The sequence below is a fragment of the Cetorhinus maximus genome, chromosome 21 (genome assembly GCF_964194155.1).
Source record: "Cetorhinus maximus chromosome 21, sCetMax3.hap1.1, whole genome shotgun sequence".
Classification (NCBI taxonomy): domain Eukaryota; kingdom Metazoa; phylum Chordata; class Chondrichthyes; order Lamniformes; family Cetorhinidae; genus Cetorhinus; species Cetorhinus maximus.
Window position 1 is genome coordinate 25,286,729 of NC_135899.1, and position 144,179 is coordinate 25,430,907.

At 46.5% G+C, this 144,179-nt stretch overlaps 1 protein-coding gene across 2 annotated transcripts; it reads left to right on the forward strand.

Moving 5' to 3' along the window:
• Positions 1-7,805: 7,805 nt before the first annotated feature.
• On the forward strand, positions 7,806-104,409 carry LOC144695778 (torsin-4A-like). Of its 2 annotated transcripts, XM_078566762.1 has the most exons (3): positions 7,806-8,103; positions 89,918-90,132; positions 98,776-104,409. In XM_078566762.1, exon 3 carries the CDS (start codon positions 98,840-98,842, stop codon positions 100,118-100,120), a length of 1,281 nt encoding a protein of 426 aa, XP_078422888.1. In that variant the 5' UTR covers positions 7,806-8,103; positions 89,918-90,132; positions 98,776-98,839; the 3' UTR covers positions 100,121-104,409. The 2 variants fall into 2 exon arrangements, with proteins under 2 accessions (XP_078422888.1, XP_078422887.1); XM_078566761.1 differs by lacking the exon at positions 7,806-8,103 and having other exon boundaries at positions 88,722-90,132.
• Positions 104,410-144,179: the final 39,770 nt, after the last annotated feature.

Here is a 144,179-nt window from a genome sequence, read left to right on the forward strand (position 1 = left end):
ACCCCGCTTCCTGTAAAGACTCCATCCCATTCTCTCAGTTCCTTCGCCTCCGTCGCATCTGTTCTGATGACCCTACCTTCAAAAACAGCTCCTCTGACATGTCCTCCTTCTTCTTTAACCGAGGTTTTCCATCCACGGTCGTTGACAGGGCCCTCAACCGTGTCTGGCCCATATCCCGCGCATCCTCCCTCACGCCTTCTCCTCCTTCCCAGAAACATGATAGGGTCCCCCTTGTCCTCACTTATCACCCCACCAGCCTCCGCATTCAAAGGATCATCCTCCGCCATTTCCGCCAACTCCAGCATGATGCCACCACCAAACACATCTTCCCTTCACCCCCCCCGACGGCATTCCGTAGGGATCGTTCCCTCCGGGACACCCTGGTCCACTCCTCCATCACCCCCTATTCCTCAACCCCCACCTATGGCACCTCCCCATGCCCACGCAGAAGATGCAACACCTGCCCCTTCACTTCCTCTCTCCTCACCGTCCAAGGGCCCTAACACTCCTTTCAAGTGAAGCAGCATTTCACTTGCATTTCCCCTAACTTAGTCTACTGCATTCGTTGCTCCCAATGCGGTCTCCTCTACATTGGAGAGACCAAACGCAAACTGGGCGACCGTTTTGCAGAACACCTGCGGTCTGTCCGCAAGAAAGACCCAAACCTCCCTGTCGCTTGCCATTTTAACACTCCACCCTGTTCTCTTGCCCACATGTCTGTCCTTGGCTTGCTGCATTGTTCCAGTGAAGGCCAACGCAAACTGGAGGAACAGCACCTCATCTTCCGACTAAGCACTTTACAGCCTTCCGGGCTGAATATTGAATTCAACAACTTTAGATCTTAAACTGCCCCCCCCCCTTTTTTTTCAATAACTTATATAGATTCTTCTTTCCCCACCTATTTCCATTATTTTTAAATCTAAAACTAAAACCTTGTTAGTCTTTTCCACCCCACCCCCACTAGAGCTGTACTTTGAGTGTCCTGTCTTCCATTCTTAATTAGCACTTTTCTTAGACAAATATCACCACCTTCAACACCTCTTTGATCCTTTTGTCTGTGACAACTTTTGATTATCTGCTCCTATCACTGCTTGCTTATCTCCACAATCACCACACCCGCAACTTCTATCTTCACTCCCCCCCCCCCACCCCGCCACCTTAAACCAGCTTATATTTCTCCTTTCTCCTAACTATGCTTCAGTTCTGCTGAAGGGCCGTGAAGGCTCGAAACATTAACTGATTTCTTCTCCACCGATGCTGCCAGACCTGCTGAGTTTTTCCAGGTAATTCTGTTTTTGTTTTGGATTTCCAGCATCCGCAGTAGCTTTTAGCTTTTTGTTTTTATTTTTGCACTCTGCTGTTACTGAGTTTGGCTGGCTCAACATTGGAATTTGGAAAGATACCTGTCCCCCGTCCCTAATTAATTATCAGATAGCTTTATCGTTCTTCAGGCTTAAACCTAAACCTGCAACCTTATTCATTGCAGGCAGTGTGTCATTACAGATATAAAAGCTCCTCACGCTTGCGCAGAGGTGCACTGCCAGGCTGGGCGCAGGGGAATGACATCATTGGCGTTCCGCGCATGTTGCAGGCCAGTGCGCATGTGCAGACCAGCTAGCTTGCGTTGGCAGGAGTTACAGTGTATCTTTGCATCCCAGGGTGACCCTGGAATAGCGAGCAGTTTTAGTAGCTGAGAGCAGGGACCCAATTCCAGAGGTCCAGCCAGGTTTGGCGGTGATTGGCTAAATCAGTGGGCCGCCATATCCTTTCAAGTCAGCATCCCTGAGACTTAAGGGAGCGGAGATGGGGGAACCATACCAGGGGAACAACCAGGGTGAGGGGTAGTGATGGTTTTACAAGGGGCCTAGGACATCAGAGGTGGAGATGAGTGTGTGACTGACTTAATCAGGAGCCGCAGAAATGTTGAGGCGAGAGCAGGTGGCTAAACGATAATTGGGATTCTGAAAGTGCGATTGTAAGTGAATTAGGGGTGCAAACAGAATGGGTGCCAGAGGCTGCAGTGAGCAGGACTGGGAGTGTGAGCAGTCCCAAGAGCCTAAGAGCCGGGAATCCAAGAGCCTAAGAACTGGGAATCCAAGACCAGAGAAGTTTTGGTGGCCTCAGGACAGGAAGGGAAGGTGACACCTGGGGAGGTGCCCAGAGGGAAGATTTGGTGTCAGTCGAGAGGCCGGGCGGGTGGGAGAGGAGCCCAAGCAGGGGTCAGACCTTTTGGGGCGGGGGTCTCGATGTTAAATGGATGCTGCTGATGGAGGTACCCAGCCCTCTCCCCCCCGACTGATTCGAGCCCGTTGTCTGAACAGGGTTAATTTTCGGGCTCTCGCCTTGTCGCTGAACTCCTCCCGCTATCCTGAAAATTGAGGCTGGGTGGAAAACAGCCCGAAAGTGTTCAATAATTGGCCACCTAAGGGCCTCAAGTGATGCAAGGCCTCGGCTGTGTCAGCATAAAATTGCAGAAAGGTCGGAGCGGGAAGGAACCTGTTGGGAAGGCCATCCGACACATTTTACGCTCAGCCCCCCCGCCGGCGGGGGAACGTAAAATTCTGCCCAATGGGTAGTTATTAGAGGAATTATGTCAAATTAGGGAAGGGTCATGGTGGGTGAATGGGACTTGGTGGTGCGGGGTTACCCAGGAGAGCATTGGAGTGGTCAGGTCTGGAGGTAGTGGAGGCGTGGATGAGAACTTCAGCAACAGATGGGCTGAGGAATGGGAAATACTGAGCGGGTGGTACCTCAGGGCTCAGTGCCAGTATTGATTTGAATTTGCATTAATATCCTGGGATGAGAAACTTGATACACAGTAAATGAGTTGGAAATGATAGGTATGTGGGCAGAACAATGAGAGATGATGGTTAATACTAGTGTAATGTATTACACACAAGAAGGAAAGTTTACACCACGCATACTCTGAATTGTGTTGAAATAGCTAAAGGTAAAATCAAAATCTCAGAGTCTTAGTGGACCTATTTTTTGAGCCCAGTTTTAACTCTAAGTGAATAAGTTATGATGGATTAAATTTTCACCCAGTTTATTATAGACCCCCAGATAGTCAGCGGGAAATTGAGGAGCAAATATGTGCACAATTTGCGGAGGTGTGTAAAAACAATAACAATAGGGTAATTATATCAGGTGATTTCAACCTTCCCAACATTAATTGGGATAGACATAGTGTTAAGGGCTTGGATGGAGTGGATTTCTTGAACTGTGTACAGGAGAACTTTTTAGGTCAATATGTAGAGGGTCCAACAAGGGACGGTGCATTGCTGGACCTAATTCTGGGGAATGAAGCTGGACAGGTGGCTGAGGTGGTGGTGGGTGAGCATTTTAGTGATAGCGACCGAAACATGGTACAATTTAAGCTTGTTATGGACAAAGAAGTAGACAAGTTGCAAAAAAATGTTTTGGATTGGGGGAGAGCGGATTTTAGTAAAATAAGGCAGGATCTGCCCAAGGTAGACTGGGAACAGCTACTTGTGGGGAAATCTACAGATGAGCAGTGGTGGGGGTGGGGGGAGGGGGGGGCATTCAAAAAGGAAATGGGGAGGGTACAGGCTCAACATGTTCCCTCTAGGGTGATAGGAAGGAGGAACAAGCCCAGATGGATGACCAGATATATTCAGGATACGATGAGAAGGAAAAGCGAGGCTTTTAGCAGGTACAAGGGAAGCAAATCAGCGGAGGCATTAGTGGAGAACAGAAAGTGCAGGGTGGAGCTTAAGAAACCAATTATGAGAAAGCTCTGGCTGGTAAAAATAGGGAAAATCCCAAGATATTCTCTAAGTAAATCAATGGGGAGAGGATAACCAGGGAACGAGTAGGGCCCATTAGGGACTAAGGGGGCAATCGATGGGTGGAGCCAGAGGACATCGGTAGAGTGTTGAATGAATACTTCAAATCCGTCTTCACCCAAGAGAATGAGGATGAAGGTATGGAACTTGGGGAGAGAGACTGCGAGGTTCTTGAGCAAATTGATATAGGGAGTGACAAGGTATTGGAGGTGTTGGCAGGCTTAAAAATGGACAAATCTCCAGGTCCGCATGATTTGTGGCCCAGATTGCTGAGGGGGGCAAGGGAGGTGATCGCAGGGGCTCTGACCCAAATTTTTAATTCCTCTCTGGCTACGGGGGAGGTGCCGGAGGACTGGAGAACAGCTAATGTGGTTCCGCTATTTAAGAAGGGTTGTAGAGTTAAGCCAGGGAACTACAGGCCAGTGAGTCTCACGTCAGTGGTAAGGAAACTATCGGAGAAAATTCTGAAGGGGAGAATCTATCTCCACTTGGAGAGGCAAGGTTTGATCAGGGATAGTCAGTATGGCTTTGTCAGAGGGAGGTCATGTCTAACAAATTTGATTGAATTTTTTGAGGAGGTGACCAGGTGTGTAGATGAGGGTAGTGCAGTTGATGTAGTTTATATGGATTTCAGCAAAGCCTTTGACAAGATCCCACATGGGAGACTTATAAAGAAGGCAAATGCACATGGGATACAGGGGTAATTTGATAAGTTGGATTCAAAATTGGCTTAGTTGCAGGAGACAGAGGGTGATGATAGAAGGATGCTTTAGTGACTGGAAGCCAGTGTCCAGTGGCGTAGCACAGGGATCTGTGCTGGGTCCCCTATTATTCGTCATTTATATAAATGACATAGATGATTATGAGGGGGGTAGGATTAGTAAGTTTGCGGATGATACAAAGATTGGCTGGGTGGTTAACAGTGAGGTTGAGTGTCTTGGGCTACAGGAAGATATAGATGGGATGGTCAAATGGACAGATAAGTAGCAGATGGAATTTAACCCTGAAAAGTGTGAGGTGATACACTTTGGAAGGAGTAATTTGACACGGAAATATTCAATGAACGGCATGACACTAGGAAGTTCTGAGGAACAAAGGGACCTTGGAGTGTGTGTCCATGGATCTCTGAAGGCAGAGGGGCATGTTAATAGGGTAGTGAAAAAGGGATATGGGACACTTGCCTTTATTAATTGAGGCATAGATTACAAAAGTAGGGAGGTCATGTTGGAGTTGTCTGGAACCTTGGTGAGGCCACAGCTGGAGTACTGTGTGCAGTTCTGGTTGCCACATTATAGGAAGGATGTGATTGCTCTGGAGGGGGTGCAGAGGAGATTCACCAGGATGTTGCCTGGGATGAAACATTTAAGTTGTGAAGAGAGGTTGGATAGACTTGGGTTGTTTTTGTTGGAGCAGAGAAGACTGAGGGGTGACCTGATCGAGGTGTAGAAGATTACGAGGGACATGGACAGGGTGGATAGGGAGCAGCTGTTCCCCTTAGTTGAAGGGTCAGTCACGAGGGGACATAAGTTCAAGGTGAGGGGCAGGAGGTTTAGGGGGGATGTGAGGAAAACACTTTTTTACCCAGAGGGTGATGACGGTCTGGAAAGCACTGCCTGGGAGGGTGTTGGAAGCAGGTTACCTTACATCCTTTAAAAAGTACCTGGATGAGCACTTGGCATGTCATAACATTCAAGGCTATGGGCCAAGTGCTGATAAATGGGATTAGGTAGGTAGGTCAGGTGTTTGTCACATGTCAGTACAGACTCGATGGGCCGAAGGACCTCTTCTGCACTGTGTGATTCTGTGATTCTGAGGTAGAATTGGGGTGTGGAAGGGGGATGTGGATGGGGAGTAATATAAGGAAGTGATCAGAGATGACCTTATCTATGATTGATGCAATGGGATTTTCAAGACCAGTGTGATGGCAAGGTCAAGGGAGTTGCCATGAGTGTTTATTCTTTCATTGGAAGGCCAGCATTTGTGGCCATTCAGTAATTGCCCTGGAACTGAGTGGCTTGTTAGGCTATTTCAGAGAGCAGTTAAGAGTCAACCACATTATTGTAGATCAGGAGTTACACGTAGGCCAGACCAGATAATGGCAGTAGATTTCCTTCCTTCAAGGACATTAGTGAATTAGATCTGTTGTTATGACAATCAATGATAGTTTCATAGTCACTATTACTGAGGCTAACTTTATAATTCCAGATTATTAACTGTGTTCAAATTCCACCAACTGTTGTGGTGGGATTTAAACCCATGTCCCCAGAGTATAGGGCTAGGCCTCTTGATTACCAGTTCAGTGACATTACCACCATGCCACTGTCTCCCCACGTTGCAGGTGATGTGATCAGTCTCAGAACAAAATCATTTGTTCCTCCTGCATCAGTTTTCAGGGTTTACGGGTGGGAGGAAGCTGTTAGATGTATGTAAGTGAATGTACACATGTGGAACACATATGCCTGTATTATGTGAGAGTGTGTAAAAGTGAAAGGATATGGCTGAAATGGAGATGCTTAAACAACAGGACAGGACAGTGTGTCTCTGCAGGTTTAGAAGGGGCAGGTTATTAAACCATACTCAGTTTAGCCAGAGATGTTAACAGGAAAGCTTTCAAAACCAAAATTCCTAACTTGTTCTTTCACAACATTTTCACAGTATTGATAATAATAGTGTTCAGGCGATGTTATTATCTAAATGTTGAGAGATTGCAGAGTTCTGAGACGCAGAGGGATCTTGGTGTCCTAGTGCATGAGTCACAAAAAGTTAGTAGGCAGGTACAGCAAGTAATTAGGAAAGCTAATGGAATGTTATCATTTATTGCGATGGGAATTGAATACAAAAGTAGGGAGGTTATGCTTCAGTTATAGAGGGCATTGGTGGGACCTCATCTGGAGTACTGTGCACAATATTGGTCTCCTTATTTAAGGAAGGATTTTCTTTTATTCGTTCATGGGATGCGGGCGTCACCGGCTGGGCCAGCATTTATTGCCCACCCCTAATTACCCTTGGGAACTGAAAGGATGTTAAGTCATTGGAAGTAGTTCAGAGCAGGTTTATTAGACCAACACCTGGAATGGGCAGGTTGTCTTATGAGGCTAGGTTGGACAGGCTAGGCTTGCATCCGCTGGAGTTTACATGAGTAAGAGGCAATTTGATTGAAACATATAAGGCCCTGAAGGTGTTTGGGAAGGTTGGATATGGAAAAGATATTTTCTGTTGTGGGAGAATCTAGAACTAGGGGTCACTGTTTAAAAATAAGGGGACAGAGATGAGGAGAAATGTTTTCTCTCAGAGAGTGGTGAGTCTTTGGAACTCTGTCCCTGAAAAGGAGGTGGAAGCAGAGTCTTTGAATATTTTTAAGGTAGAACTGGATAGATGCTTGATAAGCAAGGGGGTGAAAGGTTATCGGGTGTATGCTGGAATGTGAGGTTGAGGTTATCAGATCAGCCACAATCTTATTGAATGGCAGAGCAGGCTCGAGGTGTCAAGTGGCCTACTCCTGCTCCTAATTTGTACGTCCGTATGTTCGACATCTATCCTCCGAGATCTCTGTGCCCATCCAATTGTGGCCTCTTGAGCACGCCTGATTTTTAATCACTCCAACCGCCTGTGTTCAGCAGCTTAGGCCCCAAGCTCTGGAAATCCATCTTAAAACCTTTCCATCTCCCACCGCTTTTAAGCTGCTTCTTAAAACCTAACTCTTGATTAAACATTGTGTCATCTATCCTAATCTTGTTTCATATTCGCTTCCATGAAGTGCATTGCGATGTTTTACTTTATTGAAGGTGCTATGTAAATGCAAATTGTTGTCCCTACGATGCCTCTAACACACAGCGACTGGAAAAATTTTCTCCCTAGGATGTTTTGCTGTGAAGAACCTGCAGAACTCCCAGGGGTTGACACAATGAAATCTGATAGTCGCAAGAATAGGAGGGAAATGAGCAAGTTAACTTCCTGAACAATGCGCAGCCAAGAGAGCAGCTAGTGCGAGGATTTGTGTTTGCAGGAATCCACACATTCTTGCTGGTCTTCCCTATCTGTAAACATACACCAGCTGCAGGGCCAAAGGAATCCAATGCTCCACCCCTTCTACAGAGAACAAGAGAGAGAGAGAGAGTGAGAATGCTCCCATCCAGGATTGTTCAATGTATGTGGACCCTCTCAAGTGGCCAGGACCCCTTTCCCTCCCACCTCAACCCAACCTGGGAAAGAAAACTGAGCCTGCTGAGGCTGCATGTTACCTAGCTATGCGACGTCTCACCAGCTAGTCAGAGAGGCCGATGATAACCCAGCAGACGTAAGTCTAGATCGCTTTCTTGTTGTTGTCAGCACTGAGTGATGCGATCATGAGCTGCGTAAGATGGGCGGAGGGTTATCTCCCACTGTAAAGAGTAAATTGCTGACTCTTCCTCCCACTCAGCCCTGCCATGATGCGTCGATAGGCTGCTTGCGTACCTCAGTAGTAATGCTTCCCACCGACATCTGAGACTCTCTCTAAAATGATAACCCCGGCACCCCTGGTTCATCCTCGGGTTTGCAATCATGTCAATCTGCACGGCCCAGCTCAGAACAGAAATGTGGTGAGAATTAAAGCTGCAGACTCTAGCTGGTCAAGATTCAAACATATGCCCGCCTGTCTTCAACACAGTGCAGTCAAACAGCCTTTTATTTCACCTCCAATATTTTTTTGTCTGACTAATAAACCAAAAATTTTTTGTGAAAATGAAATAAGGAAGGTTCTTATTTTTTAAATTCCGCCATGATTTTTCTCCTGGGTTGCTCACAGCAGTGTTCAAGAATTGAATTTGACCTGGGCATGAATAGGACTGATGTCCTAGAGGGAACATTTGCTAGAGTGGTTGGGGAGGATTTAAACTAAAATGGCAGGGGGATGGGAACCTATGCAAGGAGTTAGAGGAAGGGGAATTAAGAACAAAAGAAGGAAAAGGGAATAAGAAAAGTGATAGGCAGAGAAATCAAGGGCAAGAATCAAACAGGGCCTCAGTGAAAAATAGTGGGAACGGGACAAGTAATGTTAAAAAGACAAGCCTTAATGCTTTGTGCCTTAATGCAAAGAGCATTCGCAATAAAGTGGACGAATTAACCACGCAAATAGATGTAAACAGGTATGAAATAGTTGGGATTACGGAGACATGGCTGCAGGGTGACCAGGGATATTAACTACACATCCAGGGGTATTCAGTATTTAGGAAGGACAGACAAAAAGGAAAAGGCGGTGGAGTTGAATTGCTGGTTAAAGAGGAAATTAACGCAAGGGTGAGGAAAAATATTAGCTCTGACGATGTGGAATCTGCATGGGTAGAGCTGAGAAACACTAAGGGGCAAAAAACGTTAGTGGGGGTTGTATATAGACCCCCAAACTGTAGTGGTGACGTTGGGAATGGCATTAAACAGGAAATTAGAGACGCATGCAATAAAGGAACATCTGTAATTATGGGTGACTTATAGATTGGGCAAATCAAATTATTAACAATACCATAGAGGAGGAATTCCTGGAGTGTATGGTTTTCTGGACCAATACGTTGAGGAACCAATTAGAGAACAGGCCATCCTAGACTGGGTATTATGTAATGAGAAAGGGATATTGGCAATCTAGTTGTGCGTGGCCCCTTGGGGATGAGCGACTATAATATGATAGAATTATTCATCAAGATGGGGGAGTGACGTAGTTGACTCTGAGACTAGGGTCCTGAATCTTAATAAAGGAAACTACGATGGTATGAGGCCCGAGTTGGCTATGATGGATTGGGAAACATTACTTAAAGGGATGATGGTGGATAGGCAATGGCAAACGTTCAAAGAGCTCATGGGTGAACTGCAACAATTGTTTATTCCTGTCTGGCGCAAAAGTAAAATAGGAAAGGTGGCCAAACCATGGCTTACAAAGGAAATTAGAGATAGTATTAGATCCAAGGAAGAGGCATACAAATTGGCCAGAAAAAACAACAGACCTGAGGATTGGGAGCAGTTTAGAATTCAGCAAAGGAAGACCAAGGGATTGACTAAGAAGGGGAAAATAGAGTACGAGAGTAAGCTTGCGGAGAACATAAAAACTGACTGTAAAAGTTTCCATAGGTATGTGAAAAGACAAAGATTGGTGAAGACAAATGTAGGTCCCTTACAGTCAGAAACAGGGGAATATATAATGGGGAACAAAGAAATGGCTGACCAACTAAATACATACTTTGGTTCTGTCTTCACAAAGGAGGACACAAATAACACACCAGAAATGTTGGGGAACACAGGGTTTAGTGAGAGGGAGGAACTGAAAGAACTCGGTATTAATAGGGAAACGATGTTGGAGAAATTGATGGGATTGAAGACCGATAAATCCCCGGGGCCTGATAATCTACATCCCAGAGTACTTAAGGAAGTGGCCCTAGAAATAGTGGATGCATTGGTGGTTATCTTCCAAGATTCTATAGACTCTGGAACAGTTCCTACAGATTGGAGTATAGTTAATGTAACCTCATTATTTAAAAAGGGAGGTAGAGAGAAAACAGGGAATTATAGACCAGTCAGCCTGACATCGGTAGCGGGGAAAGTTCTAGAGCCCATGATAACAGATTTAATAGCTGAGCACTTGGAAAACAGTGGCAGAATTGGACAGAGTCAGCATGGATTTACGAAAGGGAAATCATGCTTGACAAATCTACTTGAATTTTTCGAGAATGTAACTAGTAGAGTTGATGGAGGGGAGCCAGTGGATTATTTGGACTTTTGGAAGGCTTTCGACAAAGTCCCACACAAGAGATTAGCGTGTAAAATTAAAGCTCATGGGATTGGGGGTAGTGGATTGAAATGGATAGAAAACTGGTTGGCAGACAGGAAACAAAGAGTAGGAATAAACAGGTCTTTTTCCGAATGGCAGGCAGTGACAGTGGGGTACCGCAGGAACTGGTGCTGGGATCCCAGCTATTTACAATATATATTCATGATTTAGATGAGGGAACTAAATGTAATATCTCCAAATTTGCAGATGACATAAAGCTGGGTGGGAGAGTGAGCTGTGAGGAGGATGCAGAGATGCTTCAGTGTGATTTGGACAAGCTGAGTGAGTGGGCAAATGCATGGCAGATGCAGTATAATGTGGATAAACGTGAGGTTATCCACTTTGGTAGCAAAAACAGGAAGGCAGATTATGATCCGAATGGCTATAAATTGCGAGAGGGGAATGTGATACGAGACCTGGGTGTCCTCGTACGCCAGTCGCTGAAGATAAGCATGTGGGTGCAGCAGTAAAGAAGGCAAATGATTTGTTGGCCTCCATAGCCAGAGGATTCGAGTACAGGAGCAGGGATGTCTTGCTGCAATTATACAGGTCCTTGGTGAGGCCACACCTGGAATATTGTGTGCAGTTTTGGTCTCCTTATCTGAGAAAGAGTGTTCTTGCTATAGAGGGAGTGCAGCGAAGGTTTACCAGACTGATTCCTGTGATGGCGGGACTGACATATGAGGAGAGATTGAGTTGGGTAGGATTATATTTGCTGGAGTCCAGAAGAATGAGGGGGGACCTCATAGAAACTTATAAAATTCTAACAGGACTAGACAGGGTAGATGCAGGAAGGATGTTTCCGATGGTGGGGGAGTCCAGAACCTGGGGTCACAGTCTGATGATACTGGGTAGACCATTTCAGACTGAGATGAGGAGAAATTTCTTCACCCAGAGAGTGGTGAGCCTGTGGAATTCGCTACCACAGAAAGTCATTGAGGCCAAAATATTGTATGTTTTCAAGAAGGAATTAGATATAGCTCTTGGGGCAAAAGGAATCAAAGGATATGGGGAGAAAACGGGAGCAGACTATTGTGTTGGATGATCAGCCATGATCATAATGAATGGCGGAGCAGGCTGAAGGGCTGAATGGCCTACTCCTGCTCCTATTTTCTATGTTGACCCCTTGAAGCCGTTCCACTATTCCAATAGATCATGACTAACCTGTACCTTCACCGATTTACCTGGAATCTGTAACCTATAATATCCTCGCCCAGCAAAAATAGGTTAATCATGGAGACTGCAGGTCAATCCTGGGGATTGGCAACTCTTCACCAAAGGGTGTAAATGGGCAATTTTAACTTAACCCATCCACGGGGATATCAACAGGATCAGACAGAATGCCATTCTCATTCAAACAGAAAACCTACTCCCATAAATTGCATAAATCTCAAAACTAAATTAACAGTGCCTTCCTCGAGCGATTGTCAAACCTGTTCCTACCTATTCCGCATCACCTGTCACAGATGCATCAGCCTATGACAGTGTCAGTAAGGATGACCAACACACAGTCCTCGTGGAGGTGAAGTCCAGTCTTCCCATTGAGGATACCCTCCATCGTGTTGTGTTGCACTACCACCGTGCTAAATGGGATAGATTTCAAACAGATATAGCAACTCAAAACTGGGCATCCATGAGGCGCTATGGGCCATCAGCAGCAGCAGAATTGTATACAACCACAATCGGTAACCGCATGACCCAGCATATTCCCCACTCTACCATTACCATCATTACTGGGGGATCAACCCTGGTTCATTGAAAAGTGCAGGAGGGCATACCAGGACCAGCACCAGCTTTACCTAAAAATGAGGTGTTAACCTGGTGAAGCTACAACATTGACATTGACATGCCAAACAGCAGAAGCAACACGCGATAGAAAGAGCTAAATAATCACACAACCAACAGATCAGATCTAAGCTCTGAAGGCCAGCCATATCTAGAGAGAATCCAATCATCTCCCCTTGACATCTCCCATGGCATGACCACCACTGAATCCCCCACTATCAACATCTTGGGGGCTACCATTGACCAGAATCTGAACTGGACCTGCCATATAAATACTACAATGGCTACAAGGGCAGGTCACAGGCTTGGAATCCTGTGATGAGTAACTCACCTCCTGACTCCCCAAACCTGCCCACCATCTACAAGGCACAAGTCAGGAATATGATGAAATTCCCTCCACTTCCCTGGATGAGTGCAGCTCCAACAACACTCAAGAAGCTTGACATCATCCAGGACAAAGCAGTCCAATTGATTGGCACCCCTTCCACAAACATTTCCCCCCTCCACCACCGACACACAGTGGCAGCAGTGTGTATCATCGACAAGATGCATTACAGAAACACACCAAGGCTCCTTAGACAGCACCTTCCAAACTGACGAACTCTGCCACCTAGAAGGACAAGGGCAGCAAATACATGGGAACACCACCGCCAGGAAGTTCCCCTCCAAGCCACACACCATTCTGAATTGGAAATATATCACCGTTCCTTCACTGTTGCTGGGTCAAAATCCTGGAAGTTCGTCCCTAACAGCACTGTGGGTGTACCTGCACCATATGGTCTGTAGTGGTTCAAGAAAGCAGCTCACCACCACCGAACATCCCCATCCTCAGTGACGGGGGACCGCATCAGTGCAATAGACAAGGCTGAGGCATTTGCAACCATCTTCAGCCAGAGGTGCTGAGTCGATGATACACACTGCTCTGAGGCCTCCAGGATCATAGATGCCAATCTTCAGCCAATGAGATTCAATCCACTTGATATCAAGAAATGGCTGTAGGCACTGGACACTGTAAAGGCTATGGGAGTGGATAACATTCCAGCAAAAGTACTGGAGACTTGTGCTCACAAGTGACCACACTCCTTGTCAAGCTGTTACATTACAGCTAAAACACTGACAATGTGGAAAATTGCCCAGGTATGTCCTGCCCACAAAAAGCAGGACAAATCCAACTTGGCCAATTACTGCCCCATTAGTTTCTCTTGAACATCAGCAAAGTGATGGAAGGTGTCATTGACAGTGCTATGAAGTGGCACTTACAAAGCAATGACCTGCTCATTGAGGTTCAGTTTGGGTTCTGCCAAGGCCACTCAGCTCCTGACCTCATTAGAGCCTTGGTCCAAACATTGTCAAAAGAACTGAACTCAAGAAATAAGGTGAGAGTGAATTCCCTTGACATCAAGGCAGCAGTTGACCAAGTGATGTATCAAAAAGCTCAAGCAAAACTGGAGTCAATGGAAATCAGGGGGAAAACTCTCTGCTGTTGGAGTCCTACCTAGCACAAAGGAAGATGGTTGTGGTTGTTGGAGGTCAATCATCTCAGTTCCAGGAAATCACTGAAGGAGTTCCTCAGGGTAGTGTCCTAGGCCCAGCCATCTTCAGCTGCATCAATGACTTTCCCTCCATCATAAGGTCAGAAGTGAGACATTCAGCATCATTCGTGACTCCTCATATACTGAAGTAGTCCATGTCCAAATGCAACAAGACCTGGACAATATCCAGGCTTGGGCTGACAAGTGGCAATTAACATTTACGCCAAACAAGTGCCAGGCAATGCCCATCTCCAGCAAAAGAGAATCCAATCATCTCCCCTTGACATTCAATGGCATTACCATTACAGAATCTCCCACTATCAACATCTTGGGGGTTACCATTGGCCAGGAACTGAACTGGACCAGCCATATAAATAATGTGGCTAGAAGAGCAGGTCAGAGGCTGGGAAATCTGTGATGACTCTTCAAAAGATGTCCATCTTCTACAAGGCACAAGTCAGGAGTGTGATGGAATACTGTCCACTTGCCTGGATGAGTGCAGCCCAAAAAACACTCAAGAAGTTCAATGCCATCCAGGACAAAGCAGCTCATTTCATTAGCACCCCATCCACCATGCATAAACATTTGCGCCCTCCTTATATGGGACACTTGCCTTTATCAACCGAGGCATAGATTTCAAAAGTAGGGAGGTCATGTTGGAGTTGTATAGAACCTTGCCTTGGTGAGGCCACAGCTGGAGTACAGTGTGCAGTTCTGGTCGCCACATTATAGGAAGCACTGATTGCACTGGAGGGGGTGCAGAGGGGATTCACCAGGATGTTGCCTGGGATGAATCGCTGAAGTTATGAAGAGAGGTTGGATAGACTTGGGTTGTTTTCGTTGGAGCAGAGAAGACTGAGGGGCGACCTGATTGAGGTGTAGAAAATTATGAAGGGGATAGATAGGGAGCAGCTGTTCCCCTTAGTTGAAGGGTCAGTCACAAGGGGGCATAAGTTCAAGGTGAGTGGCAGGAGGTTTAGGGGGGATGTGAGGAAAACCTTTTTTACCCAGAGGGTGATGACGGTCTGGAATGCACTGCCTGGGAGGGTGGTGGAGGCGGGTTGCCTCACATCCTTTAAAAAGTACCTGGATGAGCACTTGGCATGTCATAACATTCAAGGCTATGGGCCAAGTGCTGGTAAATGGGATTAGGTAGGTAGGTCAGGTGTTTCTCACGTGTTGGTGTAGACTCGATGGGCCGAAGGGCCTCTTCTGCACTGTGATTCTGTGATTAATCTGGTACTTCACAACTTGGGTGGTACAGGTTCACCTCCTGTCTATGTATAAAGCACACACCGTATGATAGGAAACAATTCGCTCTTGCCTGTTGCTGTGCAGGTGCCTGGAGGTAAAAGCAAATACTTTGCTCCATCCAATACTGGGCAGGTCCTTTATGTCTTATGTCTCAGTGTCAGTTCTTGCACATGTCCCTTTACTTGCATTGTTACATAGAAACAGAGGAATAGAGGAAAATAGGGCGGAATTGTCCCAGGTTTGCATGCCGGCCACAATGGCGGCTTTTCACACTGTATTGCCCCAATTCCACGGCATTAATTATGCATTCCTGGGAAACACGTTGTTTCCATGGCAGGTGGGGTCTCATTCACCATCACCTTGTGCTTCATCATGCCGGGTGCCACATTTAAAGTGCAGCTGCGCGCACACCTCTCAGTGCTTCCAGCCCAGGACTGCTGCATGGGTGATAGGATGGCTCTGAAAGGCAAAAGGACTGCAGTCCCCCCACTTCAGTGACACGTCCCTCGAGCGCCTTTTGAATGCCATGGGGGCCCGCCGTGATGTCCTCTGCCCCCGCTCTGGCCGCAGGGTGGGCAGCTGCCTTGCTAATCCAGCATGTGAGGCGGTGGCAGCGATGGCCAGCGCCAATGCCCGCAAAAGAGGACAGCTACCCAGTGCCGCTACAGGATGAATGGTTTCACCCGTTCCTCGTTCCAGGGTAACTCACTGTTCTCATCACTTTCAACTCACACACTCACAAATCTATCACGCATCCACTGGGATCCCACACCCCAAGGGACAACATCACTAACTCTTACACACACCCTCACATCTCCATCAGGTTCATGCCTCTCGAGTTCACTTCCTCATCCTGTCCATGGCTCCGCTCACCACGCAAACATTCCACACCGTGCCATGTGTCCTGCTCAGACCCTCCCCGTCTGTTTTCAAGCAGGAGGAGCCTACTCACGTCCAGGTCCTCACCTCCAGCCAAGTGGGCACCTCCTCCCTTGAAGAAGCTGGAAATAAGCAGCCTGGAAGACCCCTCATAGCGCTTGCCCACACCCTCCACCAGCGCAGAGACAGACACCTCATTGGGGCCTAGGTCTGCAACATGCTCGGGTTCACAATCTGGTGGTCACCACACGGACACAGCAGGAGGAGGAAGGTTCGGCCGAGCTCCGCGGCACTTGGAGGACTGCCGGGCAGAGGCATTTGTGAGATCTGAGTCAGGTGACGAGCCTCTGGATTTGCCCTTCTAACTCATCCTGGAGAGTTAACAGAAGGCATGGGAACAACAGACAGAGCTGTTGGAAGCCCTCAACAGATGGCACATGAGTCGGAGGAGTGCGTCCGCTTGCCCTCTGATGAAGTGGTGCCCACATGTACATGTATGGAGGTCTTCATGTGGAGGATGGTGGACGCCATGGGGACTCTGGTCCAGCAGAGCACGGAGATGTGTGCAGACCCGCGCTTCATCGCGGGAGCCATGAGTGGGTTCCTGCAGTGGCGATGTGAGAGGGAAATGGGGCACCTCAACCTCCCTCTAGCTGCTCCTTCCCCTCAAGGAGTCAGGCCGGTGCCCCGGGCACCTGAAGGGAGGAGGAGTGGCAGTTGGACAACCCTGGGTCACCCACTCAGGAATCTCAGAGGCTGTCCTCTCCCTCTGAGCCCCCCTTTGCCTGTGAGCCCCTCAACCTCGTCCTCTGTCATCGTAGGGGGGGCAGCTGGCCAACGAGTGTTGCTGGAGGGAGAAGTGTGTGTGTGTGTGTGTGTGTGGCAGGGCCTTTCGGAGTCTCGTGCAAGCACTCTCCCACACACGTGGGTCCTTCAAGTATCACACTCACCTCATTGTCCGAGGCATTTTGCATGCTGCCTGCTGGGGTTTGCTTTCAGTTGTCCATCTGAGCTGACCTGCATCTCCGCCCACCCACTGATCACACTCCCATGCAGCGCCTATTCCTGCCCAACACGACTTTCGTTTCACTTTCGATTTGGACAGAATGGTCTGGATTCGCTTTTTCGTAAGCACTCCAATCTTTTCCCCTCCCCCAGTCACCCATTTTCTTACCCCCTGGCATCACCTTCCACCTCCCTTCCGTGACCTACCAACCACAACCCTTTTCCTTTGAGGATGTCCAGGTGAACGTGCACGTTTCCTTCCATTCCGAAAATCCCAGCCCTATCCACTATCACCTCCCTGACCTCCTCCTTCCCACCCCCAGGGTCCGTGTCTGCCTCCGAGTCATCACCGACCACCCCCTGACCTTCCCACACTACTGCCTCACTCTGCCCTCGGTCATTCTCACCATTCTCTTGTTCCACAACCACCCTCCATTTGCTCCCTAGGAGGCAGTCATGGGCTCATCAGAGCTGTCCCTTACATGTTCATCTGGACATCCCCGCCCTCCCCCGGACACCTTTCCCCTCCGGACTCCTTCTCCCCCTACCCCTTGGAATCCCTTCCCCCCTTGAAACCCCTTCCCTCCTTGGAACACCTTCTCCTCCTGGACTTTGTCAAACCTCCTTTGGTCCTCCCCACTCCTGGACTCCACCTCTGCTTAGTCCTTCCCCCTTCCTGACTCCCTCAGACTTCTTCCGCCACCCTTAGTCCTCCCCCCTCCCCCCCTCTTTCCTCCAGACTTACTTCTTCCTCCAGCCCTACTTCTTCTTCCACCCTTAGTCCTTCCCACTTCCCGACTCCTTCCTCCACCCGTACTTTTTCCCTCCAACCTTACACCCTCCCTCCCTCCCCTCTCCGAAGTCCTTCCTCCCCACTGACTCCCTCCCCTCTCCACATTCCTTCCTCCCTTTGGACTTCCTCCCCTCTCTGCACTCCCACCATCTTCCGAACCCCTTCCCTTACAACTTCCACCCCCTCTTACAACGACCTCCCCAGTTGTCGTCCTCTCCCCGTTACTCCCTCCTCGTCCTCCCAACCTCCCGTCCCGACACCTTCATTCCCTCCCATCCCAACCTCACCCCATCCTGACACCTTCATACCACCCTCCCAAACTCGCCCGACCCTGACATCTTCATTCCCTCCCATCCCAACCTCACCCCATCCTGACACCTTCATACCACCCTCCCAAACTCGCCCGACCCTGACATCTTCATTCCCCTGTCCCAACCTCACCCCATCCCGACAACTTTTCCTCTCCCAGTCAATTCTAGACCTTCCTCTCCCACCCCCACCCCCCACCCCACCGGTACATCTTCCACTCCTAAAAGCAGCTGGACTTCCCCTCCACCCCCTTGACCATCATCCGTCGTGAGCAGACCCTCAGTGGTGACTTTCCAACTTCCGTGGACTGTTTCACAGCAGAGCCATGTCCATGAGAATCCACCCAGCATACCATGGTTGTTTCTCCAATTTGCTGTTGGTGTCGGGCTCCAGTATCTTCTGCTCCTCTGATGTCCGCGATGTGAGCAAGGCCCTGGCGGTAAGTCCCAGCTTCAGCACATCACACTCATCAAGGCGTGTTCTGCACTGGCGTGCAATCATTACAATGAGGTTGCGGGGAACGTGGCCTGCCATCAATGCGCTGGCGGATGATCGCAAACTGGTTTCACGGCCTTCTCGCCATATTGTCCACTCCTGCCACTGCGCACGCCCAACACCAGTGGCAATGGACAATTCCGCTCATAGGAACAGAGGAGGTCCATTTAGTTCCTTGAACCAGCGCTGCCAGTCAAGTAGATCATGCCTCATCGCTGTCTTAACTCCATCTATTTGCTTTGATTCCATAGCCCCTAATCACCTCGGCTATCAAAAATTTACCAAGGTTTCTCGTTAATTCATTCATGGGATGGTGGGCTTCGCTGGCCAGGCCAGCATTTATTGTGCATCCTTATTTGCCCTTGAGAAGGTGGTGGTGAGCTGCCTTCTTGAACTGTTGCAGCCCATGTGGTGTAGGTACATCCATAGTGCTGTTAGGGAGGGGCTTCCAGGATTTTGACCCAACGACAGTGAAGGAACGGCGATACATTTCCAAGTCAGGATGGTGAGTTACTTGGAGGGGAACTTCCAGGTGGTGCTGTTCCCATGTATCTGCTGCCCTTGTCCTTCTAGATGGTAGTGGTCGTGGGTTTGGAAGGTGCTGCCTCAGGAGCCTTGGTGAGTTTCTGCAGTGCATTTTGTAGATGGTACACACTGCTGCCACTGTTCATTGGTGGTGGAGGGAGTGAATGTTTGTGGATGGGATGCCAATCAAATGGGCTGCTTTGCCCTGGATGGTGTCAAGCTTCTTGAGTGTTGTGGGAGCTGCACTCATCCAGGCAAGTGGGGAGTATTCCATCAAACTCCTGACTTGTGCCTTGTAGATGGTGATTTGGGGAATTAGGAGGTGAGTTACTCGCAGCAGGATTCTTAGCCTCTGACCTGCTCTTGTAGCCACAGGATTTATATGGCTAGTCCAGTTCCATTTCAGATCAATAGTCACCCCCAGGATGTTGATAGTGGGGGATTCAGTGATGGTAATGCCATTGAACGTCAAGGGGTGATGGTTAGATACTCTCTTGTTGGAGATGGTCATTGCCTGGCACTTGTGTGGTGCTAATGCCACTTGCCAATTGTCAGCCCAAGCTCAGAATTGAAGTATTCTATTGATTTCCAGACAGCTTTTTCCGAAGGAGAGAGTTCCAGATTTCCAGTTCCAATGGAATTTTATGCTGTTGGGATTTTAAGGTCCTGCTGAATTCAATGGACTTTTGAATGGCTCGCCGCATTTTACCCCTGCCTTGGCGGAGCCATAAAATTCCGCCCCAGATTTCGGAATGGCGGAGGAAGTTCCAAAGAAGAGTCAAATTGGACATGAAACATTAACTCTGTTTCTCTCTCCACAGGTGCTGTCAGACCTGCTGAGTCATTCCAGCATTTTCAGTTTTTGTTTCAGATTCCCAGCACCCGTAATATTTTGCTTCTAATTTTAAGCTCGCACCTCCTTGCTCTGGACCTGCCCTCGCAGAGCTAACAGTTTCTCTCTATCTGCCCTATCAACTCCTTTCATCATCTTAAACACCTCAGCTAATATCCACTGTTGAGCCTTTGAATCAATCCAGACATCCCCTGATAATTAAATGTCGATTTTTAACCGTGATTAACTGCGATGAAACACTTGATATGAGGAGATTCATTTCCCTCACAGTCTCTGTTGAACACAGGAGCAGCTAGAGGCTGAACTGAATCATTGCATTCAGCAACTCTCTAGGTTAAAGGTTTGGATTTTCCACAGTGCCTTGGGATACAGCGTGATTGCTAAGTGTATTTGGTAAGATCCTTCATGGGGCCCTGCAATAGTTGAATTTCCTGCTTGCTCCAATATTGACTTTGATGCCTTGCAATACATCATGCTTTCAGTTTAAGCATGACAATGGATTGCCTCATTCTTGTTCCCGTTGGCTGTTTTTCCTGTTGTGTTACATAAACTCTTGTGCAAGTTTCACCACATCAGAGTGTGCCAATGCTCAGCTGAATGCAAATCTCGGTTACAGTAAATATTTTTTCCCTTGCACTTTCTTCCCTCTTTGTTTCCGCTCTCTCTTTCCTTCCAAGATTGGAAAAGTGCTGTAAAACCCAGGCCTCCCACCCCAGCCCCTATCCCCATCTGCCTGCTTAGGCAGATGTGAAAGATCCCACTGTGCTATTTCGAAAAAGAGAAGGGGAGATCCCTGCCTTTCCCCTCTTCCCCTCCTCCCCAGTGTCCTGGGTCATTCTTTATTCCCCGACTAACATCACCTAAAAACAAAGCAGGTCATTTATCTCAATACTCTTTTCTGGGATCTTGCTGTGCGCTTAGGAACAGGAGCAGTCCATTCTGCCCCTTAATTACTAAGATCAAGACTGACCTGCATGCTAACTCTATCCATCTGCCTTGGCTCCAATTTCCTTAACAACCTTAACCCATCGAAAATCAATTGATCTCAGATTGAAATCAACGGAGGTAGAATCCGCTGCTTTGCTTTTGTGGGAGCGAGTTTGACACTTCTCTATCTCCCTTTGAATGACGTGTTTCCCAACTTCTCTACTGACTGTCCTGGCTCTGATTTGATTTAAATTTATGTCCCTATGTCCTGGCCTCACCCACACCCCCCCCTCTCCACCAGTGGAGAACTTTTCTATCCTCTCAATCCCTTCCTTTGAAAATCCTAAACCCTCAATCAAATCATCCCTTAACCCTCTACAACCCAGGGAATACAAACCTGATTTATGGAATCTCGCCTCGTCATTGAACCCTTGGGGCAGAATTTTATGACAGCGGGATTTTTCGTTCCTGCTGAAGTCAATGGGGTTTATAATGGCTCGCTGCATTTTAAGGCCCCGTCCCCGCCGAAATGGGGCAGTAAAATTCTGCCCTTGGAGCCCTGGGGCTGCATATTATGGCTCCCCCCCACCACCCCTCCCCCACAACACACCGGCATGTTTGATGGCGGGGGGGGTGCTCATAAAATGCAGCCCGTGGTCCACCCGCTCTATCCCTGCCCGCCACCGACCTCTCTCCCATTTTACAGGTGGCAGTGGAGGTGTCGGTCTGCCAGGCCGCCCTAGGGCCTCGTAAGGCCTGTAAGTGGCCAGTTGGCGGCCATTAAAGTGCCTCATCCCACTCCCGCCGCTATTTTACCCGTGGCAGAGGGAGGCCCAGGCCAAGTGGGTAACCAGGCAGCTTTTACTGGATGAGCTGGTGTCGGGCAAGGGCAGGTATCTTGCTTGTGCCCATCAGAGGAACTCCGCATTGTAATATTTGGGTGTACAGATCTGAAAGAGTTAATGCGTGGGACTGGAGAAACGGTACCACCCGCATGCTGTAGGAGAGAGTCCCATGCCCAGGAGTCTATTTGAAGAAAGCTCATGGCTTAGACTGAGTAATATCTATAGTCTTGTACAACTGGAAATAATTATGTTCTTATAATAAACCAATTATTGTTCAGATGTCTGTGTCGCTTAACCCGTCCCTTAGCCAATCACAACCAACATACAACAGCCATCAACCCTTCTCCACCCCAAAGTCTTTTTAAAATTAATTTATAGGATGTGGGCGTCACTGGCTAGGCCAGCATTTGTTGCCCATCCCTAATTGCCCTTGAGAAAGTGGTGGTGAGCTGCCTTTTTGAGCCGCTGCAATCCCTGAGGTGTAGGTGCACCCACAGTGCTGTTAGGGAGGGAGTTCCAGGATTTTGCCTGCCTTTTAACCCTCCCACCCTGGCCTCTCAAACCTGGCCCCACACATCCTGTCAGTCCCTCCCCCACTACTCGTTGGGGCCTGCCGGCGGCCAGCTCCCACTAACAGAAGTGTGAAGAAGATTGGATAATTTTTTTTTTTTACACCATGTTGATTGAAGGATAAATATTGAAGGATTGGAGGATGCTTGGGAGGAACTCCCTTGTTCTTTTTCGATATACTGATGTGGGATCTTGTACATCTACTTTGAAGGCCAGATAGGGGCCTCGGTTTAATGTCTCATCTGAAAGATGGCAACTCCGACAGTGCGACATTCCCTCAGTATGACTGTGTTTCCTCGAGTACCTGCAAAGCAAATAAGGGACTGCAGACTGTTCAAAATGGCTTTACTGAGGCAAGCAATGCCCAATCTGCAGAAAATCTGAGGAGCCATCAACTCGCGTGGCCTTTCTAACAGCAATTCAGGGCTACTCCCTTTGGATTAGCTCAGGTACTGTATGCAAGAGAATTCCCGCAGTTACTGAAAATATTGACCCTGATGCTTCCAGGACTGAGAGGCAAGAACCATTGGGAAAGATTGAACAGGCGGGGGCTCCTTTGTCTAGAAAAGAGAGGAGGGTGGGGTGACCTGATTGAGGTCATTAAATTTATGAAAGAGTGAATAGAGTAAATGTAGAGAAGGTGATGCCACTTGTGGAGGAAGGGCAAAAGTAGGGGGGCCATAAACAGTCACTACTGAATCCAATTGGGAATTCAGGAGAAAAATCTTTACCCAGAGAATGGTGAGAATGTGGAACTCGCTAACACAAAGAGTAGCTGAGATTAGTAGCATCAGAGGAAGCCAGATAAGCATGTGTCGGTGAAAAGGAAGAAAAAAAATATATACATGTGGAGTGAAATAAAGAGGGTCAGAGGAGGCTTGTGTGGAGCGTAAACATGGGCCTAGATCACTTGAGACAAACTGTCTTGTTCGACATGTGGTTTTACGTCATTTTCTCCAAGACTCTTAGCCTTGGAATTCTCTGGGGTGTGATCTCAATGCAGTGCTGTAATTTTGGCAGAAACCATGATGATGCTCATGAAGTGGGTCTCCAAAGTTAGGCCTGACACTCCACCAGGAAAATTTATCCTCTTAAAAACTGACAACATTGCCATGAGTGGCATGCAGTCATTTTCAGGTCAGTGTGCTAGAAGGTCGGGAGAGACAGAAAATAAGGAAGCATGAGGACAAAAGAGAAAAGAGAGTCAGCTGGGCCCAGTTGGTAAAATGCTGGCCTCTGATTTCGAAGGTCTTGGTTTCGGGGCCCATTTTAGGATCTGATTCTCGGCTGATACTCCAGTGCAGACTGTGGGAGTGCTGCATTGGCGAATGTGCCTTCATTGCGATGAGACTTTAATTTGAAGCCTCGTTCGTTTCTCATTGTGGTTCAGGCATTTTGTGAAAGATTCTGAGTTGGGGATTAAAGGGGAGCAGGTGTCATCCCATTGCTGTCTGACCAGGCTGTGTACAACATGGCTGCCGCACTCGCTAACATAACCACCTTTGTGGCATTTCAGAGTAACTCATTGTAGATGTGCATGCCTTGGGATGTTTCCACAGACACACAGGAACAATTGCATTTATATAGTGCCTTTAACATAGCAAAACATCCCAATTAAGGCATTTCACCAACAAATAAAATTTGACACTGAGCCACACTAAGACATATTAGGATGGTGGAGCAAAGGCTTGGTCAAAGAGGAGTGTCCAAAAGGAGGAGAGAGGGAGGCAGAGGGTCAGAAAGATTTTGGGAGAGAATTCCAGAGCTTAGGGCCTGAGCTGCTGATGGCACCGCAAGAAAATTGCTGTATAATCCTAGGTCTTTCTATTTACTTTCCTCTGGCGCTCCTTCATTTTTTCTCCCACCAAATTTAAGTCAGAAGTTCTAACTCATGTTTATATCTTTTCATTTATTTGTTCTTGGGATGTTGGCATCGCTGGCGAGGCCACAATTTGTTGCCCATCCCCAACTGCTGCAGTCCATGTGGTGTAGATACAGACACAGAGCTGCTAGGGAGGGAATTCCAGGATTTTGATCCAATGAAGGAATGGCGATATAATTCCAAATCAGGATGGTGTGCGTCTTGGAGTGGAACTTGCAGGCGGTGGTATTTCCATGCGTCTGCTGCCCTTTGTTTTCCTGGGTGGTAGAGATTGCGGGTATGGAAGGTGCTGTCAAAGAAGGCCTGGTGAGTTGTTGCAGTGCATCTTGTAGATGGTACACACTGCTGCACTGTGTGCGGTGTTGGAGGGAGTGAATGTTTAAGGTGGTGGCTCAGGTGCCGATCATGTTGCTTTGTTCTCGATGGTGCCGAGCTTCTTGAGTGCTGGTGGAGCTGCACTCAGCCAGGTAAGTGGAGATCATTGCGTCAGGTAACTGACCTGTGTCTTGCAGATGGTGGACAGGCTTTGGAGAGTCAGAAAATGAACTAATCTCTATAGAATTCCCAGCCTCTGACCTGCTCTTGTAGCCACAGTATTTATATATGGCTAGTCCAGTTCAGTTTGTGGTCATTGGTAACCCCTGGGATGTTGATGGTAGAGGGTTCAGCAATGGTAATGTCATTGATTAGCAGAATCTATTGGTGAATTTAACATAACAAAGAAATGAAGGGTTCCCGAGCCAAGGCTGGTGGATTAAGTTAAGGTACAAATCAGACGTGATGGATGAAAGGGTTCAAGGGGCTAAATGGCCTCCTTTTGTCCTTACGCACTGAACGTTATATGCAAGGCATCTCCAGTTGGCAGTAACTTGCTGGTTATGAAATTCAACCTTCCCAATTATTTATTTCCCAGGGATTAAACAGGCCGTGAAATCTGCAGGATAATGACTGCTTTGGAAATTCTGAAAGGTTTTTTCAGTTCATTGGTTCGGCTGAATCTTCTGGAATTCTCGTAGAAACAAAAGCAGCTGATTCATCAGTGAAATTTGCTTGACATTAACGTGACAGGCATTGCCCTCCTAATGGTCCCCGGGTTAGACAACATACTTTCTGTGGCTAGTCATAGCCAGCACCAACGTTATTCCCAGGCGAAACCTGTTGGTGTAATCAGGGGGTTGTGGGTTGTGTTCCGGCGGAGGACCGGCACCAGCTCGATGGGCTGAATGGCCTCCTTCTGTGCTGTAACCATTCTGTGACTCACTACAATCTAACCCCGAGAGAGTAGAGTGCTATGCGGGGCCGATTGTAGAATCATGTCCTCGGGTAATTTTAAGGTAACTCACAAGGGATCAGGTGGAATGCAGGTTTTACACTCATGATAACAACAACTCGCTTTAATATAGTGCCTACTGTACATAGTAAGATACTCCACAGGAACAATTGTCAAACAACATTTGACACTGAGCCACATAGAGAAATATTAGGTAAAGTAGTTCCCTGACCTCACAGCAAAGAAGGAGGCCACATTTCCCCAAATTTCCACAGTGAAAACCATTCAAAAAAGTACTTCAGTGAAGTGCTTTGGGGCGTCCTGAGGTCAAGAAAGGCACTATAGAAATGCAAATCCTTTTTTTCTTTTCCTGATGGCTTCCATGCTGAGGATACATGAGGGATGACTCAAGAGTAGTGGAAACCTGCAACTGTCTCCCCTCCAGATAACTGTTGAGGCTGGAGAGGTGAACTGGAAAGGGAGATATTTATGAGGTAGGGTGATTAATGGTTACGGAGCCAAAGACGGAGAAAAGATTTATAAATCAGCTCTGACCTAACTGAATTTAGAAACGGGCTTGAGGGGCTGAATGGTTTCTTCCCATTCTTTTGTTACCATGTTGTTCCCAGGTTCCTAGCTTCCTCCACTCCTGTGTTCCTGTGACTGTATGATCCAGCACTCCACTTTATGGAATGGATTTGGGGACAATTGGCTCATGCTCAATCTGGGACTTGCCCCAGAAACACTCACCATAAGCACTGCTCCCTACGGGGGCTACCACTGCAGTGAAGTGTGGTAAGGGAAGGCACAGGCTCTCTTTCTCTGCAATCGTCTCACTGTGCTGAGATTAAGGCTTCCCACACTGCATCCCAGTCTCATTCATTCTTTCCCAGAAGCTTCCTTTATCCATCTATCCTTCCTCCTACAATTTTCAGGTAAAACCCGAATTTTGTGCTTCTTGATTTAACTCAATTATCCCCCTGCCTTTCCCTGCCTTCAACATGGGCTTAGCACCTCCACTTAAACTTTTCCATCAATCAGTAAAAAGTGACCCCACAAAGCTCATTCATCCAAAGTTTTACGTGTCTGGTGAAGGTCCTCACACACACATCTTGTTGACACTCAATTGAACGCAACATTGGGCATCAAAGCTGGAACTCTCCACTCAACACCCCTCCCGTGCCTTCCTGTCCTCATGAACATCACGCCCCTGCACGTCCACTAGCTGATGAAAACCCACAAGCTGATTGTAACCATCCATGCTGCACCTCACTTGCCTCTCTACGATGACCTGTTCAACCCACCTTCTGCCCACCTTCCATCTCGCTGCCCCTTATGTAGCACCCTTCCTCAGCGAGATCTACATATCCTTTGGACCAAGGAATGGGCAACACAGGTAGTCACCAACAAGCTCTTTGCGACAAACCCCATCTGTCGAATGGCAGGCTCTGAACCCAACACGGTGAGAGTTACCCAGATTCAGGACAATACGAGGCCTCTGTGCAGCCAACCTCCACTGCTGGGCACTCAGTACAAACCTCTTTTGCACTTGCGGAAAGATATAAACAATGCTGCACATTACCGAGGAGTGTCCAAGCTACGGACCAAGTGGTGGACTCAGAAAATGATGAGGCTATTGCATGGCTTCGGGGATTTGCATTCACTAAATAAATAATCTGAAGTGTTGAATGGTTGTGGCCAAGTGGCTAACACACTGCTCTCTCTCAAACAGAAGCTTGTGGGTTCCAGTCCCATAGAGACTTGTCCACAAAATCCAGGTGGACACTCCCACTGCTGTACTGAGGGAGTGCTGCACTGTCAGAAGTGCTGCCATTCAGATGAGGAAATTAAGCTGTGTGGGCTCCATCTGCCCTCTCAGGTGGGCACATGAGGTGCCACGGCTGCTATTTTGAGATAGAGCAGGTGAGTTCTCCCTCGTTTCTTGCCAAAGATTTATCCCTCAACCAACTAGAAAAACGGTTATCTGCTTCATTAGCACATTGGTCTGTGTGGGATTTTGCTATGCAACCTTTGGCTACTGTGTTCCCTGTATTATAACAGTGACTACACTTCAAAAGTACTTCACTGGATGATATGAGGTCACAAAAAATGTATAAACCCAAGGTCAGGATTTGACAGGCCTTCCTGCCTGGCGGGATATTACAGTCCTGGCAAACTGAATGGAGATGTAAATGGCTCACCACATCTGCCTGGGACGAGGAGGGAGAGGGAGTGGGGGGAGACATGCCGCTGCAGAGCTGTAAAGTCCTGGCCCAAGTCTTCCTTTCTATTGTTAACAAACAGGCTTTCAATGGCTTCTTAAGCAGAGGTCCAACTGAAGCCCAACGGAGAGCAGGGGATGTTCTATTCAGTCTTGGATAGTATTACTGATTCACAATAACACCGGCCCCTCAGATTCTGGCGTGGGATCTCACTGTGCACATAATGGCTGCTGCATTTGCCTATAAAGCGCAGCAGTTCATTACAAAGCAGCCCCTTTGGGGAGATTTGATAGAGGTGTTCAAAATGATGATAAGATCTGGTGAAATAAATAAGGAGAAACTATTTCCACTGGCTGGACTGTCGGGAACTAATGGACGCAGATTTAAGATAATTACAAAAAGAACCAGAATGGAGAAAGGCATTTTACAGAGTAAACAAAAACAGAATTACCTGGAAAAACTCAGCAGGTCTGGCAGCATCGGCGGAGAAGAAATCAGTTAACGTTTCGAAACGTTAACTGATTTCTTCTCCGCCGATGCTGCCAGACCTGCTGAGTTTTTCCAGGTAATTCTGTTTTTGTTTTGGATTTCCAGCATCCGCAGTAGCTTTTAGCTTTTTATTTTACAGAGTAAGTTGTTATAATCTGGAATGTGCCGCAAGCAAGAGTCAATAATGTCATTCAAAAAAGAAAATTGGATAAATATTTAAAAGGAAAAATTTATAGGAGTACTGGAAAGAGCTGTGGGAGTAGGACTAATTGGATATCTCTGCCCAAGATCCATCACAGCACTATGGGCCCAATGTTTTCTTTATGTGCTGAATCCCTCCGTAAGTGCTTTAATCTGTTTCCCAAAACCAAGACTTTCTCTTGTGTTCAATGTTAAGCTGCTGTCGATTGTCCTGATTTAACCGACAAGAATATTAGGGCCCACAGGGCCAACCACTGGGAGGTGAAGCATTTGAAATTTCCTCAGGTCTCAGGCTGTCTGCGGAATGATGCAGTTAATGTTATCCAGTTCTGACTGGCTGCGTTCTGCAGATAAAGAAATCCCCATGAGCTGACAGCACAATGAACCACTCCTACCCACAGACTATTGCGTGATTTAATAGTTAATCTTCTCATGACCTTCAGGCTGCTTTGTGACCGACTCCACGGTGAAAGGAATTGATTAACACACAAGGAGATGTGAAAGAGGTAAAAGATCTGAACGAAAATCAGGCATATAATAGACAGCTAGCCCGTTTGATATCGCCCTTGGTGAGAGTTTAAATGAATCCCCAAGTAGTTGCTGGGGGTTGGAGCCTATCTCACATATTGACTAGAATCACAGAAATGGTACAGCACAGAAAGGAGGCCTTTCAGCCCAACCATACCATTTGAAAAGGCTATTGAATTAGCTCCACTCCCCTGCTGTTTCCAACCCCTGCCTCCCCGCCCTTCCATAGCCCTGTAAATTCTTCTTCTTCAAGTATTTATCCCTATTGGAAGTTACTTCACAACCTACTTCAACCTTCCTTTCAGGTGGTGCATTGCCAATCATAACTGCAGTGTTCAGTTGTTGTGTGTTTAATTATGTGAGTCTATTTACTATTGATGCTCACCAGGCCTGATTGGTTAAGTCTTGGTGTGGACTCAGAGAAAAGTCAACAAAGCAGTAGAAAGAGCTGGAAGCCAGAGCAAGAAGCATGGAGTAGACATTTTAAAGCACTGTGAATAAAACCTGCAACACACATAGAAAACCGTGTCACCTCTGCATAACTCTGAAGTATAAAATACACAACAATGACAACTCACTGGGTAAAAACATTCCTCAGCCTTTTTTTCAAACCCCTCCATGGCCTATCTCTGTAATCTCCTCCAGCCCCACAACCCTCCAAGGTGTCTGCGCTCCTCTAATTCTGGCCTCTTGAGCATCGCTGATTTTAATCTACAATTGGTGATGGTGCCTTTAACTACCAAGACCTTAATCTCTGAAATTCCCTCCTTAGACCCTTCTATTTTCCTACTTCTCTCACTCATCATTTAAGACACTCCTTAAAACCTTCCTCTTCCTCCAAGCTGCAGGTTCTTTGCTCTGGATAGGGTAGGATAGGATAAGGATATCACCTTATATGGCTCAGTGTTATATTTTACTTTATAACGATCCTGTGAGACACCTTGGAAAGTTTAATAAAGCTGAAGGTGCTATATAAATGTAAGTTGTCCTCAATTTGTCCTGTCACCTTCAAAGGTTTGTCCATGTCCATACCCAAGGTTCCCTGTTCCAGTGGTAGTGGTGTGTTACAGTTCAGTCAGGGAGCCCGTGTTGCTGTGGCAACATACATTTTTACATGCATGTTGTAGCCTGGAGCTATGGATTGTGATGGTGGAGGCTCCAAAGTTCTTTCCATCACATGGCTGACCAGGAATCGCTCCTGCTCAGCCCACCTGCCAATGGTGTGAGTTGAAAGGATTTTCAGGTTGATACTCAACCTGTTTAGCTGTGTTATGAATGCGCCTTCCTTGGCCATCAAGTCCTGGGATGACATTTGAACCCGGAGCTTCTGGCTCAGAGCTACAAGGCCTCCCCCTCTTTAAAATTGTAACTTTTTGTTTAAAATAGGAAGTAAAATTGGGAGAGGAGTTGTTATGACACAGCAGTTGGTAAAGGCTGAGTTGTTTAAATCCCAGAGGGGAATTTGAACAACTGTCATAACCTATATTTTCAAATGATATGTTTGAGATGCAGCTCTGAATTCAGAAATAAAACCACCAAGCCTCAAGAGGTTTTTTAAATAAAACTAAATTAAATATTTATTAATTTAACAACAAATTTAAACACATACACATGTCTTCAAATGACTAACATAATAACTTTTAAACAAATCCCCAAATTAATCATTCCCAGGTAAATCTTCACCAAGGCAACAATAACCCATAGACTTTAAACAGACACCAGGCAAAGCACATTTGACCTTCCAAATTCAAAATGAGGTCCCTTTCAATTTGTAAAAACAGCTGTTGGCCTATAGGCTGGTTAGATTTTACATGCCTCTACCCCACACACAGAAGCTCCTTTCGGTTTATGCCTAACTTCCCCTTTGAATGTAAATTTTCTGTTGTATTACTAGGTTTTTAAATTTTATCTTTCCTAACAATAATCCTTTCATTCTACCAATTTTATTAGCAATATAAACACATTGCTTGGTGTCTTCCAGCTAGGTGCAAGATTTTACCTATTCTTTTGAATGGTTTATCAACAAATGCAAATTGGCTTTACCTTTTGACTTAATGTTTATCTAATTGACATCTCAAACTACTATACATCAAAGCACCCAGGCTAGCTGGCTTTAATCCAGTTAAGAGACACACTCACAGATACACACATAGACACAGGCCCTACAACAATTCCAATTATAAAAAAAAATTCCAATAACATTATAGACACTAATCTCTTCATGACAGGAGTATATCGCCAGCCAGTCCGATATCAGCTGCTATTACAGTAGTGCCAATAGTTTCAGATGAGTCCACTAGCAGTTAGAATATTTGAGGCTGGAGTCTATTCCACATACTGGCTACCTCAAACAAGGGGACCAAGTCTGGCGGAGATAAATAAGGGACACTCTGCCATGGGGGTCTGATAGAGCAGGGCAGTGGAGGGGGTGGCGGAGCTGTCAGGGCTGTTGAAGCGCAAAAACAGGAGGAGAATGGTGACTCTGCACCCGTGAGATTTAAAGGCCAAACTTATATGAAAAACGGTGGGCTGGATGCATGTAACCTGGGCACAGGGCAGCTGGCTCAATTATGAGACGATCCCCTCAAATAAGGGACGGTCGGTCACCCTGGAGAGTGAATCAGATTACCCTGTTGCTTACTACTGGAGGTTAGCCAACGCCTCTAAGGATTGCCCTGGAGATTCCAGGAATGGAAGATTAATCTCCAGATCGACCGCTGCTGCAAGCAAGCGCCACGGAAGAAAGTCACACTGGAGCATTGGAAACAAATTCTGCCTGCTTTCTTTGAGTATATTTCCATATTAGTGATCAGTAATATTGGAGATGGGATAAAAGGTCGTTTGGCTTGGCGAGGTATATGGCAGCCCCCTGGTGAAACCTTCATCTCCAGAATAGGTCCAACCAGAGTTGGCAAACTTACTTCCCGCTGGTTTTTACCTCCCTCAGTACTGTGCTGCATTGGAACTATCAGAGTGAACCTCATGCCGAAGTCCCAGACTTGAACCCACAACCTCCATGAACTTTGGTGAAGGTTAGAGTTCATTGGCGGGTGCAATTCATAATGTAGCAACTGGCACAAATGACCCCTCCACCCACTATGGGTTTTCTGGGCATCAACAGCCACAAAACTGCTTCACGCTGCCACTATGCGAGAGCAACATGAGTGTTATTTTTCCGCAAACAGGACACTGCCGGCAAACCAAAATGAAGTTCTGCCAAGCGCACGAATGAGTAATGTGTAAGTGAATTTCAGTGCCAGTGTAATGCCAGGTACGGAGGCCGTATGTCCCAATGATTGGCAGATCATAACGAACACGTCGGCAGATCGCAACAGGCAGAGTACTGGCCGGATTCAAACAACCAGTGCTTGCAAAACTCAGAACGTAATGTCTAACATTGGATGTAATTCTGAGATTGGGCAGCACTTGCTGAACAATCCTGAGTGTGCTAATAGTTACACTAACAATCAATTTAAGATTATCAGTCAGGCTCGCAACGTGGCTCACTTACACTTGCTAGAAGCTACATATGTCCATACTCAGGGACGATGGTGGGGTAGAAAGTGAGGGCAATGGGAATCCTATCATGGTTCTGGGAGGGGCACATGACATCCCACTCCATCCAGTCACCAATACTTTTTCTAAATAAAGAGTGAAAGTGTTCACTGGAAATGAAGACAACTTATTTTTAATGTCTCTATGAGTTTTCTGCCTGGGTGTTGTCTCACAGCAATGCCCAAAAAGTTCACTTTCCAGCCCTTGCAATTCCAGGACAATGCACGGGCAATTGGCAGCCACCTACAAAAAGATTTTTGATCTCTCAGCACCCCACCCACCCCGGCCTACTTCTATATTGGAACTCCTGCCAGTAAGTGCAAACTCTCAAAAAACATTGCTTCCCATAACTTATAACTCACTATCACATTCTCAAGCCTAGTGGGAAATAAATGCTGGCCTAGCCAGCAACACCCACATCCCATGAACAAATAAAAGAGCTTCCGCAGGAGAGGGACATGAACTCTTCAGGGTAACGACCAGGGCTCCAAGGTAAATTCAACCCCGTTCAGTCCACAAGTATGATCCCGAGCTTTCAAGCAGCTGCCATTTTAATTCCCCATCCCCTTCCCACTCTGACCTCTGTCCTCTGTCTCTGGCACTGTTCCAATGAAGCTCAATGTAATTTCAAGGAACAACCCCGCATCTTTCAATTATACACTTTACAGTCTTCCAGGCTCAACACTGAGTTCAACAATTTTAGATTGTAACCACTGCTCCAACTTTTTTTAGACTGCAGTTGCTGGTAATCTTTCTGGTCACATCTCCTCTAGGCCGCTCTTTTATTTCTACACTCATCCCATTACCATATCCCTTTGCCTTGCCCCATCAACCCTTTCGCCATTTAACCTCTCTTGCCCTCCACCCATCACAGAGATTCACTTTTCGTTCTTTCCTCCCATCCCTGCCTTTGCGCTTGCTTTAAAGCTGTTAAAACTCTTAATCCTTTCATTGCTTTGAAGCGTTAGCTCTCTGTGCTAGACCTGCTAAGCAGTTCCAACTTTCTGTGTTCTTTAAAAAAAATTCCGGTCCCAAGCGCCCTCAATATTTTTGTTTTGGTTTAAATTGAAACTCTCTTTTCTGAGCCAGTATTTTTCCAGTCAAGGGCAGCTGTGGCTTTGCGTGCTCAGTCACGCTCGTCACGTCTGCATCACATGTTGGAGTTGTGATTTCTTGAGCCCACGGGAGAGCTCCATGACCATTTGAAACCACAGAGTTAACCCAGGGCATTGCTAACACAGCAGAGATCTGTTGTGAGCTGGCCTTGCCTTGCGTGTTGAGCATTTCCTGTGTAATCTCCTCAATATGAACAGACACCATGACTAAGCAACATGAACTTTGAACGTTACCAGATGTGAAGAATCTTTAACCCTTTCCTTCGGGATTTCTGCTTTCTGAAAATCTGACAGGAATTTGGTGAGGGAGGAAGGGGAGGAGCAATTTTAACCCACTGTATAGGATATACCCCACCTGATTTTATCTCTCTTTAAATCAGACAGCACAGAAGGAGGCCATTCAGCCCACTGTGCCTGTGCCAGCTCTTTGAAAGAGCTAACCAATTGGTCCTGCTCCCCATAACCCAGCATTGACGTTGAAATTATCATCAGTTGTTGTAAAAGCACATCAGGTTCACAAATGTCCTTGAGGGAAGGAAATCTGCCGTGCTTACCTGGTCTGGCCTACATGTGACTCCAGACCCACAGCTATGTGGTTGACTCTTACGAACGTACAAAATAGAAGCAGAAGTAGGCTATTCAGCCCCTCAAGCCTGCTCTGCCATTTAATAAGATCATGGATGATCTGTTTGTGTTTCGAGTTCTACATCTCCATCTACTCCCGATAACCTTCAATTCCCTTGCCTAACAAGAATCTATCTATATTCTGAGGCAGAGAGTGCCAAAGTTGCACAACCCTCTGAGAGAAAAAAATTCTCCTCATCTCCGTCCTATAAGGGCGATGCCTAATTTAAAAACAGTGCCCCTTAGTCCTGGACTAATGCACGAGAGGAAACATCCTTTCCATGTCCACCTTGTCAAGATTATTCAGGATCTTATATACTTCAATCACCCTTCACTCTTCTGAACTCCAGTGGAAACAAGCCCAGCCTGTCCAACTTATCCTCATAGCTGCCCTCTCCAATGGCCTAGCAAAGCACTCAGTTCAAGAGCAATTAGGGATGGGCAACAACTGCTGGTCTTGCCAATGGCACCCACATCCCATGAAAGAATAAATAAAAATAATGGAATAGCAGCAAAGGTGTACCATGCCCATTATGTGCTCCCAACGAATGAGGCTCAGCACCATAGAGGCAGAGGTGGGCTGTATAGTGGGAGAGCCGGCACAGGACTCAGCTGGTGGTGCAGGCATGCGCATTGGAAGTCATATCCTCAACCTGGCACCTCCATCCTTCCTTGGCAGGAAGCCTCGCCTAGCCCTGAGACCTATACTGGAATCTTTAACTGCTCTGGCTGTGGTCAGCTGGCTCACCAGGCCTCAGCATCTTTCTGGTCTGGGTGACTGAGCTCGACACACTGGGCAATCAGGAATCCCCTCCCATTCCTCTAAGCAACCATGCCTATTTTCAGGGGATGTTCACTCAACAACAATTTGCATGTATATAATGCCTTTAAAAGGTTCGAAGGCTATTCACAGGAGCGACCACCAAATAAAATTTGATACCAAGCCACATAAGGAGATAAGGGCAATTTGGGATGGGTAGCAAATGCTGGGCTTACCAGTGATGCTCACATCCTATGAAAGAATAAAAAGAAAGATTAGGACAGGTGGCTGAAAGCTTGGTGAAAGATATAAGCTTTAGGAAGATTCTCAAAGGAGGGAAGAGAGGCAGGAAGGTTTAGGGGGAGAATTTCAGAGCTTAGGGCCCAAGCAGCTGAATGCATGGCCACCAGTGGAGGGACGATTAAAATCAGGAACACCCAAGAGACCAGGATGAAAGTGCAGTGTGGTAAGGAAGCACTCTTGGGCAAAACTTAACACTCTGGAATCTGTCCCACTTCAGTTATGATTGCAGGACATGCCTTCAGCTAACTAGGTCATCTGTTCTGGACAATAATATTAAATCTAAACTCAGGCTTTTTTGCAGAGACTTGTGGCCTTGAACGAAAATCTTTGCTGAATCGATTAAGATACAGAAATGAGTTCAGTGGATAAAATTAAGATGTTATTATGAATCTTTTAAAATAAAATAAATACCTATGGCCAAGTCTTGGACACAAAAGATGTTTAACTTAATGAAGAAATTATCTGAAAACTTTGGTGTCAATGGGCCAGCGAGTTCAGAGGATGAACAGATACACCGTGAGTTGATAACCTCCAGAACTTTCTAATGCTCTGCTATTTGATTTGCGCAAACAGCATCTCACGCTCAACCTCCCTATTATGGGAGTGCTGGGTTTACACATTATTTTCCCACTAAACTCGCCCTGGAAAGTTATGTCTGGTCATTAAGTGTATAAGTACTTTTTTTTATCAATGTGGTAATTGTTAATGAAGTGCCAACAAACTCCTCTGGCCTAGAAAGGGAAATATTTATACTGTTCAATCTAATTCCTGCATGCTGTCAGTTGTTGTTTGAGAATTAAAAATATAAAATTTTAAATGCTTTTCTTAAATTACTTTTCCATTCTGTCTCTTTTCTCTCTCTCAGTTCAAACTTTCTTTATCTCTCCCTATTTCTCTTTCTGCTTTGACTCTCACTCGCTCTATTCCCTTTCGCGTTGTGCCCCATTTCTTTCTCCATCCTTAGCTCTCATTGGCTAGACTATTGGACCCATTGTTCACTGAGGTCCCATTTGCCCCATTACCCCCACTACACTGCTATTGGCTTGCACTTTCAGCAAGTTACAGGGCAAAACATTTTTTGGGCTGAAGTTGTGCAGGTTAAAGCCAACTAGTGGAGCACACCACAAGATGACCCACTCCAGCACTCAAGCATAATAAAATAGGCATTTGACCCGAATTTGACCAGTTAAAATTGAGGTTTAACTGTGTAGAATCCCTCAGGGAGAATGAGAATTTAGGCGAGGCTAACAGTAACGTCAATCATCCGAAGATCTGGCACCCTCACCAGGGCTTCATGCTCAACTGCTAGATAACAGAATCTTTTATATCATATATACATACATCTGTAGGAGTGCGGTTAGCTCAGTTTGTTAGATGGCTAGTGTGTAGTTCAGATTAAAATCAACAGAGTGTGTTTAATTCCTATCCTGGCTGAATCAGGCTTGGGACCTGCCTCCTTTCCCTGCCCCTGAGAGTGGAAAAAGCACTAACCAAAACCGCCAAAGATACAGCTCAGGCTGAAGGGGAAGTGATAGTGTAGTGATATTGTTGCTAGACTAGTAATGCTCTGGGGATCTGCGTTCAAATCCCAGCCATGGCAGATTATGGAATTTGAACTCAATAAAAAAAATCTGGAATTAAAAGTTTAATTGTTGATTTTTGCAAAAACCCATCTGGTCCACTAACTTCTTTAAGGAAGGAAATCTGCCATCCCTTACCATGTGACTCCAGACCCACAGTGATGCGGTGACTCTTAAATGCCCCAAAATCACAAAAAAAGGATTGAAACCGGATGGACCACCCGGCATCGACTTAGGCACTGGAAACGACAATAGTAATTGCAGCCTGTAGACCCTGCAAAGTCCTCCTTACGAACAGCTGGGGATTAGTGCCAAAAATTGGGAAAGCAACAGCCTGACATAGTCATACTCACGGAATCATACCTTACAGATAATGTCCCAGACACCACCATCACCATCCTCTGGGAATGTCCTGTCCCACCGGCAGGACAGACCCAGCAGAGGTGGCGGCACAGTGGTATACAGTCAGGAGGGAGTTGCCCTGGGAGACCTCAACATTGACTCTGGAACCCATGAAGTCTCATGGCATCAGGTCAAACATGGAAACCTCCTGCTGATTACCACATACCACCCTCCCTCAGCTGATGAATCAGTGCTCCTCCATGTTGAACACCACTTGGAGGAAGCACTGAGGGTGGCAATGGTGCAGAATGTACTCTGGGTGGGGGACTTCAATGTCCACCACCAAGAGTGGCTCGGTAGCACCACTGTGCCCGAGTCCTAAATGACATAGCTGCTAGACTGGGTCTGCGGCAGGTGGTGAGGGAACCAACAAGCGGGAAAAACATACTTGACCTCATCCTCACCAACCTGCTTGCTACAGATGCATCTGTCCATGACAGTATCGGTAGGGGTGACCACCGCACAGTTGCTGTGGAGACGAAGTCCTGCCTTCACATTGAGGATATCTTCCATCGTGTTGTGTGGCACTATCACCGTGCTAAATGGGATAGATTTCAAACAGATCTAGCAACTCAAGACTAGGCATCCATGAGGCGCTGTGGGTCATCAGCAGCAGCAGAATTGTACTTGAACACAATCTGTAATCTCATGGCCTGGCATATACCCTACTCTACCATTACCGTCAAGCCACGGGATCAACCCTTGTTCAATGAAGAGTGAAGGAGGGCATGCCAGGAGTAGCACCAGGCATATCTAAAAATGAGGTGTCAACCTGGTGAAACTTCGACACAGGACTACTTGCCTGCCAAACAGTATAAGCAGCAAGTGATAGACAGAGCTAAGTGATCCCACAACCAATGGATTAAATCTAAGCTCTGCAGTCCTGCAACATCCGTTCGTGAATGGTGGAGGACAATTAAACAACTCACTGGAGGAGGAACTCTACAAATATCCCCATCCTCAGTGATGGAGGAGCCCAGCACATCAGTGCAAAAGATAAGGCTGATGCATTTGCTACAATCTTCAGCCAGAAGTGCTGAGTGGATGATCCATCTCGTCCTCCTCCGGAGGTCCCCAGCATTACAGATGCCAGTCTTCAGCCAATTAGATTCACTCCACATGATATCAAGAAATGGCTGAAGGCATTGGATGCTGCAAAGGCTATGGGCCCTGGCAATATTCCAGCAATAGTACTAAGACCTGTGCTCCAGAACTTGCCGCACCCCTAGCCAAACTGTTCCAGTACAGCTACAACATTGGCATCTACCCAGCTACATGGAAAAATGCCCAGGTATGTCCTGTACACAAAAATCAGGACAAATCCAACCCGGCCAATTACTGCCCCATCAACCTACTCTCGATCATCAGTAAACTAATGGAAAGCGTCATCAACAGTGCTATCAAACAGCACTTGCTTAGCAATAACATGCTCACTGACGCCCAGTTTGGGTTCCTCTAGGACCACTCAGCTCCTGACCTCATTACGGCCTTAGTTTAAACATGACAAAAGAGCTGAACTCCCGAGGTGAGGTGAGAGTGACTACCCTTTGACCAAGGCAACATTTGACTAAGTGTAGCATCAAGGAGCCCTAGCAAACTGGAGTCAATGGGAATCAGGGGGAAAACTCTCTGCTGATTGGAGTCTTACCTAGCACAATGGAAGATGGTTGTGGTTGTTGGAGATCATTCATCTCAGCTCCAGGACAGCACTGCAGGAGTTCCTCAGGTTAGTGTCCTCGGCCCAACCATCTTCCATTGCTTCATCAACGACCTTCCTTCCATCATAAGGTCAGAAGTGGGGATGTTCGCTGATGATTGCACAATGTTCAGCACCATTCGTGACTCCTCAGCTACTGAGGCAGTCCATGTTCAAATGCAGCAGGACCTGGACAATATCCAGGCCTGGGCTGACAAGGGGCAAGTAACATTTGTGCCACACAAGTGTCAGACAATGACCATCTCCAACAAGAGAGAATCCAACCATTGCCCCTCTGTTAATCAATGACATTACCATTGCTGAATCCTCCACCATCAACATCCTGGGGGTTACCTTTGACCAGGAACTGAACTGAACATATAAAAACTGTGGCTACAAGGGCAGGTCAGAGGCTAGGAATCCTGCAGCGAGTAACTCACCTCCTAACTCCCCAAAGCCTGTCCATCATCCACAAGGCATAAGTCAGGAGTTTGATGGAATACTCCCCACTTGCCCGAATGAGTGCAGCTCCCACAACACTCAAGAAGCTTGACACCATCCAGGACAAAGTAGCCCGCTTGATTGGCACCGCATCTACAAACATTCACTCCCTCCACCATCGACGCACAGTAGTAGCAGTGTGTACCATCTACAAGATGCACTGCAGGAATTCACCGAGGCTCCCTCGACAGCACCTTCCAAACTCATGACCACTACCACTTAGAAGGACAAGAGCAGCAGACAGATGGGAACGTCACCACCTGGAAGTTCCCCTCCAAGTCACTCACCATCCTGACTTGGAAATATATTGCCGTTCCTTCACTGTCGCTGGGTCAAAGTCCTGGAACTCCCTCCCTAACAGCACTGTGGGTGTACCTATACCACATGGACTGCAGCGGTTCAAGAAGGCAGCTCACCATCACCTTCTCAAGGGCAATTAGGGGTGGGCAATAAATGCTGGCCCAGCCAGCAAAGCCCACATCCTGTGAATGAAAAAAAAGTATCAGCAGACAATGGCCAAGGAACGGCATTTGGGCAGAGTACACATGAATGAATGAATATATATTGGTACGGGCAACTGAAAGGTTTCACCTTTGTACAGGTGTGAGCTTGAAACATTTGAGATTATATTTTGCTTGCAGGTGTCCTTGTAGTGGAGACTTGGATGCCCATGAGGTCGCAGACCAGTACAGAATGTCTTTGGGTATACGGCCGTCATCCATCAGATGAATGCGGATGAGCCAAGACAGATATCGTTGGCTTAGCTTTGAGTGTATGCTGATGCAATTAGCACACTCCAGGACCTCTGAGTTGGTGACCTTGTCTTGCTGAGGATGTGTCTGAGATGGTGAATATGGAAACTGTTCAGTCTTTATTCTTGCCAAGCATATGTTGTCCAAGTCTCACCACAGTAGAGGACTGAACTGAGGACACAAGCTTAGTCGACTTGCATTGTGGCGTTTTTAGTCAGGTTGCTGTGTTGATTTCATTGTCAAGTGACAGATTGCTGGTGATTGTAGCATATAGATATGTGAAGCTATCAACAACCTCCAGTGTCACATTGTTAATAACGATAGATGGCAGTTTGGCAACATGACCATGACATTTGTCTTTCTAATGCTGTTGGTCAAGCCAAGCTCCTTACAGGCAGGGAGATTCTGTCCATCTGCCACTGCAGGTGTTCCTCAGTGTGGAATGTTAGTACAACATCGTCAATGTAGAGCAACTCTTTGATGAGGACTTGGCGCGCCTTTGTCTTGGATCTCAGGCGAGCAAGGTTGAACAGCTCTCCGTCAGCCCTGCTATGTAAGTAGATATCCTCTATAGAAGACCTGAAGGCATACGACAGCAGCACAGAGAAGAAAATGCCAAATAATGTTGGTGACAGAACACAACCAAATTTGACCTCATTGAGGATCACAAAGGGTTCCGATGTTGCCCCATCATAGCTGAGCTTACCCATCATCTTGCCATGGAAAGAGGAGATCACAATGAGAGGTTTTGGTAGGCAGCCAACCTTCTCCAGCTGCTTAAACAGACCACCTCAACTCACATAATCGAATGCCTTGGTGAGATCGACGAAGGCAATGTATAGTGGGGGTCTCCTTTATTCACGGCATCTCTCTTGCAGCAGCCGGACTGAGATGATCACATCAATTGTGGATCTTCCAGTTCTGAAGCCACACTGGGATTCGAGGTCAAATAATTCAGCCAAGATCACCCAAGATAAGGGGCAACACGGGCAAATACTTTTCCCGCAATGGCCAGCAGGAGATGCTTCAACAGTTGTTGCAATCTCTGCAGTTGCCTTTTTTCTTGTACAGGGTCACAACCTTTGCATCACACACATCCTGGGGCACTGCTCTCTCCCTCCAACAGAGACAGAGGAGTTCATGCAGATGCTGCAGGGGTACCGGTTCCCCATTCTTGATGAGTTCAGGAGGTATGGCACCAGCACCTGCCCATGGCACTCAAGTCAATAGATTTGCTAAGCTCCTCTACTATGGGTTCAATATCCAGCTCTGCCATGACAGGCCGGCTTCCTATGGCATCTAGAGCTTCCTTGGTGACAGTGTTCTCCCTAGAGCAGTGTTCCACCCAACTCTCCAACTGTTTATCGCAGTTGGTGACGACATTGCCTTGTCTTTGTTTTCAATGGAGTAGTTTACTTTGCTGATAGGCCTTTTGCTTTTTTGATCCCTTCATACATGCTCCTTAGGTAAGGAGACCAAAACTGTCCATAGTACTCCAGGTTTGGGTTACCAAAGTTCTATATCGTTGCATTAAGCCTTCCTTACTCGTATCCCCCATTCCCCTTGCAATAAAGATGAACATACTTTTAGCTTTCCGAATTGCTTACTGTAGCTGCATGTTTAATTTCTGCGATTCATGTACAAGGACCCCCAAATCCTTCTCAATACATTTCCCAGTCTCTTACCTTTTAAAAAGCATTTTGCATTTCTATTTTTCAATTACCATTGTAGATAATTTCCACACTACACTTATACTCCATCCATCCCACTCATTTAGCCTGTCCGTATCCCTCTGCAGCCTCTTTGCATCATCCTCACAGCTGACTTTCCCACCTAGCTTTGTGTTGTCAACGGACTTTGACACATTACACTTGGTCCCCTCATCTAAACCATTAATATGGATTGTAAATTGCTGAGGCGCAAGCATTAATTTTTTTTTTTTTTTGTAAAAATATACTTTATTCATAAAAATCTTCAATCACATTCAAAACCATTTCAAAGACAACATTACAAGGGTACAATCCAGGTTAAACTTTTACAAAATGTATCACCAGGTGCATCAGTACAAACAATATTACAGTCATTTACAGCCTTTCATTTTGATCTGTACAGCCCGAGGGGCTCTAAACAGTTCCCAGTCTCTCGGTGCGCTGTGGTAGAAAGGTCTTAGACAGCGACCCTTCCCCATTGCGCCTTTGCGGCAGCTGCCCCAAGCTTTAGTGCGTCCCTCAGCACGTAGTCCTGGACTTTGGATTGTGCCAGTCCGCCACAATCGGTCGGGGACAAATCTTTGTGCTGGAAGACCAACAAGTTTCGGGCAGACCAAAGCGCGTCTTTCACCGAGTTGATGATCCTCCAGCTGCAGTTGATGTTTGTCTCGGTGTGTGTCCCTGGGAACAGCCCGTAGAGCACAGAGTCCTGTGTCACAGAACTGCTCGGGATGAACCTCGACAGCAACCACTGCATCTCTCTCCAGACTTTCTTTGCAAAGGCACAATCCACAAGGAGGTGAACAACGGTCTCTTCCCCACCACAGCCACCTCGAGGGCATCGTGCAGAGGGGGTGAGACTCCTGGCGTGTAGGAAGGATCTGACGGGGAGGGCCTTTCTCACCACCAGCCAAGCTACGTCTTGGTGCTTGTTGGAAAGTTCTGGCGATGAGGCATTCTGCCAAATGACTTTGACAGTCTGCTCGGGGAACCATCCCACAGGGTCCACCCTCTCCTTATCCCTCAGGGCCTCTAGGACGTTACGTGCTGACCACTGCCTGATGGACTTGTGGTCAAAGGTGTTTTTCTGCATAAATTTTTCCACCAGGGACAGGTGGTACGGCACGGTCCAACTACTTGGAGCGTTCCGCGGCAGCGTGGCCAGACCCATCCTTCGCAACACCGGGGACAGGTAGAACCTCAGCACGTAGTGACACTTGGTGTTTGCGTACTGAGGGTCTACGCACCGCTTGATGCAGCCGCACACAAAGGTGGCCATCAGTATGAGGGCGATGTTGGGCACGTTTTTTCCCCCTTTATCTAGAGGCTTGTACATCGCGTCCCTGCAGACACGATCCATTTTCGACCTCCAGATAAAGCGGAAGATGGCTCGAGTGATCGCCATCGCGCAGGAGTGTGGAATGGGCCAGACCTGCGCCACGTACAGCAACAGCGAGAGTACCTCACACCTGATGACCAGGTTCTTACCCGCAATGGAGAGGGAGCGTCGCTCCCACATGCCCAGTTTCCTTTTCACCATAGCCACTCGCTCCTTCCAGTTTCTAACGCATGCCCCGGTCCCTCCGAACCATATCCCCAGCACCTTCAGGCCGTCAGCCCTGACAGTGAAGGGGACAAAGGATCGGTCAGCCCAGTTCCCAAAGAACATGGCCTCGCTCTTCCCACGATTTACCTTGGCTCCCGAGGCCAGTTCGAACTGGTCGCAGACGTGCATCAGTCTGCGCACCGACAGCGGATCCGAGCAGCAAGCATTAATCCTTGTGGCACCCAACTAGCTACAGCCTGGAAACCCAAAAATGCCCTGTTTGTAGTCTCTGTTTTCTGCTCATTAACCAATCTTTAATCCATGCTAACATATTAGCCCCAATGCCACGAGTCCCCATTCTGTGAGGCACCTTATTGAATGCACTTTGAAAACCTAAATAGGCTACATCCACCGGTTCCCCTTTATGTACCCTGTTCATAACACCCTCAAAAAGCTCTGATATACTTGTCACAGAAGGCCCCCCTTTCATTAACCTTTGTTTACTATGCCTAAACATATTATGGTTTTCTGGTAGCATGTTCTCCAATAACAGATTTGAAGTAGTGTCCATAGGTATCCCCCTTTATTAGGGGGGGCATTTGGTCATCTACAACTTGAGGGAGATCACATCACAAGTGTGGGGTAAGGCAAGGAGGCAGGCTACCATGGACTACATTTTCTCTTACTACTGATGCCAGATTAAGTGGCCTATATTGCTCAATTCCTCAGATACCAAACTCAATCAGTAGAATGTGGAGGGCGGATGGTGTCACGTGGAGAATAAAACTAAAATATCAGAAAACTGAAGGGCTCCCAGAAAGTCAAACAAAAGAAAGTGGGGGAGGGGCAGTGGGAGGAGAAACAAAAAGGATAAAAATAAACTGCTAGAGCGAAGCAGATCCATGCTGCACAAAGGAAGCTGATGTAGTTTTAACTTCGCAGGAAGGAAAGTTTTTTTTAAAAAAGAAAGCAGCAATGACAAAAGAAAAGTAAAATGAAAGAAACAGCTGTAATGAGGTGGTAGTGAATAACAGAGGCTGAGGGGTGCAAAGACGTCAGCAAAGTCTTTCGGCGCCTTAGTGCTGTTTGTCAAGTGGATTAGCCCGGATGTATGAATGAAGGGATTGGCCTGATTGTAAAGGGGGGGAATCTCGAGGGAGAGAGAGGGATCTGGTCAACAGGAAATAGCAAGTGATGCCGAGACGGCGGGAAGTGTGCAGGTTCCAGTAATACCCTTGGATGAATGGTTCTCCTTTCGATGTAACAGCCTATTAATTCCAGCGTGTGGAGTTCATGTGGAAAAGATTGGCAGAACGGATCAGTGGTTAACCTTTTCATTGCCATTTAATCCACACATGCACACACTGTCCAATGAACCTATTCCACAATCAAAAGCCCTGCATATTCAAAAGATCCTAGCAGCTCCAAATTTAATGGAGCTGTTCAAAACTATGAAGGGTTCTTTTTTTCTTACTTATCCCTTCATGGGATGCGAGCAGCACTGGCTGGGCCAGCATTTATTGCCAATCCCTGATTGCCCTTGAGAAGGTGGTGGTGAGCTGCCTTCTTGAACTGTTGCAGCCCATGTGGAGTAGGTACACCCACAATGCTGTTAAGGCCGGGGGGGGAGTTCCAGGATTTTGATCCAGCGACAGTAAAGGAATGGCGATATAGTTACAAGTCAGGATGATGTACAGCTTAAGGGGAACTTGCAGGTGCTGGTGTTACCATGCATCTGCTGCCTTTGTTCTTCTAGGTGGTAGAGGTTGCAGGTTTGGAAAGTGCTGTTGAAAGAGCCTTGGTGAGTTGCTGCAGTGCATCTTGTAGATGGTACATACTGCTGCCACTGTGCATTGGTGTTGGAGGGAGTGCATGTTTAAGGTGATAGATGGGGTGCCAATTAAGTGGGATGCTTCGTCCTGGATGGTTTTGATCTTCTTGAGTGTTGTGTTGTATTGTCATCCAGACAAGTGGGAAGTATTCCATCAGACTCCTGGCTTGTGCCTTGTAGATGGTGGACAGGCTTTGGGGAGTCAGGAGGTGAGTTACTCACCACAGAATTCCCAGCCTCCGACCTGCTCTTGTAGCCACAGTATTTATATGGCTAGTTCAGTTTCTGGTCAATGGTAACTTCCCCAGGAGCTTGATAGTGGGGGATTCATTGATGGTAATGCTGTTGAATGTCATGGGGAGATGGTTAGAATCTCTCTGGTCGGAGATGGTTATTGCCTGGCGTTTGTGTGGCGCGAATATTACTTGCCACATATCAGCCCAAGCCTGAATGCTGTTGTGGTCTTGCTGCATGTGGGCACGGACTGCTTCAGTATCTGACATGAAACTGTTTTCATGGAGAGTTGGTAACCTGAGATTTAAGTTAATTGGTAAAAGAATTAGAGATGGAGATGAGAACTTATTTTTTTATGCAATGAGTTGTGATCTGGAACACATTGCCTGAAAGAACAGTGAAATCATCTTCAATCAGAACTTTCCAAAGAGAATTGGATAAATACTTGAGCAAAGGCAACAAGAGGAGAAGCTTTTTTACGCAATGAGTGGTTAGGATTGGGAATGCATTGCCTGGTAGGGTGGTGGATATAGATTCAATAGTCGCTTTCACAAGGTAATTTGATAAATACTTTTAGGAGATAGACTGGTGGAGTGGGACCAACTGGAATTTTTTTTTTAACGAAATAGCCAGCAGGGCTCGATGGGATGAATGGCCTCCCACTGGGCTATGCTGTTCCCTGTTCCTGTGAAAGGGTAAAGTTTGCACTGCGATGGCATTGGTGGTATGGGAGCCAGAGAGGTGACGATGGTAGCTGTACCAGCCACTTCCACTGCAGCTCACACAGTGTGTTTTCCTTGTATGTGTGCCAGTGCTGTGTGTGCACAGAAAGGTCCAGAGTGGGGCAGGCTGTGCCATCACTCAGTGACAGACACTGATTTGGTGCCCAAAACAGGTATCCTGGATCTCACAGGTCTTGTTAACGGTGTCCATTAAAGACTCCCAGCTGAACAGTCATTTGGCTACATGAGGGACCCCACACCCCAATCCTGCCAACCCGACTCACACTGGCGCTATTTAAAAACATCAGTCTGGGACTTTCAGGTGAGGTGTTTTTGACTTTTTCCTTCGCTGCTGCAGAGTGAGTGGATGTTCTGTGCACCGCATAGTTGGAGGAGCTCTGAGACGGTGTTGGGGTCAGCATGGATTGTATCTGGATTTTTGTATGGAGATCAGAGGACTTTGAAGGTCTGGGGTCTCACCTCAGCAATCCTAGTCATCTGCTGGAGCACAGATTGCTGGACTGCTGTGAGCCTGCAAACCCCTTTGAACACTGGCATCTGCAGCCATGATCTGCAGTCTGAGCCTGCATGGCACCGAGCTGGGCTTGGATAGTGCTGCAATCCTTGTAGAGACCCATTCAAAAGAAAGGAATCCCCATAATGCCGATGGAAATAACCGAAGGACAAAGACTTTTTAATTCTTTTATTGTGGCAAACAAACTAAAACCAACATAGATCTAACATTAATTAACAGGCAATTTCTACATCAAACTAAGGAAAAGGAAAGTTTCGCAATAACTAACGAACACAACCGGAATATACCTTACAGAAAGTGCTTACTCTTTGCCACCCTTCCACAATGCTATGGGCAGGTTATATAAATCCCATAATGCTCCGGGGTCTGATAATCTAATAGTGGGTGGGTGGATCCACATTTTCCCATCATGCACTGCAGTTGCCTATATTATTCCCAGAGCCCCATGGGGCAGCCCTCATCAATCCCATAATACTACAGCATTAATCAGTCCCACATTGCCCACAAGGTAGCCATTTCAGAGGCCCGGAACTTCTGACTGGCCCGTCCAGAGATTACTCACCTGTGCGTGTCATCCTTGTGAAGCATAGTGTCTTTGCACACTCACATACTGCAAACCCACAAGCATGATTCACCAGCGGTTGACACTGCAATCACTGGCAGAAGCGGAAACCACAGCGCATCGAGCTTAAAACAGAGGAAATGAAATGATCCTGGTGAACAAACCTTACTTAAAATTTTTAATTGGGGTAAATTTCAACTTTTGACACTCAGGCATTGCAGGTCAATCAGTCATTACAGAAACAGTCTAATTTTCATTTGCAGCAACCATTAAGGGGAAGCTTAATAAGTACACGAAGGAGAAAGGGAAAGACATGTCGATGGTCAAATAAAGTATGGCGGGGGGCTCTTCTCATAAACACCAACATACAGGCCAAAAGGCTATAGTTGCCAACCCTCCAGGATTGGACTGGAGTCTCCAGGAATTGAAGGTCAATCTCCAGGGCACTGCTGTGTGCAATCCTGGAGAAAAAAAAATCATCAGGACGTTTAAAAAGGTTGTTGTTTTTTATTTTGGTCATTTCTTTGAACATTTCTCTTTACCAGAACTGAAAATATTAAAAATGGGAAAAAAAAGGGCTGTTTGGCCGACAGTCAAGCATCATCCAACTGGGGAATGAGCCTTTTTGCTTGTCAGTTGGTGTTAGGAAGGCAGTATGACACGAGGATGATGTGTCAGCCAACTAATGGCTGGAATGTGGGAAAAGTCATGTGATGAAACCTCCAGGAATACTTTTAATCAGAGTTGGCAGCCCTGCAAAAGACCTGTTTCTGTGCTGTAATGCAATGTAACCCTATACAGCTAAATATTTTGGAAAGTGGAATCAGGAGAGACAATGGGTGGAACTTCATGGCCCCATTGCAGCGGGGGCGGGGGGCGGGTCCAGAAAAAGCGGCGAGCCATTCAAAAATCCATTGACTTCGGAAGGACCAGAAAATCTTGCTGGTGGGGGTGGGGGGAAGGGGCGTACAATTCTGCCCAATAACAATTACATGAGAAAGTTTTAAATAGCATGCAGGAGCAGAGAGACCTGGGCTTTATGTACACGAATCTTCAAAGGTGGCTTGGCAAGTTTAGAAGGCTGTCAACAATCCTCGGATTAATTATTAGAGACATTGGGCAGAATTTTCTGCCTGTCGGGCGGGCGGGCGGTCCTGACCCAATCGCCGGCGGGCGGGGAGCCGATCGCCGCCAGCGAAGTGGGCCGCACGGCCATTTTACGTGGGCGGGCCAATTAAGGCCCACCCAGCGTGACGTCCGGCGGGAAGCGCTGTACGCTTCCCATGTGGGTGGGGGGGATTCCCCAAAAGCGAGAGTGCGCTCTTTCGCTCACGCGCACGAAAGAGCGCACATCTCCCTGAGGCTAAGTGCAGCCTCAGGGAGATCGCTTCGACTTTTAAAACTATTAAAAGTAGAGAAAAGAAAAATCCCTGACGTGTCCCCTCATGTGGCAATGTCACATGAGTTGGGACATGTTCATAATTTGCAAAACAACTGTATTAAAATTTTTAAAACCCTGTATGTATGAAACCTTATCCCACTGCTGGATGAGGTTTCATGTTTTCCCTATTTGCCGCCGGGGCTTCTGGCCTGCCCGCCAACCTTAAGGTTGGACGGGCAGGTCCTTTAATTGGTTTTGCTGCGCCCCCACCTTCCTGAAAATTTAAATGGGGCAGGGTGACGACAGGGGTTCCGTCCGACGTCATCCCGTGTCATTTTGCGCGTTGGCAAGCAGGCCCCGACCTCTGCTCGATAACGACAAAATTCTGCCCATAGAGTACAAAAGAAAGTTTCACTGAATCTTTCTAAGGCACTGATATAGGCCTCAGAATGTGTCCAGTTCTGAGCACGACTCATTAGGAAAGATGCTTTAGAGAGGGTACAGAGGAGCGGGTACAGAAGAGATTTACTAGAATGATACCAGGGATGAGGGACTTCAGTTAACATGGAGAGATTGATCCTTGGAGCTGAGAAGGTTATGGAAGATTTAATAGAGGTTTGAAATGAGAATTTGATTGAGTAAATAGGGGGAAATTGTTTCCACTGGAAGGAAACGGAACAAGAGAGAGAGGAAGAGAGAAATAGAGAAGAGTGGGGCAAGAGAGAGAAAGGAAAGAGAGAAATAAAGACTTGAATTTTTGTAATGCTTTCCATGACCTCAGGACATCTCAACTGCCTATGAGTACTTTTGAAGTGTAGTCATTGTTATAATGTGTTAAAAAGAGGAAAAAGATGGGATAGGCGAGAGAGAGAGAGACAGGGGAAGAGAAAAATAGTGAGAAAGAGAGAAAGCAAGAAAAATAGAGAGAGAGAGAGAGAACAAGGGAGAGCAAAGTGACTCAATTTTGTTTATTATGACTCTGGAGCTCCTGACCCACTTTGAATGAATGGTCGATTGGACGGGAAGGAGGGAGTGTTTATAAGGGAGCCATGGCCTGAGATAATATCCATTTCAATGGGTGAATGCATCTTTGGGTGGGCTCCTAGAGGGACATCCTTCTCCCCAACTAATTTTCCTGCATTGGCTGCAACTAAGTGACCCAATAGCCCTCGGAAGAGGAGCAGGGGAACCTGATGATTGTTGCTATTCATCCAGGTCATTATGATACCCCCTCACCCCCCCCAACCCCTTCCGAGTACCATTTCAGGGTGTGAATCTGGTTCTCTCACTGAAATGGCAGAGAGCAGAGAGACCATGCCAAGAGGCTAAGAGTTCACCTGCTAAAATCCCCAGAGGCCTTGCAGGGCTGGCTCTCAGTACGGGAAGCTGTGAAACCGGTGTCGGCTGTGAGTCAGTAAGTGGTACACTTGCCCCCGAGTCAGAATGCTGTGGGTTCGAGTCTCACTCTTGAGACCTGGAGCGGAATCTTCTGTTGGCAGTGAGGGGCTCGCCTGCCAGCTGGAGAGCCGACGAGAGACCCGTGCTGCCTCTTCTTTGCAAGCCCTGTCGGCTCATACGCCAATCAGGCAGACCAGGGGGCATCAGCAGGCCTCTACCTCCAGAATCATGCCCCTGGAGGTGCATGTCCTGCCCACCAAGAGCAGCTGGCCAATCAGAGGCTGGCAGCTAATGTGATCGACAGCGCCAGGGAGGAGGCTGTAGCTGCTGTTGGAACTGCACCCCCCACCACGCACCCACCACCCCCCCCGCCCCCCCACCCCGCCCCCCTTAACCCCCAGGAGTCCCAAAACCCAGGAGAAAGATAAGTAATTGGGGTGGGGGCCTGGGAGTTTCCTTGGGGTGGGGGGGTGGGGTCGTGGGGAGAGGGGGAGCAGGGAGGTTGAAAGCAAGGACAGGGGGGTGGCTGTTAGCAGCCACACTCTGCCCATGTCCATGCCCTCGATCATGCACAGATTGAGGCACACCCGCCACCCCACCCTCTCCCCGCAGCCCACCTCTAGCTGATGTACAGCTCGCACAGTTTTACCAGCCATGCAAGGCCACAAGTCGGCAGATCCCCCTGGAGCTGGGAGGATTGCAGCGGAGGCAGGAAGAGGCCCTTAAGTGCTCATAAATTGGCCACTGAAGGATCTCAAGTGGAGGTGGGGTGGGCAGGTCGACCATGTGGGCCTCCCTATCCAGAACTTACTTCCAGTGGAGGCGGCAAGGCATCGGGTATCTGTTCCACCTAACCTTCAGTCCCTCCAGCATCTTGTAGGGGGCAGAGGTTTCCACCCCTGAACTCAAAACCTCGGCTGGCATCTTTCTGTGAGATGAGGCATTAAATTGTAGGCATGTAGGTGAGTGTAAATGACCCCAGGATGTTGTTTTCAAGGAGAGTGGGGAAGTTTTCTCTGATCTCAGGCAATATTTATCCCTCAACCAATATCCTCTCATTGAGGGAATCTAGAACTAGGGGGCACAGTTTAAATATAAGGGGTCTCTCGTTTGAGGCGGAGATGAGAAGAATTTCTTCTCTCAGAGGATCATTCGTGTTTGGGATTCTCTCCCCCAGTGAGGAGTGGAGGCTGATCGGTCATTGAATATATTCAAGGCTGAGTTAGCTAGATTTCTGATCATCGAGGGAGTCAAGAATTATGGCGGGCAGGCAGAAAATAGTAGTAAGGCCACAAAGTGATCAGACATGATCTTATTGAATGGCGGAACAGGCCTGAGGGGCCAAATGGCCTACTCTTGCTCCTATTTGTTATGATCATCCCTGAAACAGAATATCTGGTCTTTATCTTTTTGCTGTTTTTGGAATCTTGCTGTGCATTGGCACGCTGTCGTATTTTCTACATTGTCTACACTTCCTTGACTGTAAAACACTTTGGGGCATCCCAAGGCCATGAAGGGTGCTTAACGAATGCAAGTTCTTTCATTCGATCACTCTCCAGTCTGCATGGAAATGACCTTACGTTTGTACCTCTCTGATTAACTCCATCTTCACCCCCTGAACTATTCAGATTACTGCAAGAGATCTGGGCACCACACCTTATTTAGGAAGGATGTGTTGGCCTTGGAGGGAGTGCAGCGTAGATTTACCAGAATGATTCCTGGACTTCAAAGGTTAAATTACAAAGAGAGAGAGTAAACAAACTGGGGTTGTACTTGCTGGAATTTTGAAGATTATGGGAAGATTTGATTGCAGTTTTCAAGATATTAAGGGAAAGAGGTGGGGTGGTTTGGGAGGAATTATTTCAGTGAGTTGAGGTGTCAAGGACACCGGGGCATTGTCCCTCGAGCCAGACCTTTCAGGAGTGGAATTAGGAAACACTTCTACACATAAAGGGTGGTTGAAGTTTGGAACTTTCTTCCACAAACAGCAATTGATGCTGGATCAATTGTTAATTTTAAATCTGAGATTGATAAATTTTTAGTTAACCAAAGGTATTAAGGGGAAAAGGCAGGTACAAGGAGTTAGGGCACAGTTCAGCTTGTTCCCCTGCCGTCCAATAATATCGTGGCTGATCTATGCCCCAAGTCCGTGTCCCTGCCTTTGCCCCATACATCCCTTTGGCTTAGAGAAGTGGCCAAACAGACAATGTAGTTGAAAGTGAAGAGGGTAGCTGTCGACTCCAGAATGATATCATTGGTTTGGTTGAGTGGATGGAGAAGTGGCAAATGGAAATCCATGCAGAGAAGAGTAAGGTAATGCATCTGGGGAGGGCAAACAAAGCAAGGGAATACTCAATAAACTGAAGGATACTGAGAGGGGTTGAGGAAATGAGAGAAATTGGTGTGCATGTCCACATCCCTGAAGGTAGCAGAACAGGTGGATAAGGTGGTAGAGAAAGAATATGGAATGCTTTCCTTTATTGGATGAGGTATTGAATACAAAAGCAGGTATGTAATGCTGGAACTGTATAAAACACTGGTTAGGCCACAGCTAGAATTTTGTGTACAGTTCTGGCCACCACATTTTAGGAAGGACATAATTGCTCTGGAAAGAGTACAGAGGAGGTTTACGAGAATGCTGTCAGGGCTTGAAAATTGCAGCTGAGGAAAGATTGGATAGGCGAGGGTTGTTTTCCTTAGAACAGAGGAGGCTGAGCAGGTGACCTAATTGAGGGGCCTAGACAGGGTAGACAGGAAAGATCTGTCTCCTCTAGCTGAGGAGTCAATTACCAGGGGGCATAGATCTGAGGTGATTGATGGAAGGATTAGAGAGGACATGAGGAAAATCTTTTTCACCGAGAGGGTGGCGGACGTCTGTAATTCGCTGCCTGAATGGGTGGTTGAGGATGAAACACTTGACTCACTGAAAAGGTACCTGGATCTGCACCTGAAGAGCTGTAACCTGCAAGACTATGGATCAGGTGCTGGAAAGTAGGATTAAAATAAGCGACTAGTTTTTTTTAAACCTCTTTTTTGGCCAGCACAAACACGATGGGCTGAATGGCCTCTTTCTGCACCATAATTTTTCTTTGGTTCTATGGTTCTGAAGCCCTGCCCCTGCAGAATTATCCGAACTTCCAAGCCACTTTTGCCCCGGTCAGGTTTGCCGAGCTGGGAATTGTCCAATATCTGCGCTCCTGTCCTGGAAACAAAATTTCAGGGGAGTCTCTCTCTATCTCACTCTCTGTCTCTGTCTCTCTCTCTACTTCTCTCTGTATCTATATCTCTGTCCCTCACTCTTTAATTCCTTTAACTCACTGTTTCCCCCTCTCTCTCGCTCTATAAATATATATCACCATCTCTCTAGTCTAAGTGGCTGGTGAGGGAGCAGCAGCCACAGGGGTAGAGATCCAGAGTGTACAACCTCAAACAAAGGTTTCCGAGAAGTGGCAGACCAACAAAAAAATGGAATTATAGTGAATTTGTGGCACATAAACAGGCCATTCAGCCCAGCTGGTCTGCACTGGTGTTTACACTTCACACTAACTTCCTTCCACAGTACAACAGTAACTACACTTGAAAAGTACATCATTGGCTCTAACATCCTGAGGTCATGAAAGGCACTATGTAAATGCAGGTAATACTTACTTTCTTATTTTATCTCACCCTACCAGCTTATCCTTCTAGTCCTTTCTCGCTCATATGTTTTCTAGTTTCCCCTGAACTATGACTAACTTCAACTACTTCATGTACTGACAGGTTTCACATTTCCATTGAGGCAAATGCAGAAGATGATTTATCATTAGAGTGTTAGTGTAAACTACTTGGAATTATTTTTAGAGATTTCCCTGAGTTGGAATTGCTAGTATTCCGATGTGGGTGGCAGGAAACCAGCTTGAACAGCTATATTCATTATTGTCAGCCTCTGCTGGAATCATGGAATCTTACAGCACTGAGGAACTCCATTCGCCCCATTGTTCTTATACCAGGTCTTTGAACAAGTTAGTCAATTAAGCCCGCTCCCCTGCTCTTTCCCCGCAGCACTGTAAATTTTTCCTTTCAAGTATTTTATCCAATTCCTTTGTGAAAGTTAATAATGAATTTTCTCCTACCATCCTTTCAGACATCACAGTCCAGATTGTAACAACTAGCTGCGTTTTAAAAAAAAATCTCTCTTCATCGCTCTTCTTTTCTTTGCCAATTGCCTTAAATCATACAACAACAACTTAAATTTGTTAATAAAAACAAAAAACTACTGCGGATGCTGGAAATCCAAAACAAAAACAGAATTACCTGGAAAAACTCAGCAGGTCTGGCAGCATCGGCAGAGAAGAAAAGAGTCCACGTTTTGAGTCCTCACGACCCTTCAACAGTTGGGTCAATACAGAAAAACTCTTTGCCTTGGTTTTGGTTTGGATCCTATTAACAATACTTAATTAGTACTGTTAATGCAATAAAACATCCCAAGGTGCTTCACAGGAGTGGTATAAAACAAAATTTGACACCAAGGCACACAAGGAGGGATTAGGGCAGATGACCAAAAGCTTGCTCAAAGGGGATGGTTTTAAGGAGTGTCTTAAAGGAGGACAGGGAACGAGAGTGATGGAGAGGTTTTGAGATGGAAGGCCAGAGCTTGGGGTCCAGGCAACTGAAGTACGGAGACAAGTACAAAGTCAGAACCTGGGAATTCTGTGGCGAGTAGCTCACCTCCTGACTCCCCAAAGCTTATCCATCATCTAAAAGGCTTCCTTTTAAGGGAATTTTGTGAACACACTGGGCTTTTAACGTGAACATTAATACCAAACTCGTATTTCCAGATATTTGGAAACAAGATTCACATTCTCAAATTGCCACGTTGGAATTGATAAAACATCATGGAAGCTCCTTTAAGGAGGCCATTCTGCCCATCATACCTGTGCAAGCTCTTTGAAAGAGCCATCTGACTCGGGAGTTAACATTTCAGGTCACTGACCTGTCATCAGAAATGCTTTTGAAGTGTAACCACTGTTGTTATGTCGTAGAACAGCTAATTTGCACACAGCAAGCTCCCATAATCAGGCACAAATCAGGAGTGTAATGGAATACTATACATTTGCCTGGATGAATGCGGCTCCAACAACACTCAAGAGGCTTGACACCATCAAGGGCTAAGTAGCCTACTTGATTGGCTCCTCATCCACCACCATAAATATTGAGCCTCTCCATCACTGATCTACAGTGGCAGCAGTGTGTACCTTTTCAAGACGCATTTCAGGAATTACCCAAGCCTCCTTTGCCAGCACCTTCTAAACCCGTGACCCCCTAGCACCTAGAAGGACAAGGTTAGCAGAAGCATGGGAACACCACCATCTGCAAGTTCCCCTCCAAGTCACACAACATCCTAACTTGGAACTGTATTGCAATTCTGGAACTCATTACCCAACAACACTGTGGGTGTACCTTTTATTTATTTGTTCAGGAGATGTGGGCATCACATTTATTGCCCATTTCTAATTGCAATTGAGAGAGTAGTGGTGAGGGGCAGTCTTGAGCCGCTGCAGCCAATATGATAGATAAATGCACAGTGCAGTTAAAGTGTTCCATTTAGCACACTGGTTGGTGTCACACAGTGCGATGAAGTGTGTGTCCTCAATGTGAAGCCTCCATAAGGACTTTGTGGTGGTCACTCCAAGGACTGTCATGCACAGATGCGTCTGCCGTGGGTAGACACCACATGGACAGCAGAGGTTCAAGAAGGTGGCTGACCACCACCTTCTCAAGGGGCGATTGAGAATGGGCAATGGCCGTCAGCCTTGCCAGTGACACTCATCCTGCAAACAAAGGAAGAAATGCCCAGGAGATTCCAGCTCCCACTCTCTGCCTGTGTGGCATTAGTGGATCTCAGCCAAGAGCTGGGTCAGTTCCAATTAGAATGACATGTAGGAACCTGTCTTTATCTGGTATAGTGCATTAAAATGACTCGAGTTCAAATAGAACTCAGCCCCCCTCATAAAAATGGTCAGCATGAAATGGTTGTCTGTTCGAACCAAGCTAGGTGAAGAGCCCTTGTTCTACAGCCATATTGAATTGTCCATTGACCTTGTCTTAGCAAGTGTCAGATGTTGAGATCAGGGTTGGACGTTGCTCAGCAGGTCGCACTCTTGTCTCCAACTCAGGAAAGACACTGGTTCAGGTCCCCACTCCTCAGATTATCAGGTCTTCATTGCATCGCTGATTGTGGGAGCTTGCTGTGTGCAAATTGGCTGTTCTACGACATAACACCAATGGCTACACTTCAAAAGCACTTCTGATGACAGGTTAGTGACCTGAAATGTTAACTCCAGAGGCAGGTAGGTCTTTCAAAGATCTTGCACAGGTATGATGGGCAGAATGGCTTCCTTCAAGGAGCTTCCATGATGTTTTATCAGTTCCAACGTGGCAATTTGAGAATGTGAATCTTGTTTCCAAATATCTGGAAATACGAGTTTGGTATTAATGTTCACGTTAATAGCCCAGCGTGTTCATGAAGCTCCCTTAAAAGGAAACATGCAGTGCTGATGTAGTCTGGCCTATCTACTACTCCAATCCCACATCAGTCTGAGTGATGAGCAAAAGCCTTCTGAAAAGACTGCCAAGCCACCCAGATTCAAGCCTGCACTAAATAGCTGCGGTGCCCTGATTCTGAGAAAGTGTTCAAAACATGGACAGGCATGAGCGTTAATGTGTTCCAAAAATGCCAGCTGGGATTTATTTCCTTTTTTCACTAAACATAGCCGAAGCCATGTGTGACCCATGTGCCAATAATTTCTTGCAATGAATCTTTGCACGAGGACTGAGCTATCAGACTCCCACATGTCCTCAGAAAAATCTCCAAAGGAGAGCAAAAAAAAAATGAAAGGCAAATAAAAAAATTGGTGTGGGGCCTCAAAGCAGGAGATGTGGTGTGACAGAAGGGGCATCAGACACTGGCAGTGCAGATCAATCCCAAATTCCAGGGTTGGGGCAGTTATTGCCCCATAAACACTTCACCATAAACATTACCCCATAATGCAGCTGGGGCATCGTCAACATTCCAGCTTCACTGGGATATTCACTGGGTGAAGGCTGCAGCCAGGGTGCGGGGTGGGGGAGTGTGGGGGTGCGTTGGGTGTGCAATGGTGCTGTGTTTATGGAGTAGTTTGCTGTTTATGGTGTAGAGTTCATGGAATAGTGTCGAGGTTATTGGGCGGGACAGTGTTTTGGGGGCAGTGTTTATGGAATAGTGCTTATGAGGTAGTGTTTATGGGGTAGTGTTTATGGGATAGTGTTTATGGGGTAGTGTTTATGGGGGAGTGTTTATGGGGGAGTGTTTACTGGGTAGTGTTTATGGGGGAGTGTTTATGGGGTAGTGTTTATGGAATAGTGCTTATGAGGTAGTGTTTATGGGATAGTGTTTATGGGATAGTGTTTATGGGGTAGTGTTTATGGGGGAGTGTTTATGGGGGAGTGTTTATGGGGTAGTGTTTATGGGATAGTATTTGTGGGGTAGTGTTTACTGGGTAGTGTTTATTGGATGGTGTTTATAGGGTAGTGATTATGGGGTAGTGTTTATTGGATACTGTTTCTAAGTCATGTTTATTTGGTGTTTATGGTTAGGTTTATGTCAGGTTTAAGTCAGGTTTATGTCAGGTTTATGGTTTGTGACAGTGTTTATGATATAGGATAGTGTATTCTGTTTGGTGAATGTCATGTGATTTATATTGGTTTGTTTTATGGAGTGTTTATGGGTTAATGTTGTGTTTTTGCAGTAGTGTATTGCAACGGTTATAGGGTACAGTAGGATTGTGGAGAACTAGCATTAAAAGGGTATCATGTGGGTCAGACTATAACGAGTTGGGTGTGAATGACTTTGGTACAGCTTACAAATGCCTGGCCTGTTATTGAACTTCAGGTCACCATCTGAGTCTTAGAGTTAATCTTCCACAACAGGATGCTGTCATTACGTCTTATGTCAGTGCATTACATACTATTGCACTAGCTGGTTTGCTTCACGTTCCCAGACTTTATTTATCTTTATCCCCCCTCACCATCAACAGTCCTTAATTTGTGATCAAAGGCGCTTTTGCCAGTTTGTTGCTTTTAAAGCATTGTTTGACACAGATAGGGGTGGCCAGTCCTCAAGGGTTTTGTAGACAAATTTGAAAGCTAGTTATGAGGGGGATACAAGGAATCTGCAAAGAGATATAGATGGAAAGGTTAAGTGAGTGGGCAAAAAATTGTCAGATGGAATATAATATGGGAATATGTGAGGTTGTTCACATTGGCAGAAAGAACTGAAAAGCAGAATATTATTCAAATGGAGATAGACTGCAGAATGCTGCGGTACAGAGGGATTCAGATGCCCTTGTAAATGAACCACAAAAATGTTAGCATGCGGGTACAGCAAATAATTAGGAAGGCAAATGATATATTGGCCTTTATTCTAGCGGGGATGTAATATAAAGGTAGGAAAATCTTGCTCCAACTGCACACGCCATTGGTGAGATGACACTTAGAGTGTTGTGATAAAAGCAAAAAACTGCGGATGCTGGAAATCCAAAACAAAAATAAAAATACCTGGAAAAACTCAGCAGGTCTGGCAGCATCTGCGGAGAGGAATACAGTTAACATTTCAAGTCCGTATGACTCTTCAACAGAACTAAGGGGAAATATAAACTGGTTTAAGGGGGGTGGGTGGGACAGGTAGAGCTGGGTAGAGGGCCAGTGATAGGTGGAGATAGCCAAAGGATGTCATAGACAAAAGGACAAAGAGGCGTTGAAGGTGGTGATATTATCTAAGGAATGTGCTAATTAAGGGTAGAAAGCAGGACAAGCAAGGTACAGATAGCCCTAGTGGGGGTGGGGTGGGGTGAAGGGAAGGGATTGAAATAGGCTAAAAGGTAGAGACTTTACCTTTTAGCCTATTTAGATCCCTTCCCTTCACCCCACCCACCCCCACTCAGACTATCTGTACCTTGCTTGTCCTGCTTTCTACCCTTAATTAGCACATTCCTTAGATAATATCACCACCTTCAACGCCTTTTTGTCCTTTTGTCTATGACATCTTTTGGCTATCTCCACCTATCACTGGCCCTCTATCTAGCTCTACCTGTCCCACCCTCCCCGCCCTTAAACCAGCTTATATTTCACCTCTTTTCTATTTTTAACTTAGTTCTGTTGAGAGTGATACGGACTCGAAACTTTAACTGTTCCTCTCCGCAGATGCTGCCAGACCTGTTTAGAGTGTTGTGTGTGGTTTTGGCCTCCTCATTTAAGGAGGGATACACTTGATTTGGGAGGAACTCAGGGCAGGTTCATTAGGTTGATTCCTGGAATGAAGGGGTTGCTTTGTGAATAAAGGTTACTCAGATTGAGCCTATACTCATTGGCGTTTAGAAGAATAAGAGGTGAACTTCTTGAAACGTATAAGATTCTGAGGGGGCTCAACAGGATAGCCGCTGAGAGGATGTTTCCCCTTGTGTGGGTCTCTAGAACTAGAGGGCACAGTTGAAAAATAAGGGGTCTCCTACTGAAGATGGAGATGAGGAGAAATTTCTTCTCTTGGAGGGTTATTAGTATTTAGAATTCTCAGAGCAGTGGAGACTGGGTCATTGGATATATTCAAGGCTGAGTTAGACAGATATTTGATCAACAAGGGAGTCAAGGGTTATGGGGGGTGGGGAGGGGTGGGGGGGGGGTGGGGGGGGGCAGACAAGAAAGTGAAGAAATTGGCCTACTACTCTACTAAGATTCTGACCCACTCCCAATTACTCCAATTGGAGAAAGACCCTCTTCCCCACTGCTGCAGCAGGAGAGAGAAAGAGAGAGAGACCCTCCCCCACTGCTCCAGAAGGAGACAGACCCTCCCCGACTACTCCAGCAGGAGACAGACCCTCCCCCAGTACTCCAGCAGGAGACAGGCCCCTCTCCCACTGCTCCAGCAGGAGAGAGGGAGATCCCCTCCCCCTATTACTCCAGCAGGAGACAATGCCTCTGCCATTCCTCCAGTAGAAGACAGGCCACCCCCACTTCTCCAGCAGGAGACAGACCCACCAACTACTCCAACAGGAATCACATGCCTTCCCCACTACTCCAGTAGGAGACAGACCCCTTCCCCACCACTCCAGCAGGAGACAGGCCACCCCACCCCCACTACTCCAGCAGGAGTCACATGCCTTCCCCACTACTCCAGCAGGAGACAAATTCTTCCCTCACTACTCCAGCAGGAGACAGATCCCCTCCCCCACTACTCCGGCAGGAGACAGACCCCCTCCCCACTACACTGGCAGGAGACAGACTCCCCCCAATAGTCCATTAGGAGTCACATGCCTTCCCCACTACTCCAGCAGGAGACAGGCCACCCCGCCCCCACTACTCCAGCAGGAGTCACATGCCTTCCCCACTACTCCAGCAGGAGACAGATTCTTCCCCCACTACTCCAGCAGGAGACAGACCCCCTCCCCTACTACACTGGCAGGAGACAGACTCCCCCCAATAGTCCAGCAGGAGTCACATGCCTTCCCCACTTCTCCAGCAGCAGACAGACACTCCCCCACTACTCCAGGAGGAGACAGACACCACCCCCACTGCTCCAGCAGGAGACAGGCCACTCCTGCACTACTCCAGGATACAGACACTCTCCCACTGCTCCAGCAGGGGAGTGACCCCCTCCCACACTAGTCCAGCAGGGGACAGACCCGCTCCCCACTACTCCAGCAGGTGACAGACTCCCTCCTGCGCTAGCCCAGCAGGAGACAGAGCCTCCCCTGCTCCTCCAGCAGGAGACAGAGCCTCCCCCGCTTCTCCAGCAGGAGACAGATCGTCCGTCCACATGCACCTGCAGCAACTGCCCTTCCAAATTGTGGTCGGACTGTGAAGCGGACTGAGGGAACTGGAACTTCACCATGGGATCACCAATAAGAGCCTGGCAAATTATTTATTTATTTACTAATTCGCAGGATGTGGGCATCACTGGCTGGGCCAGCATTTATTGCTCATCCCTCATTGCCCTAGAAGGTGGTGGTGAGCTGCTTTCTTGAGCTGCTGCAGCCCATGTGGTGTAGGTACACCCACAGTGCTGTTAGGGAGGGAGTTCCAGGATTTTGACCCAGCGACAATGAAATGGGCCTCCTTCCGCCTCTGGGCAGAGTGGAGAAAACCTGTGACACACTTGCCTAAGAAAACTGCAGTGAATCCGTCATCACATGCAGAAGGTCAACGAATAACTTGTGGGGCTGGGGAATGAATTAATTGAAATAATTTTCCTTTGAGGTTTTTTTTTGCTTTTCAAGCTATGGGTGGAGCCTTTGTGACTAACGTGGTATGTTTCCACTGTTCTTGTGCAATAATTCCACTTTAGAGTTTATCAGCCACTGTTTTATAATATGTGAGGAAATCAAATGCAATTTTCCTTATCTAGATTAAAGTATTTTCCAGAATTTTGCCATGGGGCATTGTGTTTCATGACTCCATTCATTGTTTCACCATTTCTCAACTGCCTGGCACCTGGAATTCGCTCTCTAAAAACCCTCCCCTCTCACCACCTCTTTCATCTCCCTTAAAGGCAGAAGAAAGAAGCACTTGCATTTGTACGGCGCCTTTCTTGACCCCAGGACATTCCAGAGTGCTTTTTAACCCACTAAGTGCCAGGGGGGTTTAGTCAGTGCTGTGACGAGGCAGTCAATTTGCACTGCCTCGGGTTTAATTAATGGCAAAACCTTGACGGTGATTTTCTTTGGCCACTGGCATTTTGCCATTGTTGGAGCTGCCCCCTAACACCACTCCCCCCCCCCACCCCACAACCACCCTGACCCTCTGCCATCTGGGAGGTCAGCAGCTACATGGAGGTAACCTACTAGCAACTTTTCGGGACAAAGAGGGGAATGCCCATTGCATCCGGAGACTTCATGGCCCCAGGAGAGGGCACCGAGTGGCAAAGATAAGCACTTAAGACCTGAACACCACCACCAGAGGCGTTAACCCTCCTATTGCTGGGAAGATGCCTGCCCGCCTGGCCAGAAAAAGGATTTTTGATCTCCCCTGCAAGGGCTCCTCAAATTGGAGGCAGCCCCTTGCCCTTCTGGCAGGCTCAATAGCGGCCAGCCCTCTCGATGACGTTGCCAAGGCTGCAGAGCTGCCGGCTTTCTGATTGGGCCCCACAGTTTGGAGAGTCGACCAATAGGCAGCGGGATTAGCAGCAGTCTCTTAATTCGCTGCCTTCGGGAAGATTGCCTCCTTAATTCCCCCCCCTCCCCCCTACTGTCTAGAAAATCCCAACCTTTGTGTCCCCCTCACAGCTTACTTTCCCACCTACCTTTGTATTGACAGGTAACTTGGATACAACGTACTGGGTCCCTTTATCTAAGTCATTAATATAGATTGTAAATGGCTGAGGACCCAGCACTGATCCTTGTGGTGCCTCATAAATGCCAGCCTGCCAACTTGAAAATGACCTGTTTATCCCTACTCTCTGCCTTCTGTCTTTTCACAAACCCTTTAAATAGGTTAATGTATTCTCTCCAATACTCGAGTCCTTATCTTGCATCGCAACCCTTCGGGTGGCAGCTTATCGAATGCCTTGTGAGTATAATATATATAATACATCCCTTATCAAGCCAGTTACAAAAAAAAACCTCACAAATGAGTGGAGCAACAGGAGCCGGTTGGAAAAATCGGTGAGGTTTCACTTCCATCTTCAGCCTGAGTCTCAGAAAGTGACGATCTGGCCAGATATTAGTTCACCAATAACCAGGAAAGCCCCAGAAAATCAAGGAACTTGTGCAAGAATCCATAGCTATGGTGTCACTGTCACCAAACGCTGCCTCTGACCTCCAGCTGATCCCCCCCCACCCCACCACCTCAACTCCTCGTGTGTGGTTACCCAATCAATTCTGCAGGCTCATCGAAAGGGATTAACCCTTTCATCTGTCAATATTGTTCTCACGTTCTCTCCTGAGTGGGCCGGGGTGGGGATGGGGGTGGGGAGTGGGGGCAGTTTACTAATTGCCTGGCTGCCCTCCTGTTTCTTAACTAATGGGATACTGGGAGCTTAACTGTTTATGATTTATATTAATGACTTGGATGAAGGGACTGTTATGTATTATAACCAAATTTGCTGATGGTACAAAGATAGGTAGGGAAGCAAGTTGTGAGGAGGATACAAAGAGTCTACAAAGGGATGTAGATAGGTTAAGAGAGTGGGCAAAAATTTTGCAAATGGGGAATAATGTGGGGAAAATGTGAGGTTGTCCACCTTGTTGGGATGAATTAAAAAAAGCAGGATATTATTCAAATGGAGAGAGATTGCAGGATGCTGTGGTACAGAGGAGCCCAGAACTTCTGATCAGGGTTGGAATCCTCATTTCAGAACCTGATCAGACAAAAATATAGACGCTTGCCTCCCTCAGATTTTTCTGGCCAATCTTCCGATGTCGGATCCCTCAGAACCGCCTCAGTGCAGCAAACCTTGGCAGGAGTAGTGGGGGGAATTGGTGCAGAAGCCACGCTCCTTTTTTACGGCATTCCGGTAGAGAGTTTAAATGCCTCAAAGCTCCTTTGAAAAGCTACAGAGAGAAGTTAAGTTTGTAAGAGGTAGGGTGAGTAAAGGGGTACAGTGGGTCAGGGGATACGGTGAATAAGGGGATAGGGTGGGTAAGGGGATAGGGCGGGTAGGGGTGTAATGTGAGTAAGGTAGGTCGGTAAGGGGTACAGTGGGTAAGGGGGTAAGGAGGGTAAAGGGAAAGGGTGGGTAAGGGTGTAATGTGAATAAGGTGGGTGGGTAAGGGGATAGGGTGGGTAAGAGTGTACAGTGAGTATGTTAAGTGTGTAAGGAGTAGGGTGGATAAGGGGTACAGTGGGTTAGGGGATAAGGAGGGTAAAGGGAAAGGGTAGGTAAGGGTGTAATGTGAATAAGGTGGGTGGGCAAGGGGGTACGGTGGGTAAGGGGATAAGGTGGGTAAGGGATAGGCTGGGTAAGGGTGTACGGTGAGTATAATAAGCGTGTAAGGGGTAGGATAGGTAAGGAGGCACAGTTGGTATGGGCATAAGGCAGGTAAGGGTATACAAGGAGTAAGGTATGTGTGTAAGTGGTAGGGTGGGTTGGGGGTACAGTGGTTAAGGGTGTCGGGTGGGTAAGGGGATACGGTAACAATGACGATTTACCACGAAATACACCGTGCCATGGCACTAGGCCCTCAAGCAACAGGGGGCCCTAAAATGCAGAATAAACCTGACACATTTTTGAAATATCCCATGTCCGAAATAATGTAAACAGTTATGGTGTGTTGTGTCCTTGCTAATCTGTAAATTTAATTATCCTGGAGTGTGGGGACATCTACTGACAGCACATGAGAAATGTAACAGAGCGGCTCAAATTCACATTTACTGTCAGTGTTACAGAAACTGGACAATGCGCAATGTGAACAATTAGTTTCTGTCTATCCATTCTGTTATATTATTTCACGTTTTATAGTGAAAAATAAGAAGAATCGAGAAATAATAAGTCGTGAATTTGCCGCGTTATCTCTTATTAGACATTAAGCGGCATTTCTGTCAGATTTTTCAGGATAGTCTTTACATTACCTGAAATAAACCAAACACAAATACCAATCAAACCTGAGGGCAATGCTGCAAGATTCAGGGAAAACAAGTGGAAAGGGGTGAAATGCAGAAAGAATAAAATGAAATGCTGGGCGGATGGCTCCATGGCTCTCGGAGGGGCTCGCCCCCACCCCTGGCTCCAACACTGTAGGGGGTCATCCCTCCAATAGTAGCCTACCTGACCCCTGCTCAGCGTAAAAAAAATGCTCGGCCTTTGTGGTCTTCCAAACGCTTCGAAACCCTTCTCCCTGCAGCGGTCACCTTCTGATCGGGCTGTCAGCTCTCAGAGGCAGGCAGCCTCCTTCATGGGCAGTGGTACCTGGGGGTGGCCGCTTCATTTCCCACCACCAGTTAAATCACAAATATTGTCCACCCGCGCGGGCTTGGGACCAGCTTTCAGCCGTTGTTAATAGTAACGGGTTTCGGTGGTGCAAATGCAAGTTATAGTGCTGTGGAAAAACTAATCCGGAATAATACTTGAAATAAAATGACAGGTCACAGGTTCAAACTGAAGAAGGGTCATTTTAGGATAAATATCCAAAATCTTTCCTTGCAACAAGGATTCATCAAAGTGGATGAATAATTCATCCGAACGTATGAATTAGGAGCAGGAGAAGGCCACTCGGCCCCTCGATGGCTGATCTGATTGTAATCTCAACTCCACAATCCCACCTACTCCCAATAACCTTCCCCCTTGTTAATCAAGAAACTATCTAGCTCTGCCTGAAAAATATTCAAAGACTCTGCTTCCACTGCCTTTTCAGGAAGAGAATTACAAAGACTCACGACCCTCCGAGAGAGAAAATTTCTCCTCACCTTTGTCTTGAATGAGCACCCCCTTATTTTTAAACAGTGGCCCCTCGTTCTAGATTCTCCCACAAGAGGAAACATCCTCTCCACATCCACCCTGTCAAGGCCCCTCAGGGCCTTGTTTCAATCAAGTCTTACTCTTTTAAACTCCAGCGAATACAACTCTCAACTGGACAACATAAGCAAAATCTTTGGAGCCATTTAAGATCCAATTGGATGTGACAATTGGATGTGACAAAAGGGAACATTTAAATGTTCCTGGGTGGTTGAATCAAATAGGCCAAAAGACCATCATCATTAAATGTCAGAGAAAAGTTTTCAATAGTGGCATAAATACCACAAAATCTATTGACTAATCATGCTTATGGTGACAAGGCACTCGAGTAATGGATCTTTTGTAAATACAATCTGTTCAGTTTGGTTGCTGAGTCACTTCTGGTGCAATATCGCCACAATCTAGATAAGAGTGGGCAATGATTTATTAATGGGCTTCTAATTACCCTCAATTGATTTGGCAAGTTAGCAGTAAAACATCTTGATGAACTTGATGAACCTTTTTTGTCCCATCAAACACTCCAGGGTAGGTACACCACAGGGTTAGGTACAGAGTGAAGCTCCCTCTAGACTGTCCCATCATTTTTTTTTTCATTCACTCATGGGATGTCGCTGGCTAGGCCAGCATTTATTGCCTATCCCTAATTGCCCTTGAGAAAGTGATGGTGAGTTACCGTCTTCAACCGCTGCAGTCCCTGTGGTGTAGGTACAGTGCTGTTAGGGAGGGAGTTCCAGGATTTTGACCCAGCGACGATGTAGGAATGGCGATATATTTGCAAGTCAGAATGGTGAGTGGCTTGGAGGGGAATTTTGGTGATGGTGTTCCCATGTATCCTCTGCCCTTGTCCTTCTAGATGTTAGCGGCCATGGGTTTAGAAGGTGCTGCCTAAGGAGGCTTGGTGAGTTTCTGCAGTGTATTTTGTAGATGGCACACCCTGCTGCTACTGTGAGTCGGTGGTAGAGGGAGTGAATGTTTGTGGATGTGGGGCCAATCAAGTGGGCTGCTTTGTCCTGGAGGGTGTCAAGCTTCTTGAGCGTTGTTGGAGCTGCACTCATCCAGGAAAGTGGAGAGTATTCCATCACACTCCTGACTTAGAACCAAAGAACCATAGAAAAGTTACGGTACAGAAAGAGGCCATTCAGCCCATCATGTCTGTGCCAGCCAGAAAAAGATGAGAAAGAAACTAGATGCTCATTTTGTGCCTTGTAGATGGTGGGCAGGCTTTGGGGAGTCAAGAGGTGAGTTACTTGCTGCAGGATTCCTAGCCTCTGATCTGCTCTTGTAGCCACAGTATTTACATGGCTAGTCCAGTTCAGTTTCTGGTCAATGGTAACCCCCAGGATGTTGATAGCGGGGATTCAATAATGGTAATGCTATTGAACATCAAGGGGCAATGGTTAGCTTCTCCCTTGTTGGAGATGGTCATTGCCTGGCACTTGTATGGTGCGAATGTTACTTGCTGTTTGTCAGCTCAAGCCTGGATATTGTCCAGGTCTTGTTGCATTCGGACATGGACTGCTTCACTATCTGAGGACTTGTGAATGGTACTGAACACTGTGCAATCATCATCGAGCATCCTCACTTCTGACTTTATGATGGAAGGAAGGTCATTGATGAAGCACCTGAGATGGTTGGGCCTAGGATGCTACCCTGAGGAACTCCTGCGGTGATGTCCTGGAGCTGAGATGATTGATCTCCAACAACTGCAACCATCTTCCTTTGTGCTAGGTATGACTCCAATCTGTGGAAAGTTTTCCCCCGATTCCCATTGTCACCAGTTTTGCTAGGTCTCCTTGATGCCACACTTGGTTAAATGTTGCCTTGATGTCAAGGGCAGTCGCTGTCACTTTGAAACATAAAAGATTCTTAGGGGGCTAGACAGAATAGATGCTGAGAGGTTGTTTCCCCCTGTGGGAGCGTCTAGGGCCAGAGGGCATAATCTCAGAGTAAGGGGTCGCCTGCCCATTTAAGGCAGAGATGAGGAGGAATTTCTTCTCTCAGAGGGTAGTGAATCTGTAAAATTCTTTACCATAAGACCATAAGACATAGGAAATTAGGCCATTCGGCCCATCAAGTCTGCTCCGGCATTTAATCATGGCTGATAAGTTTCTCAACCCCATTCTCCCGCCTTCTCCCCGTAACCTTTGATCCCCTTACCAATCAAGAACTTATCTATCTCGGTCTTAAATACACTCAATGACCTGGCCATCGCAGCCTTCTGTGGCAATGAATTCCATAGATTCACCACTCTCTGGCTAAAGAAGTTTCTCCTCATCTCTGTTCTAAAAGGTGTTCCCTTTACTCTGAGGCTGTGCCCTCGGGTCCTAGTCTCTCCTACTAATGGAAACATCTTCCCCACGTCCAATCTTTCCAGGCCTTTCAGTATTCTGTAAGTTTCAATCAGATCCCCCCTCATCCTTCTAAACTCCATTGAGTATAGACCCAGAGTCCTCAAACATTACTCATATGTTAAGCCTTTCATTTCTGGGATCATTCTCGTGAACCTCCTCTGGACCCTCTCCAGGGCCAGCACATCCTTCCCTGAGATATGAGTGTTTACTGGTGGATATAAGTGAATGAGCAAAGCTCATAAAAGGGTAGAGGGGAAAGCAGATTAATATCATGTGAACCGGGCTAAATCCCTGCCAAGACAGTGGGCCAGGAGACTGGGAGCACAGTGCGTCCATCACCCTCAGTGGCAGTGGCCGAGCGGCTTTTATTCCAACTCTCATCCACCGCAGAAGGGCAAGATGAACAATTCCGACCTAGTTGACATCTTTAAAGCAAGCATATAGTGCATAGCGTCTGACCTGCGAGGTAAGTCACTCACTTGCTGTGTTTATTTTTTGGTCCCGGGCAATTGAAACCCTCCGCTTCTTATTTAATATTTCTTCCAGTACGCATTTGCAACTAACATTTGCTTAATGTTGGAAGAAAAGCAGTCATTTTTTTTTAAAAGTCAAATTATTTATTGTATTGTGTTGGTAATTCAAAAAAAATGTTGAAAGCAGTGAATGTCCTCACTCCGACATTTAGGCCGGAATTTTCCAGCACCCCGTGGCGGGTTCCCCACTGTGGCAGGGCCGGCGAGCCAACGAAATCTCCGTTCACATCGGCGGGACCTGAAGATCCCGCCCGCGTGAGGGGCTGGAAAATTCCGGCCTTAACGTTTTCTCCAGTTGGGGTGTGGGGTGTGTTCGTAACAATGTTACAGCAGAACCCCACAGAGGTCATGGATTTCTCCTTAACAAAAGGAGAGCCAACAATTACGTTCAACCTTGGAAGTGAGGTGTAGTTTTACGTGCGACACAGTATCACAGTCAACAGTGCAGTGTGTGCTTGTAGCCGAGTGCTTAGTAGCTGGGACGCGGCTGCTACTCCTTTTGACACACATGCTCAGGGGTGAGCCGTCAGGGGAAACTTGCCTAAAAATGTTATGGGGGCCCACACAGCGAGATTTGCCCCGGGCCCTTCGCCCCACTAGGGATGGCCCTGCTCCCAGGGCAGGTAAAGGACGGGATTACATAGGAAGTAAAGTTCCCTCCACACTGTCCCATCAAACACTCCTAAGACAGGTACGACACGGGTTAGGTCCATAGTAAAGTTCCTTCTACACTGTCCCATCAAACACTCCCAGGGCAAGAACAGCATGGGTTAGGTACAGAGTAAAGCTCCCTCTACACTGTCCCATCAAACACTCCCAGGACAGGTACAGCACTGGGTTGGATACAGAGTAAAGCTCCCTCTACACTGTCTCCATCAAACACTCCCAGGACAGGTACAGCACGGGGTTAGACACAGGGTAAAGCTCCCTCTACACTGTCCATCAAACACTCCCAGGACAGGTACAGCACAGGTTAGACACAGAGTAAAGCTCCCTCTTCACTGTCCCCATCAAACACTCCCAGGGCAGGTACAGCACGGGGTTAGATACAGAAAAAAGCTCCCTCTACTCTGTGCCATCGAACACTCCCAAACAGCAGGATATTATTTGAATGGAGAGACATTGCAAAACGCTATGGAACAGAGGCATCTAGGTGTCCTGGTACATGAATCACAAAAGGTTGGGATGCAGGTGCAGGAAGTAATTAAGAATCAAAAGGAATGTTGGTGTTTATTGCAAGGGGAATCGAGTACGCATGAGGGAAGTGTTGTTGCTGCAATAGGGTAAGATGGTGACATAGTGGTAATATCACTGGACTAGCAATCCAGAGGCCCAGGCTAATGCTCTGGGGGCATGGGCCCTGTGGCAGCTGGTGGAATTTAAAACCAATTAATAAAAATCTGGAATTGTACTGGTTACCATGACAACTTGTTCTAAAAACCCACCTGGTTAAGGAAATCTGCCATCCTTACCTGGTCCGTCTTACATGTGACTCCAGAAACCACAACAACGTGGTTGACTCTAAACTGCCCTCTGAAATAGCCTAGCAAGCTACTCAGTTCAAGGGCAAATAGGGATGGACAACAAATGCTGGCCATGTCAGCAATGCCTGCATCCTATGAAAGAATAAAAAAAAGCCATGTAAGGCCTTGGTTAGCTGCATCTGGGGTACTGTGCACAGTTTTGGTCTCCTTACTTAAGAAAAAATGCATTCAAAGCAGTTCAGAACAGGTTCACTCGACTGATTCCTAGGATGAAGGGGTTATCTTATGAGGAAAGGTTGTGAAGGCTGGGCCTAGGCCCATTGGAGTTTAAAAGCTTGAGAGGCGATCCTATTGAAACATATAAAATTCTGAGGGGACCTGACAGGGTTGATGCTGACAGGATGTTTCCCCCAGTGGGAGAGTCAAGAACTAGGGGACACAATTTAAAAATTAGGGGTCTCCCATTTAAAACTGAGATGAGAAGAATTTTTTTTCTCTCAGAGAGTTGTTAGCCCATGGAATTCTCTTCCACAGAGAGGAGTGAAGGCTGCATGGGCCATTTAATATTTTTAAGGTTGTGTTGGATAAATTAGTGATTGACAAGGCAGAGAAGGGTTATGGGGAATAGGAAAGTGGAGTTGAGGCCTCAGTCAGATCAGCCATGATCTTATTAAATGCCATACTCCTGCTCCTAATTCTTGTGTTCTTATGTTTGAGGTTACAGAGGTAGGATAGAATAACATTCAGTACATTGTATCTCTGTGCTATCTCTTGGAAATTGCTGTCCAACTGGTCCTGTTCTAGCTCCCACTGCTGTTTCCCAATACAGCTAAAACATTTCTCTTTTACATATTTATCCAGATTCCCTGACGTCAAGTGCTGATTTATCTTACGAGGAAAGCAAGTCTGAACTCATCACCAGCATCTGACAAAGAGACAGCGGCTCTGTCTGTGTTGAAACATACATGGAAAATGGAAATACTCAGCAGACCTGGCAGTGCCTGTAGGAAAAAAAAAGAGTTCTTCAGGATGATGAACTCTCATCTAGCCCAGTCCTGAATGCAACTTGTTGTTGGGACAGTGAAAGGCTGAGGAGGATGCCAGTTGTGCGTAAGTGTCCTCTAGAGGATGGACCATCCTTCAGCCCATTGTTCAGACAGGATGAATGTGACTCTTCTGCCCTTGTTCACAGTTGGTCAGTGTGTGGAATTTATCACAAGCAGTTTTTCACTTGTTGGTTCTGTGTAAGTACTTTAAGAATAATACCCAGCAAGCAATATTTCCAATCCTTGTTTGTTTTATACATACTTTTTGGAATGAGGGTAGGAATGATTATTTTGTTTTCTATTTATAATTTATAATTTATAATTTCCCCCACCCACGCCCCCGCCTCCGCCACCACCCCCACCAGTTTGCTCTCCTCCTCCCCCGAAGTTGCCGATTCCAGGTCCACATGCTCTGGCTCTTTTCTAAAGGTTTCATTCTTAGCCCCGTTAATCCCACAATGAGTTTGGCGCCATATTCAACGCCACCTAAACCAATTCAATTGTGCTCCTCCAATTCTGGCCTCTTGAGCATCCCTGATTTCCATCACTCCACCATTGGCAGCCGTGCCTTCAGCTTCTGAGGTCCCAAGGCCTGGAATTTCCTCTGCTCCTCTGTCTCTCTCTCTCTCTCTCTCTCTCTCCTTTGACACACGCCTTAAAACCTACCTCCTTGACCAACCAAAGAATATAAGGAATAGAAGCCGGATTGATAGGGCAGATGCTGATCTATCAGCCGTGGTTCGCTAGGTAGTGCTCTTGGCCCTGAGTCAGAAGGTCATGGATTCATGTCCCACTCCAGAAACTTTGAGTACAAAATCTGGGCTGACACTTCCAGTGCCATACTGTGGGAGTGCTGCACCGTCTGAGATGCTTAAGAGTAGAAACCTTAAACTGAGGCTTTTTCTGCTGTCATAGGTAGAGGTCAGATATCCTGTACTGCTATTTTGAAGAGCTGATGAGTCTCCCCTTGGTGTCCTGCCCCGTCAATCAACATCATTTAAAACATAGGTAACAGGCGATCTGGTTATTTATCACATTGCTGTTTGTGGGAGTTTGCTGTGTGAAAAGTGTTTGTTGCGTTTTCTATAAAACAACAGAGAGGACGCCTCAAATGTACTTTTTAAAATATATTCTTTCATGAGTTGTAGGCATCACTGGCAAGGGCAACATTTGTCACCCAACCCGAATTGGCCCTGAACATGAATGGCTTGCTGGGCCATTTAAGAGTCAATCACATTGCTCCATAACTGGAGTCACAAGTCGGCCAGACCTACTAAGGATGGCAGATTTCCTTCCCTGAAGGACATTAGTGAACCAGATGGGTTTTTGCAACAATTGATGATAATTTCATGGCCACCATCACTGAGGCTAACTTTCAATTCCAGATTTTATTGAAAGAATTTAAATTCCACTAGCTGCCCTGGTGGGATTTGAAACCATATCCCCAGGGCATTAGCCTGGGCCTCAGGATCACTAATGCAGCGACATTTGCACTACACCACATCTCCCCCTTCATTGGCTGTAAAGTGCTTTGGGATGCCTTGAAGTCGTTAAAGGTGCCTTATCAATGGCTGACCTCTGACCCCATCCTTTTATTCCTTTTCCTCTCATATTCAACTTATCTAGCATTCCCTTAAAGGCATCTACGCTACTTGCCTCCACCATTCCAGGTAGCAGGTGCCACATTCTCACCACCTTTCCTGATCTTCCTCCCTGTTGCTGGTCTTGCTGCACATGGACAGGAAGTGCGTGAATATTTCCCACCCAAGTGTGCTGCCCAACATATTGGACGTGCTCACTGCAGGAGCGCACATTGGGAAAAGGTATCCATGGGGGAAGGGATCCCCTTTAAATTTACCTTGTTGTGACCAACCAACGGGGTTGAATAAAGAGAGGCGGCCAGCTCATTCCTCCTCACTCTGGAGTATAGCAAAATTGGGGTCCCATTCAGGAAGCTAACAAATTTGGGGGACCTGGCCTGGGGACCGGCCGTAACAGTGTAAAGCCCGGAATCAGTTCATCCCACCACTGGTGGCTGCACCTTCAGCTGCCTGCGTCCTAAACTCTGGAATATCCTCCCTAAACCTCTCCACCTGTCCACTTCATGGTCTTAACCTTTAATGTGCTCCTTAAAACCTACCTCTTACACCAGTTTTTGGTTATCCATCCTCATGTTTCCTTATGTGACTGAGTGTTCAGTTTTGCTCCTGTGAAGCTTTTAACCTTCCATGTTAAAGGCACCATCACACACTTACACAGAAATTGGTTAAACTACAATTGGAGCACTGTGCACAGTTTCATTCACCATGTATACGGAGGTTATTGAGGCACTGGGGAAGGTGCCAAAAGTGATTTATAAGGATGATGCAAAAACTAAGAACTTACACTTATCAGGAAAGGCTGATCATGCTGGGGCTCTTTCCTTTGGAAATAAGAAGACTGACGGGTAACCTGACAGGGATCTTTAAAATTGTGAAGGGATTTGCTAGGTTGAGCATCATAAAAAATGTTTCCACTTGTCGGGTAGATGGAAACCAGGAGCCATGAATATAGGGTATAAGAGAAAATATACATTAATCAGTAGGGAATTATGGAGAAATGCCTTTGTCCAGAGAGTGGTGAGAATGTGGAACTTGCTACTACAGGGAGTAGTTGAGATAGCATTGTTGCATCCAAGGGAAGCTAGATAAGCGCATGAGAGAAAAGAACAGACGGTTTTGCTGATAGGGTTAGATGAAGAAAAGAGAGAGGACTGGGTGGAATTTAAGCATGACACAGAATTAATGGCTTGGTCCTGCGTTGAACACAATTGTGGAATGCTTTATAATTATAAAGACACTTGGTTGTTTGACAGTGAAGGACGGAGGAAGATGCCATTCTGCAAACTGTCCATCAGAGGAAGCACAGGTCTTCAGTCCACAGTTCAGACAGGGGGAGTATGAACTTGCTCTCACCTTCAAAAAGTTCTCCTTTGACTCCAGTCACTATCTCCAAATAAACATACAGGAAGCCATTTGGGTCCTGACTATGCCTGCCTTTCTGTAGAATATAAAAGCAAAATACTGGAACAAAAACAGAAAATGCTGGAAAATCTCAGCAGGTCTAACAGCATCTGTGGAGAGAAAAACAGAGTTAACGTTTCGAGTCCGTATGACTCTTCTTCAGAGCTGTAGAATATGTTGCTCCAGTCCTACTCAGGCTCCCTCCTTCTTTTGTTTTTCCAATATATTGATGACTGTATCAGTGCTGTCTCTTGGTTTTCCCTGGACTGTAAGGTTTCACCAATATTGCTTATAATTTCCACCCTTCCCTCACCTTCATATGGTCCAACGTTAACTGTTTCTTCCCGTTCTCAATCACTCCATACCTCCATCTATGGGGATAGACTTTTTTTTAATTTGCTCTTGGGATGAGCAGGTTGCTGGCAAGGCCTTGGGAAGGTGGTGGTGAGCTGCCTTCTTGAACCGCTGCAGCCTATGTGGTGTAGGTCCAGCCACAGTGCTGTTAGGGAGGGAGTACCAGGATGTTGCCCCAGCGACGGTGAAGGAACAGCTATATATTTCCAAGTCAGGATGGCGTGTGGTTTGCAGGGGAACTTGCAAGTGGTGGTGTTCCCATGCATCTGCTGCCCATGTCATTCTAGTTGAGAGGGGTTGCAGGTTTGGAAGGTGCTGTCGAAGGAGCCTTGGTGAGTTCCTGCAGTGCACCTTGTAGATGGTGCACACTGCTACCATTGTGTGGCGGAGGGAGTCAATGTTTAAGTTGGTGCATGGGGTACTGAACAAGTGGGTTGCTTTGTCCTGATGGTGTCAACCTTCTTGAGTGTTGTTGGAGCCTCACTCAACCAGGCAAGTGGAGAATATTTCATCTCACTCCTGACTTCTGCCTTGTAGATGCTGGACAGGTCTTGGGGAGTCAGGAGGTGAGTTACTCACCACAGAATTCCCAGCCTCTGACCTGCTCTTGTAACCACAGTATTTATATGGCTGGTCCCTAGCAAAACTGGAGTCACTGGGAAACAGGTTGGACTCTCCACTGGTTGAAGTCATACCTAGCACAAAAGAAGATGGTGGTGATTGTTTGAGGTCACTCATCTCAGCTCCAGGACATCACTGCAGGAGTTCCTCAGGGTAGTGTCGTAGGTCCAACCATTTTCAACTGCTTTATCAATGATCTTCCTTCCATCATAAGGTCAGAAGTGGGGGTGCTCGCTGATGATTGCGCAATGTTCAACACCATTCGCGACTCCTCAGATACCAAAGCAGTCCATGTCCAAATACAGCAAGACCTGGACAATATCCAAGCTTGAGCTGACAAGCGGCAAGTAACAATCACGCCACATAAGAGCCAGGCAATGACCATCTCCAGCAAGAGAGAATCTAACCATCATCCCGTGATGTTCAATGGCATTACTATCACTGAATCCCTCATTATCAACATCCTGGGGGTTACCATGACCAGAAACTGAACTGGGCTAGCCATATAAATACTGTGGCTACAAGAGCAGGTCAGAGGCTAGGAATCCTGCAGCAAGTCACTTACCTCCTGACTCCCCAAAGCCTGTCCACCACCTACAAAGCACAAGTCAGCAGTATGTTGGAATAACCTCCACTTGCCTGGATGAGTGCAGCTCCAACAAACTCAAGAAGCACGACACCATCCAGGATAAAGCAGCCCACTTGATTGGCACCCCATCCACAAACATTCCCTCCCTCCACCATCGACACACAGTGGCAGCAGTGTGTGCCACCTACAGGTTGCACTGCAAGAATTCACCAAGCTTCCTTCGACAGCACCTCCCAAATCCAGAACCACTACCATATAGAAGGACAAGGGCAGTAGACACATGGGAACACCACCACCTAGAAGTTCCCCTCCAAGTCACTCACCATCCTGACTTGGAAATATATCGCCGTTCTTTCACTGTCGATGAGTCAAAATCCTGGAACTCCCTCCCTAACAGCACTGTAGGTGTACCTACACCACATGGACTGCAGCGGTTCAAGAAGTCAGCTCACCACCACCTTCTCAAAGGCAGTTAGGGATGGGCCATAAATGCTGGCTTAGCCAGTGATGCCCACATCCCATGAATGAATTAAAAACATGTTTGGCTCTCAGTCAATGGTAACCTCCAGGATGTTGATGGTGGGAGATTCAGTGATGGTAATGCTGTTGAGTATCACCGTGAGATAGTTAGATTCTTTCTTGTCTCTCATTTTCTCCAGCTCTGTCACAACTGTGCTCCCAATATGTCTCCATTTCCTCAACTGAAGATTCCCTTCCACCTTGGTTGGCCTTCAACCATGGCCATCCAATTTCCATGGTCTCACCTCTTCCCCTCCCTCCCAGAACCATTATGGGTTTCCCCTTTTCCTCACTTTCCAACTCACCAGCTAACAGACCAACCTCCGCCATCTCTGCCACCACCAGTGTGACACCACCACCAAACACATCTTACCCTCCCCTCACCTTTTAGCATTCTGAAGGAACTGTTCCCTGCGACACCCTGGCCCATTCCTCAGTCACCCCCAACACTCCCTCCCTTTTGTATGGCATCTTTCCCTGCAACCTCAAGAGATGCAACACCTGTCCTTCTCCCCGTTCAAAACCCCAAACACTCCTTCCAAGTGAAACAGCAATTTGCTTGTACTGCTTTTTTGATTTGGTATACTGCATTCGCTGCTCACAATGCGGTCTTCTCCACACTGGGGAAACCAAATGCAGACTGGGTGACTGCTTTGCGGAACACCTCCACTCAGTCCACCAGCCTGACCCGGAGCTTCTGTTTGCCTTCTGTTTTAATTCTCTGTCCTGCTCCCACGCTGACCTCTCTGTCCTCAGACTGTCCTCAGTCTGCTGCACTTTCCAGTGATGCTCCACAGAAAGCTCGAGGAACAGTACCTCGTCTATCAATTACGCACTTTACAGCCTGCCAGGCTCAACATTGAGTTCACTTATTTCAGATCATAATCTCTTTCCCCCATCCCCCATTTTTCAGATGATGATTCCGCAATCGCCGTTTACACTTCCTCTAGATCTGTCTTTCGCTTCATTAGTTGTCCCTTGACTATCACTTTTTTACTTTCTAACATCATCCCTTTTAACCATTGAAACTCTTCTGCCTGCCACCATATCACAGGCATTCCCTTTTGTCCTTTACTCCCCTGCCTCCCCACACCCCTTTCCCTACCTCTGTATTAGCTTAAGGTCTGGAACATCTCTGACCGTTTCCAGTTCTGATGGGGGATTACCGACCTGAAACGTAGGGCTGGATTTTGCCGTGGAGCTGAAGGTGGGTTAGGAGGCGGGCGAATCAGCAAATTCACACTGCAGGCGCGGCATGCCAGTTGCGCAATGTGAAGCTGCCGCTTTCGTTAATTAAGGTGTTTAATCATTGGGATAATTAAAGTCATTGAGGACACAGTGAGCAGTCAATTAAGTACAGCAGCAAATATTTACCAGAGGTGCATGGCTCCATGTTGTGTCACCGGAAGCCCTTGCTTGAAGTGACAGGCATATATAGCGTTGTGTAAAAATATTGAACAGTGATCAGAGATTCTTGCACGTCTATTAGCCTGTTCAACTGTTCAGTTGTTCTGTGTTTGATTGTGTGAGTTTGATAACTGATCTATGCTCACTCTGTTTGATTGATTAAGCCTGGATGTTGACTCAGACCAAAATAAACCGACACCACAGAAGCTACAGGAAGCTGAGCTATAAGCATGAGTGCAGGCATTTTGTGACTGCAAAGACATTTTAAAGCACTATAAGTTACATCTGGTACACACTTAGAAACTAATGCCATCTCTGCATGGATCTGAGATCTAAAATATACAACACTGCCAATCTTAAAAGCAAAGCTGAACCATTGCGATTGGTGATGGAGAGAGGGCCTTTGAGAAATTATTCATTCCAAAGGTACAAGGGAAGGTTGTCAGCTGAAGTCCCAGTGCCTGACTCTGATATTGGGGTGGTGGGGGGGTTTCACCTACTCAGAGGTGGGGAGGGGTACCAACCCCAACAACAAACTCAGTCACATGGCATGTGTGGATGCAGAGGTGCTGGTCGAGGGGCAGGAGAATTTAATTTACTGCAAGAGATTCAGCTTCCTGAGCACGTTGGAGGGCAGAGTAGCAATGCCACTGACGGTGTCATCTATCAAGGCAGCTGGTGTTTGAGTCGGGCACACTCCTGGAGGATGACCTCATGGCACAAGGCTCTGGGGCACAGCCAGCACCAGTAGCTGTCACGTTGACTGTGACCTTGAAAGTTCTCACCTCTCTCTAGGCCCTTTATGTGCGATCTCGCAATGGGGAGCCCACAGCTGCGTATCTCAGGTAATGGGTGCACTTTCCTGAGGGCATCGAATTTTGTCTCCTTCAGCAACAGATGCAGCCAGTCAGTCACAGACGGTGGGTGGGGGGGGGGGGGGGGGGGGGGGCCTTTGCTTCCATGACGGGATCCCCTCAGGGAGAGGGCAATGATTGACTGCTCCCATGTGGCTATCAGAGCCCCATTGTCTCAGGCCTGAGTGTTCAGCAACAGGAGACGGGGAAACGGTGTGATGTTATCACTGTTTCTCTGCCCTCCGCACATCCCCCTCCTCCTCCCAATTCCTGTGAGAGCCCCTCCCCTGTAGCTAGAGCGCCTGTGGAGGGAAGGCTGAGATGCCCATGATGTCGTCCCTCAGGTCGAGGCAAGCGCAGTGGCACCCTGACAGGCTGTGCCAGCTGTCCTCGTGCAGGGACAGCGGTGGCCATGGTGGGGTGTGAGGCTTATCGTGTGTTGTAGTTAGAGGGGCAGCTTCAGAAGGTGGGGTCCCTTGGGTGGGGGCCCCATCCACATCATCCCTTCATCCCTCCGCCCTCCCATGGCCCAGAAACACATCCGCTTTCACCATAATGAGAGGGAGAGCTCCCGTTTGGGAGTACGTGCATCCATGTGCCATCACTGGGATGGAGCGACTAATGCTACAGAATGCCAGTTCGCTTCTCCTGCACTCTCTCTGTGGACTGCCTCCCTATGAGGTTGACCAGTCTTTCAGTGGCGAAGCTCATGTGCTCATATACCTGAGACATGGCGGTGCTCATGTCACGGATGGACTCCTCCATTTTCATCGCAAGGGTCACAACTGCTTCAGGATCAAGAAATTCTGCTGGCTGTCTCTCTTTGTTACTCCACTAGCACCCACTCTGAATATGTCCCCTCCCCAGGCTCTGCATTGCCGGTTGGGTAAGCATGGCTGAAGCTGCCCTCTATCCTCCGATGTAAGCTGTCCACAGCGACTGCTGCCTCCATCTCCTGCTGCCGCTGCTTGCATGTGCTGTAATATTCACCTTGTACCACACATTCTAAACACTCCAGAGGCCCCCACCAGATGTGTGTCAATTGAGGAGAAGATAGTGGTTAAATCACCGGACTAGTAATCCAAAAGTACAGGCCAATACTTTGGGAATATGGGATCAAATCCCACCATAGAAGCCGGTGGAATTTAAGTTCAGTTAATAAACCTGCCCAACGAAAGCTACTCTCAATATTGGTGATCATGATAACGGCCATTTGTTTTTGTAAAAACCCATCTGGTTCACTAATGTCCTTTAGGGAAGGAAATCTGCCGTCCTTACCTGGTCTGGCCCACATGTGACACAATGATGGTTTGCTGAGACCAGCTTTCCAAATTTTTTTATTAATTGACACCTCCTTTAACCCCCATGAGGGCGCACCCTTGACTCAAACTCTCCTTAGAAAATTTGCTTGGATACGTGAGTGTCAGACATTCTGGCTACATGACAAGCCCAACTCAGTTGTGACTGTCTCGATATGATGCGGATGCTTGGCATGCCCGCTCGGGTGAGAACCTCAGTGCCTGGTATTTTGACCTGCCATCCGATCTTCAGAAGCTTCCGAAGGCAGCTCAAATGAAAGCGGTTGAGTTCCTTGGCATGATGCTGGTACACAGTCCAAGTCTCGCATGCGTAGAGCAGAGGGGGTAGGACTATTGCTGTATAGACTTTCAGTTTGGTAGGCAGACTAACTCCTCCTTGTTCCAACACTAATGCTCGAAGGCTTGCTTTGGCAATTCTTGCATCTTGTCATCGATGCAGACAGCCCGAGAGTGTGTGCTGCCAAGATAAATGAACTTATCCACTGCTGGCAGGTTCTGGCCTTGGGCTGAAACCTTGGGCTCGAGATAGGGCTTCCTGAAGCAAGCTGATACATTACTTCTGTTTTCTTCGAGCTGGTTGTAAGGCTGAAATTGGAGAACAAGCCCATGCTACATTGCAAGCCCAGCCCTGAACGGCAATTAGTGCACTGCCATCAGTAAACAGGAAATGGCGAATTTTGAGCACAAAGGCTTTGGCCTTTGCCTAGAGTCATCTCAGATTCAGCAGATTCCCATCCATGTGACATCTGATTTTGACACCTGGAGGAAATTGCAGAGATAGGGAAGGTCCAGGGCCATGGAGAGATTTAAAAACAAGGGCAGGTATTTTAAAATCAAAACGTTGTTTGGCCGGGAGCTCATGGAAGTTAACGAGCGTGGCAAGGCTGGGGAACAGGAACTGCTGTGAGTTAAGACATGGCCAACATAGTTTTGAATGAACTCAAGTTCACAGAGGGTAGAATGTGGGAGACCAGCCAGGAGTGAATGGGAATAGTTGGGCTGTATACACCAGGGAATGTTTGGCATGAAATGAAAATGTACATTGTAAATATGACCTGTAAAGACAAGTGTAGTGAGACACCTCATACTGTATTGAAAGAAACTGATCTGTATGGTACTTTGTGGGTGGTATATAATGGAGGCCAAAGGGATCTCGCCCGCCAGCTGCAGAGCCATCAAGCACCCCGCGTCGCCTCCTTTTGGGAAGATCCGACAAGTTATATGCCAATCGGGCATCTAATTGGGCAGCGGCGGGCCTTCCTTAAGATCAAGGACCCCCGGTGGCGTGGAGGGTGCAGAAATCTCGCTCCCCCTGAGCGCTGCAGGCAATGCCCCCACCCAAGATCCAGGATTGGCAGGGATCCAGGCCGCAGGCCAGTGATGACGGGATGGGGGTTGCGGGGTGGGGTGTCAGCAGCAAGGGAAGGAGGTGAATCTCAGCGGCAATCCCCCCCCTTCCCCATGCCGGGTCCCTTGATCATCCACTGAGTATCTTTGAACGATAGGGCCTGCTTTTCGGGCAATCCGCGTTGGAGAGCCCCCACTTGCTATTGCTTAAATACCAGCAAGAGCAGCGCCAGGCCCTTAGATTAATTACCCACTTAAGGGCCTCAATTGACAGTGGGGCATGAAGGCCGTCTATGAACCTTCCCGCCAGGGACTTAACTGGGGCAGGGGCAGGAAGGTGGTAGGGTGCCCCCCTCCCCACAAAACCAAACAAGCCCCCACAGAGAGCATTAAATTCCAATCTCCAGACTGTCAAATTTGATTTGTTGTGCCCTTATAAATAAAGTATATTTTTGGAAAAGAATGTTGTGAAAGCCCGGCTGTTTGGGTGTGCATCGCTGCATATCTAAATAATCTGCTGCTTGAAAAATGTCTTGAGTACTTCTGATAGGCAGTTTGATAAGGGGAAAGTTTTCCAGAAGAGCCTTTGCAAAAGTTAGGCTGGTAATTATCTGCCTGGCTTGGCACTGTTCAGCCTGAATCGATGCCATGAACATCCCTGTAACATATTAACAGCCCCCAACTACCGCCCTACCTCCATTCACCACCTATTCCTCTAGAGTCCTGCAGGCAACTGATCAAACTGAAATAGCTGGAAAAACTCAGCTATTTTTGTTTGTTTTCCCAGCTATTTTTGTTTTTGTTTCAGATTTCCAGCATCCGCAGTATTTTGCTTTTAACTGATCAAACTGGTTCCTTATGCATAAGAGCCCTTGAGAGCCTTTGTGCTTAAAGGCCTAGTTCCAAAAAACACTGGTCAGAACCTAACAGAATAGGAAAGCAAAACAAAAGCAAAAATACGGGGAAAAACTCAGCAGGTCTGACAGCATCTGCGGAGAGGAACACAGTTAACGTTTCAAGTTCGTATGACCCTTCATCAGAGCAAAGCAAGATTGGGATGTACAGCTTATATTGGGCCTGTTCCCTCAGGGTTGATCTTAACTCGGGCCAAGTACTGTTCACCCACAGGCCATTTGCTGTATCAGATGAGCAATGAACCTGAAACCAAGGCCATGAAGCAGCTTTCCATTGCATGCACAGCTGCTCCTTTGGACTTGACCCAGGCTGAGGTAATCTGAGGTGCAATACACATTTAAGAGAATATGAGCAGATTGACCACGTGACTGTATGACCCAATTGCTGTGTCGCGCGGGCTATAATGTTAATCAGTAACTTAGAATAGGGTCTGGTTGGAGAAGCACACATGTGTTAGTGCTCTGTTACTTGTGTTAATAAACAGCATGTGCTTCATCTTACATTGATCTCTGTCTCTGCAGTATTTTTTTCACCAACTCGCTCACCAGTAGATAGACCTGCAACCGTGTTCACTGAGCAAAGAAACGCAACAGAAGCAACATTACAACTGGCGGCGAAGTAAAATTTGACCAGTCAAAAGCACCAAGGAAAGCTGCGGAAATTAAAGAGAAGTAAATTAGCCGTACCTTGCAAGGCGATTGTAAGTACAGCCTTCATCTTGGTCGTTGAAGTTACCTCCCTCCAGTATGCCACAGTTTGGCCGTATCGACCTGTTTGATCAGACCACCGATGACTGGTCACATTATATTGAATGCCTTGCGTTCTTCATTTTGGCTAACGACATATCGGGGGAGGAGAAGAGGCGGGCGATCCTCTTATCAACGTGCGGCAGTAAAACATACGGCCAAATTCGTAGTCTAACGGCACCCAATGCCCCAGATTCCAAGAGTTTTGATGAGTTGGTAAATCTCATGAGAAGCCACTTTCAGCTGAAACCCTCAGTAACAACGCAGCATTTTAAATTCAATTCGAGGTGTCGCGCCCCTGGAGAGACAGTCACTTGCAATGTAGCAGCCTTAAAACAGCTGACAGAGCACTGTGAGTTCAGGACATCGATTAATGACATGTTAAGAGACCGATTAGGATGTGGGATTAATGAAGACGCCATTCAAAAAAGGTTGTTGTCAGAAACAAATTTAGACTTCAGGAAGGTGCTGGAGTTGGTGCAATGGAGAGTGCAGCCAAGGATTCAGAAGCAATCAAGGGAGCACAAAATGGTGCCGCCTTTCGCACCATTCGCAAGGGAAGCACCGGTTAGAAATGGCGCGGTAGCGCAGGGCTCTGCAGAAAGGCGGGAAACAGCCATCATTAACAGACTAGCAAAAAGCAATGGTTTAACAGAGAAAACCCACCATAAGAACAACAGAAATGCAACCAGGCGAACGACAACTTAAAAGAATCGAGTGCTTCTATTGCCATCATAATGGGCACATTATGCAATGTTGTAAAGACAGATAAAGACAAAACTTTAAACGAAAAGGTAGAAATTGTGAAATCTACATAATAGAAGAACCAGAAGAAACAAACAGAGTCAGATATTTACTCACTACACAACTTAAAAATGGGTAAAACAGATCCAAACTATGTGACAGTAAAAGTCAACGAGAAACCCATCTGAATGGAGGTGGATACAGGGGTATCCACAACACTTATAGGATAACATACGTTCGAATATCTGATTGGAGGAGACCACTCATTAAATATGGAAAATTCAGATGCTAAATTAAAGACGTATACTGCTGAAGACATACAAGTAAGAGGCATATACAAGGTTCCAGTGCAGTATGGAAATCAGTCTGTTAATTTACTCCTGATAATGGTAGTAAGGGAGGGTCCAACTCCACTTGGTGGGAACTGTCTTGGAGTGGACCGAGATTTTTCAACTCAGAATGAAAGGTCTGCAAGAGTTATTACAGAAATATACAGTCATTTTCAGGGAAGAGCTTGGGAAGATTCAGGGGCTGCAAACTAAAATCCACATGGGTCCTGGGGCAACCCCAGGTTCTTGAAGGCGAGGCCAGCCCTCTATGCATGATGAGAAAAAGTTGATGTCAAATTAGACAGGCTGGAAAGGTTGGGAGTCTTACAACCTGTACAATTTTCTGAATGGGCGGCACCCGTAGTTCCAGTATTAAAGCCTGACCAGAGTGTGCGAATATGCGGGGGCTACAAGTTGACCGTTAACAAAGTGGTCAGACTTGACAGGCAACCTGTACCAAAAATTGATGAATTGTCCTGCAAGCTGGCAGGGGGAACATCATATATGAAACTAGACATGCACCACGCTCACCAGCAAGTCTTACAAGGGTGGTCTAACAAGCCAAAGTCCGATGGAATTAAGCCTTATTTTAATAGGAGATACAAGCTCACCTGCCAGGATGGCATCTCGCTGTGGGGAGCTAGAGTCATTGTGCCTTTGAGCGGAAGACAGCCAATATTGACCGAATTGCATAGTGCTCACCCTGTCATCTCTGGAATGAAAATGTTGGTGCGCAGCTACTTATGGTGGCAGGGATGGACACAGAAATTGAAAACTTAGTCAAGAGCTGCATACAATGCCGACATGTACAGAAATTGCCCCCTTCTGCTCCATTATGTCCCTGGGAATGGCCAGGAAGGCCATGGGTCCACCTCCATGTTGACTACGCAGGGCCTTTTTTGGGCACAATGTTCCTCTTGATTATAGACGCTCACTTGAAGTGGATGGATGCATACGAGGTGAGATCGCCCACATCTGCTGCCACCGTAGAAACATTGCGTCAGAGTTTTGCGATACACAGGTTACCAGAGATAATAGTGTCTGTTAATGGAACGGCATTCACCAATGGGGAATTCCAAAGATTTACAAGCCTAAACGGCATAACACATGTTGAGAACCTTGCCGTACCACCCTGCGTCCAATGGTTTGGCCGAGAGGGCAGTCCAGACCTTCAAGTCCGTGAAAGAAACTTCACTGTTGGAGACACAGTTTTTGGCAAGATGGACCCAAATGGCTATCAAGTGAATTTAGTGTAGTGACAGGACCCCTTTCCTATTACATATTGGTCAAAGTTTGGATAATTAGGAGACACGTAGATCACCTCAGGAAAAGGGAAACAGATCTACAGGAAAGGATGCGCCAAGCATTCCCATTGCAGCTGACACCACATGTGGAAGTAACTCATTTTGGTTTGGAAATGCATGTAGGATCCGTTGAGCCTCAGAGAGTCGAAAAGATAAACCTACAGGTTTCTACGTGAGAGTCTAGTGGACAGATGACTCCTGAGAGAGAGGGCTCAGACAAACCATCCGAAGTCGTAGAACTGTGATGTTTGAAGAAACCTCCAGAGAGACTGAATTTGTAAATAGTTCATTTATGTAAATAGTTGATATATTGTAAAGATTATAAATTGTACTTTCAAGTAAGGGGGGAAGGATGGTAATCTGAGGTGCAATACACCTTTAAGAGAATGTGAGCAGATTGACCACATGACTGTATTACCCAATTGCTGTGTAGCATGGGACACAATATTAATCAGTAGTTTAGAATAAGGTCTGGTTGGAGAAGCACATGTGTCAGTTGTCTGTTACTTGTGTTAATAAACAGCATGTGCTTCAGCTTAGATAAAAGCAAAAAACTGCAGATGCTGGAAATCCAAAACAAAAACAAAAATACCCGGAAAAACTCAGCAGGTCTGCCGGCATCTGCGGAGAGGAACACAGTTAACATTTCAAGTCCGAATGACCCTTCTGTTTTTCCAGGTATTTTTGTTTTTGTTTTGTGCTTCAGCTTACATTGGTCTCTGCATCTGCAATATCTTGATTACCAACTCACTCACTAGTAGATAGATGTGTAACCGTGTTCACTGAGCAAAGCGACCCGACAGAAGGAACATGACACAGGCCGATACGCTGAATTTGTCAACGGGTAGAGGTAAGGTTTAGTTCCTGGGAATAGCATCTGAACAAATTTTGAATCCTTCCACTTTCTTGCCTCAACTTCCTTCCTCCCTTGTTCTACTGAGTGGGTCAGACACTGTCCTTCCCCCCTCTGGGACTGGGTGGGACAGTGGGTCAGACACTCCTTTCCCCCTCTGGGACTGGGTGGGACAGTGGGTCAGACACTGTCCTTTCACCCTCTGGGACTGAGTGGGACAGTGGGTCAGACACTGTCCTTTCCCCCTCTGGGAGTGGGTGGGACAGTGGGTCAGACACTGTCCTTTCCCCCTCTGGGACTGGGTGGGACAGTGGGTCAGACACTCCTTTCCCCCTCTGGGACTGGGTGGGACAGTGGGTCAGACACTCTCCTTTCCCCCTCTGGGACTGGGTGGGACAGTGGGTCAGACACTGTCCTTTCCCCCTCTGGGACTGGGTGGGACAGTGGGTCAGACACTCCTTTCCCCCTCTGGGACTGTGTGGGACAGTGGGTCAGACACTCTCCTTTCCCCCTCTGGGACTGAGTGGGGCAGTGGGTCAGACACTGTCCTTTCCCCACTCTGGGACTGGGTTGGACAGTGGGTCAGACACTGTCCTTTCCTCATCTGGAACATGGTGGTGTGTTGGGTCAGAGTCTGTTACAAATTTTGGATTATCCCTGGATGTTCTCACAGATTTTTTGCATAGTTGGTGATCACCGTAACTCCCTTGCCAAAAAACTAATTGAGCTAAGAGCCATAAATAGAATATTGACACTACAGAATGCCAGCCCTACTTTTCCTTCTTCACTTCCCTGGCTAAATATAGCTCTAATCTACTATGACTTCCACCACAGATATTCTAGGGAGGCAGGTCCCAATTCCATCCCAGCCGGAACAGGCATTGAACACTGTGCTGTTGACCAGTATGATCCACAGCAGCTAACTGAGCCAATCAGCATCCAAAGGAGACTGTGTTGCCGTAACAAATACACTTTTACATGCATGTTGAAGCCTGGAGCTATGGATAGTGATGGTAGAGGCTCTAATTTCCTTTCTGTCAGACGGCTGACCAGGAGTTGCCCTGCTCTTACCATCTGCCATTGGCATGTGTTGGAAGGATTTACAAGTTGATACCCCACTTGTTTGGTTGTGTTATGAAAGTAGCTTCCTTGTCCATCAAATCCTGGAGTGGAACTTCAACCCGGAGCTTCAAGCTTTGAGGCAGGGACAGTACCCACTGCACCACAAGGCCTCCTTTACTGCCCCCAACTACCCTCATTGTATCCATAACCTCCACCAGCTCCTACACCTCTCCCTATCTCTGTAACCTCCTCTAGCCCCTACACCACTCCCTATCTCTGTAACCTCCACCAGCCCCTACACCACTCCCTATCTCTGTAACCTCCTCCAGTCCCCTACACCTCTCCCTATATCCGTAATCTCCTACAGTGCCCTACACCCCTCCCTATCTCCGTAATCTCCTACAGTCCCTAAACCCCTCCCTATCTCCGTAACCTCCTACAGCCCCTACACCCCTTCCTATCTCTGTAACCTCCTCCAGCCCCTACACCCCTCCCTATCTCCGTAACCTCCTACAGTCCCTAAACCCCTCCCTTTCTCTGTAACTTCCTCCAGTCCCCTAGACCCCTCCCTATCTCTGTAACCTCCTCCAACCCCTACACTCCTCCCTATCTCTGTAACCTCCTCCAGTCCCCTACACCCCTCCCTATCTCTGTAACCTCCTCCAGCCCCTACACTCCTCCCTATCTCTGTAACCTCCTCCAGTCCCCTACACCCCTCCCTATCTCTGTAACCTCCTCCAGTCCCCTACACCCTTCCCTATCTCCGTAACCCCCTACAGTCCCTAAACCCCTCCCTTTCTCTGTAACCTCCTCTAGCCGCTACACCCCTCCCTGTCTCTGTAACCTCCTCTAGCCCTTACACCCCTCCCTATCTCTGTAACCTCCTCCAGTCCCCTACACCCATCCCTATTTCTGTAACCTCCTCCAGTCCCCTACACCCCTCCCTATCTCTCTTTCTTCCTCCAGCCCCTAAACTCTTCCCTATCTCTGTAACCTCCTCCAGCCTCGACACTCCTCCCTATCTCTGTTACCTCCTCCAGCACCTACATCTCTCCCTACCCCATCATCTCCTCCAGCCCCTATACTCACTTTATCTCTGTGACTTCCTCCAACCCATACATCCCTCCCTATCTCTCTGACATCCTTCAGCCCCTATACTCCTCCCTATCTTTGTAACTTCTTCCAGCCCCTACACTCCTCCCTATCTCTGTAACATCCTTCAGCCCCTACACCCCTCCCTATCTCTGTAACCTCCTGCAACCACTACACCTCTCCCTATCTCTGTAACCTCCTGCAGCCCCTACACCTCTCCCTATCTCTGTAACCTCCTGCAGCCCCTACATCTCTCCCTGTCTCTGTAACCTCCTCCAGTCCCCTACACCCCTCCCTATCTCTGTAGCCTCCTGCAACCCCTACACCTCTCCCTATCTCTGTAACCTCCTGCAACCCCTACACCTCTCCCTATCTCTGTAACCTCCTGCAACCCTACACCTCTCCCTATCTCTGTAACCTCCTGCAACCCCTACACCTCTCCCTATCTCTGTAACCTCCTGCAGCCCCTACACCCCTCCCTATCTCTGTAACCTCCTGCAGCCCCTACACCCCTCCCTATCTCTGTAACCTCCTGCAGCCCCTACACCTCTCCCTATCTCTGTAACCGCCTCCAGCCCCTACACCCCTCCCTATCTCTGTAACCTCCTCCAGTCCCCTACACCCCTCCCTATCTCTGTAACTGCCTTCAGCCCCTCTGCAATCTCTGTGCAGATTCAATTCTGACCCCTTGAGCATCCCTGATTTTAATTGCTTCACCGTTAACGGCTGGGCCTTCAGCTGCCCGGCCCCCAAGCTCTGGAATTCCCTCCCTGTACAATCTCCCCCTCTCAACCTCACTTTCTTCCTTTAAGACCCTCCTTAAAATCTATCTATTTGACCAAGCATTCGGTCAGCTAATGTCTTCCCATGTGGTTCAGTGTTGACCGTTCCTGTGAAGAGCCTTGGGACGTTTTGCTACACTGAATTTGCTATATAGATCCATGTTGTTGTAGTCAGTGTCTCATTTCCCCCATCTCCTCCCCAGTGAAAAATAGGAGCTGGCCCTTATCTTCTCCACTCAGACACGGAGACTGTACCACTTTGGGTGCCAAGTGAAGGCTGTGCCCCCCTACCAGGTAGCAAAAACTACAACGGCAGTGAACTGGGGGAAAAGAGGCTAGCAGGGGAACTGAGGGCATGCATGTTAGTCAAGGTGGTGAAGGCGGTGGCTTAGTGGTATTGTCACTGGACTAGTTAATCCAAAGAATCAGGGTAATGCTCTGGGGACCCGGGTTTGAATCCCACCACCACAAATGGCGAAATTTGAATTTAATGAACATCCGGAATTTTAAAAAGTCTAATGATGACCATGAAACGATTGCCGATTGTGGGTTGTAAAAACCCACCTGGTTCACTAATGTCCTTTAGGGAAGGAAATCTGCCGTCCATACCTGCTCTGGCCTACATGTGACTCCAGGTCCATAGCAAAACGGTTGACTCTTAAATGCACTTTGAACAAGAGCAATTAGAGATGGGCAATAAATGCTGGCCTAGCTAGCAACGCCCACATCCCATGAATGAATAAAAACACGATTGAGAAAAAGGGAAATTGCATTAATTGTTAAGGGGAAGAGATAAACCCTGTTCTTATAAACTTCCTGAAAAAGCAGCTAGCGACTTGGTGGTAACTGAGCGAGGGAAGCTTTGCTGCTGTGAACAAGACTGTACTTTAGACCTTAACTCCGAGTTTCTGCTTGGATCCGCAAACTGTTTTCTCCTCCAGGCAGTAACTGAGAAACCACAGATCGCAACCAGGAGCACAGCCAAATCTCTTAAAAAGTGAGTTTTACAGTGACATGATATTCCACCGCTCCAAGGGCAAGGAAGCACTCTAGACAAGTTGGCACAGCATCAGATACAAGACAAAACCCCAGAGAGTTGGGGCCAGACAGCAGCAAGAGCTCAGAAGAGTAAAGACACCCAAAAAGTCAAGACAGCGCAGGAACAACGAGGCACCATTTGGGAGTACAAGCTATCACTCGGGCTGCAGTGAGAAGGGGCTCTGTACAGGCCTCCGGCATAAAGTGTCAAGGTGAGAGCTGTAACTCGTGTTTATGCTTCCCCTTTCAGGGGCTCAGGATGTCTCAAAGCACTTAAAAGCCATGAAGTATTTTTGAAATGTATTCGCCATTGTAATGTAAGAAACGCAGCAGCCAATTTGTGCACAGCAAGCTCCCACAGACAGCAATGGGGGAGCTTGCTGTGCAGCGGTGGCTCAAGAAGGTGACTCACCAACACCTTCCCAAGGGCAACTAGGGATGGGCATTAAATGCTGGCCCAGCCAGAGAAGCCCACATCCCCTGAATGAATAAAGAAAAAGTGACCAGATCGTCGGTTTTAGGGTGAGGTTTGCTGAGGAATGAATATTGGCTGCAGGCCACCGGGGTGAACTCCCCTGCTCTCTTTCGAAATAGTGGCTATTGGATCACCTCCATCCAGCAGAGAGGGCAGACGGGAGCCTCAGTTTAGAAACATAAAAACATAGAAACTAGGAGCAGGAGTAGGCCATTCAGCCCTTTCAGCCTGCTCCGCCATTCATTATGATCATGGCTGATCATCCAACTCAATAGCCTGCTCCCGCTTTCTCTCCATATCCTTTGACCCCTTTCGCCCCAAGAGCTATATCTAACTCCTTCTTGAAAACATACAATGTTTTGGCCTCAACTACTTTCTGTGGTAGCGAATTCCACAGGCTCACCACTCTCTGGGTGAAGAAATTTCTCCTCATCTCACTCCTAAATGGTCTACCCCATATCCTCAGACTGTGACCCCTGGTTCTGGACTCCCCCACCATCGGGAACATCCTTCCTGCATCTACCCTGTCTAGTCCTGTTAGAATTTTATAGGTTTCTATGAGATCCCCCCTCATTCTTCTGAACTCCAGTGAATATAATGCTAACCGACTCAAATCACTCCTCATATGTTGGTCCTGCCATCCCAGGAATCAGTTTGCTAAACCTTCGCTGCACTCTCTCTATAGCAAGAACATCCTTCCTCAGATAAGGAGATCAAAACTACACACAATATTCCAGGTGTGGTCTCACCAAAGCCCTATATAATTGCAGCAAGACATCCCTGTTCCTGTACTCGAATCCTCTCGCTATGAAGGCCAACATACCATTTGCCTTCTTTAATATCTACTGCACCTGCATGCTTACCTTCAGTGACTGATGTACGAGGACACCCACGTCTCGTTGCACATTCCCCTCTCTCAATTTTTAGCCATTCAGATAATAATCTGCCTTCCTGTTTTTGCTACCAAAGTGGATAGCCTCACATTTATCCACATTATACTGCATCTGCCATGCATTTGCCCACTCACTCAGTTGTACAAATCACACTGAAGCATCTCTGCATCCTCCTCACAGCTCACCCTCCCACCCAGCTTTGTGTCATTTGCAAATTTGGAGATATTACATTTAGTTCCGTCATCTAAATCATTAATACATATTGTGAACAGCTGGGGTCCCAGCACAGATCCCTGTGGTACCCCACTAGTCACTGCCTGCCATTCGGAAAAAGATCTGTTTATTCCTACTCTTTGTTTCCTGTCTGCCAACCAGTTTTCTATCAATCTCAATACACTACCCCCAGTCCCATGCGCTTTAATTTTACATGCTAATCTCTTGTGTGGGACTTTGTCGAAAGCCTTCTGAAAGTCCAAATAAACCACATCCACTGGCTCCCCCTCATCAACTCTACTAGTTACATCCTCAAAAAATTCCAGTAGATTTGTCAAGCGTGATTTCCCTTTCATAAATCCATGCTGACTCTGTCCGATTCTGCCACTGTTTTCCAAGTGCTCAGCTATTAAATCTTTTATAATGGACTCTAGAATTTTCCCCACTACCAACATCAAGCTGACTGGTCTATAATTCCCTGTTTTCTCTCTACCTCCTTTTTTAAATAGTGAGGTTACATTAGCTACCCTCCAATCTGTAGGAACTGTTCCAGAGTCTATAGAATCTCAGAAGACGACCACCAAGTCATCCACTATTTCTAGGGCCACTTCCTTAAGTACTCTGGGATGTAGATTATCAGGCCCTGGGGATTTATCGGCCTTCAATACCATCAATTTCCCCAACACCATTTCCCTACTAATACCGAGTTCTTTCAGTTTCTCCCCCTCACTAAACCCTGTGTTCCCCAACATATCTGGTATGTTATTTGTGTCCTCCTTTGTGAAGACAGAACCAAAGTGTGCAGTTAGTTGGTCAGCTATTTCTTTGTTCACCATTATAAATTCCTCTGTTTTTGACTGTAAGGGACCTACATTTGTCTTCACCAATCTTTTTTCTTCACATACCTATTGAAACTTTTACAGTCAATTTTCATGTTCTCCACAAGCTTACTCTCGTACTCTATTTTCCCCTTCTTAATCAATCCCTTGGTCTTCCTTTGCTGAATTCTAAAGTGCTCCCAATCCTCAGGTCTGTTGTTTTTTTCTGGCCAATTTGTATGCCTCTTCCTTGGACCTAATACTACCTCTAATTTCCCTTGTAAGCTATGGTTTGGCCACCTTACCTGTTTTACTTTTGCGCCAGACAGGAATAAACAATTGTTGCAGTTCACCCATGCGCTCTTTGAATGTTTGCCATTGCCTATCCACCATCATCCCTTTAAGTAATATTTCCCATCAGAACCAACTTACACCTCATACCATCGTAGTTTCCTTTATTAAGATTCAGGACACAAGTCTCAGAATCAACAATGTCACTCTCCATCTTGATGAAGAATTCTACCATATTATGGTCGCTCATCCCCAAGGGGCCTCGCATAACTAGATTGCCAATTATTCCTTTCTCATTACACAATACCCAGTCTAGGATGGTCTGTTCTCTAGTTGGTTCGTCAATGTCTTGATCCAGCAAGCCATCCCATATACACTCTAGGAATTCCTCCTCTCCGGTATTGTTACTAAGTTGATTTGCCCTATCTATATGCAGATTAAAGTCACCCATAATTACAGATGTTCCTTTATTGTATGCGTCTCTAATTTCTTGTTTAATGCCATTCCCAACATCACCACTACAATTTGGGGGTCTTTACACAACCCTGACCAACATTTTTTGCCTCTTAGTGTTTCTCTACCCATACAGATTCCACATTGTCGGAGCTAATATCTTTCCTCACTCTTGTGTTAATTTCCTCTTTAACCAGCAATGCAACTCCATCGCCTTTTCCTTTTTGTCTGTCCTTCCTAAATACTGAATACCCCTGGATGTTTAGTTCCCATTCCTGGTCACCCTGAAGCTATGTCTCCGTAATCCCGACTATATCATACCTGGTTACATCTATTTGCACGTTTAATTCATCCACTTTATTGGGAATGCTCCTGGCATTAAGGCACAAAGCCTTAAGGCTTGTCTTTTTAACATTACTTGTCCCATTCCCACTATTTCTCACTGAGGCCCTGTTTGATTCTTGCCCTTGATTTTTCTGACTATCACTTTTCTTATTCCCCTTTCTGTCTTTTGTTCTTGTCCTTGGTCCCCCCTCTTCTGATTCCTTGCATAGATTCCCATCCCCCTGCCATTTTGGTTTAAACCCTCCCCAACCACTCTTGTAAATACTCCCCCTAGGACATCAGTCTCAGTCCTGCCCAGATGTAACCCGTCCAGTTTGTACTGGTCCCACCTCCCCCAGAACCGATCCCAATGCCCCAAGAATCTGAAACCCTCCCCTTCACACCATCTCTTCAGCTACATATTCATCCGATACATCCTGCTATTTCTATTCTGACTAGCACGTGGCACTGGTAGTAATCCTGAGATCACTACCTTTGAGGTCCTACTTTTCAACTTACTTCCTAACTCCCTATATTCTGCTTTTAGGACCTCATCCCTTTTTTTACCTATGTCGTTTGTACCAATGTGTACCACGACCACTGGTTGTTCATCCTCCCCCTTCAGAATGTCCTGTAGCTGATCGGAGACCTCCTTGACCATGGCACCATTCTGGAGTCTCGTTTGCGACCACAGAAACGCCTATCTATTCCCCTTACAATTGAATCCCCTATAACTATTGCATTCCCACATTTTTACTCCTCCCCTGTGCAGCAGAGCAACCATGGTGTCACAAATTTGGCTGTTGCTGCTTTCCCCTGAGAGGCCATTCCCCTCAACAGTATCCAAAGTGGTATATCTGTTTTGCAGGGGAATAGTCACAGGAGATTCCTGCACTGCCTCCCTAGTCCTCTTGCTCTGCCTGATGGTCACCCATTCCCTTCCTGCCTGTGGACTCTTAGCCTGCGGTGTGACCACTTCTCCATACGTGCTATCCACGATAATCTCCGCCTCGCTGATGGTCCACAGTGTCCCCAGCCGCCACTCCAGCTCCGAAACCCGGGCTTCCAGGAGCTGCAGCTGGAGACACTTCCCTCACACATGCTGGCCCCGGGCACTGGAAATGTTCCCGGCTTCCCACACCACGGCTTTGAGCTCTCCTGCCATGACTTACCCCTTTAAATTAAATTAAACCTTTTGGAAGATACTTAATATCAAATAATATCAATTACTCTATGGATCTTCTTTCCTGCTCCTCATTGTTATACAATACAGCCCTTACAAACGACGAACCACAAAATGAGACCTTAAAAACTATAAGCGATAAAAGTAGTAAATACTTTCCCGACTGTACTCACGGTACTCAAAGGGTCACTTTGTTCCCTCCTCACTGAACTCACTCAGTCATCAAACTCCAACTTAAGCACTCTGCTGCAGCCCAAAGCAGCACTCCAGTGCAGACAAAGTCAGCACTGTAAGATGGCCTGTTTTTATACTCTCTGAATCTAGCCTCTGAAAACCTGTTTGAGCCAGTTAGCTAATTAGCTAGTTGTAGCTGCAAACAGAGCTTGTATAAACTCTGTTTTAAGGCTGGCCTAAAACTCACCTTCTTCCAACCCAAAGAGCAATTTTTAGTCAATTACTAAATTAAAGAAAGACTGGACTTTAGATAGAAATTAGAAATGGCTGATCCTCTATCTCAATGCCACACTCCTGCACTCTCCCCATACCCCTCGATGCTTTTAGAGTCCAGAAATCTATCTATTTCCTTCTTAAATATATTCAGTGACTTCGCCTCCACAGCCTTCTGTGGTAGAGAATTACACAGGCTCACCACCTACTGAGTGAAGAAGTTTCTCCTCATCAAAAAATAAAAAATACCTGGAAAAACTCAGCAGGTCTGGCAGCATCAGCGGAGAAGAGTACAGTTGATGTTTCGAGTCCTCATGACCCTTCAACAGAACTTCAACAAGTTTCTCCTCATCTCAGTCCTAAATGGCCTACCCCATATTCTGAGACTGTGACCCCTTGTTATAGACCCCCCCAGCCAGAGGAAACATCATCCCCGCATCTAGTCTGTCCATCCCTGTCAGAATTTTTTATGTTTCAATGAGATCTCCTCTCATCCTTTTAAACTCCAGTGAATACAAGCCTAGTTGGCCCAATCTCCCCTCATGTGACAATCCTGCCATCCTAGGAATCAATCTGGTGAACCTTCACTGTACTCCCTCTGTGGCAAGAATATTCTTCCTTAGGTAAGGAGACCAAAACTGCACACAATACTCCAGGTCTCACCAAGGCCCTGTACAGCTGCAGTAAGCATCCTTGCTCCTGTACTCAAGTGCTCTCGCAATGAAGGCCAACATACCATTTGCCTTCTTAACTTCTTGCTGCACCTGCATGTTTGCTTCCAGTAATTGGTGGACAAGGACACCCAGGTCCTTTTGTATATCAACATTTCCCAATCTATCACCATTTAAATAATACTCTGCCATTCTGTTTCTCCTACTGAGGTGGATAACTTCACACTTATCCACGTTATACTGCATCTGCCATGTATTTGCCTACTCACTCAACCTGTCTAAATCACCTTAAAGCCTCTTAACACCCTCCTCACTGCTCACATTCCCACCAAGTTTTGTGTCATCAGCAAACTTAGAAATATTACATTTGGTTCCTTCATCCAAATCATTGATATATATTGTGAACAGCTGGGGCCCAAGCACTGATCCCTGTAGTACCCCATTAGTTACCTCCTGCCGCTCTGAAAAAGACCCTTTTATTTCTACTCTCTGTTTCCTGTCTGCTAATCAATTCTCAATCCATGCCAATATATTTAATTTTACACACTAATGTCTTATGTGGGACTTTATCAAAAGCTTTCTGAAAATCCAAATACACCACATCCACTGGTTCTCCCTTATCTATTCTGCTAGTTACGTCCTTAAAAACCTCCAGTAGGCTTGTCAAACATGATTTCTAATCCTGTTGATATTCTCTACGTGTTGTGTTTTCACCATCGTATATAATAGACTCTAGCATTTTCCCTACTACTGATGTTAGGCGAGCTGTTTTCTCCCTCCCTCCTTTTTTAAATAGTGGGGTTACATTTGCCATCCTCCAATCTTCTGGGACTGTTCCAGAATCTGCAGAATTTTGGAAGATGACAACCAACACATCCAGTATTTCCATGGCCACCCCCTTTAGTACACTGAGATGTAGATTATCAGGCCCTGGGGATTTAACATCTCACTCACGGCACTTTTGATAGTGCAACACTCTCTCTGCACAGGCCGAATATTATTTACAAAACTCTGGTGTGGGATTTGAACCTACAAACATAATGACTCAGGGGCCAAGAGTGCTGACCAACTGACTCTCAGTGGACAGCTAGGTTGTCAGGTGTACACAGGCTGTTGTCATTATCAACATGTCCACCTGACTCTTGAGTTTGGAGCCAGCTGGCTTTTTAAAATTCCGAGACTTGGGAATTCAGAATATGGAACACAATCGGATGGGGGAAGCGGGATGGAATGAGAAGCAGGAATTTCTTCCTCCAGTTCTCCATGCCTTGCTCTTTTTTGGGGAAATTTGCTGTATCAGAATGATACCAGGGCTTAAAGTGTTAAATTTTGAGGACGGGTTCCACTTGAGTTTTGAAGATTGAGAGGTGGTCTGATTGAGGTGTATAACAAGGATTCAATTCCTGTGGTGGGTGGGGTGGGGGGGACAGTGAGTTGGGGAGTCAAGAATGAGGGGACATGATCTTAAAATTAGAGCAAGGCCATTTTAATGGCCATTCGGGGGGGTGATGTTAGGAAGCAGTATTTCACACAAAGGGTAGTGGGAATCAGGAACTCTCCCCACCAAACAGGCTGGGGATGCTGAGGGACTACTGGAGCTTTCAGAACCGAGAGCAGCAGATTTGTGTGCAGGAAGAGTATCAAGAAATACAGAACTAGAGCAGGTCGAGGTGCAGTTTAGGCATGATCAGATCGAATGGTCTAAGGGCTGAATGGCTTCCTACCGTTCTTAATAATGCTCTGATAATAAAGGAGGGACAAGTGGAATGTTGTCCCCTTGCCAAAAGCCACACCAGCTTCACCTTTACCAGGGCCAAGAATCACAAAGCAGGTAGCATTACTGTGAGTTTTATTTTTTATTTGTTCATGGGTTGTAGGTGTCACTGGCTAGGCCAGCATTTAGTGCCCATCCCTAACGTGCTTATAAAGGCCAGATGCCAGGTTGCCGATGGCAAACAATCATTAGGAAAGAGGCTGCATAGAAATTCCTGCCATTCCAAAAGGAAAACGTGGGTGAAGCAGTCAGCACTCACTTCGCTCCAACTACTCCGTGCTCTCCACAAATTATAGCCCTTGATCCCGGGACTGATGCCCAAGGATTGTCCTGCAGGAGTGGGGTACGTGTACCATTTATGCAAATGCCCCATCATGGGACTTATGGTGGGAATGGTGTTTGGATGGGGCTAAGAATGGCAACCTGATGTTCCACTTCCCCCCCCTGCACTTCTGGAGGCAGAACGGGAGCCTCAGGGAATTCTGGTCCAGGCAAGCAAGCAATTAGGAAGGCAAATGGTATGGTAGTCTTTATTGCAAGGGAATAGAAGTATAAGAGTAAGGAAGTCTTGCTGCAGTTATACAGGTAAGATCATGCCTGGTGTAGTGTGCCTCCTCTGCTGAGGAATGATATACTCGATTTAGACGGGGTGCAACAAAGGCTCACTAGAATGATTCCTGAGATGAAATGGCTATCCTAAGAGGAGAGGTTGTGTAGAAGGCCTAGCCACTCTGGAGTTTAGAAGAATGAGAGCTGACCTCATTGAAATGTATAAAATTCTTACAGGGCTTGACAGGATAGATCCTGAGAGGCTGTTTTCCCCCTGGCTGGAGAGTCTAGGACAAGGGGGTATAAACTCAGTACAGGAGGTTGTCCATTTAGGACTGAGATGAGGAGAAATTTCTTCACTCAAAGGGTTGTGAATCCAGAGGGTTGTGGATGCTCGGTTGTTAAGTATATATACAATTGTTGTACACCATGGGGAACCAAGGGACCTGGGAGAAGGTGCAAAGTGGAGTTGATGCATAAGATCAGTAATGGTTTTATTGATTGGGAGAGCAGGCTCCATGGGCTGAATGTCCGGCTCCTGCTCCTAACGGTGGGATTTTCCAGCCCCGACAATGGCGGGCATCATTGTGGGCAGGGCGGGAACATTTGAAGAGCCGTAACAGCTACGTACCTCGCCTTTATATGTCCAGTTAAATAATCCATCCTTGTTAACCCTACCTTAATTCCTCCTCTTTATTTCCCCCAACTTTGGCCCCCTTCCTCTTTCCCACTTCCCTTCCCCCAACCTCCCCTGCCAATCCCAGATACAGATCTGGACTCAGCGGAAGACACTTCGGCCTTGTCCTCACCGACAGGAGAGCATCCAAAATGGAGGTGCCCAAGATGAAGACGACCCCCAACAATCGGCTGCTTCATTTAACAGCGAAGGTACGGTTGGCCAACCGGATGCTGCGAGGCAAGTGCAACCAGAAGGCAGCACCCGCTCGCTCAACGATAGGTTACTTTGCAGCCGCCAATCGCCACCCTCCCTTGAAGAGAAGGGGCACCAGCAGGAAGCTTCATGGCAAGAAGAAGCCCCTGCCACTCCAAAGCAAGTCGTGGTGGTCGACTGACACGGAGACGAAAGCCATATACCTCCTGTCTCTGCTCTGCTTGATTGTGGGTTTCCAAGTCTACAATGCCTATGAGAATCTGGACGACAACCTCCTGATCTACGACATTGACCAGCTTGAGAAGACTCTGCACCGGGAGCTTCTAGGTCAGACTCTGGCACTGAATAAGCTTACCAAGCTGCTGAGGAACTACTTTGCCACATTTGTTCACGAGAAGCCCTTGTTCTTGTCCATCAATGGCCCGGCTGGAGTTGGCAAGAGCCATTTGGGGCGACTGATTGCCAAGCACTTCAAGTTCCAACTCGGGCCTCAGCTCGTCCTCCAGCACTCCGTGCGGTACCAGCAGCTGGTGGGTCGTTCCGATCATCACTCTGAGCTGGTCGCCAGGATCTCGGCCATCTTTTCCGAAGCCCTTCGGACCCAGCGGATCCCAGTCCTCCTCTTCGACGAGATGGAGCTGGCGCCCGCTGAGCTCCTGAGCTACGTCGGAGACCTCCTGCAGTCGGAGCACACCAGCGCCGTCTACATCTTCATCAGCAAGCTCGGCCAGGAGTGGATCATGCAGTCGCTCCGTCACAGCCTAGCCCACAAGGCCACGCGCCGCGTGGCGAGGCTCAGCAAGGAGCTGGCGCAGCTGTTTGCCTGGCGGCACCCCGTGTGGCGGGCGCCGGAGATCATCCCGCTCAGCCCGCTGGAGAGGGCCCATGTGGTGCAGTGCTTCTACCAGCTGATGGACCAGGAAGGCCTCTTCCCCTGCGAGTGGCAGGTGGAGACGATGGCCAACAGAATGAACTACTACAGAGCCAGGCAAAAACTGTACGCTCAGCAGGGCTGCAAAAGCGTCCCCTCCATGGTGAAGCAGCTTACGGAGCAAAAGCGACTGGAGGACTTGAAAAATGAAAAAGTCCTCCAATGCCACAAGCATCATGGAGTTTATTCAGAGGAGACACTTTCCATATTCAACCGCCCCTTAATGCATTACTGCATTCTGGTTGGCAACGAAGTGCAGATCGAGGACAAACCACCTAAGGGCTGAAATCTTATTGTCTTTTGCAATCTTCCTCATCCCTTCATTTCTTCCTCCATTTGGACATTGCGAGACATTCTATGGTTCAGATGACCACTGCCTTGGAAGCTCCAGCCCAAAACACATGCACATACACTCTAGAATTATTACCAAATAGAAAACTATTGGGCAACTCTATGATTTTGCAAATTGCTACAAGGGCATTGTCTAAATCTCTGCCCCACCCGATCCCAGAGGGGGGATAGGACAGTGTCTGACCCATTGTCCCACCCAGCACCAGGGGGGAAAAGGACAGTGTCTGACCCACTGCCTCACCCAGTCCCAGAGGGGGAAAGGACAGTGTCTGACCCAGTGCCCCACCCAGCCCCAGAGGGGGAAAGGACAGTGCCTGACCCACTGTCTCACCTAGTCCCAGAGGGGGAAAGGACATCCTGATCCACTGCATAAATAATAATATCTTAATAAAGCGGATGTTTCCAAATTCTCTGTCTTTCGTGCGCTGTAGCTTTTTAAATTCATTCATATGAGCATCTCGGGCAAGTCCAGCATTCATGCCAACCCATAATTGCTCTTGAGAAGATGGCAGTGTGCCACCTGCTGCACTCCATGTGGTGTAGGTACATCCACACTGCTGTTAGGAAGGAAGTTCCAGGATTTTGACCCAGCGACAGTGAAGGAATGGTCTATATGTTTTGAAGTCAGGATGGTGTGTGACTTGGAGTGGAACTTTTCAGGTGGTGATGTTCCCATGCACTTGTTCTTCTAGTTCAGGTATGGATAATCATTGGGCTGGAGGAGCACTTATCAAGCTTTGGTGAGCTGCTGAGAGCTGCATACATAAAATGAATTGTGCTAACAACAACTACTTAGGTATGAAGTATTAAATGTTTAGAAGGCCATTCTATATTGAACGTTTAGCATTCAACACTTACCTTTCTCTTCTTTCTTCTCGGCAATGTGGGTTAGACTTAGCAACACTAACATCAACATCAATGCACCTTTTAAAAAATTCTTTCATATGAGATGTGGGCAAGGCCATCATTTGTTGCCCCACCCTAATTGCCTTTGAACTGAGTGGCTTGCTGGCCCATTGCAAAGGGCAGTTAAGAGGCAACCGCAGTGATGTGGATCTGAAGTCACATGTAGGCCAGCTAGATCAGGTAAGGATGGCAGATTTCTTTCCATAAAGGAGATTCGTGAATAGGATGGGTTTTTTGCAAAAATATAATGAGAGATGTCATGGTCACCATTTCTGAAACTAGCTTTATATTTCAGGTTTCTTAATTGAATTTAAATTCCAGTAGCTTTCATGGTGGGATTTGAACCCATGTCCCCAAAGCATTAACCTGGACTCTGGATTAAATTTCAAACAATGCTTAGTAGTTAACTGTCAGTCACCATTAACTGGTGCATTCTCCATGGCAACGCCTCTACCAATCAGAGTCCAATTACCAACCAATTAGCACTCTCTTCTCATACAGTATAAAGTTGTTGCTTCCCTTGACATTGGTATTCTTGCGATTGTCCTGATGAGCCCAAAATGAAAAGCTTTAACAAAACGTCTTTTTCAGCTACATAAATATATATATATATTACCCCCAATATTGTTTCGGTGTTATGGATTAGAATGAAATAATTATTAATCATAAACCAGTAAAATCCAAACAGCATAAACATTTGCTAGATTAATAAAAATATTTGTTTGGAACAGTTATTGGTAAATTTTATAACTTGATACTATGGGCCTCATGGGAGGAACCTGCCCACTGAGTGAACTTGGAGCTTCAGTATCGAGCAGTGTGAGCCTGCTATACATTCAACATGGGGACCTGGAGTATGTTTAATGTTGTGATGTAATGTTTAATATCGTGAAGCTGCTGTATGCTTGACAGTTTGGACCTGTTGTTTGCTTAAGATGTGGACCCAGTGTATGTTTAAAATGTGGACACTTGCTGTACAATTAAAGGTGTGTCTGCTGTATAACATTGTGTGATTAAGGTGGTGCTGCACTGCGGCAAAGCAAGATTTTATGTTATTCATCGCTTCAGTTTACTTTCTTTAAACTTTTCATCAGTTTTAGCGTTTCTTCTGTGAGTTAGTGATATCTGCGCATTTATGAAGATGATTGCGAAACTTGTGACTGTTGTTTTTGGTTTGTCTGGTGGTGATGTAATTTTCATTATATGTGATTTTTATTGAACAATGTGCCCATGGTGAATTTCCAAATTTTTAAAAAATTCATTCAGGGGATGTGGGCTTCGCTGGCTGGGCCAGCATTTGTTGCCCAGGCCTAATTGCTCTTGAGAAGGTGGTGGTGAGCTGCCTTCTTGAACCACTGCAGTCCATGTGGTGTAGGTACACCCACAGCGCTGTTAGGAAGGCAGTTCAAGGATTTTGATCCAGCGACCCGTGAAGGAACGGCGATATATTTCCAAGTCAGGATGGTGAATAACTTGGAGGGGAACTTCCAGGCAGTGGTGTTCCCACCTCTCTGCGGCCCTTGTCCTTCTAGATGGTAATGGCCGTGGGTTTGGACGGTGCTGTCTAAGGAGCCTAAAATTTGAATTGAATTCAGGGCCTACTGACACTTTAAACCACTTCAGTTAGATGTGGTCCAGTGTTTAACACCAAGTAAGTAGAAACCTGGAGACAATGCATGGGTTACTCATATTGTAACTCTTGGTCCTGCTCTCAGTACTCCTCCCCTTCCTCACATGGCAGCTGCTGCTGTTCCCAAGTCGCAAGAAGCCCACCTCCGGCCACTGCTTATTGACTTACCTTGGACCATTTCTTTCGGTCATTCAAAAGCAGGTAATGTCCTGGGTTTGGAAGGTGCTGTCGAAGGAGCCTTGGTGAGTTGCTGCAGTGCATCTTGTAGATGGTACACACTGCTGCCATTGTGCATCAGTGGTGGAGGGAGTGAACGTTTAAGATGGTAGATGGGGTGTAGGTAAGTTTAGATGATGATTTTTAATAAAAATCAGTCATTCTCGGATTAAGTTTACTAAATAAGCTAACAGGGCCAAAGGAAGCCATCGTAGAAGTAACATGTGATTCTTTAACAGTAATCACTGTATATATAGTTATACTGACAATGAATTAGACAAGCCAGCAACAGATGATTTTAAGATCGTGTTAGGAACTAGAGATAGTTTTAAGTAAGTTTTACATATATTTGTGTGTGTTAGAAAAAAGTTGTAGCTTTAAGTTTGAGTGTAATTTTTATTTGATTTGTGGGTTAAAAAGGTGAAACCTGGGTCCAGTTTTATTTAGAGTTTTTCTCTGGGAAATGTTGCCTGCAAGTCTGTGGGTTTGTTTCTGTACCTGCATTTTAATGAAGTTTTACAACTTTTGAAATGGTTTACGGAAGTTAAAACAAAGTGGAGAAACTGCTGTTGCCTAGCAACAGGGGGCCGACAGAGACAGAGGGAAACAGAAAAACAGTTTGATTTCAATTGGTAGGGAATTCCACAATTCCCAGAGCAGGCAGGAAGGGAACTGCAGGGAGCAGGCCCCCAAGGGAAAAAAGAAAGTCACAAATACCAAGGATTTGGGCAGAAGATGGTCTCAGGAAGACAGCAAGTTCAAGGGGAAAAAACAGGAATCTAGAAAAGGTCCTGTTCAGTGAAATTGAAAGTAAGGAGCAGAGGAAATGGCTCCAAGTTAAAGAGACAGAGCTGCAGGGAGCAGATTTAAAGCAAAGTAGACTTGCAAAAAGCCAGAAGATTTGAGGAGACAGCCAAAGGTTGGTGAATCCTTACTATGGGCCTGTGAAGTAGGTGTTCTGGTGGCTGAGTATTTGAGAGAGTGGAATATGAAGCTTCAATGCATGTAGAGATCCAGGGGGAGAGAACATTGGAAGGAGAGTTCATACCCTTGGAGGTGGATCCCTGTTGGAAACATCCAAGTGAAAGTGCTCTTTGGGAGAGAACCAAAGTGAGTTCTTCAAGAGTGGAGATTGGAAACCCTCGTGTGAAAGCTGGAGTTCAGTGAGACTGGTTGGTTCACAGTGTGACAAGTGTCTGGGGGGAGTTGATGAACAATCCATGGCATCTGTTTTGGGAGGCATCTGTCACTTGGTTTCACAGTATGGGGTGTCCAACCACAGGTCGCCTATTGGTTTACATGGACTGTATACTTATTGTGACCATTAGAGTATGAGATAAATTTTGTAACTTGTCCTTGTATCCTTACGAATCTGCATATATTTGTTAAGGAATAGCTGGAGAGTACAAGTCGTGTAATATAGTTAATCTTTTCTTGTTTAATAAATGTTTTATTCTTTTGAAAGAAATTCATCCGCAGATTCCTGTGACTCTGTTCAGTAGCCGCATTCCACATTTCTCAACAAAAAATAAAAATTAGGACCTATCAAGCCAGGTTCCACCCAGGGACCTGACTTGTCCAGTAGTAACATCAGCTGGGATCATGACAAAAGTGAACCTCAATTAATCTTTGAAGACATTAGGTGAATCAATAGTTGTTTTAAAAGGCTTGACTAAGATTAATACCCTTTGAAAAGAAGTATTCTAACAAAATACATGACACTACAATATTGAAAACTTCTGTTAGGTTCCACATAATTACTGCATGTACCTTATGTGTAACAGTATAATGAAGTGTGTGCTGGTAACATCAACATTTCAAGCAGTATGTCTTTTAATAGCAATCAAAGAGCTAACCCTTAGGCGCTAAGAGAACTGGCATTATTAGTTCACCTTTTATAGGCATCTATGTTTAGCTGTGTTTGTTTTTAAAGTCTTTAGATTTAAATTAAGGTTAACTCACTAGAATTACTTTTGTAGTTTAAAAAGCAAAGAAGACAAATCTGCACTATTAGAAGTATGTAATGATGGAAACAACAGATAAGGACAGCTGAGACCTTGATCCATCAACTTATGAATAGTTAGATGCCAGCCCGGAAACAAAGATTGAGCTTCAGTTATAATTAAATAACTAAGTTTTATCACAAGGTTGGTCTTTAAACTTACACTAGGTAAGTTCCTAAGAGATTTTGGGCCTAAACTTCCTGGGAGTGGCAATCAGCATCGGATTGCCACGCCGTGCCTAATTACTCACCTCAATTTTTCTTCGATCCTACCTTTCCCGACCTTCCAACTCAGGCCTGTGAGATCCAGGCAGTGCAGCATGTCCCTGGGGCCCAGCGTACAGGAGAGTCGAAGTGAAGGAGGCTGCGCTGCCTTGGCACTAGCTGGTGTAAACCAGGTAAGTTTAAATGTCCAGTGAAATTTCAAGGTCCTTGACAGACCAGGGAGAAGGTAAGTGTCTAAGGCAAGTGGATAGGACTTGGGGGATGGGGGTGTTAGCAGTTGCGGGTGTTTGGAGGTCTGGGACATCAAGGGTTTGGAGGTCAGGGGGCTCAGAGGTTATGGGTCGGAGGTCGGGAGTGGTATCAGGCATTGGGTCAGGCCTGCAGGGGGGGATGTGGGGAGAGGAGAGTGTCACGCCTCAGGGGAGAAGGGGGTCAGGGCTGGGGGAAGTGGTCAGGCCTTGGGGAGGGGGAGGGGTCAGGCCTTGGGGGGATTGTTGAGCCTCAGCGCAATGTGGGGGCAAGCCTTGGGTCAGGTCTGGTCGGGCCTGGGTGGGAAGGGGGTGAGTGTAAGAATTGGGCCCACCAGTGGAGGTGGGGAGAGACATCTGGGGAGGGTCAGAGCGGTGGGGGAGGGTCAGAGGGGTGGGGGAAACCCATGGGTGTCGGGAGCATGGGAGAGTCCTGTGGGGGGGGAGGTGGGGTAGTTGGGCTGTTGGGTAAGTTCCCATTGAGGGGCCGCTTTGGGAATGTACAATAGTTACCCTTTTAAGCCTTCTCTTTTTTCTTGGGAAACTATTAGTGTAACCCAGTTGGAACCATCCAAAGTTTGCCATTTAAATCACATTTTCACATGGTTCCCAGTACAGGGAAATTGACCAGGGAAAGAACATACGAACATACAAATTTGGAGCAGGAGTAGGCCACTCGGCCCCTCGAGCCTGCTCTGCCATTCTTTAAGATCATGGCTGATCCGAATGTAACCTCAACCCCACATTCCTGCCTACCCCTGATAACCTTTCACCCCCTTGTTAATCAAGAGCTGTCTAGCTCTGCCTTAAAAATATTCAAAGGCTCTGCTTCCACCGCCTTTTGAGGAAGGGGATTCCAAAGACTTACGACCCCCTGAGAGAAAAAAATTCCCCTCATCTCTGTCTTACATGATCAGCCCCCTATTTTTAAACAGTGACCCCTAGTTCTAGATCCTCCCACAAGAGGAAACACCATCTCCACATCCACCCTGTCAAGACCCCTCAGGATCTTAAACGTTTCAATTAGGTCGACTTTTACTCTTCTAAACTCCAGCAGCTACAAGCCTAGCCTGTTCAGCCTTTCCTCATTAGACAACCTGCCCATTCCTGGCATTAGTCTAGTAACCCTTCTCTGAACTGCTTCTAATGGATTTACGTGTTTCTTTAAATAAGGAGACCAGTACTGTGCACAATACTCCAGATGTGGTCTCATCAATGCCCTGTACAGCTGAAGCCTAACCTTCCTACTTTTGTAATCAATCCCCTTCACAATGAATGATAACATTCAATTAGCTTTCCTAATTACCTGTTGTACCTGCATACTAAACTTTTGTGGTTCATGCACTAGGACACTCAGATCCCTCTGAATCTCAGAGCTCTGCAATCTCTCACCATTTAAATAATAAGCTTCCTTTTTATTCTTCCTGCCAAAATGAATGATTTCACATTTGCCCATATTATACTCCATCTGCCAGATCTTTTCTCACTCACTTAACCCATCTACTTCACTTTGTGGCCTTCTTTTGTCCTCTTCACAATTTACTTTCCTACCTATCTTTGTGCCATTAGCAAATTTAGCAACCATTCCTTTGGTCCCTTCATCTAAGTCATTTATATAAATTGTAAAAAGTTGAGGTCCCAGCACTGATCCCTGTGAAACACCACTCATCACATCCTGTCAACCAGAAGAAGACCCATTTATGCCAACTCTCTGCTTCTTGTTAGCTAGCCAATCTTCTATCCTTGCCAATATGTTACTCCCGACACCATGAGCTTTTATTTTCTGCAAAAACCTTTGATGTGGCAGTTTATGCCTTCTGGAAATCCAAGTACTGTACATTCACTGGTTCCCCTTTATCCACAGCACATGTGACTCTTTCAAAGAACCCCAATAAATTGGTTAAACAGGATTTCCCTTTTACAAAACCATGTTGACTCTGCCTGATTGCCTTGAATTTTTCTAAGTGCCCCGCTATAACATCTTTAATAATAGCTTCTAACATTTTCCCTATGACAGATGTTAGGCTAACTGGCCTATAGTTTCCTGCTTTCTGTCTCCCTCTAATTTTGAATAAAGGAGTTATATTTGCCATTTTCTAATCTAACGGAACCTTCCTCAAATCTAGGGAATTTTAGAAAATTAAAACCAGTGCATCAACTATCTCACTAGCCACCAATTTCAAGACCTTAGGGTGAAGTCCATCCGGACCTGGGGGTTGGTCAGCCCACAGCCTCAACAATTTGCTCAATACCACTTCCCTGGTGATTGTAATATTTCCAAGTTCCTCTGTCCCTTCCATTTCCTGATTTACAGCTATTTCCAGGATGTTACTTGTGTTCTGTATAGTGAAGACCAAAGCAAAATTTCTGTTTAAGTCACCCGCCATCTCCTTACCCTCTATTATCAATTCTCCAGATCCACTATCTATAGGACCAATCTTCATTTTGTTAACTCTTTTCTTATTTAAGTATCTATAGAAACTCCTACTATCCATTTTTATATTACCAGCTGATATTCTAATTTTTCCCTCCTTATTAATCTTTTCGTTGTTCTTTGCTGTTCTTTATATTCTTTCCAATCCTCTGACCTTCCACCCGTCATTGCGTAACTATATGCTTTTTCTTTAAGTTTGATACTGTCTTTAACTTTTTTACTTAACCATGGATGGTGGGCCCTCCCCTTGGGGTTTTTCTTTCTCATTGGAATGTATATATTCTGAAATATCTCTTTAACTGCCTGTCACCTGACATATTCCTTAACCTAATTCGCCAGTTCACTTTAGCTAGCTCTGCTTTCATGCCCTCATAATTGCTCTTATTTAAGTTTCAAGTACTAGTCTTGGGTGCACTTGTTTCTCCCTCAAAATGAATGTAAAGTTCAATCATATTATAACTGCTGCTACCTAGGTGTGCCATCACTAGGAAGTTATCAATTAATCCTATCCTGTTGATCAATACCAGGTCTAGTATAGCCTGCTTTCTGGTTGATTCCAGAAGGTGCTGTTTTAAGAAACTATCCCAAAAACATTCTATGATTTCTTCAACCACACTACCTTTGCCCACCTGATTTTTCTAGTCTATACGTAGATTAAAAATCCCCCAGGATTATTGCTGTACCTTTCTGGAAAGCTCCCATTATCTCTTATTTTATACTCTGTCCCACCGTGTAGTCACAATAAGGGGGCCTGTACGCCACTCGCACAAGTGACTTCTTGCCTTTATCACTCCTCATCTCAACGCAAACCGTTTCTACATCCTGGTTTCCTGAACTTCGGTCATCACTCTGTAATGTGCTAATACCATCATTAATTAACAGAGCCACCCCTCCACCTTATTGTAACTTCCTGTCTTTTCTAAATGTCACGTACCTTCAGTATTCAGTATCAATGGGCAGGATCTTCACAGGGGGGGTTGTGCAGGAGCGGGAGAGAGCGAGCGGGTTCCCGATTGGTGCTCCCAGTCGAGGGCGTGGCACCACTTTACGTGGGCGGGCCAATTAAGGCCCACCCAGCGTGATGTCTGCCAGGAAGCGCTATGCGCTCCCTGTGCACGCGGGTGGGGGAGGAAATTCCCTGAGCTGGGAGTGCGCTGTTTCGTGCATGCGCGCAAAAGAGCGCACAGATCTCTCTCAGGCAAAGTGCTGCCTCAGGGAGATCGGCTCAAATGTGAAAACCAGTGTAAAGAATAGAAAAAATTTTTACTGACATGTCCCCTCATGTGACACTGTCACATGAGTTGGGACATGTCCATAACTTTTATTTTAAAATATTCTGAAACTTTTATATCCCACATGAAACCTCATTCCGCCCGTGGATGAGGTTTCATGCCTTTTCAGAAGCCCGCCTGGGCTCCTGGCCTGCCCGCCAACCTTATGGTTGGACGGGCAGGTCCATTGATTAATTCAATTACTTTATTAATGGCCTTAAGTGACCATTGACAGGTCAGTGGGCACACAGCCGACCCGGCTGCACACCCGCCGACCTGAGAATGTAAATGACGCGGGGTGATGTTGGGACGCCCGCCTGACGTCACCCTCCGTCATCTTATGCATCAGCGAGCAGGCCCCCCCCGCTTGCTGACCGGAAGATGCAGCCCTATGTCATCCTGTAACCAGGTCTCTGTAATGGCTATTTCTATTTGCGCTATCAGTTCATCTATTTTGTTTTGAATGCTACATGCGTTTAGATGCAGAGCCTTTAGTTTTGCCCTTTCATTATTTTTGTAGCGTCTAGCCTTATCTGCTGATTTACTCTTAGAATCATTCTCTCTGTCCCTTCCTGTCACAGTCTGTTTATCATTTCCCATATTAATACCTGTCTCTCTTGCCTTATCTCTACTCTTTTGTTTACTACATATTCCCGAGTTTGATCCCTTGCCCCCACTATTCAGTTTAAAACCCTCTCTACTTCCCTAGTTAGGTGGCCTATGAGGACACCAACCCCAGCACGTTCCAGGTATAGACCGTCCCAACAGATCCCACTTTCCCCAGTACTGATGCCAGTACCCCACAAACCAGAACCCACTTCTCCCACACCAGTCTTTGAGCCATGCATTAATTTCTCTAATCTTATTTGTCCTAAGCCAATTTGCACATGGCTCAGGTAATAATCCAGGGATTATTACCTTTGAGGTTCTGCTGCTTAATTTGGTGCCTATCACGTCATACTGACTATGCAGAACCTCCTTCCTCATCCTGCCTATGACGTTGGTATCTACATAGACCATGACCACTGGATCCTCCCATTCCCAGTGCAAGTTCCTCTCCAGCCCTGAGCAGATGAACTGAACCCTGGCACCAAGCAGGCAAAAAGCCACCTGGACTCTCGCTCTTTGCTACAGAGAGCAGTGTCAATCCCCCTCATTATACTCTCCCCTACTACCGCTAACTTTTTTATGCTACCCCCCACTTGGATGACTTCCTGTACCATGCTGCCATGGTCAGTTTGCTCATCCACCCTGCAGCATCTGCACTCATCCAAACAAGCTGAGAGAACCTCAATCCTATTGGACAATTGTAGAGGCTCACACTCCTGCACTCCTGCTCTTTGTGTCCCCTTACCTGCCTCATTCGCATTAAAATCTCCTGTCCCTGGCCACTGACCAAATCAGAAGACCCTATTCTAAGTGGTGTGACTGCCTCCTGGTATAAAGCATCCAGGTAACTTTCCCCCTCCCTGATGTGTCGCAGAGTCTGCAGCTCAGCCTCCAGCTCAATGACCCTGAGCTGAAGCTCCTCAAGCCACAAACACTTACTGCAGACATGTTTGCCCTGGACCACAATGTTAACCAGGAGCTCCCACATGCTGCAGCCTTGACACATTCACCTGTCCTACCATCCTTAATATGTTTTAAATAATTACTTAATTATATTAATCATTTCTTTAATGTTGCTTTCTTATATATTTTATCAACTTTACCACAAAATTATGTGCCGTTTTAAACCTTTAGGGATAGAATAGAACTTACCCACTTACCAGATACTCACCAAGCAGCTAGCTCCTTTCCCTGTGGTAGGGCAAAAACCAATTTTTATGGGGTGAGAAAGATAGAAAAAGGAAACGAACAACTCCTTCTCCCAACTCCCCTCTCACCAAACTCAAAGTTTACACTTCTGGGCAATTGCCATGCAAACCTTACCCGTGACTGTCCGAAGGGGATTTCCCAGCACATCTTTGGGGTACCCCTCCAAGTCCGAAGCTGGGGAGCTCGGAAGCTAAGGCCCCATATGTTTGATATTAAATCTTCTTACAAATCTTAAGTTAAAATGTGGACACAAAATGGCTACAAAAAATGTATTTAAAACTATTAGAAGAAAGCTTAGAAACCAAAGTTACACAAAACATAAAGCCATATGTCGGAAATAAGATGAAAAGAATTGAACAAATCCATTGTTCTGTTATCAAGATTAATTATGCACAAAAGGCCAAGACCAATTAAGCTAAATTAAAGAATATGTCAGCCTATCAATGGGTGACAAGATCCCATTTAACACGTGGAGAGGGAGGGTCTTGAATCTTTCCTCGGGGTTAAAAATCCCATCTCCAGAGACCTGTTAGCTAGCCATATTCTGACTGAAGATACTTATCCAAAAGAAGGGAGAAGATGCATGCTTTCATGGAACTGATCATCCATTGAAACTCATAGAGGTCCTTTGGATAAGATGAGCATGCTTATGTTCTTTTGGCCAATGTACTTGAAATTAGTTTAGTGTAGAAAGAAGGCAGAGAATGATACTTATGAGAAGGTTTAATTGTATGGATGTATGATTCTTATATATTTTGATTTAACTAATTGTGTTATAAATCCATATTTCTATTACAGCTCTGCTCATTTATATTTTTCTTTAAATGAAACTTTTTTGAATTCACTGTAAGAAAAGTCTCGCCTTACCTTTTGGGTTCAAAGTCTCATTCAGAACCCGAGAGTTAAAATGAATTACCGATGAATTGGGTTGATTCCAATTGGAATCCATCCAAAAGTCCAACAGGGGTGCCATTCAAGCGGGCTGCTTTATCCTGGATGGTGTCAAGCTTCTTGAGTTTTGTTGGAGCTGCACTCATCCAAAAAAGTGGAGAGTATTCCATCACATTCCTGACTTGTGCCTTGCAGATGGACGACAAATTTTGGGGAGTCAGGAGGTGAGTTACTCTCTTCAGAATTTCCAGCCTCTGAACTGCTCTTGTGGCCACAGTATTTATATGGCTGGTCTAGTTCAGTTTCAGGTCAATTGTAACTCCCAGGATGTTGATAATGGGGATTCTGTTTGGCCAGCAGATCCATTAGTCTCGGCCTCGCCAGGAAGGCATTGGAGGCCACTCCGATACCTTCCAATAGAACTGCTATTGAAGACAGGACCCCAAGGCCTTGGATCCCTGGGGTCTTGGGCTGGGAGGGTTTGGGAAGGTTAGAGAGAGGGGCAGTGGGGAGGGTTTAAGGGAGAGAGTAGGTAGGAAGGAAGGAGGGGTTTCAGTCTGTGGGGGGAGCACCCATGATCAGCACAGAGCAGCCCCCAAAGAGAGACCCCCACCCTTCCTTCCCACCCTTTAAACATTTCAGTTTAAAAATCAGGCTTCTCTCTCCTGCTCTGCTGCCCATGCCAAACATTTTATGGTTTGGGCAGCATATTATCAGGGTCAACAGGCTTGATAACAAGCCTAATTGACCCTTAATTATTCATTTAAATATGGCTGGTGGGCTGCTGATTCCAGCACCCACCTGCTTCCCATACTATGGGGGTGAGCCCGGAGGTGGGTGGGAAAGTGGTGGGATGGGCACCCCGCCCCCCCCCCCCGCCAAAATTTTACATGCCCCTCCCCGCCCCGTGGGAAACATGCCTGCCAGGGGCACATAAAACTTAGCTCATTGTCTCAACTACCTTCCCTTTGACCATGACTTGGTGGCAGCATCTTCCTTGGTAAAGACAGATGCAAAGTACTCATTTAATATTTCAGCCATGACTCCTGCCCCTTTGTGTAAATCCACATTTTTGGGCCCCAATTGGCCCTACTCCTCTATGTAAGAACACAAGAACACAAGAAATAGAAGCAGGAGTAGGCCATTTGGCCCCTCAAGCCTGCCCCGCCATTCAATAAGATGATGGCTGATCTGTCCCAGGCCCCAACTCCTCTTTCATGCCAGATTATCATAGCCCTCAACTCCTCGATATTTTACAAATCTGTCGACCTCCTCTTTAAATACTTTCAGTGATCTAGCTTCCACAACTCGCTGAGGCAGAGAATTCCAGACATTCACTACCCTCTGAGAGAAGAAATTTCTTCGCATCTCAGTTTTAAATGAGTGTCCCCTTATTCTGTAACTATGTTCCCTAGTTTGAGACTCCCCCACTAATGGAAATATCTCAACATCTACCGTGTCAAGCCCCGTCAGAATCTTGTATGTTTCTATAAGATCACCCCTCATTCTTCTAAACTCTAATGAATAAAGGCCTAACCTGTTTAGCTGCTCTTGATAAGTCAACCCTTTCATCCCAGGAATCAGCATAGACAGCCTCTTTTGAACTGCCTCCAATACCAGTATATCATTTCTTAAATACAGGGACCAAAACTGTACACAGTACTCCAGGTGTGGCCTCACCAACACCCTGCACAGCTGTAACAAGACTTCCCTATTTTTAAACTCCAACCCCCTAGCAATACAGGCCAAAACTCCACTTGCCTTCTTAATTACTAGCTGCATGTTAACCTTTGGTATTTCATGCACAAGAACACCCAGATCCCTCTGTGCTGCACTTTTTTGGAGTGTCTCTCCATTTAAATAATAGTCTGCCTTTTCATTCTTCCTACCAAAGTGCACAACCTCGCACTTTCCTACGTTAAATTCCATCTGCCAAGTTTTTTGCACACTCACTCAACCTATCTATACCCCTTTGCAGATTCCTTATGTCCTCATCACAACATGCCACCCACCTATTTTTATATTGTCAGCAAATTTGGAATCATTACACTCTGCCTCCTCCTCCAAGTCATTAATATAGAGAGTAAATAATTGAGGCCCTAGTATTGATCCTTGTGGCACTCCACTAGCTACGTCTTTCCAACCTGAAAAAGACCCACTAATCCCTAATCTCTGTCTTCTGTTTGTTAACCAATCCTCAATCCATGCTAATACATTACCCGCAATAGTGTGAGCTCTTATGATGTGCAATAATCTTTTATGTAGCACCCTATCGAATGCCTTCTGTAAATCCAAATATGCTACATCTACTGGTTCCTCTTTATCAACTCTGTTTGTTATGTCCTCGAGGAACTCTAGCAAATTTGTCAAACATGATTTCCCTTTCACAAAACCTTGTTGACTCTCTTTGATTGCATTAAGTGTTTCTAAATGTCCTGCTATTTCTTCCTTAATAATGGGTTCTAGCATTTTCCCAATGACAGATGTTAGGCTGACTGGCCTATAGTTTCCTGCTTTTTGTTTCCCTCCCTTCTTGAACAGGGGCATCACATTAGCGGTTTTCCAACCCGCTGGAACCCTCCAGGAATCCAGTGAGTTCTGGAATATTTCGACCAATGCCTCCACTATATCTGCAGCCACTTCCTTTAAATCTCTTGGATGCAGTCCATCAGGTCCTGGCAACTTGTCGGCCTTTAGTTCCATTAGTTTGCCAAATAATTTGTCCCTCGTGATAAAGACTGTTACAAGATCTTTCTTCCCATTAGCTCCTTGCTCATCTGATATCTTTGGAATGTTTATAGTGTCCTCCACCGTGAAAACCGGTGCAAAATATTGATTTAAATTATCTGCCATGTCCCTGTTCCCAGTTATCAATCCTCCAGTCGCACCCTCCAAGGGTCCCATGCTCACTTTAGCTACTCTCTTTCTTTTTATATACCCGTAGAGGCTCTTGCTATTTGTTTCTATATTTCTTGCCAATTTACTTTCATAATCATTTTCTCCCTCTTTATTAGCTTTTTAGTCATCCACTGCTGGTTCCTAAAAAATTCCCAATCCTCTGGCCTACCAGTAGTTTTTGCCACTTTGTATGCCTTAGTTTTTGATTGGATGCTCTCCTTGACCACCTTTGTTAACCACGGTTGGTTCATCCTTCTCACCGAGTCCTCCATTTTGACCGGAGTAAATTTTTGCTGAACGTTCTGAAATATCTGCTTTAATGTTTGCCACTGCTCATCCACTGACCTTCCCCTTAGTCTATTTCCCCAGCCCGCTTTAGACAACTCTTTCTTCATACCTCTGTAATTGTCCTTATTTAAGTTGAGGACACTGGTTTGAGATATGTGCTGCTCGACCACAAACTGAATTTGAAATTCTACCATGTTGTGATCGCTACCCCCTAGAGGATCCTTAACTATGAGATCTCATTAATCCTAGCTCATTACACATTACTAGATCTAAAATAGCCTGTTCCCAGGTAGGCGTTGCAATGTATTGCTCTAAGGGACAATTTCTGTTGCACCTTACAAATTCGTCTTCCATGTTACCCCTGCCAATCTGATTTGTCCTGTCAATACAGATTAAAATCACCCATGACAATTGTAGAGTCCTTCTTACATGCTTCAATTGTTTCCCGATTTATACTTTGTCCTACAGTGAGGCAACTCTTTGGGAGCCTATAGGTGACTCCCACCCATGACTTCTTCCCCTTGCTATTCCTTATTTCCACCGAAACTGATTCCACCTCACGATCTATTGCACCTATATCATTACTCACCACCGCATCGATACCTTTCTTTATTAACAAAGCTGCCCCATCTCCTTTTCCTTTTTACCTATTTTTCTGGAACGTCGAATACCCTTGAATATTGAGTTCCCAGCCTTGGTCACCCTGCAACCATGTCTCTGTCATAGCTATCAAGTCATATCCATTTATTTCTATTTGTGCCGTCAACTCATCTATCTTGTTACAAATGCTGCATGCATTCAGATAAAGGGCCTTAAGCTTTGACTTTTTAACATTATTACTCATTCTGGTTCCAATTTCTGCTGCACTCTTCTGTTTATATTTTCTGCCCATTCCTGTCACACTTTGATTATTGTTCACCTCTTCACTACCCTGCACCTCTGCTCTCTCGTTTATTTTTGATTTTCTAAACTTCCCTTCAATTGAACCCTCCCCCCGAAGAAATAGTTTAAAGCCCTATCTATAACCCTAGTTATATGATTCGCCAGGACACTGGTCCCAGCATGGTTCAAATGAAGCCCGTCCCAATGGAACAAGTGTCTCCTTCCCCAGTAGTGGTGCCATTGCCCCATAAATCGGAACCCATTTCTCCCACACCAGTCTTTGAGCCACACACTTACCTCTCAAATTTTATTTACCCTACGCCAATTTGCATGTGGCTCAGGTAGTAATCTGGAAATTATCACCTTTGTGGTTCTGCTTTTTAATTTAGCCTGGAGCTGCTCGTAGTCCCTCAGCAGAACCTCTTTCCTAGTCCTACCTATATCTACTTGGACCACGACAACTGGATCCTTCCCCTCCCACTCCAAGTTCACCTCCAGCCCAGGAGATGTCCTTAACCTTGGCACCAGGTAGGCAACACAGCCTTCAGAACTCTGTCTTTGCTGCAGACAACAGTGTCTATTCCCCTATTACTACTACATTTCTCTTTTGTCCCCCACTTGAATGTCGCTCTGTACCACAGTGCTGTGGTCAGTTTGCTCATCCTCCCTGCAGCCTGTGCCCTCGTCCACACCAGGAGCAAGAACCTCGTACCTATTGGACAAGGGCACTGGCCGAGACTGCTTGAAAGCTAAATTCTGGATCCTTTTACGATGTGCATTCCTAAATTGGATACCCTTTCATGTTAGTTGCAGTCTCCTATACTTTATCTTCATTTCTTCCATTTCTTTATTCCTTTCCAAACTTTTTATATTCAGCCTGATTCTCAATTTGTATTATGTACCAGACATCTGTACTTTGCACCCTTATTCTCTTTTATCTTATTCCAACTTCTTTCATCATCTTGGGACTGTGGTTTTATTTATCTTAGCTTTCCTTCTCGTGGGAATGTACCTTGACAGTACCAAAACTATTTCCTCTTTCAAGACAGCCCATTGTTCCATTACAGTTTTGCCTGCCAATCTTGAATTCCAAGATACCTGCGTAGAACAGATCCATTCTCACCCCATTGAAGTTGGCTCTCCTCCAATTAACTGCTTTTACCATGGATTTGTATTTATCCTTTTCCTTAGCTAACCTAAATCTTATGATGTTATGATCACTGTCCTCTCAAAAATTCCCCTATTGGCACTTGATCCATTTAACCTACCCCATTCCCCAGAATGCCTCCTTCCTTGCTGGGCTGAAATAGGTACTGATCTGGAAAATTACTCTGAATACTCTCGAGAACCTCTTCCCAATCTATATTAGGATATTTAAGAATGGCCTACAACAACCACAACCTTCCCAGCCAGCAGAGAGTATCCCCTCTGATTCCTGTTGACTTCAGTTTTGCTGGGGCTCCTTGATGCCATGCTGGGCCAAGTGTGGTCTTGACGTCAAGGGCAGTCACTCGCACTTCACCTCTCGAGTTCAGCTGTTTAGTCCATGTTTGGACCAAGGCTGTAATGGAGCCAGGATTCCCTGGCAGAATCCAAACTGAGCATCAGTGAGCATTGCTCTGTAAATGCCATCTGATAGCACTGTTAATGACAGCTTCCATCACTTTGCTGATGATCGAGAGTGGACTGGTGGAACGGTAATTGGCCGGGTTGGATTTGCCATGTTTTTTGTGGACAGGACATTCCTGGGTAATTTTCCACATAGCTGGGTAGATGCCAGTGTTGTAGCTGTACTGGAACAGCTTGGTCAGGGGAGCAGCTAGTTCTGGAGCACAAGTCTTCAGTACTATTATCAGAAAGTTGTCATGGCCTTTGCTAATCTAGTGCTTTAGGCTGTTTTTTAATATCGCATGGAGTGTGCTGAATTGGTTAAAAACATGACAATGCTATGCTGGGGACCCAAGGAGGAGGCCAAGCTGTGTCACCCACTCGGCAATTCTGGCTGAAGATTGTTGCTAATATTCAGCCTTGCCTTTTGCACTGCTGGGCTGCCCCATTAAAAGGGATGGGGTTGTTTATGGAGCCTCCTCCTCTGGTTAGTAGTTTAATTGTCCACCACCATTCACGACTGGAGCTGGTGGGATTGCAGAACTTTAATCCAACCCATTGGTTATGAATGGGACTGATTAGCTCTGTCATTCTGCTTCTGCCATTTAACATGCATGTCGTCTTGTTGGTGGAATAGTGTGATAGTCAGTTGTACCATTGCACAAGTCTTTTACACAACGTACCACACACACTCTGGCCCTGAATCTCCTTCGACCCAGTCCCACTGATGAAGACGATGGACTCTGATCACTCGCACTCTTGAACCGGTCCCACTTTCAGGGATCAGGAGTGCTTGCACCTTGAATGCAGATCAGGGAAATTGAGAAAGGTATAGTAGGGCCCAGGTGGTTGGGTTGGTGGGCCGCCCTGATTCACAGCCTTGATCGATAAACTCCAGCAGGGAGCTGGGTGCATGGAAAATCCATGGATCAGCAAGCGTTTAACCAGTGTGGGAATGAACCCCAGCTTTTTGTCCCTGCACTGTGCTGAGTGAATTGACATAACCTAAGATGCCAAACTGGCTTTTTCCTCTGGGGTAGGGAGGTGCGGGCCAGCTCCCCAGCCCATCAAATCAGCACTATCGGCAAGTGCATCGGTGTAAACACTGCAGGCCAGGATCAGACTCGGATGCTTGGTAACTCTCTACCTGCCCTGGGTGAGGGGTTTCCCCGTGACGACTGTCTTGTCTCAACCATGATGGTTCGGCACTAGAGTAGAGTGACAGTGAGGTGGGGCTGGAGTTGGGGGAGGGGGGGGGGGGGTAGCGTGGTTTGCAACCAGCTCCCATGTACACATATATGTGAAACAAGCTAATCCCATGCCACAGGGTGTTTTGCCAACAGGCGGTAGCAATGTCAGTTCAGGCGCCACTGTTTCTGTCTTTCTTTGTACGTGGCTGAGCAAAGAAGCCTGGTCTCTGTATGACATCCATAACAAAAACACTGGCGAATAAACAATCCGGACCCCAAAAAAAACATCATTGTCTTGGATTAATGAGGAGGAGAATGAGCCCAGTGGAGGTGTAGATCACTTTTTCTAATCGTTCCTTTATTCTTTAATGACATGTGGGCATCACTGGCCTAGAATTTGCTGCCCATCCCTAATTGTCCTTGAACTGAGTGGCTTGCTAGACCATTTCAGAAGGCAGTTAAGAGTGAACCAAATTGCTGTGCCAGGGCATTAGTGAACCAATTAGGTTTTTACAACAATTGATGGTAGTTGCCACTGTCGCTATTACTGAGACTAGCTTTATATTCCAAATTTGAATTCCACAAGCTACCATGGTGAGATTTGAACCTGTGTCTCCATATTATTACACTCAAAAACAAAAAATGCTGGAAAAACTCAGCAGCTCTGACAGCATCTGTGGAGAGAAAGACAGAGTTAATGTTTTGAGTCCGTATGACTCTTCTTCAGAGGACTCTTCTTCAGACATTAGAGAACCAGATCTCTATCACCTTGGCGTGATTAATCATCTTGTGCGGTTACAGACAAGTTTGAATTTTTCTTTCATTTATCCTTGAGATGTGGACACCACTGCCAATATTAAGTATTTGTTGCCCATCCTTGGTGGCCCATTTAGAAACTGATGGTGGACATTCTTCTTGAACCACTGCAGTCCATGTGCTGTAGGTATATTCACAGTATAATTAGGATAGGAGTTACAGGATTTTGACCCAGTGGTAATGAGAGGATGGCTGATATATTTCCAAATCAGGATGCTGTGTCACATGGCGGGGGAGCTTGGAACACAAGGTAAATGGAATACCGGTCTCCCCTGACAATCCTGCTCTGTCACGTATCACAGATGTCATACCTCAGTCTCCCTAGACACAGGAAACTATGGACTCAGTATTGACCCAAAAATAGATGGTGTTTCCAAGCACCTACTACCCTTGTCCTTCAAGGTAGTGGAGGTGGAGGGTTAGAGTCAAAAACGTGCTCTCAGCATACCTTTGACCATATGCCACCAAAATCATGCTTCAGCTATAAACAAAGCCCTGGTTAGATCACACCTGGAACACTGTGAGAACTTCAAGACAGTACACCTTAGGAAGGATATATTGGCCTTGGAGGGAGTGCAGCATAGATTTGCCAGAATGATCCCTGACTACAGTGTAAATTATGAGGAGGGCGTACACAAACGATGGTCGTATTCCCCGGAATTTAGAAGACTAAGGGGTTATTTGATCAAAGTTTTCAAGATAATATATGGAACAGATGGGGTAGAAAGGAAAAAATTATTCCTTCTATTTGTGGAGTCGAGGGCTAGAGGACATAGGCTGGGATTTTCCGGCCCTGTCGTTGTTGGAGCTGCTGCAGGGGATGCAGCGGGCCAGCCTAAGGTCCATTAACTTTTGGCTGGAATGGAAGAGTGGGGCTGGAAAATCCCGGCCTTAGTCAAAAGATGCTTAGTCAGACTGCTGAGGAGTGAAACGAGGGAATGCATCTCCACGTAAATGGGGTTAGAAGTTGGAAATTTCTTCCAAAAATGGCAATTGATGCTAATCAATAGTTAATATTAAATTTGTGATTGATAGATTTTTGCTAACTGAAAGTATTCAGTGATAGAGGGCAAAGGCCCATATATGGTGTTAGGTCACTGATGGAGCTATGATCTTACTGAATTTGGAACAGACTCATGGGACTAAATAGCCTTGTCCTGTTCCTATATTCCCAAAAATATATAATTGGGTATATTCAACATATTCATACCATTGGAATCACCATTTGGCACTTGGTGGTAAATTGCAAGTATCACTCAAGAAGGTGAATGGAAAATATGTCACAGCAATTAAGGATGCAGCCCTCCTCATTAACTGGGACTGAAGCCTCAGGTTAGTGTTCAACAGAGGGAGTCTACTCAGGGATACGATTGCCTATGTGCAGGGCAGGGGTGTGGACACCGGCTTTATCAGCCTGGATCAGGAGAAGGCCTTTGACAGAATATCACACACCCACATGGTGGATGTGCTCTCCAAAATGGGGTTTGGGGAGGGAATCTGCAACTGGATCCAACTGCTCTACACTAACATCAGTAGCACAGTTTCAATCAATGGGTGGGAATCAGATAGCTTTCCTATTAAATCTGGAGTCAGGCAGGGCTGCCCTCTCTCCCCTGTCCTGTTTGTGTGTTGTATAGAACCCTTTGCTGAGTCCGTCAGGAAGGATCCGGGCATAAGAGGAGTGACGATCCCAGGCAGTGGAGGCACTCAGGTCAAAGCCTCCCAGTACATGGACGATGTCACCGTCTTCTGCTCGGATCCGCTGTCGGTGCGCAGACTGATCCACATCTGCGACCAGTTCGAACTGGCCTTGAAAGCCAAAGTAAATCGTGGGAACAGCGAAGCCATGTTCTTTGGGAACTGGGCTGACCGATCCTTTGTCCCCTTTACCGTCTGAAGGTGCTGGGGATATGGTTCAGAGGGACCAGGGCATGTGTTAGAAACTGGAAGGAGCGAGTGTCTATGGTGCAAAAAAAACTGGGCATGTGGGGGCGATGCTCCCTCTCCATTGCGGATAAGAACCTGGTCATCAGGTGTGAGGCACTCTCGCTGTTGCTGTACGTGGCGCAGGTCTGGCCCATTCCAGACTCCTGCGCGATGGCGATCACCCGAGCCATCTTTCGCTTTATCTGGAGGTCGAAAATGGATCGTGTCTGCAGGGACCCGATGTACAAGCCTCTAGATAAAGGAGGAAAAAACATGCCCCACATCGCCCTCATACTGATGGCCACCTTTGTGTGCGGCTGCTTCAAACTGTGCATAGACCCTCAGTACGCAAACACCAAGTGTCACTACGTGCTGAGGTTCTACCTATCCCCGGTGTTGCGAAGGATGGGTCTGGCCACGCTGCCGCGGAACGCTCCAAGTAGTTGGACCGTGCCGTACCACCTGTCCCTCGTGGTAAAGTTTATGCAGAGAAACACCTTTGACCACAAGTCCATCAGGCAGTGGTCAGCACGTAACGTCTTAGAGGCCCTGAGGGAAAAGGAGAGGGTGGATCCTGTGGGATGGTTCCCCGAGCAGACTGCCAAAGTCATTTGGCAGAATGCCTCATCGACAGAACTTTCCAACAAGCACCAAGACGTGGCTTGGCTGGTGGTGAGAAAGGCCCTCCCCGTCAGATCCTTCCAACACGCCAGGAGTCTCACCCCCTCTACACATTGCCCTCGAGGTGGCTGTGGTGGGGAAGACACCATTGTTCACCTCCTTGTGGATTGTGCCTTTGCAAAGAAGGTCTGGAGAGAGATGCAGTGGTTTCTGTCGAGGTTCATCCCGAGCAGTTCTGTGACACAGGACTCTGTGCTCTATGGGCTGTTTCCAGGGACACACACCGAGACAAACATCAACTGCAGCTGGAGGATCATCACCTCGGTGAAAGGTGCTTTTTGGTCTGCCCGAAACTTGTTGGTCTTCCAGTGCAAAGAGTTGTCCCCGACTGAGTGTTGCAGACTGGCACATTCCAAAGTCCAGGACTATGTGCTGAGGGACGCACTAAAGCTTGGGGCAGCCGCCGCAAAGGCGCAATGGGAAAAGGTCGCTGTCTAAGACCTTTCTGCCATAGTGCACCGAGGGGCTGGGAATTGTGTAGCCCCCTCGGGCTGTACGACTCACCAAGATTGTATGTAGTGAATACTAAATGTATCATAATTGTATTGAAGCACCTCAGAGTGCAATATGATGTAAGTCGATAATTCCAATCCCATTGCACTGAGTGTCTGTAATGACCATATTGAAATGACTGTAATATTCATTGATTGTATTGAAGCACCTTGTGATCCATGTGTAAAAGTTGAATCTGATTGTACTTTTGTGATGGCCATTTCGAAATGTTTTGTAATGTTCTTTTAGGAATTTTATGAATAGAGTATATTTTTCCAAAAAAAATACAGAGGGAGTCTCCAAGTTCACAGGAAGCTGTTCCACCAGGCAAGTGGAACACTGGTCTCATCTGACAACACAGCACAGATGTCATGCCCAAGTCTCCCGGGGAAACTGTGGAGGCAATAGACACCCAAAAATAGATTCAGCGCAGGCCTGCTGATGACAAGCTAAATTGAACTGAATAAAGGACATTGTACAGGTTAGAAGACTGTGCAGGTCTGGTGAAATTTAATGGGCAGAAAGGTGAGCTGTGATATTTTTGGAATGTGTACCTATTGTAATCCCTTGTGATCTGAACCAAATGTTTATGTCGTTTCCCAATGTGTTCAAAGGCAGAACAAGCAAACAACTGGTGAGACACAGCTGATACAGGAAGGTGTACATATTGAAGGGCTCTTGTGATTGGATTCACTCAATTCAAACTGTATAACTTATCACTGTGTAATGATAAACAATAAAGAACGCGCCAAGCATCCCACATCAGTGGGTTGCCTTATAAGACTGCTCTCTCCTGGAGTCTAACTTTCAAAGCCTTTTATTAATTGTTTGTCATGCAGAAATCTGTTGCAACCACCCCTGCCCACACACTCCTCCCCCTACAACTCCCCACCCCAACAGCCCATGTATACACACTTTAACTCTGATGGGTTCACAGCCAGAGAAGAGATCAAGTACATTTCCATAAACTGGGTTGTGAGGTCCTTTTTCGATTATCGAGATGATCAAAGGAATTGGATTCGTTGAAATTTACCAAGGTGGAGGAAGAGGGGTTAGGAAGGGAGGGCAGCCAGGAGGGCATTGGAATATTCAAGTTTGGAGGTGACAAGGGCAGGGATAAGAGTTGCACCGAAAGGTCAGATGTGGCAGTGGCGAAGGCAGGCAGGTTCTGGAGGTGGAAGTGGGCTGCCTCGGCAACAGAGGGGGCTAGAAGCTGAGAAAGCTTTTAGGTTGTGTCTCGAGGCAGTGGTCAAGCAGGATGATCGGGTCAATAGCAAAGGGGATCATGCCAGGGACCAAAGATGATGGCTAACTTAGATCTGTCGTGAGGGGCTGATAGAAGACTAAATAGGGAAAAACATGGACTTAGGGCTGTGGCGGGGCAAGGGGACAGTCTTGACTGGGGGATTGGGGGCTGGGGGCAGCTGTAAAAATGGAAGGGGAGAGGGGGAGGAGCAGAGGAAGCTGACTGGACCTTTGTAAGAAAAATGTCTATTAGCTGGTGGAGGCGAGGAGTTCCTGCTGCTCCTCAGCAAAGTCTGATGGGTTTAGCAGCCAACCTGTTACCAAGTATTTGAAAGAATGTTTGATATCACTGAGGATACAATCATGACCTCATTCTACACTTAATACAAGCGCAATCTTGTTGTGCTACATGAACACTTTCGAGGGTTCGGTAATATTGTAATTATTTGTTCCTGGGCCAGCACAGACCATAATAGTGCATTAGCTTTCTATTTTATTCATTCATGGTATGTGGGCATCGCTGGCTAGACCAGAATTTATTGCCTTTGAGGAGGTGGTGGTGAGCTGTATCCTTGAACCTCTGCAGTCCATGTGGTGAAGATACACCCACAGTGCTGTTAGGGAGGGAGTTCCAGGGTTTTGACCCAGCAACAGTGAAGGAACGGCGATATATTTCCAAGTCAGGATGGTAAGCGGCTTGGAGGAGAACTTCCAGGTTGTGGTATGCTGCCCTTGTCCTTCTAGATGGCAGCGGTCGCAGGCTTAGAAGGTGCTGCCTAAGGATTCTTGGCTAGTTTCTGCAGTGCACCCTGTAGATGTACACACTGCTGCCACTGTACGTTGGTGGTGGAAGAAGTGAATGTTTGTGGAAGGTGTGCTAATCAAGCAGGCTGCTTTGTCCTGGAAGATGTTGCACTTCTCAAATGTTGTTGGAGCAATCACGCCCCTGACTTGTGCCTTGTAGATGATGGACAGGCTTTGGGGAGTCAGGAGGTGAGTTACTTGCCACAGGATTCCTAGCCTCTGACCTGCCCTTGTGGCCACAGTATTTATATGGCTAGTCCAGTTCAATTTTTGGTCAATGGTAACCACCCAGGATGTTGATAATGGGGGATTTGTTGATAGTAATGCCATTGAACGTCAAGGGACGATGGCTAGATTCTCTCTTGTTGGAGATGGTCATTCCCTGGTACTTGTATGTTACTTGCCACTTGTCAGCCCAAGCCTGGATATTGTCCAGGTCTTGCTGCATTTTTGACATGGACCGCTTCAGTATCTGAGGAGCCATGAATGGTGCTGAACATTGAGCTATCATCAGTGAATATCCCCACTTCTGATCTCATGATGGAAGGAAAGTCATTGATGAAGCAGCTGAAGATGGTTGGGTCAAGGACACTACCCTGAGTAATTCTGCATTGATGTCCTGGAACTGAGATGACTGACCTCCAACAACCACAGCCATCTTCCTTTATGCTAGGTATGACTCCAATCAGCAGAGACTTTTCCCCCTGATTCCCATTAACTCCAGTTTTGTTAGGGCTCCTTAATGCCACACTCAAACGCGGCCTTGGTGTCAAGGGCAGTCACTCCCACCTCACCTCTGGAGTTTAGCTCTTTTGTCCATTCTTGAATCAAGGCTGTAATGAGGTCAGGAGCTGAGTAGCCCTGATGGAACCCTAAATGAGCATCAGAGAGCAGGTTATTGCTAAACAAGTGCCACTTGATAGCAGTGTTAATGACCCCTTCCATCATTTTACTGATAATCGAGAGTAGATTGATGGGGCGGTAATTGGCCAGGTTGCCGGGTAGATGACAGTGTTGTAGTTGCACTGGTTGTCTAGGGATGTGGCAAGTTCTGAAGCGCAAGTCTTCAGTACTATTACTGGAATATTGTCGGGGCCCACAGTCTTTGCAGTATCCAGTGCCTTGAGCCATTTCTTGATATCACGTGCAGTGAATCGAATTGGCTGAAGACTGGCATCCATGATGCTGGGGACTTCCAGAGGAAGCCAAGATGGGTCATCCACTCGGCACTTCTGGCTGAAGATTGTTGCAAATGCTTCTGCCTTATCTTTTGCACTAATGTGCTGGGCTCCAATTAAGAGCCGGCCAGCAGAAAAGGTGTCCCTGTAAAGGCTCCCTTACTGTTGGGGCCCTCACAGGGCCTCCAGCAATCAGAAGTCATCCAGGCCAATGAGGCATCAGAATCAGCAACATGCCTTCAGCACTGCTACCAGCCATTGACAAACAATAAGATGCAGAATTCAGATACGATTTAAGAAGTCACACTAAACACAGAAGGGTAGTCGTGGATGATATATATAGCTATGCAACTCAAGTGTTCTGCTGTTCCAATGCACTTTTATCAAATTGATCTTTCAAACTACATGTTGTTTACGGCCATGAAGAGTGGAGGACTGCAACTCAATCTCACAATCTCAGCATTAAAGATGTTAGTTTTGGGAGGCGGATGCCCTAGAGGGTGTCAGGAGGGGCTCTTGTACTCTTGGCAATGACACAACTATTGCTTTATTATGATAGTGCATGAGGGTTTAAATGGCAACTGATTGGAAGTGTCTCTGAATGAGTGCTTCCCTCGTCTCTCTGGCTCCCCAAAGTGACCCTGCTGGCTCCTCACCAGGGCTATGTGGCTGTTCAGGTTCACCCTCAAGGTCTGTGTTTGATTCCTTGTCACGGGTCTACGTCTATCCATCCAAGTTTACCTCCTCTCTCTGCCCTCCACGCAAAAGAGCAAGATTGTGAGGGCACAACTCATGGCAACAATGTGGGACACGTGGTCCAGTGGATCTGGCAACAATGTGGGACACGCGGTCCAGTGGATCTGGAAGCAAACCCACAGACTGGACAAGACACCGAAACCTCAGCTGGAACAGCCCAATCGTCCTCTTGATTGTGGCCTTTGTGGAGGTGTGACTTGCATTGTACCTCTCTTCGAGGATGTCCCATTGGAGTCAGGAGCCACTGCTTCAGGGGGCAGCCTTTATGACCCACCAGCCAGCCATCCAATCGTGAAGAGGGGCTGACAAGCCTTGGCACCTGGGAGTGCTAGAGAATGGTAACTCCCAAGATACCTCCTAAGATACAAACCTGGAGGGTCAGCTGCCAATGATCGTAACTAGCTGGACATTGATTCACAAAGGCCCCTGGCTCCCACCGAGGAGGTGCTCTGATCGTCAATGGGCGCAATCAATGGCGCCTTGAATCTTCAAGAAGCTAGCGATTGCCCCAAATCCTCTTGAACGCTCCGCCTGGCTCTCCTCTGCTCTGAACTTTAAAAAGGTGTTCACCCTCCTGAAGAGCGTGTCTGTGATGAGCTTTATGTGGAGGTGTGTAGCAGCAGACTATGACACACCATAGAGATCCCCTGAAGGACCTAGGAATGACACTGAGACATAACAATTTGGCGTGACAATCACTTTCAACACAATAGGTGGGGGGGCGGCCACTCGTCCATCCCCACTCCCCCTGCGCCCCCCACCCCACAACTCAACACAGTTGGGTGCCATTTCAGTACCTCTCATTCTGCAGACGGAAGTGACTACATCCCTGAAAAGGCTTAGCTCTCTACTTCGCTCCAACTCTGTCATGTCCAGGCCATTGGATCTTGCTCAGTGGATTCTGCTAGCAGGATAGTGGCATCTCCAGTGGGTCCCTTCTGCCTCTCAAGACTCGCTGGCCTTCATAGGAACATAGAACTTAGGAGCAGGAGTAGGCCATTTGGCTCTTCGAGCCAGCTCCGCCATTCAATAAGATCATGGATGATCTGGTTATGGTCTCAACCCCACTTTCCTGGCTGCCTGCCTGCATAACCCTTGACTCCCTTGTAGATCAAAAATCCGTCTAACTCAGCCTTGAATATATTCAATGACTCAGCCTCCACTGCTTTCTGGGGAAGAGAACTCCACAGAGTAACGACCCGATGAGAGAAAAATATTCTCCATATCTCCGTCTTAAAAGGAAGACTCTTATCCTGTGCACCCTGGTTCTAGCTTCCCCCACAAGTGGGAACATCCTCCCACTATCTATCCTATCAAGCCCCCTCGGGATCTTCTATGTTTCAATAAGATCACCTCTCATTCTTTGAAACTCCAATGAGTATAGGCCCAACGTGTTCAACATTTATTCATAAGAAAAGCCCTTTATCCCAAGAATGAGTCGAGTGAACTTTCTCTGAGCTGCTTCTGAAGCAATTATATCTTTTTTTCAAATAAAGAGACCAAAGCACAGCCCCTTTAGTGCGCTGCTTGCGCTTGTGGGCAGACACATTGCTGCTGCCTCCAGCCCAGCTGGCCACTTCTCCCTCCTTCTCATCTCCTCCTCCTCCACCCCAGATAAGGAGCCTCCACCTGATGGAACAGTCCTCATTTTTAAGCAATAGGATTGCTGAGGTGCAGGCTGACTGATGTTACGGCCAGTCTGTTAATGGTTCTTTAAAACCGGAATCCTCTTTATCAAGGAAGGAAAAGAAGTCTGTATTCCAAAATGGGCCTGAAAATGATGGAACAAGACTCCAGGAAGGGAAAATTGCAGGAGTAATGAATCCCAAATCCTCTTTTGCTCCTTCTGCAGCCTTTCATTCTGCGTTGAATGGAGTAGCTGCTCCTTGTTGAGAACCCTGCCTGCCTGTAAAACTGCACGTAAAACCACATGGGCTGCTTAAAATTGCAGTGCATTGGCTCCTCAATTGTTTTAATTGGTATTTAATTGAGGTCAAGTGGGCTCCCGAATTTCGGGCCCGCCCACCTCCCGATATATCATGATCCAGCATGAAGACATAGGGAATCCCACCGACGTCATCATGATCAATTTTAGGCGCATCAGGATGGTCATATGCTCGCCCCTGCCCCCGCCCTCACATGTAAAATTCTGCCCATGGGTTTAATCACACTGAGCCAGGGAATTTAAATTCACTCAATTAAATAAGCCTGGAATGAAACAGTTCATCTCAATGGTGACCACAAAGCCACCAGCGCATTGTAAAAATCCATCTGGTTCACTCTAGGGAAAGAATTCTGCCATCGTTACCTGGTCTGGGTCTGTATGTGATGCCAGACCCACAGTAATGTGAGTGACTCTTAACTGCACTCTGAAGTGGCCTAGCAAACCACTCAGTTGTAATCACCAGTGCCTTCTCAAGGGGACTTATGGTTGGGCAATAAATGCTGGCCTTGCCAAGTGACGCCTACATCCATACTGGACAAAAAAAATGTAACATGACAGTCTGCTTTCAAATTAAATTATAGGAGAACTGATATCTCTGCAAGGCAATAACACTTCTGGGGGGGTTAGGGAAACTCAACAAGCTAAGAGCGTAATCAATATTGCCCGTAACTGCTAAGAGCTAAGTGGAGTTTAAATGCACCATGTGAAGCTGTGTCAGGTCTTTATGTTGCAGAAATGCAGGTCATGGAAATCTAGAACTCTCTCTCCTCCAAAAAGCTGTTGAGGCTGGGTCATCAATTGAAAATTTCCAAACTGAGAGTTATAGCTTTTTGTTGTATTAGGCGTATCAAGGGTTACAAAACCAAGGAGGGTAGATGGAGTTAAGACACAGATATGACCTGATCTAAATGAATGGTCGAAAAGGCTCAAAAAACTATTTCCTCCCTGGCTTTTTATAGCTTTCTGGACTTAACATTGAGTTTAGCAACTTCAGACCATGAGCTCTCTCCTCCACTTTTATCCAATTTTTAAATGTTTATTTATTTATTTAATTATTTAATTTATTTTTCTATCCTTTCCCCCAAACCCCAGCATGCCCCCTGCCCCCCTTCTCCCCTCCCTTCCCCTGCACACAGGGTCATCTGTCACTTGTTTTTATATTTTGCTTTCATAGACCACTGACCCTTGTTCTATTCTGAACAAATTCTGCTATCTTACCTTTATGCCACTATCAACACCTCCTATAGTCTTTAACACTACCATTAACACTCCCTTTGTCTTGTATCCATGACATGTTTGTAAACCTCTCTTGAGCTCCCACCTATCCCTGACCTTCTATTTTGCTTCACCCCCCTCTTAAACAGTATGAAATCCATCACATTTCTACCCCTCCTTAGCTCTGAAGAAGAGTCATACAGGATTAAAACATTAACTCTGTTTCACTCTCCACAGATGCTCCCAGACCTGCTGAGTTTTTCCACTACTTTCTGTTTTTATTTTGGCTCAAAAAAACTGTCATTCTTATTTTCCTATGTAATCAGTTGGTAACTTGGGCTGCCAGGAATTGATTAGCAAGTGCATGGAAGTGAAATTAAATCAGGCATTATTTGATGAAGCAGGTGATACAGGTGTCTACAATTTTGACACGGAGAAGTTCATTGCACAACCTTACTGTTTCAGGTAAGCTTTTGCAACTGCTTACTGGTAACTTCAGAAAAAACACCAACTTCATTGTTCCATGAAAGGAAAGTAGGCAAAGTAGATAAATTCCCTTAAGTACAGGTGGTGTGAGATTAACAGCTATAATGGGCTGTTGATCCATATCACAGTTTAACACGCAGATGGCAAAATCTATATGTGGGAGTCTATACTGCATTCAAGTATTGAAACTAAAAGGGCCATTGTGCCTTTGTGCAATGGTGGAGTGCACTTTTTTATTCATTCATGGGATGTGAGTGTTGATGACAAGGCCAGAATTTGTTGCCCCATCCCTAATTTCCCTCAAGAGGGTGGCAGTAAGCCACCTTCTTTAACCATTGCCATCCGTGTGGCTATAAGAAGAGTTCCAGGATTTCTGAACCAGTTATCAAATGGTGTGCCCATTATACACATTGCTTGTTCCCGTCCACTGAATGTCAATAGAAAGAGGTGTATAACGGGCAGCCAAGCCAATAGTGCCCATTTTCCAAAACCCTCCAAAATTAAAATGGCCCCTGTTGGGTGTGGTGACAAGGTAATGAAGATCTGTCCTCCTTTCTACTTTCCCCCTTTCCACTCCAAAGGGGAAGCCAGGCACTTGTCACAGCGATGAAGCTCACATCAGCTCTCACTGAACAAAACGGAGATAACTAAAGAGGTCTGAGCTCCCAGGCACAGGTGACCAATATACTGTTAGGGCCTTGGTTCAAAATAGGTCCTGCAGTAAGCTCTTCTTCAAGATAAATTAAATTTTCATTGCCCAGGAATCCTGCTCATATTTCCTTATCTGCTTGGATTTTCATTGTTGTCACAATGTGATATGTTGTAAATGTGAATTGCGCAACTTGTGATCTTGGGGCTCATTGTTACAAATGCCCTTATACAATTGTGGGACTCAATGCAAATGCACCATTGTTTCCAGCTCAGCTAATGTTCCAGGAGATAATTACACAGTTAAAACAGACATTAAATGAGCTGAACTCATTTCAGTAACAAGAAGCACATTTGAACCTTTCATTCACATGTTCTACACACGTTTTATGTTTGAGTTGCGGTATCTTGTTTCAGTCTTTAACATTCATTATATTATCTATACATTGTGTGTTGCTAGGTTGTAAGTTAATGCTGGTCATTTATATCACGTTACATTCAGGTGGCTCCTACAGAATGTGCCAAGATGCTTCACAAGGGCATAAAATTTGACACCAAGCCACATAAGGAAAGCTTAAAATTGGTAACCAGACGTTTGGTCAAAGAGGTAGGTGTTAAGGAACACACAAAGAGGAGGAGGCTATTCAGCCCCTCGAGGCTGTTCTACCATTGATTTAGATGATGGCTGATCTGTATCTTAACTCCATCTGCAAGCACTGGCTCCGTAACCCTTGGAGACAGTAACAGTAACCTCAGTTTTCACATTTTCAATTGATGCTCCAGCCTCAAGAGCATCTTAAAGGAGGAGAGAGAGGCCACAGGGGGCAGGGAGATTTAGGGTGGGAATTCCAGAGCTCCAGACCAAGGGAGCTGAAAGCTGAATATTGGGCTGGTGGCATGGTGAACTGGGCAAAAAGTCAGAATTGGAGGAGCACAGAGGTCTTGGAGAGGGTTGTAGCGATGCAGGAAGCTACTGAGATAGGGAGGGGGGGAGGGGGTGGTGGGAGGCCATTTTTCACTCAAGTTGTCCCTGGGTTGGGGCAATAAGTGAGTGGCGTGTTTAACAGCTTTTCCCTTTTATTGGCTTGCTATGGGGGCCTGTGCATCAGCCATTTTTTGTCCTCATTTGTGATGCTTGCGTATGAATCTGGGAAACAGTCAATTGCTGAAATACTGGGGCTATTCTCTTTAGAACAGAGAAAATTAACAGGGGATTTAATAGAGGTGTTCAAAATCATGAATGGTTTTGATAAGGGATGAGGAGCTTCAGTGTGGATGGATTGGAGAGGCTGGGGTCTCTTCTCCTTGGAGAAGAGAATGTTGAGAGGAGATTTGATAGAGGAGCTACTGGCGGGAAGGTTGGTAACCAGAAAACACAAATTTAAGGTAATTGGTTAAACAACCAAAAAGGATTTTTTTTTTTATAAAAGTGCAGTGGGTTGTGATCTTGAATGCACAACATGAAATGTTGGTGGAAGCAGATTCCATATTAACCTTCAGAAGTGCGTGGGGTGTCTGTATGAAAAAGGACACATCTTGGAGGATTACTGGGAAAGAGCAGGGTGATCTGGGATTAATTTGATAGCTCTTTCAAAAAACTGGAACAGGTGTGATGGGCCGAATGGCCTCCTGTTGTTTTCTGTATGATTCTATGGCCCTCTATTTTATAAGAATAGGAGCATTTTGCCATGTAGCACACAGTAGCTCCCATATTTAAATGGCAGCTGTGCCAACAGCAGGCAAGGGTCCTAAGCTTCAGAATGCCCTCCCTTAAACACTTTCACATTTCGCTCCTTCTTTAAGATATTCCTTAAAGCTAACCTCTTTGACCAAGCTTTTGATCATCTACTGTAATATTGCCTTTGCCAACTTGGCCTCCGTTTTTCTCTGATTCTGCCTCTGAGAAGAATCTTGATGTGTTTTACCACAATGAAGACACTCTATAAATGCTAGTTGCTGTTGTTAACCCAGGCGCTAACCTACCCTGAAGAGGCACCTTCAACCTGCAAGGGGTCCGCTTTTAACCAGGCTATGCCTGTTGGACACCTGGGTTCATCCTCAGGAGCCTGGGCCATTAGGGATTGTTTACCGGGCTGCTCAGAAGTTGCCATTACGCGCAGGACTCTAAGGAGCTTTAAGGAAATCAGGGCCTCCTTCCTTCCAGTGACATCAACAGAGCAGCCTCAGGCTATGTGATTAGTCATGCATGCATTCATTGAGGTAAGAATTTTGAACTTTAGAAACAAAATGTCACATTGCATTCTCATTGATAGTTCTGTTGAATAGACAATTGAGGGGTAATATAAACGTAAAGAATACTCTCCACACCCCTTTGTAGAATTATAGAATCATCCAGCTGTTGCAAATATCTAGTTAATCATTCATATGATTTAGAATATGACTTTTAGCTTTAGGGTGGTAACTTTTAGGTTGGAGATTATAATGTTAAACATAAGGTAAATGGAAAAGCCTGGTTAAGAAACTGAGGGCCGAATCATCCCAGATTCACACTAAGTGTGGTAGTGGGCAGGTAAAACAGCCGTGATGGCGGGTCTTCATGCCCTATCATCCCAAACCCACTGCATTACTTATGCATTCCCGGGGAACACGCCGTTTCGGTGCCAGGTAATCGTCTCCAATTCGTCTGCCACGCCATCACATCACCAGTTAATTTATACTAGGCACCACATTTAGAGTACAGCCGCACTCAGTGCTTCCAGCCCAGCACTGCAGCAAAGAAGGCTAGCCCTGAAAGACAAGAAGACTGCAGTCCTCGAGCGCCTTTTAGATGCCATGGAGGCCTGCTGTGGTGTCCTCTAACCCTGTTCTGGCTGCAGGAGGGGCAACTACATCACCACTGCCACTGCCTCCCAAGACAGAGTGGTAATCAGTGCCAGTGTTACACATATGAGGTTGGCCATCCAATGCAGATAGAGGATGAATGATCTCATTTGTGCAGTCAGGGTATGGCAACCATCTCATCACTCTAAACGCACACACTCAAGTCCATTGCAAATTCACTGGCATCTCACTCACTGCCAGCTCAAGGAACATCACCACCCATTCCCTCACACATCCATCTGGCCTCATCTCCTCTGGAGACTGCCTCCTCAGCCCTCATCATCTTGAGGCAACTTGCACAGATCATCATGTGAACTCTGTGAGGAACATATCTTTTTGTTTCTGCTGGACTGTTGTAAAGAACATATCTTTTTATTTTCTGTTGGACTGTGGATTGGGATTGCAATGACTGCAGTTTGAGAGACATGTCCACTGGAACAGGATGAGAGGCATATACAATGTTGCAGTCCTGGAAGAGGGTGTGCCATGAAAGATAGAATGGTGCCGGAAAGGACTCCTGGACCAAGGGAGCTACCTGACAACAGCATCTTAATTGGCTCCTGACCAGGTGACCAGGTTTTGTGTGAGAAGCAGTGCAGCTGAATAGCTCCTATTTCTCCTGTGTGAGGAAGATTCCAGCAATTCCACAATAATACCTAGCTGGCTTTTCTTCTCACATCTCTATAACCTGCTCTCTCTAAAAGCCCCTGTCAAGAGGCAAAGGGGAAAATCACTGTTAGAAGATTGAAAGGCAAGTGTTCAACCAGTGAACTAAATGCTGAAAGTGCTGGAAGACCATCTCATGTCATCAACAAGAACTGAAAGGAATTTGGAAGACATCGATCAAAATCAACACATCGAATCCTGTATTCTGGAATTAGTGCTAATGAACTGTTTTATCCAATCCTTAAAATCCATTTTTTGTGTGTCTTATGTGTCTTGTATGTGTGTGTATAGGGATTTAAGAAGGGGATAGAGTTTAAGTTATAGTGTTAGAGATTAGCAGTTCACACTTTTTTCTTTTGCCATTGGTTAATGACAGTTTGCTCAATAAACAGTTATTTACTTATCAAGTTTACAAACCTGGTGCTTGTATTCTGTTAACCTAAATTAAACAGTTAGGTGGAATTGGGGAAATCTGGTAGTTTGGTCAAACTTTTCACATTTCCCACGGCTCTGGGAACTATGGGGCTTGAGGTTACAGCACACTATCCCCAGTGAGTCGTAACACCCAAACACACCCTGGGAAACCCTCCTTCCTCCATACAGCTCTCATCCTGCAGCCTCTTCCCTTGCCTGAGGCCACTTCTCCCCCTTCCCCAAGCAAGGCCTAGCCCTGCAGCTGTTGAAAAGCCAGCCACATATGGCTGATCTGGCAGGTCGAGACCTACCCATGACCCCCCTTAAAAGTGATGTGGTGCTGTCTGTGAAGCCAGGCACTGATGACTGCGAGTGCTGACCAAAGCAAGGTAGACAAACAAACCTTGAAATCCTGAGCAAACTGCAGCCCGCCAAGTGCACACCTTATATATACTGTTGTGAAACACGTCGGTAGTGGGTGGACGATCCAGCGGGGGTGGGTGGTGAGGCTGGCGGACTGGCCCTATAATGATATGCTGATGTGTTACGAGGTTCGCAATGTCTGATGGTGGGGAACATGGTCCGCCATCAGCGGGTGGAGCAGACAACCGCAAACTGGTTTCATGACATCGTGAAACCGATTTTTGACCTTCTCCCCATATTGTCCGCTCACATCACCGAACACGTCTGACACCAGTGGGCACGGGAAATCCCAGCCCGATAAATCAAACAAGCCTAGTGTTCATCTTATAAGGTCAGGGTTGATAGTGAAAAATACCTTAAACAATGGGTGATCCATTTCTGGACCTCTTGGTGTTTCTCAGGGTGTCTACCATTATCCCTATAGGAGAAGCTAAAAGCTAGCAATTCTGGAAAAGAGTGTCATTAAACTCCATTTGAGATAGAAAGCAGTCAGCAGAGTTAGCTTGGAAGTCTGTGGGAAGGCAATTAGGTGTCTTCCAGCAAGCAGAACAAAGAGCTGAGGCATCTACAGCCATGAGGCATTAAATAAAAGTTAGGGAGTCACTTAGCCAAAAAGCTAATGGAAGGACCCCCATAAAATCTTACCTTGGAGAATAGCAGGAATACTAAGGAGAATTAGAGTGAATTCCAGAGAGCTGTGGCAAACCTTTGGTGGGTGGGTAGTTTGGGGAGTTCTGGGCAGTTGGATGTGGGTGGGGGGGGTTGGTTAGGTGGGCTCTGCCGTTGGTCACTGACTTATGCCAGAAATTAACAGTGGGACAATACTAGGTTAAATATCTGAGTAAGTGTTGTGCAGCAGGCCCAAGTCTCTGACACGGAGTTTAGTGTAAGACACATTCGCGGGGGGTTCCAGACAATGCAAATCCACCCATTTAAACTTCCCTGGCAATTACTGCCCCTGTGTGCAGGTCAGGACTTCCGAAGAGTCCTGATGCACAATTATGTTGAACATCTCAACATTCACCGCTATTGGCATTGGAAGATCCAAGCCATGAAGTCATGAAATTATTACAGAACAGGAGTAGGCCTTTTGGCCTCTCCACCCATTCCAGCCCTCTGTAAAGCAATCCAGTAAGTTTCATTCTCCTGCTCTATCCCCTGGACAAGAGCCCATCGAATTTCCTTTAGAAATAATGAAACGCTTCTGCTTCCACCAGCCTCAGAGGCAGGAAGTTGAGAAGCTCTTGTGGCGCAATGGGTAGCGTCCCTACCCCTAAGCCAGAACCACTGGGTTCGTGTCCCATCATCAGGACTTGATGGCCACAGAATATGTCTTCATGGTGTGGCCAAGCAGGTTCATTGTCAAGCTGTAAACCCTCCTGATACATCTGTAGCAGGTGGTAAGAGAGGGAGAGGGTCCTGGTGAGCCAGAGCTGTATGGTAACTGCAGTGCAACAGCATCCCCACATTAAAAGGCTCCACCCGCAAGCTCTTGCTGCTAGGGAGAGAGAGGCAGCCAGGTTATGACCATTAAAAATATTCTTCTTTTCATCCTACATCTCTTGCCCAAAACCTTAAACCCCTAAATGTTTGGCACCTTTAACGTTGCAAAATGTCCCAAACTGCTTCACAGGCACATATTCAAACAAAATTAACACAGGCCATGTAAAAGAGACATTAGGACTGGTGACCAAAAGCTTGGACAAAGATTTTGATTGACTTTAAGGACTGTCTTAAAGTAGGTGGAGAGGCAGAGAGGCTTAGGAAAGAAATTCCAAAGTTTAGGGCTTTGACAGCTGAACATACCAGCCACCAATGATGGAGTGATCAAAATCGTGGATGCACGAAAGGCCAGAGTTGGAGTGTGCAGAGGACTTTAGGGCCAGAGGAGTTTATAGCGAGACCACGAAAGGATACGGAAACATAATGAGAATCTTAATTTTTTTCAAAAGAGCAGTCAAAGAAATGAAAAAAAGGGAGGCTTGCATCTCTATCATGTCAATCATGAACTCAGGAAGCCCCAAAGTGATTTAGACCCTATGAAGCAGGTTTGCATTGTAGTCACTGCTATAATGGCCTGTATTATATGCTTCCCCCGCCATCAAGTTTGAAGGCCAGGGGCTGAGGGAGGGGTGGGGGCAGGTAAAATGCAGTGGGTGCCACGCTATCCATCACCTACCTGCCTGCGCCTGCCCCTAGCGCAATTTAACAGGGGACGGGGGACCAATTGGGCGGCCTGCCTGTCCTCCTGCTCTTGGGCCTGCCGAGGCCCTTAAGTGTCCAATTCATTTCCACCATCCGTAGTATTTTGCTTTGCGAATTCTGTCTTCCATTTTGATTCTTTTTTTTACCCTATGCTGAGCTGCATCTTGTTTTTGATGTTTTTGCTTTTGGACAGTGCTGTTCATTATTCTGCCATTCACACTCAGTCTGGACAAATGATTTATTTCTTTACTACGACCATTACCACTCCCTTTGTATTTTGTTCCATGACCTCTTCGTCATTTAATGTCTCCCACCTTCTACCCTAACCCCGGCATTCTCTTTTCTTCATCCTCCCACTCCCTCCATTTCAAGGTCATAAAACCCATCACATTTCTACCTTCCTTCAGTTCAGAAGAAGAGTCTTATTCAACTTGAAACATTGGACGGAATCTTGTTGAGGCGTCGGGTCTCTTGCCTGCTGGCTGGAGATCCAGTGAGAGACCCGCTCTGCCTCTTTCTCGGGAAGTCCCGCCAAAGCACAAGACAATTAAGCAGTGGCGGGCCCTCCCCTGGAATCAAGACCAGGCGGGGGAGGGGTAAGTCTTACCTACTGAGAGGCTGGCAGCTTATGCTCAGCAGCAGCATCGTGGAGGTGGTGGCTGCTGCCGGAAGGATAGGTACCAGAGTCCCAGGATCACAGAGTCACCCAGGCCAGAGGTAAGTAATGGGGTAATGGGGGCGGGGAATGTGTGGGTTGTAGGGGCGGTTTCACAAGGCGGGGGTTGTAGGTAGAGGAGTGTGGGAGGGGTCGGCATAAGGGAAGAGGAGTGGCTCTCAGCAGACACCCACTTCCCAATATCAAGTCCCTCGATCAGGTACCGAGCGCCTTTGATTGAGGGACACCCCTCCCCTCAGGAGGTGACAAGCTGGCTGCACAGTTTTAACTGCCATGCACGATGCATGGCGACAGGCCCACCCAACACTGGGTTAATACCAGCGGCGCATGGATGAGGCTCTTAAGTGGTCATTAATTGGTCACTTAAGGGACTCAAAAGCTGGTGGGGCAGGAGGTTGACCATTGGCTTTACCACCCAGAAACGAATTTTGGCGGAGGCGAGAAGGCAGCGGGGTTCAGGTACGCCACCATCCCACCTAATTAAATGCCCTTCTCATCTCCAAGCTCACCATGGGCAAGAGCAGGAGATTCCACCCCCAAACTCTGTTTCTTTCTCCACACATGCTGCCAGGCCTGCTGAGGATTTCCAGCACTTTCTGTTTTGATTATAGCTGTAGAGGTGTCGCTTCCAGTTGTGGAAATGTCCATAGCCAGGGACCATAACTATAAGATCATCGCCAACAAATACGACAGGGAATTTAGGAGAAACCTCTTTGTCCATTGCGCGGTTAGTGGTTGGTAGAATTTGCTCTCACAGTGTGGTTGAAGTGAATAGCACAGATGCATTTAAGGGGATGAGGGAGAGAGGAATAGAAGGTCATGCTGATGGAGTCAGGCAAGTGATGGGAGGTGATTGGTGTGGAGGGCTAACATTGGCAGTGGTCTGTTGGACCGAATGGCCTGTTTGTACTATGTAATAGAATGCAAAATAGGAACAGGAGGCGGTTGTTCAGCCCCTTGAGCCTATTGCACCATTCATGGTCAATCAATGCTCTAGCTCCATCGACCTAGCTTTTCCCCATTTCCCTTGATAACTTCTGGCTAATGCAAAATTACCATTCTCAAATTTAAAATTAACAAACAAGCATTAACTGGCATTTGTTGAAGAGAGTTCCAAACTCTACACTGTTTGGGCGGAATTTTATCGTCCCGCCAAAGTCAATGGATTTTTGAACGGCTCGCGGCATTTTTCGGCCCTGCCCCTGCCACAAGGGGGCGGTAAAATTCTGCCCTTTGTGCACAGAAGTGTTTCCTAGTTTCACTGCTAAAAGGTCTGGATCTAATTTTTTAGATTATGCCCCCAAGTCAAAGAGTTCCCAACCAGCAGAAATAGTTTCCATCTCTCTACCCTATCTCGCCCCTTTAATATCTTGGAAACTTTGATCAAATCATCCTTCAATCTTCTAAATTCCAGGGGATCCAACATTAGTCTGTGTAATCTCTCCTTGTAATTTAACCTTTAGAGTCCAGGTGTCATTCTGGTAAATCTACGCTGCACTCCCTCCAAGGCCTATATATCCTTTCTAAGGTGCGGTGTCCAGAGCTGCACTCAATATTCCAGCTATGGTCCAGCCAGGGCCTTGTAGAGCTGAAGAACATCTTCTACCCCCTTGTACTCTTGTCCTTGAGATATAAACGTCAGCATTCCATTAGTATTTTGAATATTTTCTGTACCTGTTATAATGATCTACCTGGACCCCCGAATCTTTGAACCTCCACTGTTTCTAGTTTTTCACCATTCAGAAGGTACCCTGTTCTAACCTTTGTAGGTCCAAACTGGATGGCCTCAAATTTGCCTGCAGCAGAATCCATTTGTCACAATGTCGTCCATTCACTCAATCCATCTATATCCCTTTGTAATGTTATGCTCCTATCCGCACTGGTTACAATATTGCTTATCTTCATGTCATTGAAAAGTCTGGATATGCGACTATCTATTCCATCATCTATGTCGTTAATAAATACAGTGAATAACACAGATCATTGTGGGACATCCCCAGCCACAATCCTGCCACTGCCGATGTGCTCCCATCCAGTAAGTTGCACAACCAGTGAAAGGATTGGGTCCTTGGATGGAAAGTGCTTCAACTTGTGTGTCTTTACCCTTCAGGCAGTGGATTGGAGGTTCCAGAATGGACACTCAGGGGATCAGCAGGTCTCTCAGCGATCACACACAAACACTCCTCAGGTCTGGGGCAGCAAGTCAGCTTAATTTGACTGGAGTATTAAGGGGCATCTTGTGACAGCCACAAGCGGATTCAGGGTGACAGGGTCAGGCCCAGGCCTGTACCAGAGGATTAAAGGCTTATATGACTAGTGCTGCTTGGCCAAGGAAACGTGGACGTCAGGCGCCCGCACAGCTTTCACCCAGGCTGAGGTCACAAAGCAGAATTACTCATGACCGCTCTCTCTTCACCTCCTCCTCACCACCACCGCCAGTCCCCCACTCCCTCCCCCTGGCCCACGCATGAGACCTTGAAGCACTGGAAGCTTATGTGGTAAAAAGCACGGCCGCATTGCACTTGGTTTTCTGTCCATTAATGTTAACGGTTGGAAGGCCTGCAGTAACTTATAGGCTTCAAAATTCCTCCTGCTGCCCTGCAGGCCCTGCCAAAGCTCGGAGTGGGGGTGAGGGTGACAGGTGACCTTGGGAAACTCTGCCTGCGGTCTTCAGAAAGGGGGAAATGGAAGTAAAGATATAAGGCATTACACAGGGCCGAGGAAAGTACTCTCAAAGAAACTTGTTCAGAGACCTTGGAAGAGGCGCCCTCATCATTCAGCCCCTATGCTCCCTGGCCACGTCCTGCTCACCCATCTGCCCCTGTGCTCGATAATTCACATTGGCTCTTGGTCAAGCAACGCCTCGCCTTTAAAATGCTCGACCATGTTTTCAAATGGCTCCATGTCCTCACTCCTTCCCTATGCTGTAACCTCCTCCAGTTCTATAATCCTCCAGGACATTGGCGCTCCTCCAATTCTGGCCCTTTAACAGCCCCAGTTTTTATCGTGCCACTACTGGCACCCGTGCCTTCAGTTGTTTAGGCCCCGAGAACTGGAATTTCCTCCCTAACCCTCTCCTCCTCTCTACCCCTCTCTCATAAGAGCATAGGAACGGAGTCGGACATTTAGCCCTTAAGCCTGTTCTGCCACTCAGTGAGATTATGGCTGATCTGTAACTTAGCTCCATACACCCACCTTTTCCCCTGATCCTTTAATACCTTTGCTTAACAAAAATTTATTAGCCTCAGGTTTAAAATTAACAATTGATACGGCATCAATTGCCATTAGCAGTTCCAAACTTCTGCCATCCTTTATTTGTAAAAGTCTTTCCTATTCCTGAAAGATCAGGCTCTAAATTTTAGGCTGTTGGCGGGATTTTCCACACCTGCCCACCACCGTGATCCTCTGGTCCCTCCACAAGTCAATGGGGATCCGCCTCGCCCGCAGCGGGTGTCGCCCGCAGCGGGTGCTGCCCGCCCGGGGCCGGAGAATCCCGGCCCACGTCCCCTTGTCCAAGACTCCCCAACCAGCGAAAATAGTTTATCACTTTCTACTCTATCTGTTCCCCTTAATATCTTGTGTTACTGATAGGGATGAGAGAGATCTGAAACCCCCATTCCATTTCCTTACACTCCATTATCTACGTTTTTTTGAAAAGGAAGAGGTGGGTTTTTCTTAACTGCTGAGTGTGTGGTCAATCTGAATAATCAGCAACATGCTTTGTGTTGATTTAAATAAATCTAATGCTACATCACTCACTCACCACACGCACACACCTGAGGAAGGTACAATTCAAGAGGGTAGTGCACTTTTGCAAGTTATAAACAAAGGGATAGTTAGTAAATCACTTGATCTGGCTCAGCTTGGGGAAGAAGCATGCATTGCAAGCCTGGTAAAGGGCAATCTGGATAGATTCAGTAGCTGGGGTCATATATAAGGATTATTGCAGGATTCCCTCAAAGAGCTGGATTTTACACTGGTTATGAAGTTAGTTGCTTGTAGTCTTGTCTTCTGTACTGGTGGACTCGTGAAGCAGGCTTGGACACCTTAAGATATGGTGGTTTCCATTTTTAAGGCATAGGTGTTGTTGCTTTTGCTGCTGCTGTCCCTGGAGCTGTTGTTTTTGGACTAACTAGTTTCTCCCTGGTTCTTGAGATATTAAAATTCATTATCTGTGGTTGGTTTTGATCATGTGACCACATGATCAATTACTTCTTGTCCACGTGAGTGATTCGAAGTTAAAAGCCATTGCTACACAATGGAGATACATGTTAGCTGTTCACACTTACTTATGATAAATTGGTTTCTCTGCAGCTGCCGTTGTTAAGTAAGGAACTCGGAGACAGTGGGTCTGAGAGTCTGAGTTTTGGGTAAGTCCACAGACAATAGGACGTGTAAATTCCATAAATGGTTTTGCCTCAGCACGTCCATTCAAGGGAGGCTACCCCACACCTCCACCGCCCATGGTCATTTAGCCAAGAACTTTCCGGGGACTTCAGGTAATTCTGAGTCTGCACCGAAATTGCAAGAGTCACTTCACTCTCAGCAGGCAACTTATGCAGCATTTTAACGTCCGTTACGGTTCATTTTAAAGAGAAAAGTTCCAGAATATTCTATGCTGAATGCAGTCCATGTTTAAAGTGATGAATACTTTACTGGGCATGACACTTGAAGGTTTCAATCAAATCACCCCTTAACCTTTTTAAATTCCAGAGAACACAACCATCCTTTAAGACACTGCTTAAAGACTCAGCTTTTGCTCACTTGTCCTAATGTTTCTCTGTGTGGCTGGATAAAATATTTTTTTGGAAACATGCCCTTGAAGCACCTTGGGATGTTTTGCTGTGTTAAGGACACAATATAATTGTTTTGCAGGAAATTGCTGTGCGCGAACTTCCTTCCATTTTTCTTATATTACAGCATTGATTACTCTTCAAAGAGTACTTTGTTGACTTTAAAGCACTTTGGGATGTCTTGAAGTTGTGAAAGTCAGGGTACGCACATTCTTTCTTTCTTCTATAAGCTAGGGCACACGAGTGGGATTCAATACACTGTCCACGGTCCCCAAATTGGACGCAGTACTGTTGTCGTAACAGATGAAGCACAGCTCCCTCTTTGAAAGCTGGTGCCATTGGCATCGGTAAAAAGGTGGCTGGCGCAGATTCAATTCTTTTAGGTTTCGTGTCTCCTGCGCTGTAGGAGCTTGTACAGTTTATAGTTTACTGTTGAAAGGAATTTGAATTCTGCAGGATCAGCCAAGAAAGCCAATATGCCACGATATGCTTCAGTATTGAAATTCAAATCAGCATTACTGTATGTTAAGTGAATTAATCATTCTCATGCCAAAGTCATATTTTCCAAGAAGTTCATGCAGGCATCACAAGGTTGCTTGAAAGGGCAGTGAACGCAAACTTCAATAGGGAATTGCATAAATACTTGATGGGGGCAAAAAACTTCACAGGGATGTGAGGAAAGAGCGGGGGGTGGGAGGGGGGGCGGGGTGCAGTGGTGAGATGAATTGTTCCCAAGGGCAGGCGCAGGCATGATGGGCTGAATGATCCTCATTCCACACCATAAGATGCCGAAGTTTCGTAACATAGCACCTCTTTTCATCATTTTGTACATTGTGAAACTTGGTGCCAAATGGGGAGACTTCATTTTTTCTGTGAACTGCTCAGGAATGACCTCACCACCTGCTTGGGACTATTTTTTCACGAAGAAAGGAAGTGAGCTGCAAATCTTTGCAGAAAACAAGACTGGACTAAACACAATGGCTCAACCGGTTTAGCAGGAAACCTTGGTGGCTTTCTTTCCACCAGGCCCTTACCTTAGACCAATAGTTCTATATTCTCAGAGATTAGGAGTGTGAGTGGTGATCTCACTGAAATGTATAAACTTCTTGGCATGATAGATGATGAGAGGGCAGTTTTCTTCGTCTTGAAAGTTCAGAAAATGGGGATTTTGTTTCTTACTCATTTACAGCATGTGGAAATCACTAGCTAGCCAGCATTTTGTTGCCCATCCCTAATTGCCCCTTGAGAAGGTGGTGGTGAGTTGCCTTCTTGAACTG

Excerpts from the sequence above, each read along its gene's own strand:
- LOC144695778 (XM_078566762.1), top strand. The coding sequence starts at position 98,840 with ATGGAGGTGCCCAAGATGAAGACGACCCCCAACAATCGGCTGCTTCAT.